Source organism: Crinia signifera, chromosome 5 (genome assembly GCF_055691185.1).
Source record: "Crinia signifera chromosome 5, ASM5569118v1, whole genome shotgun sequence".
Lineage (NCBI taxonomy): Eukaryota > Metazoa > Chordata > Amphibia > Anura > Myobatrachidae > Crinia > Crinia signifera.
In genome coordinates, this window is record NC_139221.1 from 8,050,644 (window position 1) to 8,188,350 (window position 137,707).

Sequence of the window (137,707 nt, forward strand, 5' to 3'; positions counted from 1 at the left end):
ATGAGACACTGAAATGCCTCATAATGGAGACATTAATGTGTGTGTGGGAAACATATGCCTAAAAAACATAAGATCACCCACACTAGGAAATGTAACGTAGTCATGATGTTCACTAGCACAGTGGTGCACATATCTCATGGTGATATTTGTATTTTTGAACTTGTAGGTGGTCAGACTTCAAAACGACACTGAAGAGGAAGATGACTGACCGGTACAACCACAGCATGTCCACCGGGAGGGGGCCTATGCCAGATAATTTGGAATATACCCACCTGGAGCAGGATGCCTTGGATGTCATTGATGTGGCCGAGGTCAGGGGGATATCCAATATGGATAGTGAGCTCCCGGTGGAGGTCTTTGATGCTGCTTTTGATGGTAAGTCACAGTAATGCATTGTATTTGGTAAGATAGTTTTTTGTGTGTATGTGATGGTGACATTGTTTTCAATTATTATCCTAGAAGAAGCAGAAACACAGGATGAACCGGCAGCATCTTCCTCTGCAGAGCCACAGGTGGAGCAAGTGGTCCAGCCTCCACCAACACGACACCCCCAGCCACAGGACACATGGGATGCCAGATGGATGGTGATGCTGGAGAGGATCGAGCAGCAAGGGGTGGAGGCTGCGGTCCGTCAGCAGCAGGTTGGGGAATTTCTGGCGGATTGGAAGGCCACAAACAGGCAGCAGTGTGAGGCCTTCAACCGCACGAATGACACTCTGGCGGCTGGCATGCAAAGCATTGCCCAACAACTCAGCCGCCAGAATGACATTCTGGTGGAGCTGCTCACCACCGCCAGGTCCCTAAGGGACAATCCCCCATCTGCTGGGCCACCCCAAGCTGCTCCCCAACCTTCCACCTCTGCTGACCCTCCTGTGTCCAGTAGAGCAAGACGGCGCAAGCCATCAGAGCCAAAGGCCCCTGTCCCCAAGGCCCCATCTAAAAAGGGAAAAAAAGGGCCAAAATAATGACACCTGGTTCACTTCCTCTGTGGTTGGACCCCAAATGTTTAAATTGCACTGGACATCCACTTCCTGAGTTGGTCATCTATCCATTTTTGTGCCATGGGCAGTAAAGTTCTTATTTTGACCTCTAGAAAAGCAGGATACATTTTTGGTGGTGTGTATCATGCTTAGTATTCACCCTGGTTGTTGCAGTTCGTATTCTGGTGTCCACATTTCTTTCACCATTGCATTTGCAGGGTAACACATGTTTGGAGATATGCAACCTCTTGTTCTGGCTGATTGTTATTTTTGTCTATATTTTATATTTTATTTTTATTTATGACATTAAAGTGTCAAATAAGCTGTGATGCTGAACAGCAAATAAATTTATTTTCACAATTACCACACAATTGTTGTATGTGTAATTTCTTGTGTCAAACAAATAATACATTTATGTGTACTTACTGACCAGGGTATTTTTGTGCATTTCTTGAAGTGTGGTAGAAGTTTCCCATGTGTAACCCTCTCCATGGCCATTCCCATGTTCATATCCAACTTTTCCCAGCTAATTTGTTTGTGTCAGCACATGTGCAGAGCAACTTAATAGGTGAGAAAGCAGTTTGTGTGCAGGTGAGGTAGCTCCTACATTAGTAGGTAAAAGCAGGTCCAGAACAATGCTTTCCTCATGGAGTGGGTGAGGCAGACAAACAAGGGTGAAAAGGTACATTTGTGTAGGAATGCATATGTGTCCTCCCTAAAAATGTGTTGGTACAGGTATGTTAAAGATGTGTGAATCGGCCAAACATGATAAAATTGCTTGTGAACAAACATGTTTAAATATTTAAATATATATGAGATTACAGTGTCATAAGCAGATGTAGGAATCCTTTGTTAGAGAGATGTGATTGCAATAATGTGATTGGTGGCATCTTACATCCAGAGTGTAGTAAAATCCAATTCATAGCAGATCAGAAAGTGGTACAGTTATGTATTTTGGGTACTATACAAACATTGTGTGCAAAATAGTGGGCATGGGCTTAAAACATTGCTGAAACATCCTTTGTAGCTGTTAGATGTGGTTTATGTATTTGTATCATAAATACAAAACGGTACTCTTTACTTAGAAGGGCGCCCACGATTTTGATCGTGGGCATCGTTAGTAAAAAATCTCGGGCATCTCGGGCATTGAATGCACTAAAAAATCGTGTGCGATCAACCGACGAGATGCCCGAGATTTCCCATAGGGAACAATGTTAAATGTCTCAATTGACCCAATTTTCCTGTTCAATGCTTTAATTGACCCAATTTTTCCATAGGAAACAATGTTAAATGGGCCACAGAGGCCAAATAGGCACCCTGAAGTGTATAATGGGCACCCGAATTGTTAACGCCACCCCACGATCAACGTCGACCTACCACCTTTTTATACCCCCACTATCCACGTCGGCGTGGAGTTGAGAATAGAAAGTGTGGCGAGCGCAGCGAGCCACCGAGCCCGAAGCGTAGCGAGCTCAGCGAGCCCCGCGAGGGTATGCAGACAGCTGTGAAGCCCGCGAGGGGACGCGGATACCTGTGAAGGTATCCGCGTTCCCTCGCGGGGCTCGCTGCGCTCGCCACGCTTCGGGCTCGGTGGCTCGCTGCGCTCGCCACACTTTCTATTCTCAACTCCACGCCGACGTGGATAGTGGGGGTATGAAAAGGTCGTAGGACGCGGGCTCGCTGCGCTCGCCACGCTTCGGGTTGACGTTGATCGTGGGGTGGCGTTAACAATTCGGGTGGCCATTATTCACTTCAGGGTGCCTATTTGGCCTCTGTGGCCCATTTAACATTGTTTCCTATGGAAAAATTGGGTCAATTGAGGCATTGAACAGGAAAATCGGGTCAATTGAGACATTTAACATTGTTCCCTATGGGAAATCTCGGGCATCTCGTCTGTCGCATCGCACCTGATTTTTTAGTGCATTCAATGCCCGAGATGGCCGAGATGGGCGCCCTTCTAAGTAAAGAGTACCTACAAAACATATGTTTGTATTAGAGTGAACACGTTGACACATGTCGACTTGTGTAGATTGAGTGTGCTACTGTGTAAAGTCTATGAAAGCACGTAGTGAATGTGTATAAATGTTTTACAAATAGCTACCTTAGCGTATATAAGCAGGTCTTAAAAAGATTCTTACCTTAAATTAAACAAACCTTTAAATGTCGAGAAGTATAGAAAGATAAGCTTCCAATGTGTTTGAGTGCTGTGTGTGGCTTGCAGGTAGTGAAATAATGGTTTGGACTTAATAGGTTGCAGCATCGCTTATTACATTCAGGTGTATGTGTTTGAGTAGTAATCAGCATTAATTAGCAGACCCAGGCGTCCGCTCTCATGCGGTATCTGTAGGGGTGGTCTGGAGGTGGCGGTTGGCGGCCGCCTGTTTTGTTTCCGAAATGAACGGTGCTTTCTCCGATCGAGCGGTAGTAGCAGCGTACATTTTTGGTGCACACCCCCGTGTACGCCCATATTTACGCCCATTTTCCCTCATTATTTCGGCCGCTCCACTCAACACGCCCCTATGCCGCCCACAATGACCGTACTCTCGCGTACAGGTTTTTCGCACGGAAAGACCCGTCCGTGAGCGTTGTGGAGTGGTCGCGCCTGCGCATTGGAGATGGTACGAATGCGCAGATAAAGAAAAAACCCGGAACGTACGCGTACGGCCCAGCCGCACGAACCAGAATAAGGCCCTATATTACACGGGTTACACTGTATCTGTACAGGTTACATCGTGTCTATTACAGGTTACACTGTATCTGTACAGGTTACACTATATTACACAGGTTACACTGTATCTGTACAGGTTACACTATATTACACGGGTTACACTGTATCTGTACAGGTTACATCGTGTCTATTACAGGTTACACTGTATCTGTACAGGTTACACTATATTACACAGGTTACACTGTATCTGTACAGGTTACACTATATTACACGGGTTACACTGTATCTGTACAGGTTACACTATATTACACGGGTTACACTGTATCTGTACAGGTTACATTGTGTCTATTACAGGTTACACTGTATCTGTACAGGTTACACTATATTACACAGGTTACACTGTATTTGTACAGGTTACACTATATTACACGGGTTACACTGTATCTGTACAGGTTACATTGTGTCTATTACAGGTTACATTGTATCTGTACAGGTTACACTATATTACAAAGGTTACACTGTATTTGTACAGGTTACACTATATTACACGGGTTACACTGTATCTGTACAGGTTACATTGTGTCTATTACAGGTTACACTGTATCTGTACAGGTTACACTATATTACACAGGTTACACTGTATCTGTACAGGTTACACTATATTACACGGGTTACACTGTATCTGTACAGGTTACATTGTGTCTGTACAGGTTACACTGTATCTGTAAAGGTTACACTATATTACACGGGTTACACTGTATCTGTACAGGTTACACTATATTACACGGGTTACACTGTATCTGTACAGGTTACACTATATTACACGGGTTACACTGTATCTGTACAGGTTACACTGTATCTGTACAGGTTACACTATATTACACAGGTTACACTGTATCTGTACAGGTTACACTATATTACATGGGTTACACTGTATCTGTACAGGTTACACTGTATATTACATGGGTTACACTGTATCTGTACAGGTTACACTATATTACACAGGTTACACTGTATCTGTACAGGTTACACTATATTACATGGGTTACATTGTATCTGTACAGGTTACACTATATTACACAGGTTACACTATATCTGTACAGGTTACACTATATTACACGGGTTACACTGTATCTGTACAGGTTACACTATATTACACAGGTTACACTGTCTCTGTACAGGTTACACTATATTACACGGGTTACACTGTATCTGTACAGGTTACACTATATTACACAGGTTACACTGTCTCTGTACAGGTTACACTGTATCTGTAGAGGTTACACTGTATCTGAAACAGGTTACACTGTATCTGTACAGGTTACACTATATTACACAGGTTACACTGTATCTGTACAGGTTACACTATATTACACAGGTTACACTGTATCTGTACAGGTTACACTGTATCTTTACAGGTTACACTGTATCTGACACAGGTTACACTATACACTATATTACACAGGTTACACTGTATTTGTACAGGTTACACTATATTACACAGGTTACACTGTATCTGTACAGGTTACACTGTATATTACACGGGTTACACTGTATCTGTACAGGTTACACTGTATCTGACACAGGTTACACTGTATCTGAACAGGTTACACTGTATATTACACGGGTTACACTGTATCTGTACAGGTTACACTGTATCTGACACAGGTTACACTGTATCTGTACAGGTTACACTGTATATTACACGGGTTACACTGTATCTGTACGGGTTACACTGTATCTGTACAGGTTACACTATATTACACAGGTTACACTGTATTTGTACAGGTTACACTATATTACACGGGTTACACTGTATCTGTACAGGTTACACTGTATATTACACGGGTTACACTGTATTTGTACAGGTTACACTGTATATTACACGGGTTACACTGTATCTGTACAGGTTACATTGTGTCTATTACAGGTTACACTGTATCTGTACAGGTTACACTATATTACACAGGTTACACTGTATCTGTACAGGTTACACTATATTACACGGATTACACTGTATTTGTACAGGTTGCACTATATTACACAGGTTACACTGTATCTGTACAGGTTACACTATATTACACGGATTACACTGTATCTGTACAGGTTACACTATATTACACAGGTTACACTGTATTTGTACAGGTTACACTGTATATTACACGGGTTACACTGTATCTGTACAGGTTACACTATATTACACAGGTTACACTGTATTTGTACAGGTTACACTGTATATTACACGGGTTACACTGTATCTGTACAGGTTACATTGTGTCTATTACAGGTTACACTGTATCTGTACAGGTTACACTATATTACACAGGTTACACTGTATCTGTACAGGTTACACTATATTACACAGGTTACACTGTATCTGTACAGGTTACACTATATTACACGGATTACACTGTATTTGTACAGGTTGCACTATATTACACAGGTTACACTGTATCTGTAGAGGTTACACTATATTACACGGGTTACACTGTATCTGTACAGATTACACTATATTACACGGGTTACACTGTATCTGTACAGGTTACACTGTATCTGTACAGGTTACACTATATTACACAGGTTACACTGTATCTGTACAGGTTACACTATATTACATGGGTTACACTGTATCTGTACAGGTTACACTATATTACACAGGTTACACTGTATCTGTACAGGTTACACTATATTACACAGGTTACACTGTATCTGTACAGGTTACACTATATTACATGGGTTACATTGTATCTGTACAGGTTACACTATATTACACAGGTTACACTGTATCTGTACAGGTAAAACTATATTACACAGGTTACACTATATCTGTACAGGTTACACTATATTACACGGGTTACACTGTATCTGTACAGGTTACACTATATTACACAGGTTACACTGTCTCTGTACAGGTTACACTGTATATTATACAGGTTACACTGTATCTGTACAGGTTACACTATATTACACGGGTTACACTGTATCTGTACAGGTTACACTATATTACACAGGTTACACTATATCTGTACAGGTTACACTATATTACACGGGTTACACTGTATCTGTACAGGTTACACTATATTACACAGGTTACACTGTCTCTGTACAGGTTACACTATATTACACGGGTTACACTGTATCTGTACAGGTTACACTATATTACACGGGTTACACTGTATTTGTACAGGTTACACTATATTACACAGGTTACACTGTCTCTGTACAGGTTACACTGTATCTGTAGAGGTTACACTGTATCTGACACAGGTTACACTGTATCTGTACAGGTTACACTATATTACACAGGTTACACTGTATCTGTACAGGTTACACTATATTACACAGGTTACACTGTATCTTTACAGGTTACACTGTATCTGACACAGGTTACACTGTATCTGTACAGGTTACACTATACACTATATTACACAGGTTACACTGTATTTGTACAGGTTACACTATATTACACAGGTTACACTGTATCTGTACAGGTTACACTGTATATTACACGGGTTACACTGTATCTGTACAGGTTACACTGTATCTGACACAGGTTACACTGTATCTGAACAGGTTACACTGTATATTACACGGGTTACACTGTATCTGTACAGGTTACACTGTATCTGACACAGGTTACACTGTATCTGTACAGGTTACACTGTATATTACACAGGTTACACTGTATCTGTACAGGTTACACTATATTACACGGGTTACACTGTATCTGTACAGGTTACACTATATTACACAGGTTACACTGTATCTGTACAGGTTACACTGTAGTAGTAGTAGTACGTTTATTTATAAGGCGCCGCAAAGTGTCCGCAGCGCCGTACATAGCAAACAAAAAACAAATGACAAGGTAACGTACAGGGTGTGTTGAAAAATACAGTATAAATAGGGGTATAGCTGGTAGAAATAAAATCAGCATCAGTTCAGAAGAAGGTGTCAAAATTGTCGAGGAGACTGAAGATGAAGTAGAGGAAGGGAAGAACAGGACAGGAGGACAGGTGAGGTAAAGAGGTAGGGTGAGTACGTGAGGCAGGAGGACCCTACTCATAAGAGTTAACAGACTAAAAGGAGGTGGGTGGACGAACGAAAAACAACAGGATAAGTAGGAACGGAGGGGAACGGAGGCAGGATAGGAGGATCAAAAGAGGTTAGGAGGAGGGATAGGCTTGTCGAAAAAAGTGGGTTTTGAGGGAGCGCTTGAAGGATATTACACGGGTTACATTGTATCTGTACAGGTTACACTATATTACACAGGTTACACTGTATCTGTACAGGTTACACTATATTACACGGGTTACACTGTATCTGTAAAGGTTACACTGTATATTACAAGAGTTACACTGTATCTGTATAGGTTCCACTGTATATTACACGGGTTACACTGTATCTGTACAGGTTACACTATATATTACACGGGTTACACTGTATCTGTACAGGTTACACTATATTACACGGATTACACTGTATCTGTACAGGTTACACTATATTACACGGGTTACACTGTATCTGTACAGGTTACACTATATTACACAGGTTACACTGTATCTGTACAGGTTACACTATATTACACGGGTTACACTGTATCTGTACAGGTTACACTATATTACACGGGTTACACTGTATCTGTACAGGTTACACTATATTACACGGGTTACACTGTATCTGTACAGGTTACACTATATTACACAGGTTACACTGTATCTGTACAGGTTACACTATATTACACGGGTTACACTGTATCTGTACAGGTTACACTATATTACACGGGTTACACTGTATCTGTACAGGTTACACTATATTACACGGGTTACACTGTATCTGTACAGGTTACACTATATTACACGGGTTACACTGTATCTGTACAGGTTACACTATATTACACGGGTTACACTGTATCTGTACAAGTTACACTATATTACACAGGTTACACTGTATCTGTACAGGTTACACTATATTACACGGGTTACACTGTATCTGTACAGGTTACACTATATTACACGGGTTACACTGTATCTGTACAGGTTACACTATATTACACGGGTTACACTGTATCTGTACAGGTTAAACTATATTACACGGGTTACACTGTATCTGTACAGGTTACACTGTATATTACACGGGTTACACTGTATCTGTACAGGTTACACTATATTACACAGGTTACACTGTATCTGTACAGGTTACACTGTATATTACACAGGTTACACTGTATCTGTACAGGTTACACTGTATATTACACAGGTTACACTGTATCTGTACAGGTTACACTATATTACACGGGTTACACTGTATCTGTACAGGTTACACTATATTACACGGGTTACACTGTATCTGTACAGGTTACACTGTATATTACACGGGTTACACTGTATCTGTACAGGTTACACTATATTACACAGGTTACACTGTATCTGTACAGGTTACACTGTATATTACACAGGTTACACTGTATCTGTACAGGTTACACTATATTACACAGGTTACACTGTATCTGTACAGGTTACACTATATTACACAGGTTACACTGTATCTGTACAGGTTACACTATATTACACAGGTTACACTGTATCTGTACAGGTTACACTATATTACACGGGTTACACTGTATCTGTACAGGTTACACTATATTACACAGGTTACACTGTATCTGTACAGGTTACACTATATTACACGGGTTACACTGTTTCTGTACAGGTTACACTATATTACACAGGTTACACTGTATCTGTACAGGTTACACTATATTACACGGGTTACACTGTATCTGTACAGGTTACACTATATTACACGGGTTACACTGTATCTGTACAGGTTACACTATATTACACAGGTTACACTGTATCTGTACAGGTTACACTATATTACACGGGTTACACTGTATCTGTACAGGTTACACTATATTACACGGGTTACACTGTATCTGTACAGGTTACACTATATTACACAGGTTACACTGTATCTGTACAGGTTACACTATATTACACAGGTTACACTGTATCTGTACACACAAACACGAAGAAGAAAGATGACTCTCTTTTTGGGGCACTCTTTAAATAATTTACTGATTTATGTATTAAGACATTCTAGTTGACAGCTGTATACAGTATGGATGCACCAATTGCCAGCTAAACACTTGACCACGTGCCAAAAAATGTATCAATGTATCAGCCGGGATGTTTAATGTTACTCAGATTGTGGGCTAGTACACCCTATGAGACATTCTTGGTTCCCAGCTGAATTTTATGTACAAATGATACAAGTCATAAAGTATAAAACATTTTTTTGTAATTTTCTAATGCAATTTAAAAACTTATTGGCGAAGTTTTGACATATTTTTACTTGCTCTGATGGGGGTACCCATAATCATGACCCTCTTAAATAGAGTATTTCATATAGTCATGTTTGGGGGTACTCGGAGAATAAAGATAGAATAAAGTATAGAAAAATACAGCTCACCAATCAATTCCCCTTGGTAGGTCTTTTAAACTCAGCCGTGTGTCCTAAGGACAGTGAACGGGTCTGAGAGGTTCTCCTCCAATTGGCGGGGTCTTTATTGGGTAAGTGAAGGAAGATATGGGGATCTGCTGTTGCTGGCAGGACCCAGTGGCACCCCTGTTAGTTGACCCAGTGCAAGGGTACTCTGTCTGGGACTGTCAGCAATGAGAGTCCCCTAAATTAAAGAGATGAGAGGAGGACAGATATTTTCTGCAAGATTTAATTCATAATCTCCAATATCACCAATACAAAAGCAAATATTTTTTCTTTGAAATTCACTAATAGCTGTATATTCTATACACAAGGCTCCGTATTCTGGTGATCTCTACATACACTGTGCGTGCATGCTTGATAATAATGTGGTTCCAACAGATTGATCAAATTATGCTGAGGACGTCTACTGAATTTTTCCTTTCAGGACTGATTGATGAGAATTTCAATACAACTTCTGAACATGCAATTTTCACCACAGCCACAAAAAGAATTACTACAGACAGGTTTACCTGGTGTGTATGTTAGGTGTTGATGGCTTGGTTGATGCAAGCCCAAACTATATAGTTGTAATTTGCATCTATTTAGAAATAATCATCAGACACATGCTACCAGTCCTACCAGTAGGAGTGGTGTATCCCGTGGCTACTTCAATATAATTTCAAAATATGAATACTATACCATATCCACAAAGAAATCGCCCAGTGTGTATACACTAATTTCCAGTGGCTTTGATTGTATAGATTCAATAAACTTGGATTAAATTTCCAACTGTTTAGCAATAATGTTGCCAATTCTAATAAAGTATACCACCAATCATATATTAATACATATGAGAAAAAACATATCGCATGTAGGCTTTGATTGTAACAGCTCACTTATGCCGTCCTGAAGTGCATAGACATAAATACAATCTGTTTAAGAAACAATGTTGCCTGTTCTAAAGGAACATTTCACTGATCATGCACGCAGGAAGAGAATCACTTAGCCTTCTGATGATATAGTTGCATCGTCTCCTCCGTCCCAATCCATATATGAGGTCCCATCAGAGTCAAGTGTATGTGTGACGCGCGTTTCGCCCTGGATACCGAGGCTTGTTCACCCACCACAGAGTACCCTTGCACTGGGTCAACTAACAGGGGTGCCACTGGGTCCTGCCAGCAACAGCAGATCCCCATATCTTCCTTCACTTACCCAATAAAGACCCCGCCAATTGGAGGAGAACCTCTCAGACCCGTTCACTGTCCTTAGGACACACGGCTGAGTTTAAAAGACCTACCAAGGGGAATTGATTGGTGAGCTGTATTTTTCTATACTTTATTCTATCTTTATTCTCCGAGTACCCCCAAACATGACTATATGAAATACTCTATTTAAGAGGGTCATGATTATGGGTACCCCCATCAGAGCAAGTAAAAATATGTCAAAACTTCGCCAATAAGTTTTTAAATTGCATTAGAAAATTACAAAAAAATGTTTTATACTTTATGACTTGTATCATTTGTACATAAAATTCAGCTGGGAACCAAGAATGTCTCATAGGGTGTACTAGCCCACAATCTGAGTAACATTAAACATCCCGGCTGATACATTGATACATTTTTTGGCACGTGGTCAAGTGTTTAGCTGGCAATTGGTGCATCCATACTGTATACAGCTGTCAACTAGAATGTCTTAATACATAAATCAGTAAATTATTTAAAGAGTGCCCCAAAAAGAGAGTCATCTTTCTTCTTCGTGTTTGTGTGTACGGTATACCTATGACTCGAGGGAGCACCACCAATTAAGAATACATAATACATTTGAGTATTACAAATTATTTTATATATTGGTTTCAAATTGATATAATAATACTTTCAGTCAGTGCGAGAAGTTTTTTTCCCCTCTTCCCCTTTTCCCTACCTAAAGATACACTGTATCTGTACAGGTTACACTATATTACACAGGTTACACTGTATCTGTACAGGTTACACTGTATATTACACAGGTTACACTGTATCTGTACACAGCTGTACACAGGTTACACAGCTGACACTGTCACAGTCTCTCATAGGGCGGGATGTATTAAAATACATCGCCGCCTGCCCGCCGCGATGCCAGCGCATATGTACTAACATATGCGTCTGGCACCGCGGTGCGGTAACGGAGACCCCCCCGCGATACCTGTTCTGTGGTGTTCGGGGGGTCTCCGTCTCCTCCCTGCCGCCTCCTGCAAAGCAGTCTGTCCCCGGCGCCTCCTCCTCCACCCTGCAGCCGGAAGGACGTACGGCTGCGTTGCTAGGGGGAGGAAAGGGCTTACCTTCCGGGGTCCAGAAGGACCAGCAAGAAGGTAAGCCCAAGGGAGGGGGAGAGGGGGGTCGGCGAGGCGGCGGGGTTGCGGCAGGCGGCGAAAAGAAGCCCATAGGCTTCTATAGGGTATCGCTACCCAAAGGGTGGCGATACCCTGCCTGGCGAAATCGGTGCGGCCGGGTAATAGTACATAGGAAAATGTGGTAAAACGGCGGTTTTACCGCATTTTCCCCTTAGTACATCCAGCCCATAGTGCTAAATCTACTAACGCTTCTAAAAATGATAGCAACCAATCAGATTCTGTCTCTTATACCCCTTTTACAGCCAGGTTTTTGGACCCAGCTTCAACCCCGATGCGACCCGGCCTTTGTTACCTTTTACACCGCAAGTCTTTACCCTGCACACCTCCCCGGTGGAGGCGGTTCCTTAGCCGGCGTTTGGAGATGACATCATCTCCAAGTGCTGGGACAGACGATCGCAGCAGAGAGTAGCGTTAATGATTTTGAGCGTACACACTAGAGGATATTACATTGCTCAGAAGGGCCCTATCCTGTTGTGCAGTGGTTCCCAAATTGTGGAAGTCATTCTGATATTCACACTCTCCCGCACGTTCACATGGGGAGCGATGCGCCTGTGCAAACAAACGTGGAGACTTGTATATTTGCACTAAGCAGTGCGGGTGGGGGGCGTGGGGCGGCGGGCACTGGTCACACCCATGGGAACGCCCACTGACCCCCTGTGTGCCGTGTTACCCTGGGGTGCCTTGGATTGGTGGTCCAGGATCAATATCACGGCACACAGGGGGTCACTGGGCGTTCCCATGGGGATGATGATACTCTGGGAACCCTGCTCTAGTGTGTAGGGGGCTATCTTTCCGTGGCCCCTGAACATACCGCCTGTATTCTATCATTCCCAGAAGGCACTGCAGCCCGTATCACACCAGGAGAGGATGGAAAGGTCGACAGTCAATAGGTCAACATGCAAAAGGTTGACACTGAGAAAATATCGACATGAAAGGGGACAATGCATGAAAAGGTCAACATGAGTTTTTTTACTTTTTTTGGTGGCAATGTCGACCCCTGTCAACATAGACCCACAATAGGCAAAGAAAAATGTGGGGCGCTCAAAGGTGAACAAGATATCCTGGTTGAGAAAGCCGCCCTGTGTGCGGCGAAACGCGTTCCCTAAAGGACATCAGAGAAAGGACACCCCTGCCGCCGACTCACCCGCATTTCAGAGCCGATTCTGCCATACCCATCTACCGCAGACACACACTGTCTTCACGGACGCAGTGACAGAGCGCCGCGTGAGCTTCACAGCCTGAGAGTCTGCAGCGAAGGAGGCGGCTGCTGTCGGGACATTTCCAAAGGCTGATCCCCTGTTTAGACCTGAGGCAGCCGAGCAGCAACCAGGGGTGAGCAAGCGCTGCGGCGCAATCTTGTCAATTACTGACCGCACTAACTGTATTCACTGCCGTGCAACCAGTACACAGTGGAGGCAGGACAGACACTGTCACCCAGCTACCAGACAGAAGTCCTTGCCCTCCACTTGCACGGGCACCCACAGATTCCATCAGTGTGTTTTGCCAAAGAAATTAATGCGCATAACAGCCCTCATTTGAGAACAATATCTACCAATTTGGACGTTTATAGTCCCTATCAGGAATTGCACTGGGACTTAATTGGTTGACTTATGAGAGAAAATCTCCAATTTATGGTCTCGCTTACATCTCAGCGTTAGGTACAATGGTGCACCATTGATTGTGATTTTAAATGCATTGTATGTTTATTATTATTGTGTGTTGTTTTTTTTTTTTAATTTAATATTTTTATTTTCCATTATAAAAAACATAACATCCAATATTATTTACAGGTTAAAGTGCTTTTGCTTACATTTCATATTTTTACATATACTTGCAGTTCGCATTACATTTCATTCTGTTGTTTTTACATACTTTATACCTGTTTTGATTTATTTTCTTATTTGCTATGTTTGACAAATACATTACACTTAGGGCTGTTTCACACAGTACGGTTCCTGCCGCACGGTGAAATCCCGTACGGTCAGGGAGCCGCGCCGCACTCAGAATTTTATAATGGCAGGGATGGCCACAGCCCGGCAGCCGTCCCTTCCAGTGGGGGGATCCGGCTGCAGCCGTGCGGCCGGGCCGTGGCCGTCCCGTGTGAATGGACACAATAGTGTCCATTCACAACTGCTGAGTGCGGCGCGGCTCCCTGGCCGTACGGGATTTCACCGTGCGGCAGGAACCGTACTGTGTGAAACAGCCCTTACTTTACATTAAACACACCACATAACTTGACAAAAAAAAAAAAAAAACAGAGAGAAAAAAAAAAAAGAAAAAAAAAGGAATAATACTAAAAGACATATATGAAGACTAAGCTTGATGGTTCAGCGGTGTCTAACCTGACATCTGTCCTGCTGACTATTTTATATTGTATACATTATATATAACATAGTTGATTATCTCTTTTTGCACGTGCACCTGCGGTTTCATTTCCGGTTATTCTAGCAACACTTTCTTGCTTTTATTTTATATTACTAATGTGAATATTTATTTATATATATTCCCCCCCCCCTACTTTACATGTGCAATTCTATTTATCTGTTTATTTACACTCTTCTATCTTATTTTTGTTGTGCTACTTATTTGTGTGTTTACCTTTCATTGTGTTTACTACACTACGACCTGCTAATGTCTATCTATTTACAAGTGAATTAGGAATTCTCTAGTGTGTGTCCAGAATTATGCCATCTGTGCCAAATTTTCATATACTTATCATTCTTTGCCCTACCCATATAAATGTATTTCTCGTGTAAAACTGTGTGATTAACTAATGGTATGAATGCTGCGAAATCCGGACCATCCTTCGCAAGCCATGATCTAGCTATTAATAACTTGGCCAGTGCGCATATGCTAGTTATATATATTGTATCACATTTGTTTATTGTTTCTACTGGGCAGATGTTTAGAACACAACATTTAGGGGTTAGTATATTAACAGGTATTCCTGTATTTATCAGTAACTGTTTCACTTTGTCCCAAAATATTACCAGGATTGGACATTCCCACACCAAGTGCCAAAAGGTCCCGGGCATACTTTTACACTTGGGGCATATTGGTGATGTTCTTCCCCCCATTTTCACCAACCTTGTCGTGGATAGATAGGACCTGTGCAGAATGTACAACTGCACTTGTTGCACTCTTATTGAGTTGGTAGCTATCTGTATTGAAGCCATTGCCTTTTCCCACTCGTCTCCCGTCATGGGGCCGATGTCTACTGCCCATTTTTGGCTAAGCTTACTTAACCCGTCCTCACCTTTTGATTCCTGCAGTATATTGTACAGCCTTGAGACCCATTTTCTTTTCCCCACTCCCATCAGGGCTTTCTTTATAGGGGATATCGAGAGCAATGGTGTTGTATTAATAAATTGGGCCACAAGTGCTGTTCGCAACTGCAGAAATCTAAAGAAGTGTGCTCTAGGGAGTTTAAATTCATCAGCCAGCTACATGAAAGATTTTAACCCATCAGGTCCATACAACTGACCCATGGATTCAATCCCATATTGGCCCCATATCTTTTCTATCTGTAGTTCTTTCAGTTCTTTAAAGCGTTTATAGTCTGCTATGGGGTGATCAGCTTCGATGCCTGAGAATTTACTTATAGTTCTAGCTTCTCTCCATACCTTCACAGCCTGTACTACAAGTGGTGGGTCTTCCTTAGAGATATTATTCTTTAGTAAATAATGCATTGGTGTACAGTTTGTGTTTTTTTGACCTACTAGCAATTTAATTATGGAATTATTCGCGTCATCCTTAACCCACTCTCTGAGGTGCATTAACTGACCTGCTATGTAGTACATCCTGAAGTCAGGGAGACCCACCCCACCCTGCCCCTTTTTTCTCATTAGTGTGTTTATCTGAATTTTAGCCCTTTTATTGTTCCATATAAATGAGGATATTAAACTATTTATTTTTTGGAACAATGATACTGGCAAATAAACCGGTGCCTGCTGCAGAACATACAAAAATTTGGGTAGTACAATAGTTTTTATTAGATTGACCCTGCCCGTCATGGTAATTAAAAGTTTGCTCCATGTTTTGAGTTTTACCGTAAGTTCTTCCACTAATGGTTGTATGTTCAATTGTACAAATTCAAATGGATCTCTTGACACCCAAATACCTAGGTACTTAAATGTCTCGGTCCATTTTACCAGCATTGTAGCTCTGGGAGTGAATTCTTCCTGCTCATTCAGGGCTAGAATACTGGATTTACTCAAATTCACTTCGAATCCTGAGAAGCTACCATGTATTTTAATCAAATGCAACACATGTGGAGCAGATTTTATACAGTCAGACAAAAATATTAACAAATCGTCCGCGTATAACGCGACCGTGTCATTTACCTGCCCAGCCCTAAATCCAATAATATCTGGGTGCGCTCTTATTGCACAGGCCAGTGGCTCAATGGCTAATGAGAATAAACTTGGCGACAGGGGGCAGTCCTGCCTTGTTCCTCTAGATAGGGGGATGGCAGTAGATGTCCAGCCATTCACCGAAATTCTAGCTGATGGGTTTGAATACAATAGCCGAACCCACTTCAGATAATTTGGTCCAAACCCAAATGCTCTCATTACAGCCCATAAATATTCCCACTCTACTGCGTCGAATGCTTTAATAGCGTCAAGTGACATTATTGCTGGATTGCTCTCCCCTTCCCGAGTTATTTGTATATGCCTGAATACTTTTCTTATATTGATAGAGGTCGACTTGCCAGGCATAAAACCCGTTTGGTTGGGGTGTATGATTTTTTCTATATGCTTATTCAGCCTAGTTACCATTATTTTTGCCAGTATCTTGGCCTCTGATGGAAGCAAAGATATTGGCCTATAGGCTTCAAGGTCTGTAGGGTCCTTGCCTGGTTTAAGTAAAAGAATGATTTTAGCCTCCATCATAGATTCAGGACAGACACCCACCTCAAAACAGGATGTGAACATTTCCAGCAATAATGGGGCAAATATCTCAATGTATTTTTTATATATATCAATGGGGATTCCATCGAGACCGGGGGCTTTGCCCCCAGGTAGAGCTTTAGTAGCCTGTAAGATCTCTTCCAATCTTATAGGGCCCTCCAAGTCTAGGCTGTCTTCTGCTGTTAAAGACGGAAGGTCTAATTTATTTATGTATTCTTGTACTTGGGGTACATTATGTGGTGATCTTGATTCATAGAGTGACCTAAAATAATCCCTAAAGGTTGCTCCTATGTCTACTGTTTTACTTTGAATTACCCCATGTACATTCATTATTTTGGGTATGGAATTTGTAGGTTTATCGGCATGGACTAGGTATGCTAGGTAGCTACCTGATTTATCAGAGTTTGCATAGAAATATTGTGAGCTATACTTCATTGCTTTTATATTTTCTGCTTTGATGTATTCTAGCCACCTTTCTTTAGCATTATCCCAATCTGTTTTGGCCTCTGCTGTTTTTACCGCCAGATATTTAATTTCACTTAGATTACACTCCTTCTCTAGCTCTAATATTCTCTGCCTACCTGCCCTTTTAATCTCCCCCGTTTTTTTTTTAAGTGAGCCTCTGATATATGCCTTAAAGGCGTCCCAAATTATAGCTTCCGATGTAGATCCTCTATTTGTTGCCCAAAACTCTACCCACTGATCTGTTAGCGCCCTTGTGTCGCCCATGCTTGCCAGCCAGGATGCATTGAATTTCCAGAATGTACACCCCCTGTCAGTGGATTCTGCTAACTCGATTACTAATGGGGAATGGTCAGAGATACCCCTTGTTTTATATACTACTTCCGTTACCTGAGGAAGCAATTTTCTAGATAGCAGGACTAAGTCAATTCTTGAGAATGCTGTGTAGGATGCCGAAAAGCAAGAGAATTGAATTAGCTCTGGGTTTCTTTCCCTCCACGGGTCTACCCAACCCATATCTTTGATAAAGTTCCCAAAGCTTTTACTTCCACTATTGCCACTTCTACTTCCCTGCTCCTTTTTCCATCTATCCAACCTGGGATCTATTACATTATTAAAATCACCTAAACAGATAACAGGAATATCCGGCGAAATTGCAACAAAGTCTGCTACTTTTACCAGGGTATCAAAGGAAAAAGGAGGGGGAATATACACCGCAAGAAGGTGGACATGTAGGGCATTGATAATACATTCTAAAAAAATATATCTTTCACCTGGGTCGATTTTGACCCTGTTACAGACAAAGGTTACAGTTTTTTTGATAAGTATCAATACACCCCGTGCTGACGATGTGAAAGGAGCGTGGTATACATGGCTCACCCAGGCCTTTTTGAGAGTTTGTAATTTGGCTCCCATCAAATGGGTTTCTGTTAAACAGACTATTTCAGCGCCACTTTGCTTTATCTGCCTCAGAACCAGTGAACGCTTTATTTTATCGGTAAGCCCCCTGGTGTTCCAGTTTAAAATGCGAACCATTGATTAATCATAAATGCTATCTTTAATGTATACCGAGCTCCTAACACCTCACTCCGCAGGACTTCATTTAATGTCATGTTCAAACACCGCTTCGTCTTCTCGACTAACAATACATTTACTACATCACAAATACATTTACACACAACACCCCCCCCCTCCCCCACCCTGTATGATCTAATCCCATAGACATACCTATAACCCTAGAAAAAAAAAAAAAAAAAAAAAAAACCACTATTGACTCTTCGCTAATTACTTTACCCCTAGGGCAATTAACTGCTAGCCACAGAAAAAAAACGAGCTCCCTCCCCCCTCCCCATGCCCGCACTGCCTCTTTAGCTATTATTTATCTACACATTGTAGTTTAGTTTCCCCCGCCCCCCCTCCGCAGCCCCTGGCCGGACTATTTTACACATTAATATATATATATTTTTTAAATTTTCCCCTTTACTAACTTTTTTTTTTTTTTTTTTTTAATTAATCTTTATATATATTTTTTCCTTTTATTTAACCACACTTTCCTATTCGGACAATATAACCAATAGCAATAACTGTACTACATTGACATATTTACACATTCATTTAGCTAACACTTGTTTACTCCCAGGGTAAAACTCATCCAGCCAATTGGCTACTTCCCCGGGTGTGAAAAAGAATTTGGTGCTGCCATCCACCGCAATTCTTAGTTTAGAAGGGTATAGCATAGAGTAACTCAGGTTCAGATCTCTTAGCCTCATTTTTATATCCTTATATTTTGCCCGCTCTTTCTGGACATCTAACGGGAAGTCCGGATATGTAGCAATTTTCTTGCCATTGTACATAAGATCAGTTCTGTCCCGAGCCATCCTCAAAATACAGTCCCGGTCCTTGAAATTAAGAATTTTAGCAATTAGAACACGAGAAGGGCCCCCGGGTACTGGAGGACGTCCAGGTATACGGTGGGCACGCTCTACTGCGAACTGAGCCGAGAATGCCTCTCTGCCAAACGCTTGGATCAACCAGGTCTCCAGAAATTTCTCTGGTTCTTTTCCTTCGGCCCGCTCCTCAAAACCAATAAACCGTATATTATTGCGTCGGAGTCTCCCCTCCATGTCTGACACTTTTTGACGCAAATCTGTGAATTGGCCCGATATCAATTTTACCTGGACTTGCAAGGGGGCAACAGTGTCTTCTAATAATGACACCCGATTCTCAACCTCGGTTACCCTTTCCCGTGTCTTCTGGGCATCATTCCTGAGAAGCATTATGTCCGATTGGACTTTATTAAGCTGTTCCATGAGTCTAGTTTCACAGTTATTTACAGCTTCTAAGACTTGCTGTAGCGTAACTTCTGGGGTTTGTTGTATATTGCTGCTTTTAACTGGGGTTGTCATGGGGGTATTGGATTGGGAGCTGCTTCCCGACTGGACTTGGGTGCGGGCATATTTCTCCAATTTGGCTGCCGCTTTTTGACCTGCTTTACTCATTTTACACAGTATACTGGGACCTCACTGGTCTGTCTCTGTACCACTGTGAGAAACCCCTTCTTCAACTGGCACCGTAATACAGTATATGTAAAGAAAAAGCGAAATTACTCACTGCTGGTTTGGGACTTTTCTGCTTTAGCTTCTGCTGTATATTCCACTTTTAGAGTGTAGCTGCTGGTCCTCCGTGGAGACTTTTACTTTTTAGGCTGGCTTTTTATGACACCCGGATCCACATGCACCTTGCTGCCTTCACCTGGCTGTATTTTCCACCGCCGGTGCGTTTGTGAGTCAAACTCTGTACTCACTAGACAGTCTGCTGCTGTTAACTCCCGGCGTCTGCCTCTCACACAGGCATCCGGGCAGCGGGGGAAATTGCCTTATTGTGGCCGGCAGCACACGGGGGTCCCACCTGGGAAATAATGTTCCAGCCACTTATAGCACAATGTACCTGTGCTTCTCTCGGGGGGCCCGCACTCTTGCCTGGCGATCGCCTCACACCCGACCGCCGTATTTAGGCTCAGCTTGGCCTGTATCTCACAGCCGGGTAGTCCGCACTCTTGCCCAGCGGTCGTCTCACACCCGGCCGCCGTATGCCCGACTGCGGCGTCCCCGGACTGTGACGTCAGACGCCTTCCTTCTGCACGAGCTGATGCTTCGCGCCTCGCCGTCACACGCCGCTCTCGCCACTGGGGTCCAACAGACTACACTGCCCGGCACCTCCACTCCAAGTATGTCAGCCTGCAACCGGCTTCTCCACTGCCGATAGGAAAGGGGTCTTTGTCCGGCTAACTATGCTGCACGTGGGTATGGGAGAGCACACATTTTTCGTGCAGCCGGCATGGGTAGGCTAGAGCACGCTCACCTACACTCCCACCGCCGTGGCCACGCCCCCGCTATTGTGTGTTGTTTTTAATAAATTGTCAGTTTTTTTGTTCACCTTTGAGCGCCCCGCATTTTTCTTTGCATATTCTATTTATTTAGAGGCTGGCAATCCGCTTATGTGGTGGCTGCAGGGGAACAAGTTACAGCACCTAGTCTCTAGCGCCAAAGACTTAAAACTTTTGTTCTCAAATAGACCCACAATAGGGTGTGTGGATTATTAGGACAACAGGCAGTAGGTCCACACATGATTAAGTCAGCATGGTCGACATTGACAAAGGGTCAACACAAATTTCAAGGTTATTGGTGTCTGTGTCGACATGGGCACTGTACTACCGCGTCATCCTTATGTCCATCCCATGCATGCTTACGTTGCTCTGCCACCTCTGATGGGAGGCTATTCCACTTGTCCACTACCCCTAGGTGTGTCAGTCATTTCTCTGCGACAGCCGATTGGCTGGCATCAGGAAGGGTAGAGAATTCATACGATGGTCGGCGTATATGAGGGGATGTGTCCGTGTACAGGGGATTTGGCGGTGAGGGAGGGAGGGGGGGGGGGCGGTTGTTCGGACGGGTGGCGTCTGAGGAGCTCAGTAACCTGCGATGTTTGCAGCTTACCCAGCCAACCTGAATCAGGCCCCTATCCTCCCTGCCTCTGAAACCCAAACTCAGCCACAGGGGGTAGTGAGGATCTCCAGCAGAACCTGGAAGTAATGCCCGGCACTGCAGACTCGCTGGCACTTATGGTGTGTGGTTACCTGTACCGGTGGCCTTATGGACGGCAGAGTGACCACTGGCCAATGTAATATGTGTGCATGCAAAGCAAATCCTGTTAGCATGATTGGCTGAGGGACCCGGGACAGGCTGATTGGCTGAGGGACCTGGGACAGGCTGATTGGCTGAGGGACAAGGGACAGGCTGATTGGCTGAGGGACCCGGGACAGGCTGATTGGCTGAGGCACCCGGGACAGGCTGATTGGCTGAGGTGCCCAGGACAGGCTGATTGGCTGAGGTGCCCGGGACAGGCTGATTGGCTGAGGGACCCGGGACAGGCTGATTGGCTGAGGGACCCGGGACAGGCTGATTGGCTGAGTGACCCGGGACAGGCTGATTGGCTGAGGGACCCAAGACAGGTTTATTCGCTGAGGGACCCGGGACAGGCTGATTGGCTGAGGGACCCGGGACAGGCTGATTGGCTGAGGGACAGGCTAATTGGCTGAGGGACCCGGGACAGGCTGATTGGCTGAGGGACCTAGGACAGGCTGATTGGCTAAGGGGCCCAGGACAGGCTGATTGGCTGAGGGACCCGGGACAGGCTGATTGGCTGAGGGACCTGGGACAGGCTGATTGGCTGAGGGACCTGGGACAGGCTGATTGGCTGAGGCACCCGGGACAGGCTGATTGGCTGAGGTGCCTGGGACAGGCTGATTGGCTGAGGGACCCGGGACAGGCTGATTGGCTGAGGGACCCGGGACAGGCTGATTGGCTGAGGGACCCGGGACAGGCTGATTGGCTGAGGGACCCAAGACAGGCTGATTGGCTGAGGGACCCGGGACAGGCTGATTAGCTGAGGGACCCAGGACAGGCTAAATGGCTGAGGGACCCGCGGTAGGCCCTTCCAAAGGGGGAGGTCAATAATACAATCCGAACCGTAAGCAGCTGCAGAAGGGTTCCTGGAGAAAATGACTGTGATGTGGCATCCACAATGTCTTTAGATCCATGATGATGCCTACTGTCTGATTCAGGTCTGTTAGCAGGGGGCAATTTTTGCAGATGGACAAAACCCATGCAACGTTGCACATGGGGCAGATGTACCAGGTGCAGAAAGAGTTAGATTTGGGGGAGATGTGTTCAAACTGAAATCTAAATTGCAGGGTAAGAAAAAAGCCGCCAGTATTTTCCCTGCACAGAAACAAAAGAACTCCCCCAAATCTAACTCTCTCTGCACCTGTTACATCTGCCCCACTTGCAGTGCACATGGTGTTGTCCATTTGCAAAAATTGCAGCTTTTCTAACAAGTATGAACCAGGCCCCTTATCACAAAAATGTATTTGAAAAAAGAAAAAAGAGGCCATGTCACGTGGCGAGGACGCTGCGCGGACTGTAGGTATAACCGATCCGTACAGTCACTGGCAGCACAGAACAGAACTGTCTAGTCCTGTGCGTACAGTCTCTCATCGGGTCTAGGTGATGGAACTCTGCTGGTGACAGTCCCATCCTCGGGTGTTCTCCCCTGCTCCAAGATACACCTGTATTCCTCTTGTGTTCTCCCCTGCTCCAAGATACACCTGTATTCCTCTTGTGTTCTCCCCTGCTCCAAGATACACCTGTATTCCTCTTGTGTTCTCCCCTGCTCCAAGATACACCTGTATTCCTCTAGTGTTCTCCCCTGCTCCAAGATACACCTGTATTCCTCGGTGTTCTCCCCTGCTCCAAGATACACCTGTATTCCTCTTGTGTTCTCCCCTGCTCCAAGATACACCTGTATTCCTCTTGTGTTCTCCCCTGCTCCAAGATACACCTGTATTCATCTTGTGTTCTCCCCTGCTCCAAGATACACCTGTATTCCTCTTGTGTTCTCCCCTGCTCCAAGATACACCTGTATTCCTCGGTGTTCTCCCCTGCTCCAAGATACACCTGTATTCCTCTTGTGTTCTCCCCTGCTCCAAGATACACCTGTATTCCTCGGTGTTCTCCCCTGCTCCAAGATACACCTGTATTCCTCTTGTGTTCTCCCCTGCTCCAAGATACACCTGTATTCCTCTAGTGTTCTCCCCTGCTCCAAGATACACCTGTATTCCTCTAGTGTTCTCCCCTGCTCCAAGATACACCTGTATTCCTCTTGTGTTCTCCCCTGCTCCAAGATACACCTGTATTCCTCTTGTGTTCTCCCCTGCTCCAAGATACACCTGTATTCCTCGGTGTTCTCCCCTGCTCCAAGATACACCTGTATTCCTCTTGTGTTCTCCCCTGCTCCAAGATACACCTGTATTCCTCGGTGTTCTCCCCTGCTCCAAGATACACCTGTATTCCTCTTGTGTTCTCCCCTGCTCCAAGATACACCTGTATTCCTCTAGTGTTCTCCCCTGCTCCAAGATACACCTGTATTCCTCTAGTGTTCTCCCCTGCTCCAAGATACACCTGTATTCCTCTAGTGACTCCCCTGCTCCAAGATACACCTGTATTCCTCTAGTGTTCTCCCCTGCTCCAAGATACACCTGTATTCCTCTTGTGTTCTCCCCTGCTCCAAGATACACCTGTATTCCTCTTGTGTTCTCCCCTGCTCCAAGATACACCTGCATTCCTCTTGTGTTCTCCCCTGCTCCAAGATACACCTGCATTCCTCTTGTGTTCTCCCCTGCTCCAAGATACACCTGTATTCCTCGGTGTTCTCCCCTGCTCCAAGATACACCTGTATTCCTCTTGTGTTCTCCCCTGCTCCAAGATACACCTGTATTCCTCTTGTGTTCTCCCCTGCTCCAATATACACCTGTATTCCTCTTGTGTTCTCCCCTGCTCCAAGATACACCTGTATTCCTCTTGTGTTCTCCCCTGCTCCAAGATACACCTGTATTCCTCTAGTGTTCTCCCCTGCTCCAAGATACACCTGTATTCCTCTAGTGTTCTCCCCTGCTCCAAGATACACCTGTATTCCTCTAGTGACTCCCCTGCTCCAAGATACACCTGTATTCCTCTAGTGTTCTCCCCTGCTCCAAGATACACCTGTATTCCTCTTGTGTTCTCCCCTGCTCCAAGATACACCTGTATTCCTCTAGTGTTCTCCCCTGCTCCAAGATACACCTGTATTCCTCTTGTGTTCTCCCCTGCTCCAAGATACACCTGTATTCATCGGGTGTTCTCCCCTGCTCCAAGATACACCTGTATTCCTCTTGTGTTCTCCCCTGCTCCAAGATACACCTGTATTCCTCTAGTGTTCTCCCCTGCTCCAAGATACACCTGTATTCCACTAGTGTTCTCCCCTGCTCCAAGATACACCTGTATTCCTCTTGTGTTCTCCCCTGCTCCAAGATACACCTGTATTCCTCGGGTGTTCTCCCCTGCTCCAAGATACACCTGTATTCCTCTTGTGTTCTCCCCTGCTCCAAGATACACCTGTATTCCTCTAGTGTTCTCCCCTGCTCCAAGATACACCTGTATTCCACTAGTGTTCTCCCCTGCTCCAAGATACACCTGTATTCCTCTTGTGTTCTCCCCTGCTCCAAGATACACCTGTATTCCTCTAGTGTTCTCCCCTGCTCCAAGATACACCTGTATTCCTCTTGTGTTCTCCCCTGCTCCAAGATACACCTGTATTTCTCTTGTGTTCTCCCCTGCTCCAAGATACACCTGTATTCCTCTTGTGTTCTCCCCTGCTCCAAGATACACCTGTATTCCTCTTGTGTTCTCCCCTGTTTCAAGATACACCTGTATTCCTCTAGTGTTCTCCCCTGCTACAAGATACACCTGTATTCCTCTTGTGTTCTCTCCTGCTCCAAGATACACCTGTATTCCTCTAGTGTTCTCCCCTGCTCCAAGATACACCTGTATTCCTCTAGTGTTCTCCCCTGCTCCAAGATACACCTGTATTCCTCTTGTAATCTCCCCTGCTCCAAGATACACCTGTATTCCTCTAGTGTTCTCCCCTGCTCCAAGATACACCTGTATTCCTCTTGTGTTCTCCCCTGCTCCAAGATACACCTGTATTCCTCTTGTGTTCTCCCCTGCTCCAAGATACACCTGTATTCCTCTTGTGTTCTCCCCTGCTCCAAGATACACCTGTATTCCTCTAGTGTTCTCACCTGCTCCAAGATACACCTGTATTCCTCTTGTGTTCTCCCCTGCTCCTAGATACACCTGTATTCCTCTGTGTTCTCCCCTGCTCCAAGATACACCTGTATTCCTCTGTGTTTTCCCCTGCTCCAAGATACACCTGTATTCCTCGGTGTTCTCCCCTGCTCCAAGATACACCTGTATTCCTCTGTGTTCTCCCCTGCTCCAAGATACACCTGTATTCCTCTGTGTTCTCCCCTGCTCCAAGATACACCTGTATTCCTCTAGTGTTCTCCCCTGCTCCAAGATACACCTGTATTCCTCGGTGTTCTCCCCTGCTCCAAGATACACCTGTATTCCTCTTGTGTTCTCCCCTGCTCCAAGATACACCTGTATTCCTCTGTGTTCTCCCCTGCTCCAAGATACACCTGTATTCCTCTTGTGTTCTCCCCTGCTCCAAGATACACCTGTATTCCTCGGTGTTCTCCCCTGCTCCAAGATACACCTGTATTCCTCTTGTGTTCTCCCCTGCTCCAAGATACACCTGTATTCCTCTTGTGTTCTCCCCTGCTCCAAGATACACCTGTATTCCTCTTGTGTTCTCCCCTGCTCCAAGCTACACCTGTATTCCTCGGTGTTCTCCCCTGCTCCAAGATACACCTGTATTCCTCTTGTGTTCTCCCCTGCTCCAAGATACACCTGTATTCCTCGGTGTTCTCCCCTGCTCCAAGATACACCTGTATTCCTCTTGTGTTCTCCCCTGCTCCAAGATACACCTGTATTCCTCTAGTGTTCTCCCCTGCTCCAAGATACACCTGTATTCCTCTTGTGTTCTCCCCTGCTCCAAGATACACCTGTATTCCTCGGGTGTTCTCCCCTGCTCCAAGATACACCTGTATTCCTCGGTGTTCTCCCCTGCTCCAAGATACACCTGTATTCCTCTAGTGTTCTCCCCTGCTCCAAGATACACCTGTATTCCTCTTGTGTTCTCCCCTGCTCCAAGATACACCTGTATTCCTCGGGTGTTCTCCCCTGCTCCAAGATACACCTGTATTCCTCTTGTGTTCTCCCCTGCTCCAAGCTACACCTGTATTCCTCGGTGTTCTCCCCTGCTCCAAGATACACCTGTATTCCTCTTGTGTTCTCCCCTGCTCCAAGATACACCTGTATTCCTCGGTGTTCTCCCCTGCTCCAAGATACACCTGTATTCCTCTTGTGTTCTCCCCTGCTCCAAGATACACCTGTATTCCTCTAGTGTTCTCCCCTGCTCCAAGATACACCTGTATTCCTCTTGTGTTCTCCCCTGCTCCAAGATACACCTGTATTCCTCGGGTGTTCTCCCCTGCTCCAAGATACACCTGTATTCCTCGGTGTTCTCCCCTGCTCCAAGATACACCTGTATTCCTCTTGTGTTCTGAATTCCGACAAAGCGGTTGGCTGCCTGCCCTGACCACGGATCTGGTGGATTATATATATAGTATGCATTATCCTCATGGATTGTGTTATATAGATATCCCAGACACCTGCGTTTCCCTGACATGCCCAGAAACCGGCCGGTTACCACCCACAAACCCCGGCTTCCTGTCAATCATCTTGCGTAGAGCCAGTAAAAATGTAGCAGGATATTTTGTCTTGCAGGACGGCCTCATGCATACTTACTACGAGCCATACATCTGCACAGTCTGTCGATAATCCCCCGCCCTGCAAATTTACAGCTGTGCGATCAGGTCTGAATTAGGCCTCAGAGCTCTCCGGTATTCTTACGAAACCGTCTGTACCAGTTCGGTGAAGCCCATGAAATGCCATGCGGCTTCCACTGTGCAGACCAGAGTCAGATGACCCACGAAGGAAACAGAAGTCTGTTGACATAGACAGTTTTGTGTTTGGCAATGGAGATGTTATCTTGGGGCTGAGATAAGACTTGGCAGGCCTGCTATTTGGTAACGGAGATGTTATCTTGGGGCTGAGATAAGACTTGGCAGGCCTGCTATTTGGTAACGGAGATGTTATCTTGGGGCTGAGATAAGACTTGGCAGACCTGCTATTTGGCAACGGAGATGTTATCTTGGGGCTGAGATAAGACTTGGCAGAACTGCTTACCACGGGTGTTTCAATAGAAATCAGAACGTCATATAGAAATCTAAGGACAATATATGAGATCTAATAACAGACTCTAGTACAGTGACGGGGCATTGCAAAGAACAAAAGGTAAAACCAACTACTCGTAATGACACCCCTGGGTGTTACTAACGTGTTGACATTTGTAATTTTGATATTAGAATGACATGGTTCAACGTATTGGCATCCTCAGCATGTCGACATTTTCAGAAGGCGGGTACCTAGATTCATGTCACCTCTTTGTTTATGTAATGGTTACACTAAAAGTGCCTCCACCCAAGTTGAGTTGATGTTATCCAATCAGTGCACTTGGGAAACAACAATATCTAATACCTGTACTAAGTACAAATGGTAGATTGGAGAATTATCCCCTATATGTTCTAACCCTACTTATCTCTCTTTATTGTATCCTATATAGGAGGAGCGGCCCAACCTACGGAATCACACAGCCCACCTATAACACGGTAAGTATCATGTTTAATCTACCTGTACACATAAACAGAAATCATGACAATAGTCCAAAACATTACACATTACTATTCACAATATTATATCCTACACAATATATAGTGCATGCAACACAAAACATAGATATTAAACGTTTTACACTTTTATATTAACTGGCCAGTTGTATTAGTAAATCATATTAAGTAAAATCCCTTAAAACATAAGTATAAGTAACTGAGTGTCTCTTAGGGGCCAATTTATCTCCGATCCCTGCTATGATCCCCCCCTGCAGGGCCACCGGACGCATCCCCCATAGGTTTCCATCAACATCGGGCAGCCCGGCTTCGCACCCCTGGGCTATCACCATTCTGATATGGCTACACATCGCACTGCCCGAGCAGCAGCGGGGTCGCGGGGGGGGGTCAGCGCACACACTATTGTGTCCATTCACATGGGACGGCCACGGCCCGGCCACTCGGTTGCAGCCGGATCCCACCACTGGAAGGGATGGCTGCCGGGCTTCCATCAGCGGCACTAGCAATTTCCCTTATGATCAGCTCCAGCAGCTCTCTTTCTTTCCTGCGGCTTTCAGTCACTGCACCAGCGGCTTCCCCTGCGCGGCTTCCCCAGTGATCAGCCAGCGCCGGCACCTATATCATTAGGCGGAGCTTAGGAGGCGGCTTCAGCGTCAGGTAGCCAAACAGCGATGTCAGCGGCCTGCTGCCTCCTCCCACTGCTTCCAGCAGCAGCACTTCAGCAGACGGAGCAGCTCTCCAGTCAGCGATAGGGATGGCCATCGTTGCCTTTGCCATCGATGGTTGCCATCGATGGCAAAAGTGCAACAGCCCATCGATAGTGTATAACCATTCTATGGATAACCATCAATCTTTTTGCATATCGATGGTGATCCATTTTCTCTGATTGAGTGGCCTGTGGGCCAATCAAAATTCGGGGACGGGGCTTCGCGGTTGTCGGGGGCGGAGCTATGCTGTAACACTGTAGGGAAAAAAACAAAAATGAAACTATTTGTTTAAGCTTTACATCGATGGTGGGAAACCATCTGGTTCTCTCCCATCGATGTCAAAACTATTCGAAATCGGCCATAAACCATTGATGATTTCTAATCATCGATGGTCGATGGCCATCCCTAGTCAGCGACAGTATTTTTAAAGGTACAGCAGTGCTCAGCCTGTCTAGCCTGTCTGCAGCTTTAGTGGCAAAGACACAGCAGCGCTCAGCACTCTCCATGATAGACAGCTATGGCATCTCCTATCCCATCTCCTGCACTCCTACCTACAACTGCCTTTCACGTGATCAGCTGTGTGGTAGGCTCTGAAACTTTCCACTGCCACCAATGTGACATTTTTATAAAGCACAGTGTTATACTGTAATTGCCTCATTAATGTATACAAAGAAACCATAGCATGCAACATTATATATATATATATATATATATATATATATATATATATATATATATATATATATATATATATATATCCAGTCCAAATAAAGATGTCACTCCGGGTCTTGTTAAAGTGCAAAAAAAATGGTTTACTGTTGCAACAGTAAACCGTTTTTTTTGCACTTTAACAAGACCCGGAGTGACATCTTTATTTGGATTGGATATATGGTGGGCTACGTCCCTCTGGATGGGCACCTGGGCCAAGTGTACAAGTATTACAAGTGGGGAGTGCCGGACCTTGTGCAACAGTATATATATATATATATATATATATATATATATATATATAAATAACCTTATTACTTTTGTAAACCTATATTAGGGTTACATTTCGATTCAGGTTCCCCTGGGAGGCTGGTGGTCAGGGTTAAGATTAGGGTTATGAGTAGAGTTTGGGGACTACAGTATACTCACTGTGGAATGTCACTTGTCAGATGTCTGTACCGGAAATGCTCGTCACATGATCGACTTGACCTGGAAGATGCAGCTGGAGATGCCGCAGATGCTGGCACAAGGTAAGTGACCACCGTGGATGTTAATCGGCTAGTCCTACCCCATCGCTGGCAGAAGAATTTGCCAGCGGATAAAAACAGATTTGAAAGTCATCGATGGACAATAGCCATCCCTAGGTTCAGGCAACGTCTTCAGCAAATCAATTGGGGGGCCTTGCACACCTGGTGTCCCCCATAAATTCTGCGAAGGTAGGCAAGTATGCATCTCCCCCTTTGTGGGAAAATGCCACACTATATATTTTCTATATATATTATACATAAGTGGGTTTCCCTTTTCCAGTGCTGCCCTGTATTCCCCTGAGAAACCTTGCACTTGCAACTTTTAAACTGTCACCTTACCCCACATGCCATATTTTAGAAGGTAATGTCTCCAGTCCAGGGGCCTCCAGGTGTCGCTGTGGGCGGAAGGATAGTAGGCTGTCAGCCAGGTATCGTTAGGCGTTAATGCATCCAGGGGCCGCCAGGTGGCACTGTGGCCAAGAGCGACAGACGGGAGCACGCACTGCCTCCAGGAGCTGCTAGGTGGCGCTGTGGGCGGGGTCGGAAGTGATGCCGCCAGTTTCTTCCTCTGGGCCGGGAGCCATTAGCAGAGAGCGGGTGGCCGGGCGCATGCTGCTGGTGCCTCTGTGACCCGCTGGCGTCACTGAACGGGAGATCTCCTCGCCCTGTCCCGCGGGACTCCGAGAGAGGGTCGCCGGTTGCAGACACATCGGAAGCATACGGTGAGTGAACAATGGGTGGCGGGTCTCCGTTACCAGCCCTATTGCCCTGCACCTCAACGGGGGGCGCACCAATCCCCGGCCTCTACCCCTGCAAGTCATCCCGTGGCCTTAGTCCCGGCCTAAAGGGGGCCTGCACCCCCCCACTGGTGGCCCTTAAATCGAGCGTGAGGAGGCTTGCACCCCAACTGGGTCCCCCAAATTCGAGCCTGAGGGGGGCATGCCCCTCTAGGGGTGCCCCAAATCCGAGCCTTGGTCCCCAAAATTCGTGTGAGGGGGCCTGCACCCCAAGTGGGAGCCCCAAATTCGAGTGTGAGGGTTTTGCTGCCCAACTGGGGCCCCCAAATTTGACCCTTTAGGCCTATACCCAACTCTTCGTTCTCCAGTCAAATCCTGAGCACCCTGTATCCTATCTGGAGGAACCTGTAACCGCTCGCATGGCTTCTCCCCGCTATGTTCACGGGTGGGTGATAGCAGAATAGAGGGGTCTTGCTCCTCCGCTCACCCTGGTCAGTTGTGAGGGTGGATGGGGGTCACTAATGGCTGTTACCCGGGTACACCATAGGAATACAGCTGGGTGTCGTTCACTAAACAAATACCAAGGTCTCTGACAGTCATGGTGTCATTTCCTTCCAGAAGACCCCGCAGGCGCCGGCCTTGTGACTTATTATCCATCCTGGCTGCGGTTTTGTCACGGTGCCGCGCTGGTGAATGTGATCCATCTCTCTGGTACCCTGACAACACCGCAGCCTGGTTGGATGTAACCGTAGCTGGAGATAGGAAGTCACCTGGCTGTGAGGTGTGACGTCACGTCAGGGGTAAATACGCACGGCGGTGACCTCGGGTCTGTTGCTCATAGGTTGCTGCCATATCCTGGCTTGCTGACTGATAACCTTTCCCATCAGTATATATTTTATATACCTAGTTATCTCTGCCATTCTGCCTGCTCCTCATGGGGTGCACCTTATCATGTGTATCATATGGTTCCATATGGGGTCTGTGGGTACCTGGATAATAGCAGCATTTCCCAGGTCTGCTAGATGTGCTACATTACGTGTGTAGAGAGAGAAATCTTACACCAATGCGCACCCAGCAGCCGGACAGGGATTATTCTAAAGGCCCGTACACACACATCGATTTGCTTTAGATTCGATGTTAGATTTGATTTTCTATTAGATCTGGCATGAGATCTTCCCATTCGATTTGGCATTAGATCTGTACTTTTGCATTAGATATCGAATTCGATTTACATTCATGGTACATTGTACACATTTCAATTTACTAGATCGAATTCGATATTTCCTCGGCTGCGCAGTAGATTTTTCTGTTTGATTTTGTGAAAACGGGAGCGCGCATCGAATCGAATGCAGATCGAAAGTGACACAAAAACCATTCGATTTCGTTTAGGATTTGATTTTTCTTCTATAAGCAAAATCGAATCGAAAGTCGGGAAAAATCGATGCATGTGTACAGGGCTTAAGGACTGTCCTGTTTGGTCCCCAAACACAAGTGAAATTAGTAAACAAAGTGAATAAACCCTTCACCAGCGCTAGGATTAATGAATGAATACTTATATCAACGGATGAAAAGGGCACAGGAGTTGTTTTTCCAATCGGAAAAGAACTGGAAGGAGCTGTGCTACATTGTATACAGATAGATTTGTTTGCACAATAAAGGGTTAAGGAGCAGCATGACATGTGCTCTGTATGTAATCTCCGAGCCCGCCAAACAGGGAGTGTTTTCCCTCTTCCTTCCTCAGACCAGAGAGACCTCATTGGCAGGAGAGGATACATCATCATCAGCCTGCCTTGAGTCCACCTCCTTCTCACACTAATTTATAAATAATAAGAATAGAAATCTTTCTCACACTGCCTGACACCCTCCTCCTCACGCACGCCCCCTGCCTGTCTACCCTCATTCTTACGCACACCCCCTGCCTGTCTACCCTTCTTCTCACACTGCCAACCTGCCTGCCTGCCCTCTTCCTCACGCACGCCCCCTGCCTGCCTGCCCTCTTCCTCAAGCACGCCCCCTGCCTGCCTGCCCTCTTCCTCACGCACGCCCCCTGCCTGCCCTCTTCCTCACGCACGCCCCCTGCCTGCCCTCTTCCTCACGCACGCCCCCTGCCTGCCCTCTTCCTCACGCACGCCCCCTGCCTGCCCTCTTCCTCACGCACGCCCCCTGCCTGCCCTCCTCCTCACGCACGCCCCCTGCCTGCCCTCCTCCTCACGCACGTCCCCTGCCTGCCCTCCTCCTCACGCACGCCCCCTGCCTGCCCTATTCCTCTTTCACGCCCCCTGCCTGCCCTCTTCCTTTCACGCCCCCTGCCTGCCCTCTTCCTCTTTCACGCCCCCTGCCTGCCCTCTTCCTCTTTCACGCCCCCTGCCTGCCCTCTTCCTCTTTCACGCCCCCTGCCTGCCCTCTTCCTCTTTCACGCCCCCTGCCTGCCCTCTTCCTCTTTCACGCCCCCTGCCTGCCCTCTTCCTCTTTCACGCCCCCTGCCTGCCCTCTTCCTCTTTCACGCCCCCTGCCTGCCCAGTTTCTTTCACGCCCCCTGCCTGCCTGCCCAGTTTCTCGCTCGCGCCCCCTGCCTGCCTGCCCAGTTTCTCGCTCGCGCCCCCTTCCCAGTTTCTCGCTCGCGCCCCCTTCCCAGTTTCTCGCTCGCGCCCCCTTCCCAGTTTCTCGCTCGCGCCCCCTTCCCAGTTTCTCGCTCGCGCCCCCTGCCCAGTTTCTCGCTCGCGCCCCCTGCCCAGTTTCTCGCTCGCGCCCCCTGCCCAGTTTCTCGCTCGCGCCCCCTGCCCAGTTTCTCGCTCGCGCCCCCTGCCCAGTTTCTCGCTCGCGCCCCCTGCCCAGTTTCTCGCTCGCGATTTGTTTGCACAATAAAGGGTTAAGTAGCAGCATGACATGTGCTCTGTCTGCATGTAATCTCCGAGCCCGCCAAACAGGGAGTGTTTCCCCTCTTCCTTCCTCAGACCAGAGAGACCTCATTGGCAGGAGAGGATACATCATCATCTGCCTGCCTTGAGTCCACCTCCTTCTCACACTAATTTATAAATAATAAGAATAGAAATATCTTTCTCACACTGCCAACCTGCCTGACACCCTCCTCCTCACGCACGCCCCCTGCCTGTCTACCCTCCTCCTCACGCACGCCCCCTGCCTGTCTACCCTCCTTCTTACGCACACCCCCTGCCTGTCTACCCTCCTTCTCACACTGCCTGCCTGCCCTCTTCCTCACGCACGCCGCCTGCCTGCCTGCCCTCTTCCTCACGCACGCCCCCTGCCTGCCCTCTTCCTCACGCACGCCCCCTGCCTGCCTGCCCTCTTCCTCACGCACGCCCCCTGCCTGCCTGCCCTCTTCCTCACGCATGCCCCCTGCCTGCCCTCTTCCTCACGCATGCCCCCTGCCTGCCCTCTTCCTCACGCACGCACGCCCCCTGCCTGCCCTCTTCCTCACGCACGCCCCCTGCCTGCCCTCTTCCTCACGCACGCCCCCTGCCTGCCCTCTTCCTCACGCACGCCCCCTGCCTGCCTGCCCTCTTCCTCACGCACGCCCCCTGCCTGCCTGCCCTCTTCCTCACGCACGCCCCCTGCCTGCCTGCCCTCTTCCTCGCGCACGCCCCCTGCCTGCCTGCCCTCTTCCTCGCGCACGCCCCCTGCCTGCCTGCCCTCTTCCTCGCGCACGCCCCCTGCCTGCCTGCCCTCTTCCTCGCGCACGCCCCCTGCCTGCCTGCCCTCTTCCTCACGCACGCCCCCTGCCTGCCTGCCCTCTTCCTCGCGCACGCCCCCTGCCTGCCTGCCCTCTTCCTCACGCACGCCCCCTGCCTGCCCTCTTCCTCACGCACCTCCCCTGCCTGCCCTCTTCCTCACGCACGCCCCCTGCCTGCCTGCCCTCTTCCTCACGCACGCCCCCTGCCTGCCTGCCCTCTTCCTCACGCACGCCCCCTGCCTGCCTGCCCTCTTCCTCACGCAAGCCCCCTGCCTGCCCTGTTTCTCACTCACGCCGCCTGCCTGCCCTGTTTCTCACTCACGCCGCCTGCCTGCCTGCCCTGTTTCTCACTCACGCCGCCTGCCTGCCCTGTTTCTCACTCACGCCGCCTGCCTGCCCTGTTTCTCACTCACGCCGCCTGCCTGCCCTGTTTCTCACTCACGCCGCCTGCCTGCCCTGTTTCTCACTCACGCCCCCTGCCTGCCCTCTTCCTCACGCACGCCCCCTGCCTGCCCCTGCGTGCCTGCCTGGCCTGTTTCTCACTCACGCCCCCGGCCTGGCCTGTTTCTCACTCATGCCCCCTGCCTGGCCTGGCCTGTTTCTCACTCACGTCCCCTGCCTGCCTGGCCTGTTTCTCACTCACGCCCCCTGCCTGCCTGCCCAGTTTCTCTCACGCCCCCTGCCTGCCTGCCCAGTTTCTCGCTCGCGCCCCCTGCCCAGTTTCTCGCTCGCGCCCCCTGCCCAGTTTCTCGCTCGCGCCCCCTGCCCAGTTTCTCGCTCGCGCCCCCTGCCCAGTTTCTCGCTCGCGCCCCCTGCCCGTTTCCCCTTCGCTCGCGCCCCCATGCTGCCGGCCCATTTTCTCCTGCCTCTATATTTGCTAACAACCCTGCCTGCTCCCTATCCTACTTTATGCCCTCTGCCTACACGCTCTTACCTCATTGACTCCCCCCTCCTCCTCCTCACTAATGCCTGCCTGCCCGCCCGCCCCCAGGCTTGTCGCTTACATTACAATGGGTCATTTATTGTATTTACTTTCTCTGTTTCCTTTCACAATCAGATTGTAATGTTGAGCATTTGAACCCAGCCGCACATATGTCGGACGGAACAGTTCCTGTTCGAAGAATAGGCACCAGAGCCGCGGTTCGCCTGACTCAAGAGTCCTCCGCCATGGCGGAGTCCGACACTTCCTCCTCCTGTGACGCGTCACCTTCCAGCTCCCAGAACACCTCAAATTCTCCAAAGCTAGAGCCAAAACTAGAACCCAAGCAGGAGCCCACGGAGATGGAGACTTCTATTCCCATGAGTACAGAGTCCACGTCGCAGAACTCCACCATAGTTGCTGTCCAGGTCAAAGATCCTTTAGGGATGCAACCGCTTGGGCCGAGCCCCTTCACAGGCAGGAAGAGGAAGGCCAACTTCTCCAACGAAGAAACAGAGACCCTGGTGAAAGATGTAGTCAAACATTTCAGCGCCCTGTATGGGTCGGAGGCCCTGCGCACAGAGTCCACCCGTAGGAACCAACGGAGGAGCCAGCTGTGGAACCAGATTCAGAAACATGTTAATGACCTGGGTTACACTCCCCGCACCATCGATGACTTAAAGCACAAGTGGCGGGATCTGCGACTGGAAGTCAAGAGAAAGATCACCCATCGGAGAACAGCGAGCAAGGTGGCACCTGTTCCTGGGGCCACCCCAATTATTGACACCAAACTCACCCCCCTGGAGGACTTGGTAGCCTCTACTATTGGACACCACTGCACCTTGGACGGAGAGCAGGAGGGCATGTACATGGAACCTGGTAAGTATGGCGGGGGCTGACATTAGATCCCTACACATACTTATTCCTCATGTGGCCCCATCCTGACTCTGTGTCCCTAAGGTCTGCCCTCCATCCTATGTCGGCAGCCTGTACAGAATGAGTCCTGTGGCAAAGTATAGCTCCCAGGTGTACTGTGCCCCCACCCCATAGGGTGGTCCCATGCTCTGGCTCCTGATCTGCTGCGGGTAATAGGTACAGGAGCAACTTATCTGTCACAAGATATTTATTTTATCCTGATTATTAAACACTTCTTGCCATAAACCTGCCCATGGGAGAACGTGGCCGGGGACTGGTAAAAATGTGCGTTCCTGATGACTGTTCCTCGTTTCTGGTTGTGAGCAAACAGAGCAGGAGCACAGGGTGGAACTATTATCTAAGGCTGTGACACGAGTAGTTATATTGTCTACGCACTATGGGTACTTGTATATGACGAGCTTGTGGCTGTGAGCCCAGGAACCCTTGGAGCTAGGCCTGTGGTCTGTACGTCTCCCCTGATCTCGTAGGACCATGCATCCGTTCTGTCCACTAATCTGTATTTTCCGGAATAGCTTGTCCTGCTTCCATTACTGAGTGTCTGCTTTCCCTCTTCCAGGTGTCCCCCGACAGTCCATCTTCTTCACTTGTAGAGGACCCCCGGGTACCATCCCTGAGATTGGCAGTGACCGGCTGGGATCCACAGGTGGGTACAAGACTTTGCAAAAGTCTCATGGTTAGATATGAGTGGTGGAAATTGCCAGGTTCTCGAGAATCAGAGACACTTAGAGCCCACCTCAGTATATATAAAAGCAGGTATCTCCAAACCTTTCACTGTCACATTCTATCATCTGGTGATGGGAAAACGTTCAGATGTTAAACGATAAGCGTACTGATCCTGATATATCAGCCAGGTGGGTGCTAACCAGTGGGCTGCCCATTAGGAGGTATGGCACCGGGTTTTGTAGGTGTTGTTTAACTTTAGTGTTAGTGCAGGTTTTTTTTTCCAGTGTGTGGCTTCTGGCAGAAGCGCAGCACACAGAGAGAGCGCAGGGATTTGCCCGGGGCTATCCAAATTGCACTGATAACCTGGCACTTATCGCGGATTAGTCTTCAGCTGCCCTAGGCACGCAAAGTGTCATCCCCAATAAGCAGCCCGCGGATCTGCAATGACACATGGGTCTTGGAAGTTATCCTAGATATGTTTTATCATCCGACAAAAAGCAATATGACAGTCAGGATCACGCTATTAGCCCGTCGGGTTGTGGGCGTAAAAGGTAAAAGTGACGACCCATTTGATAAACCCCACCCCCAATAGTATTCACTCTAGCATCCTGCGCCTTTCAAAACCTGGCCAGTTAATCTTTCTTTCCTCTGGTGTAACTTTCTGCCGCGTTGCTTCTAGCACAGTGTGGTATGTATCTCAGCGCTAAGATACATACCTGCTTGTGCTATAGACCAAACTCTATTCCTCTTTCCCAGGCAAGAAAGAGGAACTGCGTGGGTTTTGAAAAGTGCACGTTCTAGAAAGTATATCTGATACAGTTTTATGTGATGTTTGCCATAGGTAATGTAACGGAGCAGGTGTCTGGGTTGGGGATTGTACTTGGATGTGTATTGTTGCCTATCTGACACTTTCCGTTACATTCACAGCAAGTCCCAGACCAACCACTGACCTCTCCTTGGTCAGTAATTCTCCTGCCCAACTTTCCTTCGTCCACATAATGGAAGATGGAGAAAATGACGAGCAAGAAATGGACGTAACCCAAACCGTCACAATCAAACCGTTCACCGAGACTTGGCCGGCTGTGAAAGACGTGTGCACGCTGGTGACCACCCAGACGCTGCTGCCGACGCAGACGACCATCGTTCCCATCTCAGCCGAGTTACTTGCAGTGAAGCAGGAGGTCGTGCCTGCCCGGCCTCCCGTGGTTCCAACGCCTTGTGAGTCTCAGAACTCCATCGTCTCCTCGCCTGAGGGCTCACTCGCTAATGCCACTGGGCCCACAGACTGGAGCGTGAACGGTGGAGACAACCCCGGAGCCTCCGTGGTGAGCGGCGATGGGGAAACGGTGCAGCTCAAGTTGGAGGATGAGGATGGAGACAGCCGGGAAGTGAGCAAAGCTTCTCCTTCACGGGATCAAGGCCAAGCCAACTGGCAGGAAAACCAGGATGAGTGGGAGAGGCAGTCCAGGTCTCCCCAGCCGAGCGAGACTGCTCAGGAAGACTCCATGCCGTCATCCTCATCCCAAGACGGGGAACCCTCTTCCGGCGGCGATCTCGCAGCCAACGGAGACTGCTCCTGTGAGCCGGAGGAGCGCAGGGGGCCCTGGCGGGCAAATATGCACCGTCTGCTGGAGCTGGAGGAGCAGTGGGACAGCTTATACCACCGGGAGCTCGGGATTTGGGAGGAGGAAAGGGTCCAACAGCAGCAGCAGCGATCCCAAGATAGGGAACTGCAGCAGCAGCTGCTGGGGGTACTCACGGACATTCGCGACGAGCTGCGCCAGCTTAGACAGGAGAGGGCCGCTTCCCGTCAGACCCAAGCAGCTCCCCCGGCTAACGGCACTCTCATAATTACTAACGCTGTCCCGCCAGCGGCCGTAACACCAAATGCCAAAGCCGAACCATCTGCGGAGGTCGACACGAAAACTCCCTCTTCTGTGACAACAAGACGCAGGGGGCGTCCTCGCATCAACAAGCCCAGTCCAGAACCAAGCCGCTCAATCAGGTCTGCTCCAGAGCCCTCCACGAGTAGCTGAGCTTCATCCACTGCGCTAGTCCCTCCTTTCATGAACTGGTATAATAGGTTACAGAGAGGTCAGCTCCTCCCCCCTACATGCAGAGCGGTCTATTCAGGATGGTCTACGGCACTGGAAGGGTTAATAATGGAGAACTTTACTTTCTTTTTTTTTTTTTTTTTTATATTGAACAGAATATAGCGTCTGTCCTGCTAGATTCTCATATCGCTGTAATGAAATCTCAACCCCCTGAAACGTGTAGATAGATTACCCGAAAAACTCAGTCTCGGGCTGTGCGGGTCTCTGGGGGGAAGGAAGGATGTTTTTGTATAGATTTAATGGGGGAAGTTGTATCTAATATACAAAATATATATAGTATTTTTTTTATCAGTCACCCGGACACGTAGGCCTTAAACTGATCCTCGTCCCTAATTATGTCTTTGCGGGAAGGAAAACCGTTGAAATCCAGGTGGGCTAGCCGCCCTGCGAGGCCGCAGGCCCGGGCTGCCACTTATTTTTTAAAGCAGGTTGTAGAGCATCAGATGTATATGATACGATGGTAGCTTCACTAGACATCACTGTTTTGTCTTTTATAAACTGTACAGAAATATCCAACAGGTAGAAGAGGCTCAGTAGCAAAATGTCAAAGGTTTTTTTTTTTTTTTTTTTTTTATTTAAATTTTTATTTTAAGAAAAGACCTTTCTAGTTTTCTATGATAAAATTCAGGTCCCTTTAGAACGTCTGAGAACTTTGAACCCAAAGGTCGCCCCTTCCCCCCCGGGGTCCTGTTAATCCTAAAATCCAGGTAGTCTTCTGGAATGATCAAGCATGAATTAAGGACTGGTTTTAGCAATTTGCTGCAAGACCTCAATTATTAGGGGGTAACGGACTGGCAGATGAGCCTGACTGTTACTCCTCCAACGACTGGACCTTTTAATCTTTTCATGCAATAAAGGATTAATTTTTATCAATCTGTCTGTGTTGTACACATACGAATAACCAAGCCACTGTGTGCGCAGGGGGAGGTGCAAGACCACCGCTAATGGCACTGCCACTGTGCGCGCAGGGGGAGGTGCAAGACCACCGCTAATGGCACTGCCACTGTGCGCGCAGGGGGAGGTGCAAGACCACCGCTAATGGCACTGCCACTGTGCGCGCAGGGGGAGGTGCAAGACCACCGCTAATGGCACTGCCACTGTGCGCGCAGGGGGAGGTGCAAGACCACCGCTAATGGCACTGTCACTGCGCGCAGGGGGAGGTGCAAGACCACCGCTAATGGCACTGTCACTGTGCGCGCAGGGGGAGGTGCAAGACCACGGCTAATGGCACTGCCACTGTGCGCGCAGGGGGAGGTGCAAGACCACCGCTAATGGCACTGCCACTGTGCGCGCAGGGGGAGGTGCAAGACCACCGCTAATGGCACTGCCACTGTGCGCGCAGGGGGAGGTGCAAGACCACCGCTAATGGCACTGCCAAGGTGTGCGCAGGGCGAGACCACTAATGGCACTGCCAAGGTGTGTGCAGGGCGAGGTGGTATCTGGATGCACGGACTCTTCTGCCTTTGTCTCATCAGCTTTTCTGTGATTTTAGTGACCACATCAGGTCTCCCGCTGTTATTGGTGGAATGCCACCACCAGGCACCGGCTGTGAGCAGCAGCTGCGCCCTATATGTAGGAGGGTAGCCGCTGCCACCACTGGGTTTCTTCCCCACACTTTGCGTTGTGTTGATGCTGCAGCGCCTCTTTGCCAGCGACTGGTTCCTTCTGACTGCTTACTTTGGACTGGGCGGCAGGTAGGGGGCAGATTGGTCCTTTGAAGCATTGAACACAAATCAGGACATCCATATGTTGCAGCAGGCTGATGTATGATGATCTCAGTGGGGCTGAAGTCGTATGCAGCCAATGATGAGCATGTTTGTGTTGTGTGTTCTCTGGAGACAAGCGTGCGCAGCTGCAGTTGAGTCAGACCGACACTACTCGCTCGCTACTACTAGATTAGGAGACCAGATTATGGAGGGAGTGACAGAGGTGGCGGCTTTGCAAAGTTGTCTGTAAGCGGAATGATGCCGGTGTTCCGATGGCGCTCTGCAGTGACGGCAGGGGTAATGTACCCTGAGAATGCCATGACACCAGGCATAGTGTCTGTATCCTGGACCTTGCACATGTCCCCACTTACTCTCTGAGCCAGGACAGAGGAGGTTGGTTATTCGGCGGAGGTTGGGATGCTCAACTGAGTAGTACAACAGGCGTTCTATCCGGAGGAGTACCTCGGCACTGGGTGTATATTTTTAAATCTGCATTTTAACAGACTGGAGAACTGAAGATACCAACCTGTGGTTTCAAGGGAAAGCTTGTGGTGGTCTGTGTATTCATTTACAGTGTCTTATATAGCGCAGCAGATTCCGTTAGTGTCTTATATAGCGCAGTATATTCCGTTACAGCGTCTTATATAGCGCAGCAGATTCCGCTACAGTGTCTTATATAGCGCAGCAGATTCCGTTACAGTGTATTATATAGTGCAGCAGATTCCGTTACAGGGTGTTATATAGCGCAGCAGATTCCGTTACAATGTCTTATATAGCGCAGCAGATTCCGTTATTGTCTTATATAATGCAGCAGATTCCGCTACAGCGTCTTATATAGCGCAGCAGATTCCGCTACAGCGTCTTATATAGCGCAGCAGATTCCGCTACAGCGTCTTATATTGCGCAGCAGATTCCGTTAGTGTCTGATATAGCGCAGCAGATTCCGTTAGTGTCTGATATAGCGCAGCAGATTCCGTTAGTGTCTGATATAGCGCAGCAGATTCCGTTACAGCGTCTTATATAGCAGCAGATTCCGTTACAATGTCTTATATAGCGCAGCAGATTCCGTTAGTGTCTGATATAGCGCAGCAGATTCCGTTAGTGTCTGATATAGCGCAGCAGATTCCGTTACAGCGTCTTATATAGCGCAGCAGATTCCGTTACAGCGTCTTATATAGCGCAGCAGATTCCATTACATCGTCTTATATAGCGCAGCATATTCCGTTACAGCATCTTATATAGCGCAGCAGATTCCGTACAGCGTCTTATATAGCGCAGCAGATTTCGTTACAGCGTCTTATATAGCAGCAGATTCCGTTACAATGTTTTATATAGCGCAGCAGATTCCGTTAGTGCAGTGGTTCCCAAACTGTGCGCCGCGGCTCCCTGGGGTGCCGCAGCGCTGTCACAGGGGTGCTGCGTCCGGTGGCCCTAATAAGGCTGCCTGGCAGCCGCATGTCTCCTTTAGCTGCGGTGCAAGCGGGCCGGGCAGGGAGCTTAGTTACTTAGCCGGCGCCGGGGAGAGGGAGTACAGGCTGGGTGTGCAGTCAGCTAGTGGCATGGGGTGCGGGCAGGCGCCAATACTTAACAGAGGGAGCCTCGCTGCCAGGGGAGGTCACTGCTTCTCACCGCAAACACCGCTGCGGGCGCCCTCTGTCAGCTGTGCGACCTCTGGACAAGAAGGGGGAGAAGACTCTGCATCCAGCTTCCTGCTGCGGAAACCGCAGGAGAACATCACCGGCACCCTTCCTCCCGTGGCTGCACGATTATGCAGGTGCAGCTGCTGAATCAACTGTTTGCTTAAAATCATATATATATATATATATATATATATATAACAGAAAATACCTAGCAGGAACTGGAACCTACATTTTACATTTAATAGAGGAGGTGCACTAACTGCCACTCAAAACAACGCCATTAAGTCCTGGCCAGCGATGTTTGGCGTAACCCTCCCAACCATCCTTTTTTGCAAACAAGTTGATAAGTACATTTGGTACTTGTGTGGTTTCACGGCGCCAGCATGCGTCAGTGTCCCCTTGCGGGGCTCGCTTCGCTCGCCCACGCTGCGGTCTCGGTGGCTCGCTACGCTATCTAAAATCAACTCCATGCCGACGTGGATAGTGGAGGTATGAACATCCACATTGGCATGGAGTTAAGTTACTTTATTTTAGATAGTTTGCCGAGCGTACAACCCGCCATGCTGGCGCCGTAATACTACACAAGTACTGTACTTTTTTCCTGATCTTAATACTAATCACATTATTTTGACTCAACTACTTTGAAAAAAGGGACACTTCGGTAATTATTTTGGCTTAAGGGTGCCTTGAAAAAATCATGGACACCCAAAGGGTGCCTCGACCTGAAAAAGTTTGGGAACCACTGCGTTAGTGTCTGATATAGCGCAGCAGATTCCGTTACAGTGTCTTATATAGTGCAGCAGATTCCGTTAGTGTCTGATATAGCGCAGCAGATTCCGTTACAGCATCTTATATAGCGCAGCAGATTCCGTTAGTGTCTTATATAGCGCAGCAGATTCCGTTACAGCGTCTTATATAGCGCAGCAGATTCCGTTACAGCGTCTTATATAGCGCAGCAGATTCCGTTACAGCGTCTTATATAGCGCAGCAGATTCCGTTACAGCGTCTTATATAGCGCAGCAGATTCCGTTACAGCGTCTTATATAGCGCAGCATATTCCGTTACAGTGTCTTATATAGCGCAGCAGATTCCGTACAGTGTCTTATATAGCGCAGCAGATTCCGTTAGTGTCTTATATAGCGCAGCAGATTCCGTTACAGCGTCTTATATAGCGCAGCAGATTCCGTTACAGCGTCTTATATAGCGCAGCAGATTCCGTTACAGCGTCTTATATAGCGCAGCAGATTCCGTTACAGCGTCTTATATAGCGCAGCAGATTCCGTTAGTGTCTGATATGGCGCAGCAGATTCCGTTAGTGTCGGATATAGCGCAGCAGATTCCGTTAGTGTCTGATATGGCGCAGCAGATTCCGTTAGTGTCTGATATGGCGCAGCAGATTCCGTTAGTGTCGGATATAGCGCAGCAGATTCAGTTACAGTGTCTTATATACAGTAGCGCAGCAGATTCCGTTGCGCTTTACAATTGGAAACAGTGATTAAACAAACTGGGTAGAAACAAACCACCATAGAGGTAGGAGAGCCCTGCTCGCAAGTTTACAATCTAGGGATAATAGGAGGGATATATAAGGATAGAATTCCATAGCATGGCAGTCCCACCAGATTACAAGACAGTCCTGATGGGATGCAATTAGCTATGAATGCTACTGGAGGTTGTGTGGGGGTTCTGGAATATGATAAGCTGCCTGAAGAGGTGAAACCTCTTTCTCCTCAGCCTTATGCTGCCCATACACTTGTGAGATATCTGGTACAATCATGCGATTTTGAGAAATTTCAGCGACAAATTGCATGGATTGCACGCCAATTTCGTGTCACCCGACGTGATGCACAGCCCTCCTGGTTGAATCTCACATCTCAAGGTATTATGTGCTACACATAATATTTATCACATGTGTGATTGCATGTGGTTTTTAAACCTGTGATTTATTGCAATATGATGTGCAATCTGTCAGTTTATATACCCCCGGATAGCCCAGGCCTCATTATGTCACCCGATTTCAGGTCGCAAAGAGCATGCGATTTATTGCATGATTGTATGCACACTGTGGGAAAAAAAAAAAAAGCACTGGAAATTGAAACGAGATAACGTGTTGCATGCCATCTCACGTGTATGGGCACCATAAATATTTAATCAACATGAATGCTATAAAAAGATACACAAACATCACATTGTGCGTACTCATAAAGTGGTATTTACAGTAATACCAGGTGCTGCACCGTGCATCGGCCGCAGTCTGTACCGTGCAGTGCGGCTGTTGTGCTCCGCATATCACATTCACATCGGGAGGAGACAGTTTGGCGCAGATACTGCCCTAAGCGGGACAATGACTGTTGTAGGGATTAGGGCGAGCTCTCAGTGTACCTTTAGGATGTGTAGGGTTGTGCTCTCCAACACCTCTGCAGGGTGATGTCCAGGCCCGTGCCAGCCAGATACAGGTATAACCAGTACTGCCCCTTTGCTGGTGGGCTCAGGGTGGTGGCACTGACTTACATATAGTAAGAGCCCTGTGTGGGATCGCAGCGGTTGATGCGTTATAGTTGGGTCCCTGTGGGGCGCTCTCCTGCGGTACTGCCCAATCTCTACTATTACTGATTCGCATGGAAGCTTTCGGATTCTTGGTTTACGCTTATTCCTGTGGGGTATAGTACATAGTTAGCTAATTGCATCTCTCTTGATGAAAACCTTGTTGGTCATGTCGATTTGCGATATCAGTTTTCGTCTTCAGGGTTCCTGTGTCCCACAGGGTAAACATCGGGATGTAGGTGGATCCAGAGGACCGGCACCAATTCTCCAAAGCTTCCCATCATGCCTGGCTCCTCTCACATATAACTATATAGAGCCTCACATGTGGCTGGTTCCTATATTGCTGTTAGCATGTCTGGTGATCAGGAACACCAGCAAGCAGATTCCCGCACAGCATGCGCAGCAGGACTATCTGACCAGGACAGTGTGCATGATGGCCTCTGTGCTACTGACCGACTCCTACAGGCCCTTCACCTGCTCTTTAGGTGCTCCATGAGCGGCCTATACTCAGTTGTTGGGTACATTCATGGATCATCTGACACATGTCATAGGTCCAGCACCCCCTGAGTTCAGACCAGTCATGCCAATTACTCCACTGTGGCTGCATTCATTGTCCAGTACAATGCAGTCCCAAAGGACACGCTTGGCTTCTGGAGATTATAACGGAGGTCTGGAAATCCCTTGGGAAGAAATTCCGAATACCTAAAAGGGTAGTCTTTCGGTATCCTCTCCCAATGGAAGATTGCAAGTTTATAGGAGAACCCACCTCCATTAAACGCTCATGTGAGTCACCTAGTTCAACCCTTGGTTTTAACGGTCACCTCTGCAGCTTCCCTTAAGGAAGTGACCGACCGACGAGTGGAGCAGTGTCTAAAGTTGGTGTTTAGCCTAACCGGTGCGGTTAACGGTCCCAGTATTGCAGCATCTTGGGCATCAGGATGTTTCGGAGGAATGTACCATGTGTCTGTGACATGTTAAAGAAGCCATTGCATACATGTTTGAGGCGATGATGGATGCTGGTCATCTGGCTGCCAAGGTCTCCGTGCTAGCTAGGCGCATGCTTTGGTTACGCTCGGAAAAATGGACCCGGAATCCAAGCATGCTTTGGAGTTGTTACCGTTTCAGATTAATTCATCTTTGCGGAGGAGCTTATTAAAATGGTAGCCTCCCTGCAGCAGCCAAGACGGCATGTTTACCGTCTGCTCATCTCCTTCACCGGGCAAAATGTAACACTTTTCATCCTTCAGGAAAAAGAATGACACCGCAGTTTGGCAGATACGTGGGACCAGCCAAATCAGCCAAGCCTAAGTCAAGGCCACCCTGGGCAGCCAGACAGGTAACCTCTAGGCCTGACAAGCCTGCCACCTGAGGAGGTGGGCCTCCCTCCGGGGGACCCCGGAGTGGGAGGCTGATTTCTCTTCTACACACAGGAATGGCTCAGGACTACAGTACGTCCGATGCCTGGGTGATGAGCCATGGGTACGTTGTGCCTTTCAAGGGACGTCCACCTCAACAGTTCTTCCTAAAAACCTTCCAAAAGATCCACAAAAGAAAGCCTGCTTACAGCAGGTAGTGGAAACTTTACTACAATCCAGGGTTGTTATACCAGTGCCTCCACATCAGCAAGGCCAGGGATATTACTCGACCCTATTCTTGGTACCCAAACCAAACGGGTCTTACAGGCTCATACTAAACTTATAATCTCTGAACAAATTTGTGAAGGTGCAAAATTTTGCATGAAGACTTTGAGAACCATTGTGTTGGCAATGGAACCGGGGGATTATACAGTATCCTTAGATCTCCAGGATGCATATCTGCATGTCCAGCGGTTTCTACGCTTTGCCATACCACCGCAGCATGATCAGTTTCAGACCCTCCCATTCAGCTAGGCCACGGCACCATGGATCTTCACAAAGATTATGGCAGTCATGACGGACTCATTGAGGCATCAGGGGATCAGAATGATCCCATACTTGGATGATGATCTGCTTCTTGCCAATTCAAGGGATACACTAAATCATCTTCAGCTTACCAAGGACTTTCTTCAGAGTCTTGGGTGGCTGATAAATTGGGAAAAACTTTCTCTGGTTCCGTCCAAGCAGATTTTACACTTGGGAGCCCTGTTGGACTCCGATGCCCAGAGGTTGATCCTTCCTTTGGACAAGCACCAGCAGCTACAGGCCAGGATTCAGCACCTTCATTCAACTTCCCAGAGTCACGTTGCACCAGGCCATGCAGATTCTTAGCCTGTTGGTGTTGACATTCGCCCTGGTCGAGTGGGAGCAATTTCATTCCCGCCCTTTGCAGAGGCTGATTCTGGCCAGGTGGAGGTTCGGTTGTCATGGACATGGTGGCTTGATGAGGCTCATCTGAAGCTGGGCAGACCCTTTTGGATTCCATAGTGGGTTCTCATCACAGACGCAAGTCTGCGGGGCTGGGGAGCCGTAGTAGAATCCCAATCCTTGCAAGACAGGTGGTCTCTGGTAGAATCCAAGCTGTCGATAAACATACTCCAACTAATGGCCTTCTTCAATGCACTCCAGTTGGCGCAGGACCTGCTGCAGGGCAGACCGGTTCAGATCCAGTCAGACAACGGCACTACGGTGGCTTACATAAACCACCAGGGAGGTACAAAGAGCGTAAAGGCTATGAGGGAGGTATCCAGGATACTCCAGTGAGCCAAGCATCATGTACCAGCCATCTCGCGGTGTTCCTCAGGGTATTCTAATTTGGGAAGCCGACTTCTTAAGTTGCCAGGACGTACACTCTGGAGAATGGACTCTTCACCCCTAGGTGTTTCTTCTAATAAGCGAAGGATGGGGCACTCCGGATGTGGATGTGATGGCGTCTCGCTATATCCACAAGGCATACACAGGCACTCTATCCAGGAATTTTCCTCTTCCATACGTCTTTCCATCAGTGTCCCTTCTTCATCGTGTGCTGATGCCTGTGTACCATGTGCAGACAAAAGAGAGCTCTCCTTTGTTATTCTATATCCTGCTGTGCCCTCCCACTCCCCGCTAGTCTCTATCGCCTAGTCCCTGCCCTGTGCACCCCCATTAAGGACTGGCCAGCCCCCCCCCCCCCCCGCCATTTACTTTTTTTTTAAGAAATTGGTTATTAATGCCTCACCACCCTAAGCTGTAGCTCCACCCAAAGTATTTACAGCTCCACCTACATGTTTTATTTTGGGGGAGCCCTGCCTACTTTGTCTGTCCCGGGCCCCACAATTTCGGATGGCAGCCCTGTCGAGAAGTAGCCGGTTGGGAGGGGGTCTTCGCAATAAAAAGACGCTGCACTGTGATAGGGGAGTATTTAGCATCGACTATTGTCACTCATTGCAGTTTAAAACAAGTGTCTCAGCCCACATGTATGTGGCCCTCACCTACGGACGGATGTTTAAGCAAAGCCGTGTGGGCTAATTTGGCGAGCGAGGTGGAGCAGGTGGCATTGTGGGCAGCATTAAAATTACACACAGCGCTGTCTATCCCTCCTCCTAGTGCCCCCCCCCCCCCGGATTGTATATTTTCATTCCATCGTTGGCATAACTAGTTTGTTGGATTTAGCCTCCATATGGGGTGATTCAGAATCTCTTGCAGCGATCCGAATTCAAACCAAGCCCCGATGGTCGTAGTTTGCGCATTTCCCGGCATGTGCAAACCCCAGCACCGAGGAGCTTAGCTGCGGGGAAGGTGGATTACGTCAGCGTCCGCCCCGTCTTCAGCGGAAATCACAGTCAGTTCAGACTAACCTTTATTTCCGAAGGGAAGAGAAATCATTCGATGGTCGGCAATTTCTCTCCGCTTCAGCTGTGCGCGAGGGGATGTGTCGCCATACATCCCCGTGCATGGATCCGAGGGGATTCGGCGGGGGTTCAGCCGGGTGGTGTCTATAGGTTAAAGTAAGCAGCGTACGACCGCTTCTTAGCAAGCCTTGCTGAATCAGGCCCATAACCTGCTGATTCCCCCCCCCCCACTACACCATAACTTGGTTATTATAACCCTGAATGTTATAATGCATCATGTACAGTCTGATCTTACATGTATGTATTGTGTCTGCCATCACCACCTGCTGGCAGAGAGTGGAACTACACCTCTTTATCACACATGCACAAACACAGTGTCACAGTGATTAATTAATATTCTTCCCCTGTGTCAGTTATTAGTGTCCCCCTGTGTCACAGTGATTAGTATCCCCCTGTTTTTGATTAAAAAAGCAAATCTTTATTGTACATAAAGATAGCAGAAAAACAGACGATAACATTGAAAACATATACACCGTGTCGCAGCACAGCCACAGTACACATGCAAACCATATAGTACATATTACAACATACAGCATAAAATTACACTATAAGCTATACTATGCACTAACTTTAACATTACACAACAGTATACAAGACTATGGGTGTGTGAGGGAAGGGGGGGTGAGGGAGGGGGGAATCACATGCCCGAAGCTTTATTGACCAGACAGACACATATAAGGGGAGGGCAATAAATAGAAAGACATCAACAAAACAATCAGACATTGTGAAGTGAGGGTGAAGGGGCCACGGTCCTAAAGTCTTATACAACAGTTCACACAAGGGGAAAGGACCAAAAGAAGGGGGGTTTAGTCCTCTACTTCCTCTGGGCTATCCCGAATGGAATAGTCTCTGAGCAGGCTGTGAACCAGGCTGCGGCAGTCCTGAATGGACATTCTCTCCCTCCGCAGTATGAGACAATTTCTGGCAAACCACAAAGCATCCTTAACACAGTTTATAAGGCGCCAGGCTTCCTGGGTCGCCCCATGCGTGTGGGTGCCTGGGAACAGCACAGTACCGAAAGGCATGAAAGACAGTTCCTGGGCACGGAGTCTTTAAATACAGTTTCTAGGGCATCCAACAACAACTGTGCGTAGGCGCAGTCCCAGAAGATGTGCATGGAGGTTTCTTCATGCACAAAGCACCAGGGACAATGTCTATACCTACACAAGTTTCGGGAGTGCATGAATGACCGTTGAGGCAAGCCCCCTTGAATCGCCATCCATGACATGTCTTTGTGTCTATTTGTAAGCCTTTTGGAGGCCACATACTCCCAGACAAACTTGGCAGTTGCTGAAGGGAGCCCTGAAATCGGTTCCATGACGTCTTTGGCTCTGATGAGCTTGTGGACAGTTTTTGGCTTCCACAAGTTGGGTTTCAATCCCTCCAGTTGGTGTTCCCTCACAAACTTGGACATGTGCAGGTAGAACCATGTAGTCCAGTTGAAAGGAATGGAGCGGTTACACTTGTCCCATTTAAGGGTCCACCACATTGGTAGGAGGAAGAAGCGGGACATGGAGTTCCCTGCAGAGCCGGCACAATTGTCTATCAAAGTTCTGCGGATACAGTTACATGCAAAGAAGGCTATCAGCATAGTTGGAATGCCTTTGCCACCTTTGAGGGGATCTTTGTACATAACAATCTGCTTGACTCTGTCCATTTTGGAGCCCTAGATGAAGGGGAAAACGGCCCATGTGATGGCCTTGCAGATCGTGGCCAGACCTGGGCAGATGCACTGAAGAACGGGGAGGATCTCATTCCACAGCAAGTGTTTTCCCTTCGATGGTAAGGTCTCTGAGACTCCACAGTCCAAGTTTTTGTCTCATCGTTGCCAGTCTTTCATCCCAGCACTTCAGGGTTGCTCCATCTCCACCGAACCAGACACCCAAGATTTTGATGAGGTCCGGTTTAACGTTGAATGGGAATGAAGAGAAGGACGACAGGTGACACTTTCCAAAGACCATAGCCCCTGACTTCCCAAGGTTGATCTTCACAGGTCTGGACGAGAGCCGTCACTGATCTCTGGTCTGCGCAGAACACAGGGACGTCATCTATGTACAGCAAATACTTGGCCCCTGGGTGGTCTGGACCCGGTGCGGTGATCCCTCTGATCACAGGATTTTGTCTGATGGATACCGCGAAGAACACAAACAAAAAGAAGAGGTGAAAGAGGGCAGGCCTTGTCTAACCCCAGACAGAGCTGTGGATATCAAGGTACATCAGGTTAACATAAGAACAGAATATCTCACCAAGACCAAATGCACGCAGTACCTTGCCCGTCAGCTCATGGGAGACACAGTCATAGGCCTTTTCCTGATCAAGACTGATCCAGGCCGAGGGCACATTACGATCTTTCATGTAATGGACTGTGTCTCTGGTCTGGATGAACGATCTGCCCAATGACAGCCTTCAGCCGGTTGGCCAGTACCTTTGGTGAGGATCTTGTAGTCCACGTTCAGGAGAGAGATGGGACGCCAATTTTTCAGGTCAAATCTCTCCCCCTTACGCTTATACAAGATCGTGATCATTCCTTCCCTCAGAGAAGGGGGCATTTTGCCCTCCACCACCATCTCCTCGTATAGCTCGAGCAGGTCCGGGCCAATGAGGTCCCACAGCGCAACGTAAAGCTCTGCTGGGAGACCATCACTGCCCGGGGTCCTGCCCTGCCTAAAGGATTTAGTGGCAGAGAGCACCTCCTCCAACGCCAAGGGAGCGTCCATGGCTGATTTACCTGCAGGATCAATAGTGTTAGTGATACCTGACAGGAACTTATCCGCCTCATCGGTGTCTGTAGTCTTATGGGAGTAGAGGTCTCTGTAGTAGTCGCTGACGACCTTTATCACGCCATCCTTCCCCTGTCTGGGGATGCCATTCTCCTCACGCAGCTCAGTCAGGGGCGTATGGCCAGAGTGGCGTTTCCTGAAAAAGAAAGAATAACACTTCTCCAGATTCTCCATCTTGGAATGGAAGACGATGCATCAGGCTCTCTTTGGTCTTGTCCAGGTCGTCCTTCACACGCGGAGCACTCTGGGAGATGTAGTGTGACAGGTGGTGGGGGCAGTGAGGCTCCTTGTGGCTGAGGACTACATTTCCCGCCATTCCCCGTGCTGAGCAAAGTTCTAATCTGCCTGCTGGCTGTTATGCCGGGGAGAGCGCTCCTGCCCATGGCCCAGGTACTATATCCCTGCCTGCCATGTGCAATGTGCATCCTGTGTCCTGCTGTTCTGTGCGTGTGTCCTGCTGCGTGCAAGGTGCATCCTATAGATGGTAAACTTGCGAGCAAGGCCCTCCTACCTCTATGTCGGTTTGTATCTACCCTGTTAGTTAATTCACTGTTGTTTCCAATTGTAAAGCGCAATGGAATATGCTGCACTATATAAGACGCTGTAACGGAATCTGCTCCGCTATATAAGACGCTGTAACGGAATCTGCTGCGCTATATAAGACGCTGTAACGGAATCTGCTGCGCTATATAAGACGCTGTAACGGAATCTGCTGCGCTATATAAGACGCTGTAACGGAGTCTGCTGCGCTATATAAGACGCTGTAACGGAATCTGCTGCGCTATATAAGACGCTGTAACGGAATCTGCTGCGCTATATAAGACGCTGTAACGGAATCTGCTGCGCTATATAAGACGCTGTAACGGAATCCGCTGCGCTATATAAGACGCTGTAACGGAATTCGCTGCGCTATATAAGACGCTGTAACGGAATCCGCTGCGCTATATAAGACGCTGTAACGGAATCTGCTGCGCTATATAAGACACTGTAACGGAATCTGGTGCGCTATATAAGACACTGTAACGGAATCTGCTGCGCTATATAAGACACTGTAACGGAATCTGCTGCGCTATATAAGACACTGTAACGGAATCTGCTGCGCTATATAAGACACTGTAACGGAATCTGCTGCGCTATATAAGACACTGTAACGGAATCTGCTGCGCTATATAAGACGCTGTAACGTAATCTGCTGCACTATATAAGACACTGTAACGGAATCTGCTGCGCTATATAAGACACTGTAACGGAATCTGCTGCGCTATATAAGACACTGTAACGGAATCTGCTGTGCTATATAAGACACTGTAACTGAATCTGCTGCGCTATATAAGACGCTGTAACGGAATCTGCTGCGCTATATAAGACACTGTAACAGAATCTGCTGCACTATATAAGACACTGTAACGGAATCTGCTGCGCTATATCAGACACTGTAACGGAATCTGCTGCGCTATATAAGACACTGTAACGGAATCTGCTGCGCTATATAAGACACTGTAACGGAATCTGCTGCGCTATATAAGACGCTGTAACGGAATCTGCTGCGCTATATAAGACGCTGTAACGGAATCTGCTGCGCTATATAAGACACTGTAACGGAATCTGCTGCGCTATATAAGACGCTGTAACGGAATCTGCTGCGCTATATAAGACGCTGTAACGGAATCTGCTGCGCTATATAAGACACTGTAACGGAATCTGCTGCACTATATAAGACACTGTAACGGAATCTGCTGTGCTATATAAGACACTGTAACTGAATCTGCTGCGCTATATAAGACGCTGTAACGGAATCTGCTGCGCTATATAAGACACTGTAACAGAATCTGCTGCACTATATAAGACACTGTAACGGAATCTGCTGCGCTATATCAGACACTGTAACGGAATCTGCTGCGCTATATAAGACACTGTAACGGAATCTGCTGCGCTATATAAGACACTGTAACGGAATCTGCTGCGCTATATAAGACGCTGTAACGGAATCTGCTGCGCTATATAAGACAATGCAACGGAATCTGCTGCGCTATATAAGACACTAACAGAATCTGCTGCGCTATATAAGACACTGCAACGGTATCTGCTGCGCTATATAAGACGCTGTAACGGAATCTGGTGCACTATATAATCTGGTGCGCTATATAAGACATGGAATCTGGTGCGCTACAGATGTAGCGGGATTCATCTTTGCAGGGGATGGCGATGGCGTCGCCATCGCCATCCCCTGCCGCCATCTGTATGCCAGAAGGGCACGAGCACGCACGTCCCCTTCCCACGGTGCTGCCCTCGGTCGCCCGGTGCCCACACCGGGCGACCGCACCCCCCCGTAGCCTCCTCGGGTCCCCCCCCTGCCCCTCGAGCGGGAGGCGGACAGTAATGCGCCCGCCTCGCCGCCCGGATAATGTGACGCGCGTGCGTGGGGGACGCACACGTGTCAGTCAGATAGCGGCGCCGTGTTCGCCGTGCTGCTGGCGGATCGCCAGCAAAGACAAGGAAAGATTCATCTGTATATAAGACGCTGTAGCGGAATCTGCTGCGCTATATAAGACGCTGTAACGGAATCCGCTGCTCTATATAAGACGCTGTAACAGAATCCGCTGCGCTATATAAGACGCTGTAACGGAATCCGCTGCGCTATATAAGACGCTGTAACGGAATCCGCTGCGCTATATAAGACGCTGTAACGGAATCCGCTGCGCTATATAAGACGCTGTAAATAAATAAATAATCCTGGGTCCTGCTGTGTGTATTCTGTGATTTTAAGCTCCTATGGGAAGGGCCGTCTCTTTATTTAGAATTCTGCTACATGCACTCTGTACTAATGTATCTGTGATCTATATAGTCTGTACTTATGTGTGCCGTTAGTTTTATCTCCTTGGCTATGTGAGCACCTGCCGCTGTTCCTATCTGTAGATGTGTCCCACTGGTACACGTCCAGCACCTGGCTCCCACTGGTACACGTCCAGCACCTGGCTCCCACTGGTACACGTCCAGCACCTGGCTCCCACTGGTACACGTCATAATGGTGAGAGGTGGTGAGGACGTGTGTGGGAAGGAGGCTGGAGCTGTAGGGAAGGGAGGAGGTGAGGTGGCAGTAATGGTGAGAGGTGGTGTGGACGTGTGTGGTAAGGAGGCTGGAGCTGTAGGGAAGGGAGAAGGTGAGGTGGCAGTAATGGTGAGAGCTGGCGAGGACGTGTGTGGTAAGAAGGCTGGAGCTACAGGGAAGGGAGGAGGTGAGGTGGTAGTGATGGTTAGAGGTGGTGAGGACATGTGTGGGAAAGAGGCTGGAGCTACAGGGAAGGGAGGAGGTGAGGTGGCAGTAAAGGTGAGAGGTGGTGAGGATGTGCATGGGAAGGAGGCTGGAGCTGCAGGGAAGGGAGGAGGTGAGGTGGCAGTAATGGTGAGAGGTGGTGAGGACATGTGTGGGAAGAAGGCTGGAGCTGCAGGGAAGGGAGGTGGTGAGGTGGCAGTATTGGTAAGAGGTGGTGAGGACGTGTGTTGGAAGGAGGCTGGTGCTGCAGGGAAGGGAGGAGGTGAGGTGGCAGTAATGGTGAGAGGTGGTGAGGACGTGTGTGGGAAGGAGGCTGGAGCTACAGGGAAGGGAGGAGGTGAGGTGGCAGTGATGGTGAGGACATGTGTGGGAAGAAGGCTGGAGCTGCAGGGAAGGGAGGAGGTGAGGTGGCAGTATTGTTGAGAGCTGGTGAGGACATGTGTGGGAAGGAGGCTGGAGCTGCAGGGAAGGGAGGAGGTGAGGTGGCAGTAATGGTGAGAGGTGGTGAGGACATGTGTGGGAAGAAGGCTGGAGCTGCAGGGAAGGGAGGAGGTGAGGTGGCAGTAATGGTGAGAGGTGGTGAGGACGTGTGTGGGAAGGAGGCTGGAGCTACAGGGAAGGGAGGAGGTGAGGTGGCAGTGATGGTGAGGACATGTGTGGGAAGAAGGCTGGAGCTGCAGGGAAGGGAGGTGGTGAGGTGGCAGTATTGGTGAGAACCTGTGTGGGAAGAAGGCTGGAGCTGCAGGGAAGGGAGGAGGTGAGGTGGCAGTGATGGTGAGGACGTGTGTGGGAAGGAGGCTGGAGCTGCAGGGAAGGGAGGAGGTGAGGTGGCAGTATTGGTGAGAGCTGGTGAGGACGTGTGTGGGAAGGAGGCTGGAGCTGCAGGGAAGGGAGGAGGTGAGGTGGTAGTGATGGTGAGGACATGTGTGGTAAGAAGGCTGGAGCTGCAGGTAAGGGAGGAGGTGAGGTGGCAGTGTTGGTGAGAGCTGGTGAGGACGTGTGTGGGAAGGAGGCTGGAGCTGCAGAGAAGGGAGGAGGTGAGGTGGCAGTGTTGGTGAGAGCTGGTGAGGACGTGTGTGGTAGGAAGGCTGGAGCTACAGGGAAGGGAGGAGGTGAGGTGGCAGTGATGGTGAGAGGTGGCGAGGTTGTGTGTGGGAAGGAGGCTGGAGCTTCAGGGAAGGGAGGAGGTGAGGTGGCAGTAATGGTGAGAGGTGGTGAGGACATGTGTGGGAAGAAGGCTGGAGCTGCAGGGAAGGGAGGAGGTGAGGTGGCAGTGATGGTGAGGACATGTGTGGGAAGAAGGCTGGTGCTGTAGGGAAGGGAGGAGGTGAGGTGGCAGTAATGGTGAGAGGTGGTGAAGACGTGTGTGGTAAGAAGGCTGGAGCTACAGGGAAGGGAGGAGGTGAGGTGGTAGTGATGGTGAGAGGTGGTGAGGATGTGTATGGGAAGGAGGCTGGAGCTGCAGGGAAGGGAGGAGATGAGGTGGCAGTAATGGTGAGAGGTGGTGAGGAGCCTGGAGCTTCAGGGAAGGGAGGAGGTGAGGTGGTAGTGATGGTGAGAGGTGGTGAGAAGGCTGGAGCTGCAGGGAAGGGAGGAGGTGAGGTGGCAGTGATGGTGAGAGGTGGTGAGGACATGTGTGGGAAGAAGGCTGGAGCTGCAGGGAAGGGAGGAGGTGAGGTGGCAGTGATGGTGAGGACATGTGTGGGAAGAAGGCTGGAGCTGCAGGGAGGGAGGAGGTGAGGTGGCAGTGATGGTGAGGACGTGTGTGGGAAGGAGGCTGGAGCTACAGGGAAGGGAGGAGGTGAGGTGGCAGTAATGGTGAGAGGTGGTGAGGACATGTGTGGGAAGAAGGCTGGAGCTGCAGGGAAGGGAGGAGGTGAGGTGGCAGTAATGGTGAGAGGTGGTGAGGACATGTGTGGGAAGAAGGCTGGAGCTACAGGGAAGGGAGGAGGTGAGGTGGCAGTGATGGTGAGAGGTGGTGAAGACATGTGTGGTAAGAAGGCTGGAGCTACAGGGAAGGGAGGAGGTGAGGTGGTAGTGATGGTGAGAGGTGGTGAGGATGTGTATGGGAAGGAGGCTGGAGCTGCAAGGAAGGGAGGAGGTGAGGTGGCAGTAATGGTGAGAGGTGGTGAGGATGTGTGTGGGAAGGAGCCTGGAGCTGCAGGGAAGGGAGGAGGTGAGGTGGCAGTAATGGTGAGAGGTGGTGAGGACATGTGTGGTAAGGAGGCTGGAGCTGCAGGGAAGGGAGGAGATGAGGTGGCACAATAAGCCTTTATTCAGAGGTCCGCTTTGACCAAGCACATGAGGAGTCACACTGGAGAGAAGCCCTACTCTTGTGGTCAGTGCGGGAAAAGCTTTATCCAGAACTCTGACCTGCTCAAACACCAAAGAAGCCTTATCACTGTACCGAATGTAAGAAAAGCTTTACCGAAGGGTAGTTTCTGGTGAAACATCGTAGAACCCACACTGGGGAGCGACCGTACCAACGTCCACTGTTTCATAAGAATTTTCCACAGAGGTCAGACTTGGTGAAGCATGCAGTGAACCACGCAGTGGAGAACCCACCCACCGCCACCGGTTTCCAAGAGATAATCATCGGCAATCCAGGGGAAGTCAACCGGTCTTCATGCAGTGAGACTCAGCCTCGGAAGTGCACAGAATGTGACAAGATCTTCCCTCATGGACGGGCTCTTATGAAGCACCTCAGAACACATAACTTGGAGATGCGCTACCTATGCAATAAATGTCACAAAGGCCATGTCCAGACCTCTGATTTGGTTAAACATATGCGGACGCATACCGGGGAGCGATCCTACCACTGTGCCATGTGTGCAACAAGGGATTCATCCAAAACTCTGACCTGGTGAAACATCAGAGGACCCACACCGGGGAGCGTCCGTTCACCTGCGACAAATGTGAATGTTGCTTCATGCAGAAATTGGTGCGGACGAAGCACATGAGAACGCACACTAGGGAAAAGCCAGTGTAAGCAGTGTGGGAAATCAGTGTCGGCATGCTGGGGGTGTGTAACACTGCAGCGCAATGCCCGCGATGACAACAACCCTCTCAGGACAGTGGTCCTGCAGCAGGGACAGCTCGGTACCTTAAGAGGCCTGCAACTTACCCCTTCTCCTGACTTCCCACGAAGCAGGAGTGCTGTGAAGTCCAACACAGCAAACCCCAAATAATAAAATAAATACAACTGAAGACAAACTCTCTGGAGCTCCAGCAGTGGGCATCCTCTCCTGAGGGCACATTTTTCTAAACTGGTTCATGGGCGGGGAATCAGAGGGGAGGAGCCAGTACACTTAGTTCAAAGTTATAGATGTGCCTGTCTCCTGCGGATACCCTCTAATACCCAATGTCTTGAGACAATCCCATAGGACGTTGGTGAAAAGAGATTGGGAATGGTCACTATAGACCTTTCTTTCCAGCAATGTGTGGCAGGACGGAGGCTGGTTATACGCTGGGTATTTTGTCGGATGCAGCCGATCCCTGCATTGGGAACTTGACATCACTGATGAGAGAAGTTGCTTGTTCGTGGGTACGGAAATGTTCATCGTGGCGATTGTTGTTAAATGTAACAACGGTCTCGGAATGTCCGAGATGGTCGAGAATTCTTTGTATTTGGTTCTCTCTGACTCCCGAGAGTCTGTACATCAGCTCCCTCTATGCTGCCGGCATCCTGGGGGGGTTCTGGTCATATTGGGCTGACTCACTATCGAAGGGAGAGATACAGCACCAATCAGGGCAGGAGGGGAGGCAGGTACCGGCAGGCAGCTAAGGGGTGGAACAACAAGGAAGTGGGCGGAGAGTACGATCACTGTGGCGTAATGGTGGTCATGGATACCACCAGAGGTTGGCACTCAAATAACATTATCTGGCTGGCGTGTCCTGTCCCTGCTTGTTACTCCACCGCTGCCACCCGAGGTGAAGCCCAGAACAGGGCCCGGTAACGCTGGCGGTGGCACTGCCCCCATATAACACAACGCTGCTCAGTCACTGAGGTAGAACGTGTTTATTTCCGACATGTATACAATCAGCTTCCATAATAACCCTGCTGCAATGCATTGAGACCTTCTCACTGTGCTCAATAGGGGACAATATTTGGGATTGACCCCTCAGTAACAGCATATACAGCCCCCCCCCCCACCAAAAATAAACTCTGGAAAACAAAAATATATAAAATCAGGTAAAACAAAAACACGAGATATTAATGCCCTCTGTATATAGATCTATATAATACACTATTATAGACAATCAGACCCTGTATCCTTGTCAGATGTAATACCCGATGTAAGGCTGCTGATACATTAATATTACAATAATATATATGTACATAAAGTGATTTGTAGAAAAATAGAGATTATGTAGCGCAGCTCTGAGGCCAAGTGCCAGCAAAGTGCCCAACCGATGCCAACAGTACGGCATGTAGAGTCCTGCTTGTGATATTCCAGGCCGGTACAGCGCCACCTGCAGGAATAGTCCAGTCAGTGGGCAGACTGGTGTCCCGTAAAGGAGTGGGGGGAGTTCCCATCACAGCCCCCTTCCATTGAACACCGCTGCGAGGTGTGAGCGGTGCGAAGGCGGAGCAGTCATACCTATGGCACAGACAGAGACATGATTAGCAACAAAAGAACGGATAGCTCAGTTACACCACACTAATTATATGCCAGATGCAGTGTTCCCTCCCTGTGTCCTCTGTACATACACCCCACATTAGACATCGCGGCCTGACTACACACAGCACACCTCCGCCCCACATTAGACATCGCGGCCTCACTACACACAGCGCACCTCCGCCCCACATTAGACATCGCGGCCTCACTACACACAGCGCACCTCCGCCCCACATTAGACATCGCGGCCTCACTACACACAGCGCACCTCCGCCCCACATTAGACATCGCGGCCTCACTACACACAGCGCACCTCCGCCCCACATTAGACATCGCAGCCTGACTACACACAGCACACCTCCGCCCCACATTAGACATCGCAACCTGACTACACACAGCGCACCTCCGCCCCACATTAGACATCGCGGCCTGACTACACACAGCACACCTCCGCCCCACATTAGACATCGCGGCCTGACTACACACAGCACACCTCCGCCCCACATTAGACATCGCGGCCTGACTACACACAGCGCACCTCCGCCCCACATTAGACATCGCGGCCTTACTACACACAGCGCACCTCCGCCCCACATTAGACATCGCGGCCTGACTACACACAGCGCACCTCCGCCCCACATTAGACATCGCGGCCTCACTACACACAGCGCACCTCCGCCCCACATTAGACATCGCGGCCTCACTACACACAGCGCACCTCCGCCCCACATTAGACATCGCGGCCTCACTACACACAGCGCACCTCCGCCCCACATTAGACATCGCGGCCTCACTACACACAGCGCACCTCCGCCCCACATTAGACATCGCGGCCTCACTACACACAGCGCACCTCCGCCCCACATTAGACATCGCGGCCTCACTACACACAGCGCACCTCCGCCCCACATTAGACATCGCGACCTCAGTACACACAGCGCACCTCCGCCCCACATTAGACATCGCGGCCTCAGTACACACAGCGCACCTCCGCCCCACTACACACAGCGCACCTCCGCCCCACATTAGACATCGTGGCCTCACTACACACAGCGCACCGCCGCCCCGCTACACACAGCGCACCGCCGCCCCACATTAGACATCGTGGCCTCACTACACACAGCGCACCTCCGCTCCACTACACACAGCGCACCTCCGCCCCACCGCACACAGCACACCTCCGCCCCACCACACACAGCACACCTCCGCCCCACCACACACACAGCACACCTCCGCCCCACCACACACAGCACACCTCCGCCCCACCACACACAGCACACCTCCGCCCCACCACACACAGCACACCTCCGCCCCACAGTTGATATGGTAGAAGGTAAAAGTAATTGAGTGCAGTAATTCTGACATCATTGTTCCTGATCACCCATACTGTATATAGGAGTAGGTGCACCTAACATGGAGGTTTGTCATAGGCTTTTATCTAGTGGAATGAAGGACTCCAGTGGTATCTGTGGGTATCCTCTAATGCGGAGGTTCACACAGATGGTCCATTAGACATCCCAACAGCAGCAGTCCAGGTTTTCAGTATATCCATGGCTCAGCACAGATGCTTAAATCAAATTGACTGAAGTATGAATTGAGTCACCTGTGGCTAAGCATGGATATACTTAACACCTGGACCGTTGGGGTGCCTTGAGATCTGTGTTTTGGAAACGATGCTGAGGGGCACGCAGCTGCCATTATAACAGGATTTCCTAACCTCAGTCCACGAGACAAACTAACCAGGCCAGGTGTTTGTGATATCCAAGGTTGGGCACAGACGGATAAATCAGAACAGATATTTTGATGACGTCACCACGTATGGCTATCCTTAATACCCGGACGTGTGCAGTGTCCACATTTCCACCTCTCCGAGATTAACCAGGTGCCACCATAAACCCCATCACTATGACGGAGGGTTACCTACCATGCCCAGGTCCCTCCATTCCTGTCCGCTAGTGCCATCCACAGCTGCCTGCAGCGTGGCGGGCGTACCTCCTCCAGTATCGCAGTCCTGCTGCTGCTGTGCAGAAAGCAGCGCCCCCTGTGGGTAACAAAATGTACAGCATGACAGGAGGCTATAGAACAGTGTGCTTACATTTCATAGTCATCATAAGCAGGATCCCCCTGAGACCGGACATACGTTCTCCTGCACTTGCAGATCAGCGGAACCCAGTATGGAGTAACTACAGTCATCAGACAAGACGCCCTCTCCATCGCCAGCCTCAGGCTCCTAACAGTCCACTCAGACACCACCCACCAGCATCAGCTCTGCCTCCTCATGTGGGACCTATCACAGATCAGCCACCACACGCACTACCACTAATGTACTGACACCAGCAGCTCAGCCTCCTCATCTGGGACCTATCACAGATCAGCCACCACACGCACTGCCACTAATGTACGGACACCAGCAGCAGCAGCTCCGCCTCCCCATCCGGGACCTATCACAGATCAGCCACCACACGCACTGCCACCAGCAGCTCCCCCTCCAGGTACCACATCTCCTAATTGTACATATGGGCTACACCAATGTCTCTGTACTCACCGACTGACAGGACGCTGCTTTCCATGACTCCCATAGGGCATCTGCAGTTGCTGTGGTTGGACCACCCAGTACGTGGGCAGCTGGTGGAAGCCTTCTCGGTGTCGATCACCAGATTACTGTTTATGTTTGTAACCCCAATCAGGTTCCCCATGGTTGCGGCATAACATGAGGATCCTGGGGTTCCCCTCTGATCTGCTTTGCATAAAATGCTTCCATAAGCCACAAAACCACGCACACCGCACCCTGTCCCTGGTCATTCTGGTAACGGCGGATCTTCAAGTTTCTGCTGAGGAATAAAACAAGAAACTAGTGAGGCCACGGCGGGATCCTGAGGCCGCTCGGAGAAACGTCACACAGACCCGGAGGCAAATCGTACCATGAGGAGACGTGCTTCTAAACCACCAGCTCCCGCTCCACTTCTGTGCGCTGGCGCTGCTAGTCTGGGTAAATGTCGGTACTCCTTTCAGAAGCTTCTCCAGCCCACTCAGATGTTCATTGACCACAGGTACTTCTGCAGGAGTGACAATCACACAGAGGAGGCATCACAAACTGTCATGGTGGAATAGACGGGCAACATTACCCCCCACCTTATATAATTACCCCCTCTGCTAGGGCCAGAGGGCCCCGGATCCTGCGCTTTGTCCACACGGACTCCCTGCGCCTGCGTTAGGTCGATGCACGGTCTGTGCTTCCTCTCGGCAAGAGACCGTTTCTTTGGGCTGTCTGAAGAGAGAGACATGGTCAGAGTCGGCCCGGGATATGGAGGCTCCGCAGTGGGGACAGCAGCCATGTGTATACGGTTACTGCTCCATCTCATGGGAGTTTTATAGGTCATGTGGGAACAGGGTTGGCTGGTTTAACCCCTTCGGTGGTGGGGTTTTTAGGGAGCGCTCCCCACGGGGCAAGTTTTTTATGGGAGTGCTCCCTCAACCCCCCACTACATTTCCCGGGGCAGGGCAGCGCCGTTGAGCAATTCATCAGCCGCTGCCCGGCCCTGCCCCCGGCTGTGTGCGGCGTGACGTTAGCAAGGTAGGCAGCGGCTGAAGCTGAGCGCAGCGCTGATCCCAGGAGGGAGCGCAGGCAGTGGCACTCCCGAGAATTTTCTGGGATTGACAGTTTGCGCACTGGAGCATAACCCGGAAAATTCTTGCGAGTGCCACTGAAGGGGTTAAACCACCTTGATCGCCACATTTAGAAACAAATGCAACTAATGCAAGCAGGACCTCCCTTCTGTAGTGCGCTCACAGAAACCATCTGGACCCGTCAGGTGGCATTGCAGATATTATATAGAGCCCTTATTATATAGTCCTGTGGCTCCCTATGCATCCCTACTATCAGGTACTATGTAGCACATGTATTTGTCCTCTTACCCAATTCAGAGGATGTTCTTGGAACTCCAGAGCTCAATGATTTGGGAATAGTCAACATTTCCTCCTCCTCAGTCAAATCAATGCACTGGCCGCTGGAGGCGCGACCACTAGAGACCTGGCTGCTGGAGGTGCGACCACTGGAGACCTGGCCACTGGAGGTGCGACCACTGGAGACTTGGCTGCTGGAGGCCCGTCCACTGGTGACCTGGCCACTGGAGGTGCGACCACTGGATGTGAAACCACTGGAGACCTGGCCACTGGATGTGAGACCACTGGAGACCTGGCCACTGGAGGTGCGACCACTGGAGACCTGGCCACTGGAGGAGTGACCACTGGAGACCTGGCCACTGGAGATCCCTCCACTGGAGGTCCGACCACTGGAAACCTGGCCACTAGAGATCCCTCCACTGGAGGTCCGACCACTGGAAACCTGGCCACTAGAGATCCCTCCACTGGAGGTCCGACCACTGGAAACCTGGCCACTACAGATCCCTCCACTGAAGACCTGGCCACTGGAGGTCCGTCCACTGGAGACCTGGCCACTAGAGATCCCTCCACTGGAGGTCCGACCACTGGAAACCTGGCCACTAGAGATCCCTCCACTGGAGGTCTGACCACTGGAAACCTGGCCACTAGAGATCCCTCCACTGGAGGTCCGACCACTGGAAACCTGGCCACTAGAGATCCCTCCACTGAAGACCTGGCCGCTGGAGGTCCGTCCACTGGAGACCTGGCCACTAGAGATCCCTCCACTGGAGGTCCGACCACTGGAAACCTGGCCACTAGAGATCCCTCCACTGGAGGTCTGACCACTGGAAACCTGGCCACTAGAGATCCCTCCACTGGAGGTCCGACCACTGGAAACCTGGCCACTAGAGATCCCTCCACTGAAGACCTGGCCGCTGGAGGTCCGACCACTGGAGACCTGGCTGCTAGAGATCCCTCCACTGGAGACCTGGCTGCCGGAGTTCCTGGCGCTGGAGGTCCATCCACTGGAGAACTGGCCATCGGAAGTATGGCCACTGGAGGTATGACCGCCAGAGGTCCGCCCACTGGAGACCTGGCTGCTGGAGGTATGGCCGCTGGAGACCTGGCTGCTGGAGGTATGGCCACCAGAGGTCTGTCCACTGGAGACCTGGCCGCCGGAGGTATGGCTGCTGGAAACCTGTCCGCCAGAGGTCCGTCCACTGGAGACCTGGCCACCGAAGGTATGGCTGCTGGAGGTATGACCGCCGGAGGTCCGTCCACTGGAGACCCCGCCGCTGGCTCTGTTACCTAATGTATTTACTGGCTGGCTGCTGTGTAATTCTGTAGCGAAGCCACCAGGGATAAAGGGATAAAGGACATATGGTTACTTATAATGTTATATACAATCATTAGGAAGCATTAGATCGGACATATGATGGAATGCAGGAATGTATACAGAAGCTATAAAGTAGGACCCCTGCCCAGTCCACCAGAGACCACAGTCATTCTGTGCATATTACCTTCTCCCATTTTCCGCTTCCTCTGGTTCTCCGGCGTAAACAATCTGGATGTAGCACAATGCGGCTCCTCCTCCTGTGTTAGGTCAATACAGTGACTGCTGAAAGTAGGGGTCTTCCGGGGACTACAGTAAGAATCATGCGAGGGTCCATCATGGGCTAGAAGAGACAGGATCGCTAGAATGTGAAGGCGGACAGCCTCAGGCCTCAATGCATCGCTCATGTGACACTATGGAGCATCTATCATACAAACAGGGTGCTGCGGCTTCTAGTCAGCCCTAAAGTAGCCGCACCACATTGCAGGTTACTACTAAACTGAATATTACACTCAAAAGCGACCCATAATATGACATCACTGATTCACTATTAGTAACTCCACCCATACCATGACATCACTGACCCAGGCTTAGTAACCCCACCCACACCATGACATAATTGGCTCTGTTGTAATTCATGGTAAAAAAGCCCAAACCACAACATTTTTGTTCGCCGTTAGATGGTAGGAGGTCACCATGTCCATATTTACTACAGCGACGCCAGAATGTTGAAAGTCAACAATAGGCAAAGTAAGGTTTACTTGTCAACATTTTCAGCATAACTTGACATGGTTGACGTGGCCATTGCATACCAAATCCCATAACCCCACTGCAGGAACTTCATACTGGATGGAAAGGAATGGCAGGAGATGGGTAGGATAACAGAAGAGGGCCACTTACTAGGTACGGAGTTAGAGGAGTTGCTCTGCCTTTCAGACGCATATTTCCAGGACAAGTTATCTGGCGATGGAAGGAAACATCACAGGTCACACTTGGAACATGGAACTCTGCTACATATGTTCATTATATAGAGGCTATAAAAATATTCCTGCAGGAGGGGAAGGACCACCACCATCACCACAATTGTGTGGTATGTACAGAGGAGGTTGCTCCCCACCATGGTGTTCTATGAGCAGAGTAGGGGAAAGGGGACCACCATCATTATGGTGTTCTCTGGACAGAGGTAGAGAAGGATACCAGCTATAATCACCACCATAGTGTTCTATGGATAGAGGAGAGGAAGGGTACACACCACCACCATAGTGTTCTATGGACAGAGAAAGGGACCACACCACCACCATAGTTTTCTATGGATAGAGAGGAAGGGTCACACCACCATAGTGTTCTATGGATAGAAGAGAGGAAGGGTCACACCACCACCACCATAGTGTTGTATGGATAGAGGAGAGGAAAGGTCACACTACCACCACCATAGTGTTGTATGGATAGAGGAGAGGAAAGGTCACACTACCACCACCATAGTGTTCTATGGATAGAGGAGAGGAAAGGTCACACTACCACCACCATAGTGTTCTATGGATAGAGGAGAGGAAAGGTCACACTACCACCACCATAGTGTTCTATGGATAGAGGAGAGGAAAGGTCACACTACCACCACCATAGTGTTCTATGGATAGAGGAGAGGAAGGGTCACACCACCATAGCATTCTATGAGCAGAGTAGGGGAATGGGGACCACCATCATTATGATGTTCTAGGGACAGCGGAGGGGAAGAGTCACCGCCATAATTATGGTGTTCTATGGACAGAGGAAGGGAAGGATCCACACCACCACCATAGTGTTCTATGGACAGAGGAACGGAAGGAACCCTAAGAATGAAGAGAAGAAAGACTCCTCCATACAATCACCTCGGTCACATCTTCTCTTTACACCATGATCCGGCTCACCCTCACTGGACAGGTTGCTGGCCACAGTAACCGGGCTCATACAACCAGTGTCAGGAACCCCATTAGCCACTTTCTTCAGCCCAATAGGGGTAGAGTATGAGGAATCTGCACAAGAGGAACAATAGATAGAAAGAGACTAGTGCCTCATATAAACAAGACCAAGATCGGTGCCTCGATATACAGAGCAGGGTCTAAAAGGCTGGTGCATCATATACACAGGACATAATGTATAGAACCCTGTATTACATGTAGAACATACTGTATGAGGGAACATTTCTAACTTCCTAAGGACTCCAGAAGAGCTGGTAAGATCTCATCAGAGAAAAGGACCCTCACCTTGTGCTGGTGGCTCGCTGGTGGTGGTACTGACAGCAGAGAATGGGCTGACGCAACTCATCTCCGAGAAGCCATTCACCACTTTCTGGAGTCCACTGAGGGCAGAGTATGAGGAGTCTGTAGAAAGCAATGGAAGAACATGGAAGTAACTTGGAGGCAACATCTCCAGAACATCATGTCCAGATTCTACTCATAGTATCTCACCAGTTTCAGACATCCAGTTCCCATTGTCACACAGAAAGTGACTGGTTGGTGCTGGGGAGAATCCCTGGAGACGGGGTGACTCAGCTGAATGAAACATAAGAAAATCAGTAGTCCGAGCGCATTGGATCTACTTTTTGTTTTTATCCAGAGAGCAGGCTACGTCATTGGACAGAGGTGGACCTCACGTCTTAGTTTTACTACAGTGCAAACTTAGATTTCTAGCAACATGGGTCTCACATAACAGCACAAAAAGGCCTAATATATAAACAATACAGAAAGATGTTAGACAGTCAACATCTCCTGCTACCTTCGTCCTCTGGATAGGTTTGCCTCTTTCCAGGATAGTCTCGAAGGTTGGCATTGGGTGGGTTGTTCCTGACCGCAGAAATAGGGCTCATACATTCCTTATCCACAAATCCATGGACCACCTTCTGTAAGCCACAAAGGGCCGCGTAAGCCGCAGCTCCTGGAGGTCAAAAAAACAAACAAAAAAAAGGCTGAAGATGCAAAGAAGAATATGTAAAAGTTCCAAAAAGTAGCAAACAAAAAGTTCTCTCACCATTCTCAGCGGAGCAGGAACTGGCGGCACTCCCTGGCGCATCCCCCACGGATCGCCTCACGCCTTCATTCAGAGAAGACACGGGAGCTGTGGAGATTGACGTGGAAGTTACATTTTACCTCAAAAAGCTGCAATCTGTTGCAGAATGTCTTGGGACCTCCAGTTGTACTCACTTGTTACTGACTCCTTGGTCTTCTTTTGTCCATACAACTCCTGAATACTGGTGCTGATTGGAGGAGCAGTGACCGCCACTAGAGGACTTACTGACCCGAGTTCTGCAAACTCGCTCACCACCTTTTGCAGACCACCGATGGCTGAGTAAGAAGGGTCCACTGAAAAGCAGAAAACAAAAAGAATATAAGGTAATAATCTAATACACTGAGGCCCATCCCACTCGCAGTAATGATGGTGCAGCCTATGGGGGTGACTCATGAGGTGAGGAGAAGGGGCAAAATACAGTGTGTCACATGGATCAAGACCAAACTTCTGCATTACTTATGATGGACCAGCAGATTCTGGTCAACAATTGTATTTTTACACTTCTCGGAGTATAGAGATTACTCAGCAATAGGCTGTATATGTCCCATGCCTCTCATTATAATATTTGGGCATGATGGAAGAAAGGGGGCAGACGGTGTAAGAGGGACGAATAGTCTCATGTACAGGAGATAAGGAAAACAAGACAGAAGAATCGCTTATACTCCATTACCGTTCTCCGATGACCAGCTAGTGTCATCACTAAAAACAGAATCCACTGAGGCGATGGTGTTATCATTCAGATCCGACTGGAAGCTGCCGTCATCTACGCGACAAAGAGGAAAGGTCTGAACTGGTGATCTGTCCACGCCACTCCTCACAAAGGGATCACTGGGGATCTGCTCAGGCTACTCCTCACTGTGGGGTCATTGGTGATCTGCGAAGGCCACTCCTCAGACAAAGGTCACCGGAGATCTGCCCACGCTACTCCTCAGAAAGGGGTCACTGGAGATCTGCCCACACTAACCCTCAGAGGAGACACTGGTGATCTGCTCACGCTACTCCTCAGAGGAGACACTGGTGATCTGCTCATGCTACTCCTCAGGGAGGGGGTCACTTGTGATCTGCTCACCCTACTCCTCAGAGGAGACACTGGTGATCTGCTCACGCTACTCCTCAGAGGAGACACTGGTGATCTGCTCACGCTACTCCTCAGGGAGAGGGTCACTGGTGATCTGCTCACGCTACTCCTCAGGGAGAGGGTCACTGGTGATCTGCTCACGCTACTCCTCAGGGAGAGGGTCACTGGTGATCTGCTCACGCTACTCCTCAGGGAGAGGGTCACTGGTGATCTGCTCACGCTACTCCTCAGGGAGGGGACACTGGTGATCTGCTCACGCTACTCCTCAGGGAGGGGACACTGGTGATCTGCTCACGCTACTCCTCAGGGAGGGGACACTGGTGATCTGCTCACGCTACTCCTCAGGGAGGGGACACTGGTGATCTGCTCACGCTACTCCTCAGGGAGGGGACACTGGTGATCTGCTCACGCTACTCCTCAGTGGAGACACTGGTGATCTGCTCACGCTTCTCCTCAGTGGAGACACTGGTGATCTGCTCACACTACTCCTCAGGGAGAGGGTCACTGGTGATCTGCTCACACTACTCCTCAGGGAGAGGGTCACTGGTGATCTGCTCACGCTACTCCTCAGGGAGAGGGTCACTGGTGATCTGCTCACGCTACTCCTCAGGGAGAGGGTCACTGGTGATCTGCTCACGCTACTCCTCAGGGAGGGGATCACTGGTGATCTGATCAAGCTACTCGTCAGAGGGGACACTGGTGATCTGCTCACGCTTCTCCTCAGTGGAGACACTGGTGATCTGCTCACGCTACTCAGTGGAGACACTGGTGATCTGCTTAAGCTACTCATCGAGGAGGGGTCATGTACTTTGTTTAGCTACAACAATGTCCCAAAGAGCTTGCAATCCCCAGCATTTGCTTCTCACCATTACAGTAATTGGGTTTCTCCGATCTCCTAGCTGCAGAGTGTCCCACCGCAATACTGTACATGGTCCTGGAGGAACTACCGGAGTCTGCACATGGGATTTCGTCCATGAGCCTCATCAGCCCACTGAGATGGACATTTGTAGCTGTGGATCCTACATGGATACAGCATAAAACAAGAGTTGTTAAAGCGGAACTCCAACCAGAAGTAAAATGACAACCAGGGTGTGGCCTGCGAGGACCTTCTCCCTCCCCCCGTATGTGAATATCCCACACCCCACCACAGACATCTACCCAGAAGAATCAGACAGATCACCTGGTTGCTCCGGGGTATCAGGGTTAGGTGGCGGCTGTAACCACTGACTGGCGACCGGCAGGTGCGGGCTTGGTCCCTTTTCTTCTTTTACCGCTACCAGCTTCCCCTCTGTACCGCTGCCTGGACAGGTCAGAAAGAGTGACAACACCATCAGACATTCGCTCAGAGACAATCGCTGCTGGTGTACACTGGCTGCTGGGGCTCACTTTGTACAGAAGTCTGGCTCAGGTCTGATCCTGGGCCTGGTATGGAAGGGGTGGGCCGACAGCCGGGGATCTTCCTCACACAGTCCATCACACTCATCAAATGGGACTTTCCAATTGGCTGATCTGCAAAAATGACTTTGTATTAGTCACAAGCATTGGGAGGGCTTCTCTGCTGTACAATGGGACTGTAACAGAGGGGGAGGGACAAGAGTATGGACACCACTGAGCCCCAGTACGTCAGCTGGTACAACACATACCACTTGTGGGTTGTCTCTGCAGCTCCCCTAGTGGCCTCCACGTGTCACAGCGGCTGGAGGTCTCCATGGCTGGCCTCTTTGCTCCACTCATTACAGCCGGCAGACGGGAAAGATCTGTAATATACGGAGAAGGCATCTCTGTAACATGAGTGCAGCTTCTGGACGCACCCAATAGGCAGACGGGTTGGAGGCCCTGGCTGCGACATTACAGCGCATCACAGACACTGAGGAGAAGATGCTGCCAGCGTCACCAGTACAAAGCCCCCATCTGCTTCCCCCCCATGTCAGTGCTGCAGAGGAGGAATATTACCCCTCATAGTGCTCTGGTCATAACAGAATTTATACCTTCCTAGAAAACATCCTATGGTTTGCAGTGGCTCAGTACTGCAAGTAGCATTATTCTTACAGGAGGTCACTGAGGGGGTGATGTCACTGGAGGAGTGTCTTCCAGCACTCACATGTAACAATACATATGTGATGTCACTGGGGGTGTGGCTACTAGCTGATATATGTAATACTGTATATAGGATTTTGCTGGGGGTGTGGCTACTAGCTGTCACATGTAACACTACCTATGTGGTCACTGGGGGTGTGTGGCTACTAGCTGATATATGTAATACTGTATAAGTGATGTCACTGAGGGTGTGGCTACTAGCTGTCACATGGAAATCTGTATAAGTGATATCACTGGGGGTGTGGCTACTAGCTGTGACATGTAACACTATATGAAATCACTGGGGGTGTGGCTACTAGTTGTGACATAACACTATATATGATATCACTGAGGGTGTGGCTACTAGCTGTGACATAACACTATATATGATATCACTGGGGGTGTGGCTACTAGCTGTGACATATAACACTATATATGATATCACTGTGGGTGTGGCTACTAGCTGTGACATGTACCACTATATATGATATCACTGAGGGTGTGGCTACTAGCTGTGACATGTAACACTATATATATCACTGGGGGTGTGGCTACTAGCTGTGACATAACACTATATATGATATCACTGTGGGTGTGGCTACTAGCTGTGACATATAACACAATATATGATATCACTGTGGGTGTGGCTACTAGCTGTGACATGTAACACTATATATGATATCACTGTGGGTGTGGCTACTAGCTGTGACATAACACTATATATGATATCACTGTGGGTGTGGCTACTAGTTGTGACAATACACTATATATGATATCACTGAGGGTGTGGCTATTAGCTGTGACATGTAACACTATATATGATATCACTGTGGGTGTGGCTACTAGCTGTGACATAACACTATATATGATATCACTGGGGGTGTGGCTACCAGCTGTGACACATAACACTATATATGATATCACTGTGGGTGTGGCTACTAGCTGTGACATGTAACACTATATATATCACTGGGGGTGTGGCTACTAGCTGTGACATGTAACACTATATATGATATCACTGTGGGTGTGGCTACTAGCTGTGACATGTAACACTATATATGATATCACTGTGGGTGTGGCTACTAGTTGTGACAATACACTATATATGATATCACTGAGGGTGTGGCTATTAGCTGTGACATGTAACACTATATATGATATCACTGTGGGTGTGGCTACTAGCTGTGACATAACACTATATATGATATCACTGGGGGTGTGGCTACCAGCTGTGACACATAACACTATATATGATATCACTGTGGGTGTGGCTACTAGCTGTGACATGTAACACTATATATATCACTGGGGGTGTGGCTACTAGCTGTGACATGTAACACTATATATGATATCACTGTGGGTGTGGCTACTAGCTGTGACATGTAACACTATATATATATATATATATATATATATATATATCTATCTATCTATCACTGGGGGTGTGGCTACTAGCTGTGACATAACACTATATATGATATCACTGTGGGTGTGGCTACTAGCTGTGACATAACACTACATATGATATCACTGTGGGTGTGGCTACTAGCTGTGACATAACACTATATAGGATATCACTGTGGGTGTGGCTACTAGCTGTGACATAACACTACATATGATATCACTGTGGGTGTGGCTACTAGCTGTGACATAACACTATATATGATATCACTGTGGGTGTGGCTACTAGCTGTGACATAACACTATATATGATATCACTGTGGGTGTGGCTACTAGCTGTGACATAACACTATATAGGATATCACTGTGGGTGTGGCTACTAGCTGTGACATATAACACTATATATGATATCACTGTGGGTGTGGCTACCAGCTGTCACATGGACGGTGAGGGTTATAGGATATCACTGGATGCCTCCTTAGAAGGCGTGACAATACTCTTGGCTGATGACTGCACCATCTTACCATCAGAGTGCGTTCTCTTCACCCCGAGCTCTGCCCTGCGGGACTCTTCACTCCTCTGGAATCCACCACCACCCATGTTCTGTCCACTAAGGACATGAGTGGGAAATCTGTCCACACAGTTCCCCATGGCTGACAGAGGAGCGCTACTCGGCTTAGTCTCTGGAGGAACAACACAGGAGTTACACACCCCTGGAGGGTCAGTGACGTTACCCCGACCCCTCCCCACAAGGTGCCCCTTACCATCTCTGGTGGGCTTCATGCCCAGTCTCTCTAGGGTCTTGGTCTCTCTGCTCTTATACCATCCAGTTCCATTGGTGACCGCCACTGTGAATGGATTGGGTTTGGCGGCTGAGATCTCAGGCCCCTGGGCTACCAGTGGTCCACTCACTCTAACTGGTGCTTCTGTAACAGATCGTCATTACTACAACATCAGTCCTGCCGAAAGTACAGACACTGGACATATGTTACATCTGCCCCCTGCAGCGCAGCACGGTGTTACCCAGGTGCTCAGTTACTGGCTGCTTCTGCATGTAGCCCACACATGCTGGGCACCTTTACATACCTCCCAACTTCTGACCTGAAGAAATAGGGACACTCGCGCGGCAAAAAGGGGGCGGGGCGTATGCAAATGAGGTCACGGCTTATGCTAATTAGCCGCAACCTCATTTTCATACGAGAATAGACACTGTGCGCATGCGCACAGCGTCTATTCTACTAGATTGGGGGGTCTCCCAACTGCCACCCCCCGCAGCGGGACAATGCCTGCCACGGGTGGGACAGCGGGACAGGACCCGAAAATCGGTTGGGTGTGGTATAGGACCCGGACAGTTATTAGCCCGACATTGGGATCCCGACTGCCCGGACTCAGACAGCCGGGGAAGCGCAACAAAGCCCCTTGCGGGCTCGCTACACTCGACACCTATTCTGTTCTCCCTCTATGGGGGTCATGGACACCAGGTAAGGTCTGGCCAGGGCTGTGGGGACCACAGATCATGTCCTGAGTTATATATGGGGAGGTTATGGATGTGACCTCATACAGATTACAGGACACAGTACAGATGACGTGTGTGTATGTATAATCTAGAAGCATGACTTCCTGTACTCAGCGCCTCACTCTCACCTGTACGGTTAGGGTCTGTCCCCCAGCGCACGGACGTCAGCGCACTATTCTGCACACGTGGCCGCCCGGCACTGATCTCCTTCAGGCAACTGACCAGTCTGTGCAGGGGCGAGGCTCCAAGCAGGGTATCTGTGGGCAAAGCAAAATGGAGTCACCCAATATAGGAGGTGGCACTTCACCGTTACACCTAGCGAAGAGGGGCTTACCGGTCAATACCACATGTTCCCCCATATACAGCGGTTCTATCATCCCGTGAACATATGGAGATTTGGGATGTGACATTTTGACCACGTCAGCATTCTGAATGATGACACCTCACACTACAGCCCCAGTGGGTAAGTGTCCCCCCTGTATTCTCTTACTATCTGCCGGTGACTTCCTAGGAGATGAGCCCAGCCTCCAGTGTTCCGGCTGTCGGACAGCACAAGGTGATGACATCGGACTGTTAGACACTTTCCTCCCACTGAACGGTGACTCCAAGGATTCTCGCTCACTCCCAGAATCCTCTGCACACAGAAGAGAAGAAGTGTTACTGGATCAGCAGAGCCACAATCGCACGAAACTCATTCCAGAAGCCGCAAGACAGGCAGTGGGTGCAAGCAACAGCAAATATATAGTTGTTTGAGGGCCCCAAACCCTGCCTAGGGCCCGATGAGGTCTACCTCTGGACATAATTTACACATGACGTGATAAAGTTCCAGCCTTGACCAACCTTGTTTAACTTTAATTTTCAAGTCGCCCAGTTCTGCGGTGTTGGTTCCATCACAGAGAGACGCTGGTGAGATGCTGGGGTTCCGGGGTGAGGATGCTGCTGTACAAGCACTTGTTCCACCTGTGGGTAATGAGAAGCATAGATGCCGCATCTCATACCGAGAGCCCCGGGCCCCTTCATTTCTCCATTCTAGCTGTTATTACCTGGGAAGGGGTGGCATGTGAGGGGCTCTATTACCTGGGAAGGGGTGGCATGTGAGGGGCTCTATTACCTGGGAAGGGGTGGCATGTGAGGGGCATTATTACCTGGGAAGGGGTGGCGTGCGAGGGGCTCTATTACCTGGGAAGGGGTGGCATGTGAGGGGCTCTATTACCTGGGAAGGGGTGGCATGTGAGGGGCATTATTACCTGGGAAGGGGTGGCGTGCGAGGGGCTCTATTACCTGGGAAGGGGTGGCGTGCGAGGGGCATTATTACCTGGGAAGGGGTGGCGTGCGAGGGGCTCTATTACCTGGGAAGGGGTGGCGTGCGAGGGGCTCCATTACCTGGGAAGGGGTGGCGTGCGAGGGGCTCTATTACCTGGGAAGGGGTGGCGTGTAAGTGGCATTATTACCTGGGAAGGGGTGGCATGTGAGGGGCTCTATTACCTGGGAAGGGGTGGCGTGTAAGTGGCATTATTACCTGGGAAGGGGTGGCATGTGAGGGGCTCTATTACCTGGGAAGGGGTGGCATGTGAGGGGCTCTATTACCTGGGAAGGGGTGGCATGTGAGGGGCTCTATTACCTGGGAAGGGGTGGCGTGTAAGCGGCATTATTACCTGGGAAGGGGTGGCATGTGAGGGGCTCTATTACCTGGGAAGGAGTGGCATGTGAGGGGCTCTATTACCTGGGAAGGGGTGGCATGTGAGGGGCTCTATTACCTGGGAAGGGGTGGCGTGCGAGGGGCATTATTACCTGGGAAGGGGTGGCATGTGAGGGGCTCTATTACCTGGGAAGGGGTGGCATGTGAGGGGCTCTATTACCTGGGAAGGGGTGGCGTGCGAGGGGCATTACCTGGGAAGGGGTGGCATGTGAGGGGCTCTATTACCTGGGAAGGGGTGGCGTGCGAGGGGCATTATTACCTGGGAAGGGGTGGCATGCGAGGGGCATTATTACCTGGGAAGGGGTGGCATGCGAGGGGCATTATTACCTGGGAAGGGGTGGCGTGCGAGGGGCATTATTACCTGGGAAGGGGTGGCATGCGAGGGGCATTATTACCTGGGAAGGGGTGGCATGCGAGGGGCATTATTACCTGGGAAGGGGTGGCGTGCGAGGGGCATTATTACCTGGGAAGGGGTGGCATGCGAGGGGCATTATTACCTGGGAAGGGGTGGCATGTGAGGGGCTCTATTACCTGGGAAGGGGTGGCATGTAAGGGGCTCTATTACCTGGGAAGGGGTGGCGTGCGAGGGGCATTATTACCTGGGAAGGGGTGGCGTGTGAGGGGCTCTATTACCTGGGAAGGGGTGGCGTGTAAGGGGCTCTATTACCAGGGAAGGGGTGGCATGTGAGGGGCTCTATTACCTGGGAAGGGGTGGCATGTAAGGGGCTCTATTACCTGGGAAGGGGTGGCGTGCGAGGGGCATTATTACCTGGGAAGGGGTGGCGTGTGAGGGGCTCTATTACCTGGGAAGGGGTGGCGTGTGAGGGGCTCTATTACCTGGGAAGGGGTGGCGTGTAAGGGGCTCTATTACCAGGGAAGGGGTGGCATGTGAGGGGCTCTATTACCTGGGAAGGGGTGGCATGTGTGGGGCTCTATTACCTGGGAAGGGGTGGCATGTGAGGGGCTCTATTACCTGGTAAGGGGTGGCATGTGAGGGGCTCTATTACCTGGGAAGGGATGGCATGCAAGGGGCTCTATTACCTGGGAAGGGGTAGCGTGCGAGGGGCTCTATTACCTGGGAAGGGGTGGCATGTGAGGGGCTCTATTACCTGGGAAGGGGTGGCATGTGAGCGGCTCTATTACCTGGGAAGGGGTGGCATGCGAAGAGCTCTATTACCTGGGAAGGGGTGGCATGTGAGGGGCTCTATTACCTGGGAAGGGGTGGCATGTGAGGGGCTCTATTACCTGGGAAGGGGTGGCATGTGAGGGGCTCTATTACCTGGGAAGGGGTGGCGTGTAAGCGGCATTATTACCTGGGAAGGGGTGGCATGTGAGGGGCTCTATTACCTGGGAAGGGGTGGCGTGTAAGCGGCATTATTACCTGGGAAGGGGTGGCATGTGAGGGGCTCTATTACCTAGAAAGGCGTGGCGTGCAAGGGGCATTATTAACTGGGAAGGGGTGGCGTGCGCCATTACTGGGGGAAGGAGGTACACGCTGGTCGCCATTACTGGGGAAGGAGAAACATGCTGGGCGCCAATACCGGGGAAGGAGGAACGCGCTGGACGCCATAACTGGGGAAGGAGAAACATGCTGGGCGCTATTACAGGGGACGAAGGAACATACTGGGCGCCATTATATGGGAAGGAGGAACGTGCTGGGTGCCATTACTGAGGAAGGAGGAACGTGCAGGGCGCCATTACTGGGGAAGGAGGAACGTGCTGGGCACCATTACTGGGGAAGGAGGAACGTGCAGGGCAGCATTACTGGGGAAGGAGGAACGTGCTGGGCACCATTACTGGGGAAGGAGGAACGTGCTGGGCGCCATTACTGGGGAAGGAGGAACGTGCTGGGAGCCATTACTGGGGAAGGAGGAACGTGCTGGGAGCCATTACTGGGGAAGGAGGAACGTGCTGGGCGCCATTACTGGGGAAGGAGGAACGTACTGGGCGCTATTACTGGGGAAGGAGGAACGTACTGGGCGCTATCACTGGGGAAGGGGGAGTGTGCAAATCTGTATTCTCACCTCTCGTGCTGGGTCTCCTGCCGTTGTCTGGAGGGTGGGGGTGACGGGGTCCGGGGCTAGTTGGAAGGTGGGAGATTCTGGTCTTCTGAATGTAGCTGTGACCAGGGCTGGTGGCAGCAGGAACTTCCTCTGATGGACAGAACACAAATCTTGTCAGTGATCTTCTTACCTTACATGAACCTATGGTGGGAATATCTGGGAAGCCCGTAAGCCAAAACAGATACTGACAACAAGATGGGGTAGGAATTGGAGCAGGATAGCCGGGAGTAGATGGGGGCGAAGGCGCAGCAGGATAGCGGGTGTGGAGAGAAGGGGGAGGGCAGGAGGATAGTCCGGGAGAAGATGTGTGTGTGGGTGAAGGCAGCAGGATAGCCAGGAGTAGATGGGGACGGAGCCGGGGCAGGATAGCGGGTGTGGAGAAGAGGGGAGGATTGACCAGGAGTAGATGTGTGTGGGTGAAGGCAGCAGGATAGCCGGGAGTAGATGGTTGGGGGGGTGTTGCAGCAGGACAGCCAGGAGTAGATGGGGGTGGAGGCGCAGCAGCAGGAGAATTGGGAGAGAGCCAGGGATAAGGAAAGGGGCGCAGGACGATAGCCGGCACTAGATGGGGGCAGAGGCGCAGCAGGATAGCGGTAGGGGGGGATAGGGGGAGAGAGAGAAGCGGGATAGCCGGGAGTAGATGGGGTCCGAGGAGCAGCAGCAGGAGAATTGGGAGATTGCCCCTATCTACTCCCGGATATCCATGGCTGAGAGGCAGCAGGTTAGCCTGGAGTAGATGGGGGTAGAAGGATAGGCAGGAGTAGATGGGGCAGAGGGGCAACAGGATAGCCAGGAGTAGATGGGGGCAGAGGGGCAACTGGATAACCAGGAGTAGATGGGGGCAGAGGGGAAGCAGGATAGCCAGGAGTAGATGGAGCAGCAGGAGGATAGCCCGGAGTAGATGGAGAAGCAGGATAGCCAGGAGTAGATAAGGGGGCGCAGCAGGATAGCCTGGAGTAGATGGGGGCAGAGGGGCAGCAGGATAGCTAGGAGTCGATGGGGGCAGAGGGGCAGCAGGATAGCCAGGAGTAGATAAGGGGGCGCAGGAGGATAGTCAGGAGTAGATGGGGGCAGAGGGGGGCAGCAGGATAGCCAGGAGTAGATAAGGGGGCGCAGCAGGATAGCCTGAAGTAGATGGGGGCAGAGGGGCAGCAGGATAGCCAGGAGTAGATAAGGGGGCGCAGCAGGATTGCCAGGAGTAGATGGGGCAGAGGGGCAGCAGGATAGCCAGGAGTAGATAAGGGGGTGCAGAAGGATAGCCAGGAGTAGATAAGGGGGTGCAGCAGGATAGCCGGGAGTAGATAAGGGGGAGCAGGAGGATAGCCGGGAGTAGATGGGGGTAGAAGGATAGCCGGGAGTAGATAAGGGGGCGCAGCAGGATAGCAGATGGGGCAGATGCGCATACCTTGCTTAATCTGTGGACCCCATTGTATACATTCAGTGCTGGCTCCTGGGTCCCTCTTTATACATAAAGGTGAGATACGAGGATGACTAAGGTGTGCGCCATGTCTGGATAAAGGCGTTACGACCACCTCTCCTGGAGCCAATGACAGAATTCCAATTACTGAACATACAGTAGCACAGTCTCTGAACTACACACACATATACATCCATCCATACACACATATACATAGGTCATTGGTACGACCTCATCTAGAGTATTGTGTTCAGTTCTGGAGGCCATATCTCCAGAAGGATATAAATACATTACAGACTGTACAAAGAAGAAGAGCAACTAAAATGGTGCATGGCCTACATCACAAAACGTACCAGGAAAGACTAAAATATCTTAACATGTATAGTTTAGAGCAGAGAAGGGAAAGGGGGACATGATAGAAACTGTCACATATACCAAGGGTTATAACAAGGTACAGGAGGGAGACATTCTTCACAGGAAGAGGAGCAGCAGAACACTGGGACATGCACTGACACTAGGGGGAGGAAGGTACAGGTGGGAGACATTCTTCACAGGAAGAGGAGCAGCAGAACACGAGGACATGCACTGACACTAGAGGGAGGAAGGTACAGGTGGGAGACATTAGTCACAGGAAGAGGAGCAGCAGAACACGAGGACATGCACTGACACTAGAGGGAGGAAGGTACAGGTGGGAGACATTAGTCACAGGAAGAGGAGCAGCAGAACACGAGCACACGCACTGGCACTAGAGGGAGGAAGGTACAGGGGGGAGACATTAGTCACAGGAAGAGGAGCAGCAGAACACGAGGACATGCACTGACACTAGAGGGAGGAAGGTACAGGAGGGAGACATTCTTCACAGGAAGAGGAGCAGCAGAACACGAGGACATGCACTGACACTAGAGGAAGGTACAGGTGGGAGACATTAGTCACAGGAAGAGGAGCAGCAGAACACGAGGACATGCACTGACACTAGAGGGAGGAAGGTACAGGTGGGAGACATTAGTCACAGGAAGAAGAGCAGCAGAACACGAGGACATGCACTGACACTAGAGGGAGGAAGGTCCAGGTGGGAGACATTAGTCACAGGAAGAGGAGCAGCAGAACACGAGGACATGCACTGACACTAGGGGGAGGAAGGTACAGGTGGGAGACATTAGTCACAGGAAGAGGAGCAGCAGAACACGAGGACATGCACTGACATTAGAGGGAGGAAGGTACAGGAGGGAGACATTCTTCACAGGAAGAGGAGCAGCAGAACACGAGGACATGCACTGACACTAGAGGGAGGAAGGTACAGGTGGGAGACATTCTTCACAGGAAGAGGAGCAGCAGAACACGAGGACAGGCACTGACACTAGAGGGAGGAAGGTACAGGTGGGAGACATTAGTCACAGGAAGAGGAGCAGCAGAACACGAGGACATGCACTGACACTAGGGGGAGGAAGGTACAGGTGGGAGACATTAGTCACAGGAAGAGGAGCAGCAGAACACGAGGACATGCACTGACACTAGAGGGAGGAAGGTACAGGTGGGAGACATTCTTCACAGGAAGAGGAGCAGCAGAACACGAGGACATGCACTGACACTGGGGGGAGGAAGGTACAGGTGGGAGACATTCTTCACAGGAAGAGGAGCAGCAGAACACGAGGACACGCACTGACACTATAGGGAGGAAGGTACAGGTGGGAGACATTCTTCACAGGAAGAGGAGCAGCAGAACACGAGGACATGCACTGACACTGGGGGGAGGAAGGTACAGGGAAATGTGAGGAAGAATTACTTCACAGAAAGAGTAGTAGATAAGTGGAATAGCCTCCCATCAGAGGTGGTAGACGCAAATACAGTAGTACAATGTAAACATGCTTGGGATAGGCATATTGATATGCTTACAAAAAAATAAGGATCAAATATGGTTTGAGGTAATATGTTTAAAAAAGGGGCAGACTAGATGTGACAAGTGGTTCTTATCTGCCGTCAAATTCTATGTTTCTATGTTACACACATCCATCCATACACACACACACACTCAAGCCAGGTAGCGTGCCACCACACAGATGTCCCACCCCCGGAAACACTTACGTTCTTCTACTTTGACCTTGCCTTGTCTCTGCTCCGTGTCAATGGGGAGACCTGGGCTTCCGGCACTTTCCGGGGTCACTACAGGACGAGGAGCGTGGGCAGAAGATGGGGTACAGGCCGGGGAACTTTCCTCTGTTTTAACTGGATAAACATGAAACCCAGGATAAATAATAGTCCTGATGAGGACACAGATCACACATGGAGCATTTATTACATATGGGGACGCCCCGCTAGTTACCCATAGCTACACATTGGCAGTAGGATGGGTTGTCACGGTGGCACTGCCATATGATGCCAGCAGTCAGAATTCTGCCCTGCGAGTGCTGTCCAGGTCATTGCATCCAGGAGCAGCAACAGCCGTGAAGCGAGAGAGCACACGTAACATAATCACCCAAGTGCATAGCGGGCAATAACAGTCTGATGTCTGCTACTACGCCAACTAGAGTTCCAGGAGCCAATGGTGGGCAGTGTTCCGGTACTGGATGTCCCAGCACCCCACAGAGACCTCGGACGCTGGCGCGGTGAGACGCACTCTCTGGAATGACTGATCACATTGCTAAACCCAGATTCATTGTACTGCAAGGTGGCGCCAAGTCCAGGATAGTGCTTCCTGGGCGATATGATATATCGCATGCAATCCCAGCCAAGCCTTCCTGGCTCTGGTGCGATGTGCACGGGGACCGCGCATCAAGTCAGCCCTGCTGCTAAATACAAACAACTCGGGCGCTTTTTATGCGATTGATCGATGCAATTGCATGTATACCCACTATTATTCCTTTCCGAGTTCTCTTTAAACTCCTCACCACCACCTACAAGGCTCTCTCCTCCTCCACCGCTCCTTACCTCTCTTCACTGATCTCTATCCACACTCCCTCCCGTCCTCTTCGCTACATCGCTGACCGCCGACTGACCTCTCACCTAATCACCTCCTCCCACTCCCGTGTCCAAGACTTCTCTCGCGCTGCCCCCCTGCACTGGAACAACCTCCCGCCACCCATCAGGCTTTCTAATTCCCTTACCTCCTTCAAGCGCTCCCTCAAAACCCACTTTTTTCGACTAGCCTATCCCTCCTCCTAAACTCTTTTGATCCTCCTATCCTGCCTCCGTTCCCCTCCGTTCCTACTTATCCTATTGTATTTCGTTCGTCCACCCACCTATTTTTAGTATGTTAACTCTTATGAGTAGGGTCCTCCTGCCTCACGTACTCACCCTACCTCTTTACCTCACCTGTGCTCCTGTCCTGTTCTTCCCTTCCTCTACTTCATCTTTAGTCTCCTCGACAATTTCCACACCTACTTCTGAACTGATGCTGATTTTAGTTCTACCAGCTATACCCCTATTCATACTGTATTTTTCAACACACCCTGTACATTACCTCGTAATTTTTTTGTTTGCTATGTACGGCGCTGCGGACACTTTGCGGCGCCTTATAAATAAACGTACTACTACTACTACTACTACTACTACTACTATTATATGGGCACCTCGAGAGGCATTTTCAAGTAAAAAGATGCAATAAAGACTCCAGTTTTCACCTGAGCACGGCCGGATGTTCTCATGGTCCTCCAGACTACGGGCGGGAGAGGAGCCGCCCAACAGGAAGCCTGGGATCTCATTCACCAGCCGCATCAAGGCCCCGAGGTGACTACTGCTCTCCACAGACTCTGCCGGATGGAGGGAGACAGAAGATACGTTATTATGAAGTTCTGGACTCTGAAGCCACCAATCTATTGGCAGATTCCACAACAGAGTAAGTCAATGTAAATTGTCCAGATTACGGCCAGCCATCGATGTCGCTCACCTCTTCCTGTATTATCTGTGGTACCATCGTTCTCTAGGAAGCGGACGCCACCCGTACCCAGGTCTAGAAGACACCCGGTCTCCGCAGCTGAAACCAGAACGGGGCATTAAGCCTCCATGTACTGTAAGCGACACACTAACACAACGCCACTCTACCAGAGGTCTCACCCTGGTGCCGCAGTCTCCTGCCTGCGGTCCTGTCCTCCCAGAGGTCTTCCTCCTGCCGTTCAATCCGCGCCATGAGGTCGGGCTTCTCCGCCATTAATCCTGATGCAAGGAACATCACGTGTAAAACAACCGCGGTGACATTAATGCGCCAGTCACTAGCGCTAGGACGTCACTCAGATCCCTGACATTTCCCGACTTACCCAGAGACAGCAGCGACTGGTAATTGTCAGACATCACCTCCCTGTACAGCCCCCTCTGCTCGCTCCGCAGAAGCTCCCACTCCTCCTTAGAGAAATAGATGACAATGTCCTCAAAGGTGACCTGGGAGACAGAGAGACGGCAATCAGAGGCAGGACTCCTGGGTATCGTGTGCACGGCTACGCGGGTGCAGCAAGTCTGTTACCTTTCCCTCCAAAGCCACGCGGTGCGGCCACGGTCCATCCCTGATAGTGGGGCGGAGGCGGCTCTCTTGTTGCTAAGAGGAACAGCAGAACACAAGGAGAGGAGTTACATCACGGCTCCGGAGCCCAAAGCAGACAGATTCAGATAGAATGGATTCTGTATCCTTATAACCCACAGGGAGGAATAGGGGTAATTCATGCAGGTGTGATGTGCTGCTGCAGATCGTACAACCCCTACATCACATACAGGTGTGCACAGAGATCAGTAAGGTGGCAGTGGGAGCTGTATGTACCCTGTAACACACTGACGGTCGTACCTGGGGTAGTGGCGACGTCACACGGTCATTCAGTGAAGGGGGGCAGCTGCGGCTCTGCGACGGTCTCCGAGAGGGGCAGGCGGATCTTCCAGGCTTTTCAGTGGATTTATGGAGGGGCTGCAGGATGTCCGCACTGGTCTGCAACATATTAAGGATAGTTGTATCACACACACACACACACACACACAGGTATCTGTAGGTGCTACATACACGTGTTTTACACACCAGTCCAGAGACATACATCCGACGCGTCACACTCCGGCACAGAGACGCATACACCTAAGGCGCCACACATACACCTGACGCATCACACGCCGGTACAGAGACGCATACACCTGAGGCGTCACACGCCGGAACAGAGAGACATACACCTGACGCGTCACACGCCGGTACAGAGACACATACACCTGACGCGTCACACGCCGGCACAGAGACACATACACCTGACGCGTCACACGCCGGAACAGAGACACATACACCTGACGCGTCACACGCCGGCACAGAGAGACATACACCTGACGCGTCACACGCCGGCACAGAGAGACATACACCTGACGCGTCACACGTCGGCACAGAGACACATACACCTGACGCGTCACACGCCGGCACAGAGAGACATACACCTGACGCGTCACACCTTGGCACAGAGACACATACACCTGACGCGTCACACGCCGGCACAGAGAGACATACACCTGACGCGTCACACGCCGGCACAGAGAGACATACACCTGACGCGTCACACGCCGGCACAGAGACACATACACCTGACGCATCACACGCCGGCACAGAGACACATACACCTGACGCGTCACACGCCGGCACAGAGACACATACACCTGAAGCGTCACACGCCGGCACAGAGACACATACACCTGACGCGTCACACGCCGGCACAGAGACACATACACCTGACTCGTCACACGCCGCCACAGAGACACATACACCTGACGCGTCACACGCCGGCACAGAGACACATGCACCTGACGCGTCACACGCCGGCACAGAGACACATACACCTGACGCGTCACACGCCGGCACAGAGACACATACACCTGACGCGTCACACGCCGGCACAGAGACACATACACCTGACGCGTCACACGCCGGCACAGAGACACATACACCTGACGCGTCACACGCCGGCACAGAGACACATACACCTGACACGTCACACACCGGCACAGAGAGACACACACTTCGCATGTGATGCGTCAGGTGTATGTGTCTCTGTGCCGGCGCGTGACGCGTCAGGTGTATGTCTCTCTGTGCCGGCGTGTGACGCGTCACGCGCCGGCACAGAGACACATACACCTGACGCATCACATGCGAAGTGAAGCCCTTACAGGCAGGTGACAGACACCGCCTCCAACGGCAGCCACGTGACCAGTACCTGGGTTTCCTGGTGCGCTGGTAATCCAGGAGATGCCAAATCACTGGAAGCGCTAGCAACGGGGACATCCTGAGTCACTGCCATGCCGTCTTGCTCCAGGAAATTCAGAACAATCTACAGAAAGTGTGATTAGAACAGTATAGAGAGGTTCCTGTAAGTGACCACGGTGTGGAATCGGGGACTCACCTGTCGGACGCGGCGCTGGGGTGGACACGGGGAGGCAGCGGAGGGGGGTATACATGGATTAAGCACAGAGCCCTGCAGCAACACCTTGTGGTGATCCAGTAGGTTACCCACATACTGAGGAGGAGACAAGAGAGTGGGAATCAGTGACAGCTAGACTGTTATAGTAAACCAAAGCCACAGAGGGCAGGACCAAACCCCCCCCCCCTTCCCATTATACACCGCTGCAGCATCTCCCCCCCGTTATACATCCCTGCAGCAACCCGCCCCCCGTTATACACCCCTGCAGCACCTCCCACACCCCGTTATACACCCCTGCGGCACCTGCCCCACCCCGTTGTACACCAATGCTGCACCTCCCCCCATATTAATGTACTCAGGCCAGACCTGGGTTAGAGATGGCGCCAGGCAGGAACAGCCACATGGCTGCTGGTTGTGGCTGTGCGGAGGCTGATCGGGTCTTACGTCACGTTCCCTGAGATGTCCTGGTCCATGTCCCTCCGTGTGCTGCAAATAAGCAGAGTTATCATCATTCACTCTGCCACACGGGAACTACACACACACACACACACACACACACACACACAGAGAGAGCCATCATCATACACTCTGCCACACGGGAACTACACACACACACAGAGAGCCATCATCATACACTCTGCCACACAGGAACTACACACACACACAGAGAGCCATCATCATACACTCTGCCACACAGTGATCGATCAACCGGATAATACAGATCAATCTCTACATATTGTAGGAAAAACATCCAACGTTGTGATACATCTTTAATGGTTCAGGCTGTATAAACCAAAAGAGGGATCAGACGGACATTTTTTCTTTGACTTGCTTCACTAACATCCTCACTGCTTGGCTCCCTTTTGTCATAGATGAAGGTTTCATCCACCTAAACCTTATTTAGAAATGCTCTATAAGGAATAGTGAAAATCGAATCAATCTTGAGACAGACGGGTGCCAAGGACTCTATTTTATAGTATGCGGAGATTTCTCTGGCCAACATTATTTTAGGAGCAATTAATATAGGTTAACGATACTGGACCCCTACAGGTCACTAAGCTATTGTGTTACATTATCTGATCAGTGGGCGAGTGCCGGCGTAGGAATACCGTTCCTTCATAGTCTATGTTATTGCTAGAGTATGATTTATTCGGTGCCCGGCCTATATTGTCTAAGGATAGAAAGGAGCGTCTCCAGGGCGTCACTCACCTGAGTCTGAGTCCAGGAGTTCACGGTCAGGATGGGTTCTGTACGTGACCTGTGCTGGGCTCCTTCGTCTGAGCCATGGGAGGACTCCTCCGGTGGCTCAGTCTGGGTACTGGAGCATCGGAAGGATTTGGGAGGGAGCTGGTTCTCTGCGTTGGGTGAGAGGTGACTTTGGCCGACCACGGGACGTCCGGTGACCTTGGTCTGTGTACTGCAGCTTAGGGTCTGCATAGGCTCCTGACAGGACAGCAGTGGTTGTGGTTCTGGGTCAGACGGTGGGTGGATCCGTGAGTCAGTGGGTAACTGGACAAGCTCCCCTGAACTGTTTATCACCCCGGATGGGGTAACCAAGTCCTCACTTCTCACAGAAGTCAGGCAGAGCTCTGGTGACATTGGTACCTCCAGGACGGGGGGTGGGTTGTTGACCTCCAGAGACCTAGTCCCAACAGCCTGATTGCTGGAGGTCACTGTGTGCACAGGTTTTGGGAGTGAGGTGGATGGGACCTGTGGGTGAGCTGGGGGATGGTGAAGTCCTTCATGTGTGCTGGGACACTCCGTATGGGTGCTGGAGCACATTGTCCGTGCAGGTTCCTGAAAGGTTTGGGATGGGATTGGTGTGTCTGGGCGAGATGGCGGATAATAGGTGACTCCATGTTTCCTTGTCACCTCAGTCTGGGTTCTGGAGCTCACCGTGAGTGGTGGATCCTGAGAGGTTTGCTTCGCTGACTCACATGGGTGATCCAAGAAGAGGAGAACGATCTGCAGGAGACAAAATAAAGGTTGGAGGCCACTGGTTCCACCACTCAAGATCAGTCCTGTATTGCTGAATCAGATTACCCTCTGCTGTATCCCTGGGGACCCCGCTACCCTCTCAGACCCCCAATCCTATGCCCAAATCACCTGCTTGACCACCTTCTGCAAGCTGTGGCATCCCTCGTGGCACTGGGATACTGGCATACTGTCCAGGGTAAGCCCATTATTCTGCTCCCGGAAGTTGAGAACAATCTGTGGAATAACGGAACAGTCAGTAACCATGGCTGTAAATACAGACAAACACGATCTCTCTGGCACCCTATAAACACAGACAAACACGATCTCTCTGGCACCCTATAAATACAGACAAACACGATCTTTCTGGCACCCTATAAATACAGACAAACACGATCTCTCTGGCACCCTATACATACAGACAAACACGATCTCTCTGGCACCCTATACATACAGACAAACACGATCTCTCTGGCACCCTATAAATACAGACAAACACGATCTCTCTGGCACCCTATAAATACAGACAAACATGATCTCTATGACACCGTATAAATACAGACAAACACGATCTCTCTGGCACCGTATAAATACAGACAAACACGATCTCTCTGGCACCGTATAAATACAGACAAACACGACCTCTCTGGCACCGTATAAATACAGACAGACAAACACAATCTCTCTGGCACCGTATATAAATACAGACAAACACGATCTCTCTGGCACCCTATCTATAAATATAGACAAACATGATCTCTATGACACCCTATAAATACAGACAGACATGACCTCTCTGGCACCCTATCTATAAATACAGACAAACACGATCTCTCTGGCACCCTATAAATACAGACAGACACCATCTCTCTGGCACCCTATCTATAAATACAGACAGACAAACACAATCTCTCTGGCACCCCATCTATAAACACAGACAAACACCATCTCTCTGGCACCGTATAAATACAGACAAACACCATCTCTCTGGCACCGTATATAAAACACAGACAAACGCGATCTCTCTGGCACCGTATAAATACAGACAGACACGATCTCTCTGGCACCCTATAAATACAGACAAACACCATCCCTCTGGCACCGTATATAAACACAGACAAACACGATCTCTCTGGCACCGTATAAATACAGACAAACACGATCTCTCTGGCACCGTATAAATACAGACAAACACCATCTCTCTGGCACCGTATATAAACACAGACAAACACAATCTCTATGACACCGTATCTATGAATACAGACAAACACGATCTCTCAGGCACCGTATATAAATACAGACAAACACGATCTCTCTGGCACCCTATCTATAAATACAGACAAACACGATCTCTCAGGCACCGTATATAAACACAGACAAACACGATCTCTCTGGCACCCTATCTATAAATACAGACAGACACGATCTCTCTGGCACCCTATAAATACAGACAGACACCATCTCTCTGGCACCCTATCTATAAATACAGACAGACACGATCTCTCAGGCACCCTATCTATAAATACAGACAGACACGATCTCTCTGGCACCGTATCTATAAATACAGACAAACACCATCTCTCTGAGGAGGAGTCACCCAAGTGCCCCATGGGATGTACTGCAGGATGAGGAGTCACCCAAGTCCTCAGACTGATTATTGCTGGAAGTGATTGGTTATAACACTGAATAATACATCACTGCACACCATGCGATGTAACCGCCAGGACTTCTGTGATAACCTGGCATCTTCAGCAGATCAGCTACTTTACACTCACAGGAAAACAGCCTCTAGTGCCGGACCAGCTACACCTGGGCAGTGGGTGAGGTAGTGCAAATGGCATCTAGTGACGGACCAGCTACTCCTGGGCAGCGGGTGATGCAGTGCGCACAGCCTCTAGTGCCGGACCAGCTGCTCCCGGGCAGCGGGTGATGCAGTGCCCACAGCCGCTAGTGCCGGACCAGCTGCTCCCGGGCAGCAGGTGATGCAGTGCCCACAGCCTCTAGTGCTAGACCAGCTACTCCCGGGCAGCGGGTGATGCAGTGCGCACAGCCTCTAGTGCTAGACCAGCTACTCCTGGGCAGCGGGTGATGCAGTGCGCACAGCCTCTAGTGCTAGACCAGCTACTCCTGGGCAGCGGGTGGTGCAGTGCGCACAGCCGCTAGTGCCGGACCAGCTACTCCTGGGCAGCGGGTGATGCAGTGCGCACAGCCTCTAGTGCCGGACCAGCTGCTCCTGGGCAGCGGGTGATGCAGTGCCCACAGCCACTAGTGCCGGACCAGCTGCTCCCAGGCAGCGGGTGATGCAGTGCGCACAGCCTCTAGTGCCGGACCAGCTACACCTGGGCAGCGAGTGATGCAGTGCGCACGGTCTCTAGTGCCGGACCAGCTACTCCTGGGCAGCGGGTGATGCAGTGCGCACAGCCGCTAGTGCCGGACCAGCTGCTCCTGGGCAGCGGGTGATGCAGTGCCCACAGCCTCTAGTGCCGGACCAGCTACTCCTGGGCAGCGGGTGATGCAGTGCGCACGGCCTCTAGTGCTGGATCATCTACATCTGGGCAGCGGGTGACGTAGTGCAAATGGCATCTAGTGATGGACCAGCTACTGCTATGCAGGGGGTGATGCAGTGCGCACAGCCTCTAGTGCTGGACCAGCTACTCCCGGGCAGCAGGTGATGCAGTGCGCAAGGCCTCTAGTGCCGGACTAGCTGCTCCTGGGCAGCGGGTGATGCAGTGCGCACTACCTCTAGTGCCGGACTAGCTGCTCCTGGGCAGCGGGTGATGCAGTGCGCACTACCTCTAGTGCCGGACTAGCTGCTCCTGGGCAGCGGGTGATGCAGTGAGCACGGCCTCTAGTGCTGGACATAATTTTTTAATATTGTTTTCCAACAGGGGGGACCAATCCCTACACATATATTTGGTGCAATAATATAATAAAGACATAACATAGTGTAATGACACCAGAGTTTGCCCGACGTGCAGGATGCCGGCCCAACCCGAACGTTTAAGGGGGCAATCATTGACAAGGGAAATCCTGCCTTATACATGATTGCCACTTTAACAATAACACCCGTGTTTGGCCGGCGTCCCAAACCTCCCGGACCTCCGGTTACCATCGTGCTCACCTGGCTGACACCAGACCGGGGGTGGGGCGCTGCAGCTTCCGGGTCAGACACACGCGCCCTGCAATCAGCAGAGGAGATTCTGGGTTCGGGAGACTCGTCAGAGTCCGGGACCTGCAGCAATATACATAGAAGTGTAGACATTAACCAGAAGTGTCCCCCATATAGCACAGGACAGCCCCAACATCTGCAGACTGCAACCATTACCTGTGTAGTCCTAGAGGTTTGGGAGGCTGAGCAGGTACAAGAGGAACATGAAGCTGCTGAGGACGGGGTCAGTAACAAAACATCAGCCTGCAATCAGAGGTTGGGAGTAATCAGTACACTTTACTATGGGTGAAAGCAGCCAACCTGCAGGTACTGTCCCAGCAGGGGGCAGGGAGTGAGGTGTGTGTGTGGGGGGGAAGTGAGGTGTGGGGGGGGGAGGGTTTGGCTGGAGCATCACAGTCACCCTGGTCTCTGCTAGAGAAGAGCCGAGCACTGATTAGGAGCAGGGATGTTCAGAACGGACATGAAGTAGGAAAGATGGCCGGCCTGGGGTTGCCATGGAAACAATGGGGGCTCGCATTGGCAGGAGCAATCAGCAAGGGGGGGGGAGGAATGAAATCCTCTCGCTGTGATTTATGATGTGAGTGGATGGACATGTTCCCAGCATTAGTGCACCAGGGAGACAGCCTCCGAGTGATAGAATAAAGCCAGACATCGATGGTGACATTACGTGATCACATTACCGGCAGCGCAGCCGGATGATGCCGGTCATTGGCAGCGGTTTATAACTGCACTCTCTGTCCTTATTATTACCCTGAAAGTATTATATATATATATTTCTAGAAGGTTCCATCTGCTGCAGGACCGGTCGATAGAATTGTCAGGGAATCTATGTCCCGGACGCTGCGGTCACCCAGCAATGGCGCAGTCGCGATAAGGGAGCCGGTATGGATTAGGATTCTCCCTCCGCGCAATTCAATGGGATCATAAGACATCCCATTGGCGTTAACGCTACATCCAAGTAAATCCTATTATCGCCCCGGTACCATGTGGCATTTTACATCAGAACATCACATGGCAATAACCGTCATCGCACCCGCCTGGACGGAACCGCGGGCAATCACTGTGTTCACCACCCAGCCCTGCAATCAATCTCATTAATTTCTCATATTAGGAGTTGATGGACAAGGTCAAACTTAACCGCGACCTTTCATTAGGAGATGACATAATTATTAACAATAATTCTGTTTACTAAATAAATATGTATAACCTATTATTTTGCAACGTAGATAGGAGCGGACACTGGAGGGACTGTTTGCAGTCTCCTAAGTAACATAAAGGTTTAATATAGAGACTGGAGGATTCTCACATAAAGGTTGTTAGTGCATGATGCAATGATGCGCCAATTGCGGTTTACGGTCTGCCAGTCATTAGCACTCGCGATGTGAGAGAAGTCATTTGCGGCTTACAATGGAGAGGTGAGGAAATGTTTCCTGAAGGGAACAGGGAGAAGACGACATAGGTGGTAGTGCAGTGTAAGGAAATGTCCGTCTCACCTGGCGGGAACAGGGAGAAGACGACATAGGTGGTAGTGCAGTGTAAGGAAGTGTCCGTCTCACCTGGCAGGAACAGGGAGAAGACGACATAGGTGGTAGCGCAGCGTAAGGAAATGTCCGTCTCACCTGGCGGGAACAGGGAGCAGACATAGGTGGTAGCGCAGCGTAAGGAAATGTCCGTCTCACCTGACAGGAACAGGGAGAAGACGACATAGGTGGTAGTGCAGTGTAAGGAAGTGTCCGTCTCACCTGACAGGAACAGGGAGAAGACGACATAGATGGTAGTGCAGTGTAAGGAAGTGTCCGTCTCACCTGGCGGGAACAGGGAGCAAACATAGGTGGTAGCGCAGCGTAAGGAAATGTCCGTCTCACCTGACAGGAACAGGGAGAAGCAGACATAGGTGGTAGTGCAGTGTAAGGAAGTGTCCGTCTCACCTGGCGGGAACAGGGAGCAAACATAGGTGGTAGCGCAGCGTAAGGAAATGTCCGTCTCACCTGACAGGAACAGGGAGAAGCAGACATAGGTGGTAGTGCAGTGTAAGGAAGTGTCCGTCTCACCTGGCGGGAACAGGGAGAAGCAGACATAGGTGGTAGTGCAGTGTAAGGAAGTGTCCGTCTCACCTGGCGGGAACAGGGAGCAGACATAGGTGGTAGCGCAGCGTAAGGAAATGTCCGTCTCACCTGACGGGAACAGGGAGAAGCAGACATAGGTGGTAGCGCAGCGAGGAAGCGTACATTTATGGTGGACACGGGCTAATCAATTACAGACGGAGATTGCCCAGAGGCTCTAAATGGATTCCGCCCGACTGTGGGTGGCGCAAAAGTGTTCACCAATAACTTCTGGATTCGATGGGTTAACAAGCGTTATTTGGGTGTTTTATGGGGCAAGGAATTGAAAATCCCTGAGGTTGCAACCAAATTACACCCATAGGACCAATTCTGTCCTAAACATGTATTCATCAAAAGCAGGGGTTCTCAAACTCGGTCCCCACACAGTTCCCGTTTCCCAGGTCACCCGACAGGTGCACTCATTACTGACTGACACATTTTAAAGGATCCACAGTTGGAGCTAATTATTTCACTTGTGATTCTGTGTGGAGACCTGGAAAACATGCACTGTGTGGGGTCCTGAGGACAGAGTTTGAGAACCTGTGATCTAAAGCAATGACTGAGCATTTGAGATAGATTTTTACAAAAATATGGCACAGTGCAGGAAGCAACGTCTGACTATAGCGGAAATCTCTCACCTGAGCTTTGTCCTCTAGGTCCTTGTCCGGTGATGGTTTTGGGGGGCTACTGGGCAAGAGAGTGGGCTCGGCACCCTGCCGCAGCTTGCACTCACCCCCTGGGCTCCTCTCATAGGCACCATCCTCAAAGTGCAGGGAACAGATGAAGTACTTCTCCGAGCTGCCCTGTTCTACATCCCTCAGGATCTGAGTGCGCTCCTGCCCGGAGGCTCCGCACAGACTGGCCCATCGCTCCGCAGCCTCCGGCTGTGCTGGGAAAGGATGGAAAATGACCGAGTCGCCCGTCCCCTCTGAGCCATTCCTGCAGCCGTTCGCAGAGCACCGCGGCATCATGACCCTGAGGATACAGAGAGGAAGGGGAAGGTCATTATTACAATACAGACACATTCCTCCCTTACAGAGTTATATTGTACTAGTTACAAGTCTTCTGCAATGTACGGTCACTTTGCGCTGTGACAGTTTTACACCAACAAAGTCTCCACCCCACCAGTTCCTCTCTGCTCCTGCCTCCATATCTAACAAGTTTTAAATAGATCAGTGTCCCTGCAAAACTTGCTTTCACTTACGACAACTTTTAGCACACAAAAAATCTACCAAGGGTAACACTCCTCATACAAGGGCCACCTCCAGCATCCTACTGTATGTGGCTCAAACAGCCCAACATCAGCTCATCACCCAGAGACCCCACACCAGCAATTATGGGGTACGGTAGCAGATCCGCAGTCATGTGACAGAAATGGAGGTGGCCCTTGTATGAGGAGTGTTACCCTTGGTAGATTATATATATATCATCATTACAGGTTATTGCAGATATAAAAACCAAAGAATGTGCCTCTGTGCACACAAGGGGTGATATAGATAATTCCGTCTAATTACAGATCCTGCTGTTCAGTCCAGCACCCTGCAGATATGCAGACCAGGCCTGTGCTAGAGAGCAACACCCCAGGCAGGGACGAGGAACACCAGGGGTTATCAAAGAAGCAAATCACTAGAATGAACACTAGATCCCATTATGTTCCCAGTAATCTAGTGAGTTTGTTTGTATAAATTTAGAGGATAAATCAGCAAGACAGCGGACACTGAAAAGTCACCTGGAGGTGATAAGGTGCCCACACACTAGAAAGATCTGCGATCTTAAGATGTGCGCATAAATTAGCCTTCAAATCTTTTGTCCGATCTGGACAAAAGATTTCAGGCAAGCGCACATCTTTACCAAAGATTTTTCTTAAGATCCCGTGTGTGTTCCTATGGATCTTTTGTTAAATCTTCTGATCTTTTGTGCAGCAGGTAAGATCAGAAGATTTAGCAAAAGATCCACGGGAGCGAGCATCGGCCGATTTTCGGCCGATTTTTGACGATTATCGGTAAATATCGGCCGATTTATCGAAAATCGGCCAATCGGCCCAAAAATCGTTCTAGTGTGTGGGCACCTATACAGGACGGAGCACCCTGCCTGGGAGTACATACACAGCCCTGCCACAATACGTGTGTGCTGTATACACAGTGCGGAGCACCTTGCGTGGGAGTCCATACACAGCACCGGCACAACGCTTGTGTGCTGTATACACAGTGCGGAGCACCCTGCGTGGGAGTACAGACACAGCACCGGCACAACGTGTGTGTGCGGTATACACAGTGCGACGCACCCTCCCTGGGAGTACAGACACAGCACTGGCACAACGTGTGTGTGCTGCATACACAGTGCGGAGCACCCTGCCTGGGAGTACAGACACAGCACCGGCACAACGCGTGTGTGCTGTATACACAGTGCGGAGCACCCTGCCTGGGAGTACACACACAGCACCAGCACAACGTGTGTGTGCTGTATACACAGTGCGGAGCACCCTGCCTGGGAGTACACACACAGCACCAGCACAACGCGTGTGTGCTGTATACACAGTGCGGAGCACCCTGCCTGGGAGTACAGACACAGCACCGGTACAACGCGTGTGTGCTGTATACACAGTGCGGAGCACCCTGCCTGGGAGTACACACACAGCACCAGCACAACGCATGTGTTCTGTATACACAGTGCGGAGCACCCTGCCTGGGAGTACAGACACAGCACCAGCACAACGCTTGTGTGGTGTATGCTGTATACACAGTGCGGAGCACCCTGCCTGGGAGTACAGACACAGCACCAGCACAACGCGTGTGTGCTGTATACACAGTGCGGAGCACCCTGCCTGGGAGTACAGACACAGCACCAGCACAATGCGTGTGTGCGGTATACACATTGCGACGCACCCTCCCTGGGAGTACAGACACAGCACCGGTACAACGCGTGTGTGCTGTATACACAGTGCGGAGCACCCTGCCTGGGAGTACAGACACAGCACCAGCACAACGCGTGTGTGCTGTATACACAGTGCGGAGCACCCTGCCTGGGAGTACAGACACAGCACCAGCACAACGCGTGTGTGCTGTATACACTGTGCAGGTGAGACGTAGATACATGTTTCGGTGGATTTCCCGGCTGTGTACAGCATGGAAGTCAGCCGCAGCACCAGCTTGGGTGATGGGGAGTGTAGACTGAACAGAGGCTGACTTCGGTGACAGCACGCAGAGATCAGACAGACCACATCTCCCCCCCCCCAATGTTATTTAAATTCAAATGAAAAAATGTTGTGTAAAAAAAGTTTATATTCCTTATATATCTATTTGCTGCGCTATATAAGAAACTGTAAATAAATAAATATAAGGTGACATTACAGGGCATTATGGTGAATATAAATATTTGCTTGCCAATTTTCACATTTTGACAAATTCACTTGGCACTCAAAAGGGTTAAATGCAATACTCCAGCCATGTACAGAGCAGGCCAGAGAGAATACACATTAACCCCTGTACGACATGCGCCACAACTGTATCCTGCGCCCCTTATCCTGTGCACACCACAATTTTACACATTAACCCCTGTACAACATGCGCCACCACTGTATCCTGCGCCCCTTATCCTGTGCACACCACAATCTTACACATCAACCCCTGTACAACATACGCCACAACTGTATCCTGCGCCCCTTATCCTGTGCACACCACAATCTTACACATCAACCCCTGTACGACATGCGCCACAACTGTATCCTGCGCCCCTTATCCTGTGCACACCACAATCTTACACATCAACCCCTGTACAACATGCGCCACCACTGTATCCCAGCCCCTTATCCTGTGCACACCACAATCTTACACATCAACCCCTGTACAACATGCGCCACCACTGTATCCCGCGCCCCTTATCCTGTGCACACCACAATCTTACACATCAACCCCTGTACAACATGCGCCACCACTGTATCCCGCGCCCCTTATCCTGTGCACACCACAATCTTACACATTAACCCCTGTACAACATGCGCCACCACTGTATCCTGCGCCCCTTATCCTGTGCACACCACAATCTTACACATTAACCCCTGTACAACATGCGCCACCACTGTATCCTGCGCCCCTTATCCTGTGCACACCACAATCTTACACATCAACCCCTGTACGACATGCGCCACCACTGTATCCCGCGCCCCTTATCCTGTGCACACCACAATCTTACACATTAACCCCTGTACGACATGCGCCACCACTGGATCCTGCGCCCCTTATCCTGTGCACACCACAATCTTACACATCAACCCCTGTACGACATGCGCCACAACTGTATCCTGCGCCCCTTATCCTGTGCACACCACAATCTTACACATCAACCCCTGTACAACATGCGCCACCACTGTATCCTGCGCCCCTTATCCTGTGCACACCACAATCTTACACATTAACCCCTGTACAACATGCGCCACCACTGTATCCTGCGCCCCTTATCCTGTGCACACCACAATCTTACACATTAACCCCTGTACAACATGCGCCACCACTGTATCCTGCGCCCCTTATCCTGTGCACACCACAATCTTACACATCAACCCCTGTACAACATGCGCCACAACTGTATCCTGCGCCCCTTAACCCGTGCACACCACAATCTTACACATTAACCCCTGTACAACATGCGCCACCACTGTATCCTGCGCCCCTTATCCTGTGCACACCACAATCTTACACATCAACCCCTGTACAACATGCGCCACCACTGTATCCTGCGCCCCTTATCCTGTGCACACCACAATCTTACACATCAACCCCTGTACAACATGCGCCACCACTGTATCCCAGCCCCTTATCCTGTGCACACCACAATCTTACACATCAACCCCTGTACAACATGCGCCACCACTGTATCCCAGCCCCTTATCCTGTGCACACCACAATCTTACACATTAACCCCTGTACGACATGCGCCACAACTGTATCCTGCGCCCCTTATCCTGTGCACACCACAATCTTACACATTAACCCCTGTACAACATGCGCCACCACTGTATCCTGCGCCCCTTATCCTGTGCACACCACAATCTTACACATTAACCCCTGTACAACATGCGCCACCACTGTATCCTGCGCCCCTTATCTTGTGCACACCACAATCTTACACATCAACCCCTGTACGACATGCGCCACCACTGTATCCTGCGCCCCTTATCCTGTGCACACCACAATCTTACACATTAACCCCTGTACAACATGCGCCACCACTGTATCCTGCGCCCCTTATCCTGTGCACACCACAATCTTACACATCAACCCCTGTACAACATGCGCCACCACTGTATCCTGCGCCCCTTATCCTGTGCACACCACAATCTTGCACATCAACCCCTGTACAACATGCGCCACCACTGTATCCTGCGCCCCTTATCCTGTGCACACCACAATCTTACACATCAACCCCTGTACAACATGCGCCACCACTGTATCCCAGCCCCTTATCCTGTGCACACCACAATCTTACACATCAACCCCTGTACAACATGCGCCACCACTGTATCCCAGCCCCTTATCCTGTGCACACCACAATCTTACACATTAACCCCTGTACGACATGCACCACAACTGTATCCTGCGCCCACCACAATCTTACACATTAACCCCTGTACAACATGCGCCACCACTGTATCCTGCGCCCCTTATCCTGTGCACACCACAATCTTACACATCAACCCCTGTACGACATGCGCCACAACTGTACCCTGCGCCCCTTATCCTGTGCACACCACAATCTTACACATCAACCCCTGTACGACATGCGCCACCACTGTATCCTGCGCCCCTTATCCTGTGCACACCACAATCTTACACATCAACCCCTGTACAACATGCGCCACCACTGTATCCTGCGCCCCTTATCCTGTGCACACCACAATCTTAGACATCAACCCCTGTACAACATGCGCCACCACTGTATCCTGCGCCCCTTATCCTGTGCACACCACAATCTTACACATTAACCCCTGTACAACATGCGCCACCACTGTATCCCAGCCCCTTATCCTGTGCACACCACAATCTTACACATCAACCCCTGTACAACATGCGCCACCACTGTATCCCGCGCCCCTTATCCTGTGCACACCACAATCTTACACATCAACCCCTGTACAACATGCGCCACCACTGTATCCCGCGCCCCTTATCCTGTGCACACCACAATCTTACACATTAACCCCTGTACAACATGCGCCACCACTGTATCCCGCGCCCCTTATCCTGCGCCCACCACAATCTTACACATTAACCCCTGTACAACATGCGCCACAACTGTATCCTGCGCCCCTTATCCTGTGCACACCACAATCTTACACATCAACCCCTGTACGACATGCGCCACAACTGTATCCTGCGCCCCTTATCCTGTGCACACCACAATCTTACACATCAACCCCTGTACGACATGCGCCACCACTGTATCCTGCGCCCCTTATCCTGTGCACACCACAATCTTACACATCAACCCCTGTACAACATGCGCCACCACTGTATCCTGCGCCCCTTATCCTGTGCACACCACAATCTTAGACATCAACCCCTGTACAACATGCGCCACCACTGTATCCTGCGCCCCTTATCCTGTGCACACCACAATCTTACACATTAACCCCTGTACAACATGCGCCACCACTGTATCCCAGCCCCTTATCCTGTGCACACCACAATCTTACACATCAACCCCTGTACAACATGCGCCACCACTGTATCCCGCGCCCCTTATCCTGTGCACACCACAATCTTACACATCAACCCCTGTACAACATGCGCCACCACTGTATCCCGCGCCCCTTATCCTGTGCACACCACAATCTTACACATTAACCCCTGTACAACATGCGCCACCACTGTATCCTGCGCCCCTTATCCTGTGCACACCACAATCTTACACATTAACCCCTGTACAACATGCGCCACCACTGTATCCTGCGCCCCTTATCCTGTGCACACCACAATCTTACACATCAACCCCTGTACGACATGCGCCACCACTGTATCCCGCGCCCCTTATCCTGTGCACACCACAATCTTACACATTAACCCCTGTACGACATGCGCCACCACTGTATCCTGCGCCCCTTATCCTGTGCACACCACAATCTTACACATCAACCCCTGTACGACATGCGCCACAACTGTATCCTGCGCCCCTTATCCTGTGCACACCACAATCTTACACATCAACCCCTGTACAACATGCGCCACCACTGTATCCTGCGCCCCTTATCCTGTGCACACCACAATCTTACACATTAACCCCTGTACAACATGCGCCACCACTGTATCCTGCGCCCCTTATCCTGTGCACACCACAATCTTACACATTAACCCCTGTACAACATGCGCCACCACTGTATCCTGCGCCCCTTATCCTGTGCACACCACAATCTTACACATCAACCCCTGTACAACATGCGCCACAACTGTATCCTGCGCCCCTTAACCCGTGCACACCACAATCTTACACATTAACCCCTGTACAACATGCGCCACCACTGTATCCCAGCCCCTTATCCTGTGCACACCACAATCTTACACATCAACCCCTGTACAACATGCGCCACCACTGTATCCCAGCCCCTTATCCTGTGCACACCACAATCTTACACATTAACCCCTGTACGACATGCGCCACAACTGTATCCTGCGCCCCTTATCCTGTGCACACCACAATCTTACACATTAACCCCTGTACAACATGCGCCACCACTGTATCCTGCGCCCCTTATCCTGTGCACACCACAATCTTACACATTAACCCCTGTACAACATGCGCCACCACTGTATCCTGCGCCCCTTATCTTGTGCACACCACAATCTTACACATCAACCCCTGTACGACATGCGCCACCACTGTATCCTGCGCCCCTTATCCTGTGCACACCACAATCTTACACATTAACCCCTGTACAACATGCGCCACCACTGTATCCTGCGCCCCTTATCCTGTGCACACCACAATCTTACACATTAACCCCTGTACAACATGCGCCACCACTGTATCCTGCGCCCCTTATCCTGTGCACACCACAATCTTGCACATCAACCCCTGTACAACATGCGCCACCACTGTATCCTGCGCCCCTTATCCTGTGCACACCACAATCTTACACATCAACCCCTGTACAACATGCGCCACCACTGTATCCCAGCCCCTTATCCTGTGCACACCACAATCTTACACATCAACCCCTGTACAACATGCGCCACCACTGTATCCCAGCCCCTTATCCTGTGCACACCACAATCTTACACATAAACCCCTGTACGACATGCACCACAACTGTATCCTGCGCCCACCACAATCTTACACATTAACCCCTGTACAACATGCGCCACCACTGTATCCTGCGCCCCTTATCCTGTGCACACCACAATCTTACACATCAACCCCTGTACAACATGCGCCACCACTGTATCCTGCGCCCCTTATCCTGTGCACACCACAATCTTACACATCAACCCCTGTACGACATGCGCCACAACTGTATCCTGCGCCCCTTATCCTGTGCACACCACAATCTTACACATCAACCCCTGTACGACATGCGCCACAACTGTATCCTGCGCCCCTTATCCTGTGCACACCACAATCTTACACATCAACCCCTGTACGACATGCGCCACCACTGTATCCTGCGCCCCTTATCCTGTGCACACCACAATCTTACACATCAACCCCTGTACAACATGCGCCACCACTGTATCCTGCGCCCCTTATCCTGTGCACACCACAATCTTAGACATCAACCCCTGTACAACATGCGCCACCACTGTATCCTGCGCCCCTTATCCTGTGCACACCACAATCTTACACATTAACCCCTGTACAACATGCGCCACCACTGTATCCCAGCCCCTTATCCTGTGCACACCACAATCTTACACATCAACCCCTGTACAACATGCGCCACCACTGTATCCCGCGCCCCTTATCCTGTGCACACCACAATCTTACACATCAACCCCTGTACAACATGCGCCACCACTGTATCCCGCGCCCCTTATCCTGTGCACACCACAATCTTACACATTAACCCCTGTACAACATGCGCCACCACTGTATCCTGCGCCCCTTATCCTGTGCACACCACAATCTTACACATTAACCCCTGTACAACATGCGCCACCACTGTATCCTGCGCCCCTTATCCTGTGCACACCACAATCTTACACATCAACCCCTGTACGACATGCGCCACCACTGTATCCCGCGCCCCTTATCCTGTGCACACCACAATCTTACACATTAACCCCTGTACGACATGCGCCACCACTGTATCCTGTGCACACCACAATCTTACACATCAACCCCTGTACGACATGCGCCACAACTGTATCCTGCGCCCCTTATCCTGTGCACACCACAATCTTACACATTAACCCCTGTACAACATGCGCCACCACTGTATCCTGCGCCCCTTATCTTGTGCACACCACAATCTTACACATTAACCCCTGTACAACATGCGCCACCACTGTATCCTGCGCCCCTTATCTTGTGCACACCACAATCTTACACATCAACCCCTGTACGACATGCGCCACCACTGTATCCTGCGCCCCTTATCCTGTGCACACCACAATCTTACACATTAACCCCTGTACAACATGCGCCACCACTGTATCCTGCGCCCCTTATCCTGTGCACACCACAATCTTACACATTAACCCCTGTACAACATGCGCCACCACTGTATCCTGCGCCCCTTATCCTGTGCACACCACAATCTTGCACATCAACCCCTGTACAACATGCGCCACCACTGTATCCTGCGCCCCTTATCCTGTGCACACCACAATCTTACACATCAACCCCTGTACAACATGCGCCACCACTGTATCCCAGCCCCTTATCCTGTGCACACCACAATCTTACACATCAACCCCTGTACAACATGCGCCACCACTGTATCCCAGCCCCTTATCCTGTGCACACCACAATCTTACACATTAACCCCTGTACGACATGCACCACAACTGTATCCTGCGCCCACCACAATCTTACACATTAACCCCTGTACAACATGCGCCACCACTGTATCCTGCGCCCCTTATCCTGTGCACACCACAATCTTACACATCAACCCCTGTACAACATGCGCCACCACTGTATCCTGCGCCCCTTATCCTGTGCACACCACAATCTTACACATCAACCCCTGTACGACATGCGCCACCACTGTATCCTGCGCCCCTTATCCTGTGCACACCACAATCTTACACATCAACCCCTGTACAACATGCGCCACCACTGTATCCCAGCCCCTTATCCTGTGCACACCACAATCTTACACATCAACCCCTGTACAACATGCGCCACCACTGTATCCCAGCCCCTTATCCTGTGCACACCACAATCTTACACATTAACCCCTGTACAACATGCGCCACCACTGTATCCCGCGCCCCTTATCTTGTACACACCACAATCTTACACATTAACCCCTGTACAACATGCGCCACAACTGTATCCCAGCCCCTTATCCTGTGCACACCACAATCTTACACATTAACCCCTGTACAACATGCGCCACCACTGTATCCTGCGCCCCTTATCCTGTGCACACCACAATCTTACACATCAACCCCTGTACAACATGCGCCACCACTGTATCCTGCGCCCCTTATCCTGTGCACACCACAATCTTACACATTAACCCCTGTACAACATGCGCCACCACTGTATCCTGCGCCCCTTATCCTGTGCACACCACAATCTTACACATTAACCCCTGTACAACATGCGCCACAACTGTATCCCAGCCCCTTATCCTGTGCACACCACAATCTTACACATTAACCCCTGTACAACATGCGCCACCACTGTATCCTGCGCCCCTTATCCTGTGCACACCACAATCTTACACATTAACCCCTGTACGACATGCGCCACCACTGTATCCTGCGCCCCTTATCCTGTGCACACCACAATCTTACACATTAACCCCTGTACAACATGCGCCACAACTGTATCCCAGCCCCTTATCCTGTGCACACCACAATCTTACACATTAACCCCTGTACAACATGCGCCACCACTGTATCCTGCGCCCCTTATCCTGTGCACACCACAATCTTACACATTAACCCCTGTACAACATGCGCCACAACTGTATCCCAGCCCCTTATCCTGTGCACACCACAATCTTACACATTAACCCCTGTACAACATGCGCCACCACTGTATCCTGCGCCCCTTATCCTGTGCACACCACAATCTTACACATTAACCCCTGTACGACATGCGCCACCACTGTATCCTGCGCCCCTTATCCTGTGCACACCACAATCTTACACATCAACCCCTGTACAACATGCGCCACCACTGTATCCCAGCCCCTTATCCTGTGCACACCACAATCTTACACATTAACCCCTGTACAACATGCGCCACCACTGTATCCCGCGCCCATTATCCTGTGCACACCACAATCTTACACATTAACCCCTGTACAACATGCGCCACAACTGTATCCCAGCCCCTTATCCTGTGCACACCACAATCTTACACATTAACCCCTGTACAACATGCGCCACCACTGTATCCTGCGCCCCTTATCCTGTGCACACCACAATCTTACACATCAACCCCTGTACAACATGCGCCACCACTGTATCCTGCGCCCCTTATCCTGTGCACACCACAATCTTACACATTAACCCCTGTACAACATGCGCCACCACTGTATCCTGCGCCCCTTATCCTGTGCACACCACAATCTTACACATTAACCCCTGTACAACATGCGCCACAACTGTATCCCAGCCCCTTATCCTGTGCACACCACAATCTTACACATTAACCCCTGTACAACATGCGCCACCACTGTATCCTGCGCCCCTTATCCTGTGCACACCACAATCTTACACATTAACCCCTGTACGACATGCGCCACCACTGTATCCTGCGCCCCTTATCCTGTGCACACCACAATCTTACACATTAACCCCTGTACAACATGCGCCACAACTGTATCCCAGCCCCTTATCCTGTGCACACCACAATCTTACACATTAACCCCTGTACAACATGCGCCACCACTGTATCCTGCGCCCCTTATCCTGTGCACACCACAATCTTACACATCAACCCCTGTACAACATGCGCCACAACTGTATCCCAGCCCCTTATCCTGTGCACACCACAATCTTACACATCAACCCAGGCAAACTGGGGATAAGGGTATCCGGGCTATAGTCAATAGGCCGACACAATGTGATTGACTTTGACAAGGTGGGTACATACAAAATGTTGACACAAGCATAAGGATGACATGGCAATGATTGACACATACAAATGTTGACTTTTTTAATATAAGGGTTCATGTGATAAATCTACAGAAGTACGCCAAAAAAATATATTCGAAAATGTTCATGTGTCGACTAGTTCTATGTTGACCAATTGACTGCTGACACTTTACACCATAACATAAAATAAAAAGTGGCCTAACATCAAGATAACAGCATTGGCACTGTGTGACCTCAGTATGGTATTACAGCACTGTCACTGTGTGACTTCAGTATGGTATAACAGCATTGGCACTGTGTGACTTCAGTATGGTATAACAGCATTGGCACTGTGTGACTTCAGTATGGTATAACAGCATTGGCACTGTGTGACCTCAGTATGGTATAACAGCACTGGCACTGTGTGACCTCAGTATGGTATAACAGCATTGGCACTGTGTGACTTCAGTATGGTATAACAGCATTGGCACTGTGTGACTTCAGTATGGTATAACAGCATTGGCACTGTGTGACGTCAGTATGGTATAACAGCATTGGCACTGTGTGACGTCAGTACGGTATAACAGCATTGGCACTGTGTGACTTCAGTACGGTATAACAGCATTGGCACTGTGTGACCTCAGTACGGTATAACAGCATTGGCACTGTGTGACTTCAGTATGGTATAACAGCACTGGCACTGTGTGACTTCAGTATGGTATAACAGCATTGGCACTGTGTGACTTCAGTATGGTATAACAGCATTGGCACTGTGTGACTTCAGTATGGTATAACAGCATTGGCACTGTGTGACTTCAGTATGGTATAACAGCATTGGCACTGTGTGACTTCAGTATGGTATAACAGCACTGGCACTGTGTGACTTCAGTATGGTATAACAGCATTGGCATTGTGTGACCTCAGTATGGTATAACAGCATTGGCACTGTGTGACCTCAGTATGGTATAACAGCATTGGCACTGTGTGACTTCAGTATGGTATAACAGCACTGGCACTGTGTGACCTCAGTACGGTATAACAGCACTGGCACTGTGTGACCTCAGTATGGTATAACAGCACTGGCACTGTGTGACTTCAGTATGGTATAACAGCACTGGCACTGTGTGACTTCAGTATGGTATAACAGCACTGGCACTGTGTGACTTCAGTATGGTATAACAGCACTGGCACTGTGTGACTTCAGTATGGTATAACAGCATTGGCACTGTGTGACTTCAGTATGGTATAACAGCACTGACACTGTGTGACTTCAGTATGGTATAACAGCATTGGCACTGTGTGACTTCAGTATGGTATAACAGCATTGGCACTGTGTGACTTCAGTATGGTATAACAGCATTGGCACTGTGTGACTTCAGTATGGTATAACAGCACTGGCACTGTGTGACCTCAGTATGGTATAACAGCATTGTGTGACTTCAGTACGGTATAACAGCATTGGCACTGTGTGACTTCAGTATGGTATAACAGCACTGGCACTGTGTGACTTCAATATGGTATAACAGCACTGGCATTGTGTGACTTCAGTACGGTATAACAGCATTGGCATTGTGTGACTTCAGTATGGTATAACAGCACTGGCATTGTGTGACCTCAGTACGGTATAACAGCATTGGCACTGTGTGACTTCAGTATGGTATAACAGCATTGGCACTGTGTGACTTCAGTATGGTATAACAGCATTGCACTGTGTGACTTCAGTATGGTATAACATTGGCATTGTGTGACCTCAGTATGGTATAACAGCATTGGCACTGTGTGACTTCAGTATGGTATAACAGCACTGGCACTGTGTGACTTCAGTATGGTATAACAGCACTGGCACTGTGTGACTTCAGTATGGTATAACAGCATTGGCATTGTGTGACCTCAGTACGGTATAACAGCATTGGCACTGTGTGACTTCAGTACGGTATAACAGCATTGGCACTGTGTGACTTCAGTATGGTATAACAGCATTGGCACTGTGTGACTTCAGTATGGTATAACAGCATTGGCACTGTGTGACTTCAGTATGGTATAACAGCATTGGCATTGTGTGACTTCAGTATGGTATAACAGCATTGGCATTGTGTGACTTCCGTATGGTATAACAGCATTGGCACTGTGTGACTTCAGTATGGTATAACAGCATTGGCACTATGTGACTTCAGTATGGTATAACAGCATTGGCATTGTGTGACTTCAGTATGGTATTGTGGTAACGACAACACACAAGTCACACAGAGTGCAAGCTCTTCTACAGCCGATTCCCACCCCCCATATAGCAGCTGATGAGACCCCCTATCTGTCCATCACACTCATCCATGGCACAGCAGGAACTAGTCAGCCATGATAAAGGCCCGATATGTGATAGAGCAGCACTCGCTGCAGTACGATGGGGGTGGAGAGCTAATTCCAGTACAGGCTGATTGTAAGCTCTGTGGCCCACAGCTCATGTGTGTTCAGTCAGTAACAAATGGACAATCCTAAACACCACCCCATGGGGATCAGCTGACTGAGCCTCACGCCACAGGCGGGTTCCTGTCACACACAGATAATACAGGGATGCTATGGATGTCACAGTACAACGCCACATCCTGTATTATGTCATCAACACGCTGTAAAAGAGAGAAGCATAAGGTGGAGAATGTGGGAGGTCCAAGCAGACAGACGCTAATTCAAAGGCACAGAATTACCCGCGCCACTAAGGCAATGGCCACAGTCACTTGCGCCACTAAGGCGGTGGCGCACAGTCACTTGCGCCACTAAGGCGGTGGCGCACAATCACCCACTCCACTAAGGCGGTGGCGCACAATCACCTGCGCCACTAAGGCAGGGGTGCAGAATCACAGATGATGGATGTTGGGGTGCTGCCAGCAGGAGTAGCTAGATACAAGGGTGCTGTCAGGTAAAAGATAGGAAGTAGGAGGGGCAGAGGCACAGGTGATGGATAATGGGGTGCTACCAGTAGGAGGAGGGTGGCTATTGGGGTGCTGTCAGTTAGAGAAGTGGGAGTAGCAGAGGCCCAGGTGATTGATGCTGGGGTATTGGGAGGAGTGGGGTGGATATTGGGGTGCAGTGAAAAGTAGTGGATGTTGGGGTGCAGCCAGCAGGAGGTTGGTGGCTGCTGGACTGCTGTCAGGTACAGGATGGGTTGTGGGAGTATTCAGAGGTGATAGAAGTTTGGGTGCTGCCATCAGGAGGGGGGCAGATACTGGGGTGCTGTCAGGTAGGGGATGGGAACTGGAAGGAGCAGAGGCCCAGGTGATGGATGTTGGGGTGTTGCCAGCAGGAGGGGCAGATACTGGGGTCCTGGCAGCAATAGGGGGCAGATACTGGGGTGCTGGTGGTACAGAATGGGAAGTTGGGGTGCTTTGAGCACGAGGGGGGTGTAGGGGTGCTGGGACCAAGAAGAAGCAGATACTAGGGTGTAGCTAGGAGGGGGTGCTGGCAGGTACAAAATGCTAAGTGAGAGGAGGCGAGGCCCAGCTGATGGATTTTGGGGGTGTTGCCAGAAGGAAGGGTGCACATACTCGGGTACTATCAGGTAGAGGGTGGGATGAGCAGAGGCCCAGGTGATGGATGTTGGAGTGCTGGCAGCAGGAGGGGCGGATACTGTGGTGCTGGCAGGTACAGGATGGGAAGTGGGAGGAGCTGAGGCCCAGTTGAATCGATGGATGTTGGGGTGGTGGTAGCAGGATGGGGGAGGATGTTGGGGTGCTGGGACTGTGCCCATACACACCAGTGCTGGCAGCAGGAGCAGGCAGTGCTGGCAGCAGGAGCAGGCAGATACTGGTGTGCTGGCAGGTACAGGATGGGAAGTGGGAGGAGCTGAGGCCCAGTTGATGGATGTTGGGGTGGTGGTAGCAGGATGGGGGAGGATGTTGGGGTGCTGGGACTGGAAGCCAGAGAAGGGCTGATACTGGAGTGCTGGCAGCAGGAGCAGGCAGATAGTGGTGCTGGCAGGTACAGGATGGGAAGTTCAGAGGCCCAGGTGACGGATGTTTGGGTGATGTGAGCAGGAGGGGAGATGATACTGGGGTGCTGGGAGCCAGAGGGGGCAGATATCGGGGTGCAACCAGCAGGAGTGGGTCAGATACTGAGGTGTTGTCAGGAAGGGGATGGGAAGTGGGAGGAGCAGAGGCCCAGGTGATGATGGATATACGGGGACAGCTCCTGGGTGTCAAAGGCAGGAATGGGGTGGATGTTGTGGTGCTATGAGTAGGAGGTAGGATGTTGGGGTGCTGGCAGCAGGCGGGGGGCAGATACTGGGGTGCTAGCAGCAGGAGGGGGCAGATACTGGGGTGCTGTCAGGTAGAAGATGGTAAGTGGGAGGAGCAGAGGCCCAGGTGATGAATGTTGGGGTGTTGCCAGCAGGAGTGGGACGGATGTTGGGGTACCGACCGCCGGGGGACACCTACCTCGCTCAGACATGCTGCCTCCAGCGCTCGGGGCGGCCCAGTTCGGGGTGTCCGTCCTTTTGTCTCCGTTCCCCGGGCCTGGGAATGGTGGGGAGTGAGGAGGACACAGGAAGTGGGAGGAGAGCGGGGAGAAGGCCGGCAGAGGGCAGTCACACACCTCACACCCAGCCCCCTATCACCAGCCTCCCAGCACACGGATCATTCCCCTCATTCCGGGCCCGGGGGCTGCCATGGGAGGGGAGGACAGCCGCCGCAATGCATCATTGGGAGCTGTAGTTCCCGAGCAGGTGAGGCTGCAGGAGCAGCGGCGCGGGGGGGACTACAACTCCCATCATCCCCTGCGCCGCGCTCCGCCGCTACATGAGTGACAGCAGGGGCAGCTCTTGGGTGTCAGTGACAGCTGGGTTCAGGGGCAGCTCTTGGGTGTCAGTGACAGCTGGGCACAGGGGCAGCTCTTGGGTGTCAGTGACAGCTGGGCACAGGGGCAGCTCCTTGGTATCGGAAGCAGCGACAGCTGGGCACAGGGGCAGCTCTTGGGTGGCCAGGAATTCAGGAGCAGTAATGCTAAATGCTTCACAAACCATACTGGACCAGATCGGATGTACTAAGCTATGAAAAGTGATAAAATGAAAAGTGAATGCTTTTTCCCTGCTTTGCAAATAAATGTCATTGGGAACATCGTCCCGCCAGTGTACCCATGGGAACGCCCAGCAGTTTCAAAGGGACGCCCATAAAACGCTGGCCCGATCCCATGGGCAGTCCTCACCTCATCCGCCCCGGCGACTATGTAAGTAGCCGAAGCAATTCACAAAGGAGGCCTGCGCATGCCCAGAAGAGACCAAAAACATTGGGACGGGGCCGGACTCGCAGTACTGCGAGTCAATCAGAATGGGTTGGGATCATTTGGTCTACAGCATGATGGTCGACAGTCATTAGGTCGACATGGGTCTTGGTCAACATGGTTATAGGTCGAAAGGTTATTAGTTCGACAATGTTTAGGTCGACATGGGTTTTTTCACCTGAATGTCAACAGTCAACATGGACATAGTTTAAAGTGCACTGCATCCCCTCGCTGCGCTCGAGATGCGTCAGGCACGGTGCCTCGCTACGCTTGGCACACTATTTTATTCTCCCACCATGCCCTAGTGCATGGTAGGGCATGAAATACCGCCTGTCGGCTCAAAAAACAGTGAAAAACCCCATGTCGACCTTTTGACTGTCGACCTAGACACTGTCAAACTAATGACCTGTCGAACTAACGACCTTTCAACCTTTTCCCATGTCGACCATCATGACCAAATGGCCGCATCCCAGTGTGGTCACCCAGGAGCTTGGGAGCACGTGCTCTGGTTCTTTGCTGTATCTTCTCGTTACGTTCCTGCATCAGTGCAATACCAGAAATGTACCCCATACAATCATGTGTATGTTATATACACTTATGGCTAGCCATCGCTCGCTGTGATTGCCATTTGCACTTTGGATCACGTGCATGTGCGGTTGTTCAATAATCGCTCGTGCTGCGGATTTGCAGTTGAGCGAATGGGTCTCAATGGGCCCCTCGTCTCATAACATCTCCCAACCCGACCTCTCCCCACCCCCCCCTTCCAGTGCTGGCGTACCTGAAATCACACTACAGACACTGGGCTGCACCAGAACTTTCAGTCTTCAATCCTCTGGGCTCATCCCTAGACGGCACTCTCTCCATCAGTGTGACATCATACAAGCATGTATCACAATGTCACACACAACACACCGAGTACAGGCATGCACTGGAGCCGGCAGATGTCTAATCGCTGACAGTCTGCTGGGAGTATTCCGTCAGCCCACATCTTCCGCAGGGATCGCGGTCACAGTAAAATAGGAAACACTCTCCAGTCTTTATCATCAGGGGCGGGTTGGGAATTAAAAGTGGCCCTGGATGACTTTCTAGAAGTGGCCTCACGTGGGCAGCGGGATTCGTACATCGCTATACGTGTGTTTAAGCTGATTTGACAAACCTAAAATTTCAAATTGCAATTAACAACCTTCCCTCCCCCCCCCCCCCCCTCTCCAATGTCCCCATAGAGGGCAGAGCCTGAACCACCTGACCTGGCTAGGGATGGCCACCGACCGCCGGTGTTCCAAAATCTATGGTCTATGACCAATGTTTACTATTTTTGGCATTGATGGGGGAGAACAAGGTGGTAACCATCAATAGAGGCGTCACAGGTTCTAGGGCCTTATTCTGGTTCACTCTTAGAGGCAAATTCCTTCTCAAATGGACAAAACCATGTGCACTGCAGGTGGTGCAGATGTAACTTGTGCAGAGAGAGTTGATTTGAGTGGGGTTTTTCTTCAAAGTGAGATCTATATTGCAGTGTACAAATAAAGCAGTCAGTATTTACCCTGCACAGAAACAAAATAACTCACCCAAATCTAATTCTCTCTGCACATCTGTTACATCTGCCCCACCTGCTGTGCACATGGCTTTGTCCATTTGAGAAGGAATTTGCATCTAAGAGTGAATCAGTATAAGGCCACTAGTTAGGGGTTCCTCAGAGAGTCACACCAGCGTGGTCCCTTGGTCATGCAAGACTTCAGGGTCTGTGTTATGCAGACAGCCGCAGTGTGGACCAGCAGACAGCCCCACAGGTGCACATCAGCCCAGCATGAATATCCTGCTACTGTGTGGAATCAGTTGGTTTCTGCACCTGAATCCCGATTTTTAGCCAAAAAATTACATTTAATTGAATAGCTTTTCCCCGTGCTGCGGGAATTATAGTAAACCCCACAGCTAATTTATTACCTAATTACTTGCCTACTTTTAAAAACTAGTGTTCATTCTAGCACCCGCTATCTTTGAAGACCCATGCAGTTCCTTTTCCCTGCCTGGGGTGTCTGCTGTAGTGCTTCTAGCACAGTGTGGTCTGTATATCAGCACTGATATGCAAACCAGACCTGTGCTAGAAACACCACAGCAGACAGCTACACCTTAGGCAGGGAACAGGAACTGCATGGGTTTTCAAAGATATGAATGAACACTACTAGTGTCAGGGAGATTATAGTCGGTAGAATAATTTTTTTTTTTAGGTTTGGACAATGGGAGGAAACCCACGCATATGCGAGGGGACATATAAACTCCACACAGATCAGACATGATGGGGATTTGAACTCGTGAGCTACGTTTGCATCATGCACAGTTTAATGCTTGCCGGTATTTTATTCTCCTTTGCTGACCCTGTCCTGGCACCGTGCCCCCTACACCCCTTATAACAGAGTGGCACCAAGCACCAGCCTATCACAATACAGTACAACAGTAACCTGAAATTCAGATATAGTCACATATGTATATATTGTAGACAGGTTTATTATGTATACCTCTCCATCACTCCAGTACACTTTGCCATAAATCCTGTAACATGTAAAGGTGGCTGATCTCGGTGGGAGGTCTATGTCTCACTCGTGTGGTTCCAGCGATGTTTTATGAGCGCTGACTGGTAACGAAATGTCTTGTCACACACCGTACACTTAAAGGGCTGTTCTCCGGTATGAATGCGCTGGTGAACCACCAGGTTACATTGCTGGCTAAACTGTTTGCCGCACTCGGCGCACGTGTAGGGCCGCTCGCCGCTGTGTATTCTGCGATGGACGGTCAGTTTAGACATTTTGATGAAAGACTTGCCGCATTCGGTGCAGGTGTGTGGCCGGTCTCCTGTGTGTGTTTTCCTGTGCTCCGTCAGATGGGACCATTGGATGAAGGTCTTGTCACATTGGGAGCACTTGAAAGGCCGTTCCCCAGTGTGTGTTCTCAGGTGGACAACAAGCTTAGACTTCTCCAAGAAACATCTGTCGCACTCATGACATGGATACTGCTTGTCCGGTGGCAGGAGGGCTCCTAAATACTGACTCAACGGAGACCAGGGTAGACAAGCATCCTCACCCTCCTCCATGATATCTGGACCTGCCTCGATATTGGCTGTTGGTGGCACCATGGTCAAAAGTCTACACTCCGTACTGTTAGATAGACCATCACCATGGGTGGTTCTAAGTTCTAATGGTGGCATCTTCTCCTGTGTAGTCTTCTTGTCCACATCTAGGTCTATTTGGGGTTGTGGATCATGGATTTTCAGATGGAGTTTAAGGTTACATTGCTGACTGAAGGCTTTAACACACAGGGGGCACTTGTAAGGCTTCTCTCCAGTGTGCGTTCTCTGGTGGACTACAAGGGCATAGTGGTAACTAAAGCTCTTCTCACAGTCATTGCATATGAAGGGCTTCTCTCCAGTATGAGTCCTTTGGTGAACCACTAGATTGGACTGCTGGCTGAAGCTCTTGTTGCACTCCGTACACTTATACGGTTTTTCCCCGGTGTGAATGCGGAGGTGGACAATCAGCTTGGACATTTTGATGAAATTCTTCTCACACTCCGTGCACTGGTATGGCCTGTCCCCACTGTGGGTTCTCTGGTGCTCCACTAGATTTGACGGGTAGTGGAATGCCTTATCGCACTGGTCACACTTATGTGGCTTATTCCCGGTGTGGATCCTCAAATGCTCCGTTAGGTGGGACCTCTTGGTGAAGCTTTTCCCACACTCTGTGCACTTGAATGGCTTTTCCCCCGTGTGCGTCCTGTGGTGTTCGATCAGCTTGGATTGCTGGTTGTAACTCTTCTCACACATTGTGCACTTGAACGGCCTTTCCTCTATGTGGCACTTCTTGTGGACGACCAGCTGGGACCTTTTCATGAAACTCTTCCCGCATTCGAAGCATTTGAAGGGCCGCTCGCCGGTGTGCGTCCTTTGGTGCAGAGACAGGACCGACAGGTTACTAAAAGTTTTATCGCAGTTATTACACTCGTATATTCTACCTGTTGGATGAATGGGCTGCGGAGCAACCACCGCAACCTGGTGGTTCACCACATCACTGGAGCCACTCTTCTGCACCTTCTCCTGATCATGACTTTGCTGGTGGGCTACGAGGTGGGACCAGCTGCCAAACACCTTCTTACACTGTAGACAGGGGTGAGCCTTCCTACTCAGCGAAGGCTTGCTGCCTTCGTTTGTAAAGTCTCCATTAATTGGACATTCTGGCCCGCTGTTATGATGCATTTGGTCCCATCTGGCTTTCTCTTTGCCTGTCCACTTTCCCGCGTCGCCATGTAGCTCCAGCTCTGAAATGACAAATCAGGAATTGAAGGCCGCACATCGCGTAAAATGATTTTACATCATAAACCAGGAGAAAAGAGAGGGTCCAGGGACAATCTGATTATTTAGTTCACTCACCGTTTCCCTAAATTGGGGGACATGCCCTCCTAAAATCATTAAGGGTTGAGGTGTGTAATAAATGGTCTCTTACCCAATTGGGCTGCTGTATAATGTATGATACATGTGTCATCTCCAGTAAAGAGCCTTCGTGGTGGTGAGGGTTGGCGATACTGGTACCCTACGAAAAATAGAAAACTTTGATTTTATGTGATATATGTCACAAGAGAACTCCAATAATATCCACTAATTAGAGAAGGTGGTTCCTGAGGTTATTAATTAGGTCACAAATGTCTAGATAAGGTGAAGCTATAGGCAAGATCATCTCCGATAACAGGGTAGACACAAGACCGTTCAAGTTGAGTTTATAATAATAAAAATAATGTACACTGTAAATGTAAATCCCTTGTACTGCATTTGTATAAGAATCTGCCTGAATGTTCAGGTCCTCCGACTGGAGTGGCAGACACAATGTGCCTCCTCAGGTCCTCCGTCAGGTGCGGCAGACACAATGTGCATCCTCAGGTCCTTCAACTGGAGCGGCAGACGCAAGGTGCATCCTCAGGTCCTCCAACTGGAGTGGCAGACACAATGTGCATCCTCACTTCCTCCAACTGGAGTGGCAGACACAATGTGCATCCTCAGGTCCTCCGTCAGGTGCGGCAGACACAATGTGCATCCTCAGGTCCTCCAACTGGAGTGGCAGATGCAAGGTGCATCCTCAGGTCCTTCAACTGGAGTGGCAGACGCAAGGTGCATCCTCAGGTTCTCCAACTGGAGTAGCAGACGCAAGGTGGTCCTCCGTCAGGAGCAACAGAGGCAAGGTGCATCCTCAGGTCCTCCAACGGGAGCGGCAGACGCAAGGTGCATCCTCAGGTCCTCCGTCAGGAGCAGTAGACACAATGTGCATCCTCAGGTCCTCCGACGAGAGTAGGAGACGCAAGGTGCATCCTCAGGTCCTCCAACGGGAGCAGCAGACACAAGGTGCATCCTCAGGTCCTCTGACTTCAGGTCCTCCGACGAGAGCAGCAGACGCAAGGTGCATCCTCAGGTCCTCCGACAGGAGCAGCAGACACAAGGTGCATCCTCAGGTCCTCCGACGGGAGCAGCAGACACGAGGTGCATCCTCAGGTCCTCCGACGGGAGCAGCAGACACGAGGTGCATCAGGTCCACCGACGGGAGCAGCAGACATGAGGTGCATCCTCAGGTCCTCCGACGGCTAGTTATTTACCCAATCCATGGCTAGTTATTTACCCACTCACAGCACAGCCTCCACTCCAGTTCCTTACCCAATCACAACACAGCCTCCACTCCATGGCTAGTTATTTACCCAATCACAACACAGCCTCCACTCCAGTTCCTTACCCAATCACAACACAGCCTCCACTCCATGGCTAGTTATTTACCCAATCACAGCACAGCCTCCACTCCAGTTCCTTACCCAATCACAACACAGCCTCCACTCCATGGCTAGTTATTTACCCAATCACAGCACAGCCTCCACTCCAGTTCCTTAACCAATCACAACACAGCCTCCACTCCATGGCTAGTTCCTTACCCAATCAGAGCCTCCAGTCCATATCTAGGCCCTCATTCTGGTTGACTCGCAAAACTGCAGATTTTGCAGCTTTTGAAGCCAACTTAACGCCGCCTGCACACTGCGCGCACGCCGATTATCCCCGCACGCCTGCGAATGGATATTTTGCATAAACACCCATTCGTAGCCTTGGCTCCGGGGTGAAATCATTCAATGGTTGCCGACCATGAAATGGTTTCTCAAGCGCTCGCAAATTTAAGTCACTCTCTGCTGACTCGGATTTGCACGGCCCTTTTACGGGAAGAGGACAGACAGCTGACACCCGGTGACTATACATCGCACAGATGGCTGCACATGTACAGTCCATCACCATCGCTCACTGATACAAATTCGCAACGGTGAGTGTCAACCAGAATGACCTCCCCAATCACAGCACAACCTCCAGTCCATATCTAGATCCTTATCCAATCACAGCACAGCATCCACTATATTTCTATTACCTTACCCAATCACAGCCCAGCCTCCACTATATGCAGTTCGTTGACCAATCACAGCCCAGCCTCCACTCTATAGGAAGCTCCTTACCCAATGACAGAACAGTGTCCAGGTTCTCCTGCATGACCTGCTTGTAGAGCTCTTTCTGCCACTCCTCTAGATGGCGCCATTCTTCCTCCGAGAAATACACCGCCACCTCATCAAAGGACACCGGGACCTGCAACAGACACCGTACATGACTGAAGATGCAATAGGTGGCACCATAGAGGGCGAGGTTGGACGCGCCGGTGAGCCCCAGGAGCCCTATGATTGTATAACGGTCTTTGGGGTAATTCAGACTTGCTCCCTAGAGTGCGTGTATTAGGAGCCTGGCGAGCGGGTTAACAACGTCCCGTCGAATACACGCCCCCCCCCCCCCCCACACACACTGCCAGAATGCCCTCGCTACGCTGCAAGCAGATGTGTACGCTTACACATACGCCCGCACAGAGGAAAAATCAGGTCTTACTGCTGCGCGTCCAAATTGGGGGCGGTCGCTGATGTCACGTGACGCCATTCGCCCGCCCCGAGAACACCTGCGTTCCCTGGGGTCCGCCCATTGTTTCTATTGGTGCACCCGCTGTTTTTGCGGCCATGCCCATGAAACGTGGGATGTCCACCCCCCGGAATGCCCCCTGCCCGTGAGTCAGGCAGCGAGCGCCCTGGGGAATTGCCGAAGGCCCCCGCTGTGGGATCTGCACATGGGCATTACCACAGGTCCCCACCATAGACAGAGGGGCTGAATTCACTGAGTGAGGTGCATGTCGCGCGGTGTCTGCAGAGCGCCATCACACTGCAGAGCGCCATCACACTGCAGAGCGCCACAGGCCACATCCTAGTCACTAGTATAGGCCAGACGTAGGACTCAGTGGCCTCGGCTATGGGGCTGAGATAATCATTCAGATGCGGATGCTGGGGACTGGTGGTTGCCATGGGGAACCGATAACGCATCCTTGGGAGTACACAGTACTGAACACCGGTCCTTTCGCCCTCTGGGACGGATTCAGACCTGACAGCTCATCTGGAAGGTTGCAGATAACTGCGTAATAGTTAGCCACCGCCCACACAGAAAGAGACACACCCCCCTGTGCAAATCTGCCAGTGAATTACAAAAACGCGATTCACCGCAAATCCACACACAGCTCACTCCCCATCACATGTGAGTAACTCTGAACCTTCCACATCTCTGCGATAGAATCAGGCTGATCGGGGCCGGAGCGGACGTCTCACACCCTCCCTGATAACGCCTGGGTGCAGCTGCGTCTTCCCTGACACTCCCGGAACAGCCGATTCCCACCCACACGCCGGCTTCCTGTCAGTCATACTGCGATAGAATCAGGCTGATCGGGGCCGGAGCGGACGTCTCACACCCTCCCTGATAACGCCTGGGTGCACCTGCGTCTTCCCTGACACTCCCGGAACAGCCGATTCCCACCCACACGCCGGCTTCCTGTCAGTCATACTGCGATAGAATCAGGCTGATCGGGGCCGGAGCGGACGTCTCACACCCTCCCTGATAACGCCTGGGTGCACCTGCGTCTTCCCTGACACTCCCACCAACACGCCGGCTTCCTGTCAGTCATACTGCGAGGGATTGCAGAGAGATCTTAATATATTTGGCCTTGCGCATGCGCACTACGATCTGTACAATGGATTGCGGATTTGTCAGCGATAATGTCTGAATAATGTCATGTGTGCCCAAAGGTGCCCATACACTGGGGCGAGTTACTTGTGATTTGGTCACTTTATGTGATTGTGGCGATAAATCACAAGAAACGCATACAAATTGCATTTTGCTGTCATCAGGTCCCATGCAATTCTGTGTTATTGGGGCAGCAGGTGAGCATTGCTGGGGTGTGGTCCGGAACACCAAGGAGTGTCCTGACCATTTTGGGGGGGGGGGGCGCAGCAACTGTGTGATGTCACACGCAGCTGATGCGAGCCAACAAATGATGGCCCTGCGCCTGGCTGCACAGCAGAGGGGGCTACTGGTGATATTCGAAACCAGGGGCTGCATGTCCTCACAAAACCACAACCCCTACTGAATGAGGCCCTATATTCAATAAGGAATCTTTATTGGGTATTATGGTGGAGCTGCCGGGATAAGATCCATCCTGGTGATCACGTGATTCTGGGTCATACCCGGGCTATTTTCGGTGGTGTTCATAAATACGCCCCATGATGAGAACCACGAATAACGCTGGGAGAGGTGAGATACGTATATGTTATAGGTTACATTATGTTGTAGCCTCTTGTAATTACCAACCGTCCCTACTGTCCTGCTTGGGATGGGTATGGGTCGACCACTGAAGTCCTGGCTTAGGTTGGAAGGTTGACATAAGCACTAGGTCGACAATGGTTAGGTTGACATGGGCACAGTGAAAGTGCTACTCTCGCCATGCTTCTGGCACAGTGCCACGCTACGCCCGGCACACTATTTTATTCTCCCGCCACGCCCTAGTGCAGGGCTGGGCAACACCGGCCCTCCAGATGTTAATGAACTACACATCCCAGCATGCCTTGCATCAGTTTCAGCATAGCCACATAGCAAAACTAATGCAAAGCATTCTGGGATGTGTAGTTCACTAACATCTGGAGGGCCGGTGTTGCCCAGCCCTGCCCTAGTGGATGGTAGGGCATGAAATACCACCTGTCGGCACATGTCGGCTCAAAGGAAAAGTGAAGAACCCCATGTCGACCTTTTAACCGTTGACCTAGCCATTGTCGACCTTCCAACCATGTTGACCTAGATCATGTGTCGACCTTCAGTAGTCCACCATATTTGTGTCGACATAACATCCCTAAACTGTTGGGATTGGCGCCTGGCAGCCATGTAATTATCTGTATTAGGGACGGGCATCGATATCCAGCGCCCGAATCCCAGCAGACGCAGGAAGTGCGATATATCGGCCAGGATGATGATTACTCTGTATGATTCGTTATTCCCCGATGATAATCGGTTCACATGATAATGATCCCACATCGATCCAATACAAACGAGTTTCCCGATCGCCCCTCCCTATTACAACACTGCTCCCCTCTGCATGGTAATTCGCTGGAACATTCTAAAAGCAAACAGATTCCCTAGACACGGCATGCTGAGTATTGTAGTGCTCCTGTGCGCGTTACGTATTGTGTCATGTGACTTGTCGCCGTCTGCTGTACACGTACAGTCTGTAAGGTGAGGAAGGGGTTAATATAACTCACAGTCCCCAGTGCTGAGCTGAACATCATTATCCGCCTGTAGGGGCCCCGAGTCCTGAGCCTAGGGACCGCACAGATCCAGGGGCGCTGCACGCGACGTCTGCCGGGATCCGAGTCCTGAGATCCAGCTGTGCCATAGAGGAGTTCCCAGCTGCAGGACTCTGAGCCCGGTACTCCTGTCCTGTATAGTGTATCCTCTCTGTGTCACATGACTGGCTGCTTCCTGCTGGCTTCCACAACTACAACTCCCATAAGGCCTTGCAGGTTGGCTATTCCTCCTAGTAATGTACAGAATAGGCTGGGGCTGCTTCCCCACCTCCCCTGCACATGGGCTCAGAGACCATACTTGCCTACCTGACCCTCTCCATGCCGGAGAAAATGCTCTGTTCCTGGACTTCCCTGGTAATGTATGATTGCCATCACCTGTGGGGACCTAGGTAACTGATAAGAAAGGTGTCACCACAGGTGCTGGCAATCATACATTACTAGGGAAGCCCAGGAGCAGAGCATTGTGTCCTACTGGAGAGGGGCATGCTGGGAGGTATGGATAATGTATGATTGCCATCACCTGTGGGGACCTAGGTAACTGATAAGAAAGGTGTCACCACAGGTGCTGGCAATCATACATTACCAGGGAAGCCCAGGAACAGAGCATTGTGTCCTCCTGGAGAGGGGCATGCTGGGAGGTATGGATAATGTATGATTGCCATCACCTGTGTGGAGCTAGGTAACTGATAAGAAAGGTGTCATCACAGGTGCTGGCAATCATACATTACTAGGGAAGCCCAGGAGCAGAGCATTGTGTCCTACTGGAGAGGGGCATGCTGGGAGGTATGGATAATGTATGATTGCCATCACCTGTGGGGACCTAGGTAACTGATAAGAAAGGTGTCACCACAGGTGCTGGCAATCATACATTACCAGGGAAGCACAGGAGCAGAGCATTGTGTCCTCCTGGAGAGGGGCATGCTGGGAGGTATGGATAATGTATGTTTGCCATCACCTGTGGGGAGACAGGTAACTGATAAGAAAGGTGTCACCACAGGTGCTGGCAATCATACATTACCAGGGAAGCCTAGGAACAGAGCATTGTGTCCTCCTGGAGAGGGGCATGCTGGGAGGTATGGATAATGTATGATTGCCAGCACCTGTGGGGAGCTAGGTAACTGATAAGAAAGGTGTCACCACAGGTAATGGCAATCCTACATTACCAGGGAAGCCCAGGAGCAGAGCATTGTGTCCTCCTGGAGAGGGGCATGCTGGGAGGTATGGATAATGTATGATTGCCAGCACCTGTGGGGAGCTAGGTAACTGATAAGAAAGGTGTCACCACAGGTAATGGCAATCCTACATTACCAGGGAAGCCCAGGAGCAGAGCATTGTGTCCTCCTGGAGAGGGGCATGCTGGGAGGTAGGGATAATGTATGATTGCCAGCACCTGTGGGGAGCTAGGTAACTGATAAGAAAGGTGTCACCACAGGTGCTGGCAATCATACATTACCAGGGAAGCCCAGGAGCAGATCATTGTGTCCTCCTGGAGAGGGGCATGCTGGGAGGTATGGATAATGTAGGATTGCCAGCACCTGTGGGGAGCTAGGTAACTGATAAGAAAGGTGTCACCACAGGTGCTGGCAATCATACATTACCAGGGAAGCCCAGGAACAGAGCATTGTGTCCTCCTAGAGAGGGGCATGCTGGGAGGTATGGATAATGTATGATTGCCAGCACCTGTGGGGACCTAGGTAACTGATAAGAAAGGTGTCACCACAGGTGCTGGCAATCATACATTACCAGGGAAGCACAGGAGCAGAGCATTGTGTCCTCCTGGAGAGGGGCATGCTGGGAGGTATGGATAATGTATGTTTGCCATCACCTGTGGGGAGACAGGTAACTGATAAGAAATGTGTCACCACAGGTGCTGGCAATCATACATTACCAGGGAAGCCCAGGAGCAGAGCATTGTGTCCTCCTGGAGAGGGGCATGCTGGGCGGTATGGATAATGTATGATTGCCAGCACCTGTGGAGTGCTAGGTAACTGATAAGAAATGTGTCACCACAGGTGCTGGCAATCATACATTACCAGGGAAGCCTAGGAACAGAGCATTGTGTCCTCCTGGAGAGGGGCATGCTGGGAGGTATGGATAATGTGTAGGATTGCCAGCACCTGTGGGGAGATAGGTAACTGATAAGGAAGGTGTCACCACAGGTGCTGGCAATCATACATTACCAGGGAAGCCTAGGAACAGAGCATTGTGTCCTCCTGGAGAGGGGCATGCTGGGAGGTATGGATAATGTAGGATTGACAGCACCTGTGGGGAGCTAGGTAACTGATAAGAAAGGTGTCACCACAGGTGCTGGCAATCATACATTACCAGGGAAGCCCAGGAGCAGATCATTGTGTCCTCCTGGAGAGGGGCATGCTGGGCGGTATGGATAATGTATGATTGCCAGCACCTGTGGGGAGCTAGGTAACTGATAAGAAAGGTGTCACCACAGGTGCTGGCAATCATACATTACCAGGGAAGCCCAGGAACAGAGCATTGTGTCCTCCTAGAGAGGGGCATGCTGGGAGGTATGGATAATGTATGATTGCCAGCACCTGTGGGGAGCTGGGTAACTGATAAGAAAGGTGTCACCACTGGTGCTGGCAATCATACATTACCAGGGAAGCCCAGGAGCAGAGCATCGTGTCCTCCTGGAGAGGAGCATGCTGGGAGGTATGGATAATGTATGATTACCAGCACCTGTGGGGAGCTAGGTAACTGATAAGAAATGTGTCACCACAGGTGCTGGCAATCATACATTACCAGGGAAGCCCAGGAGCAGAGCATTGTGTCCTCCTGGAGAGGGGCATGCTGGGCGGTATGGATAATGTATGATTGCCAGCACCTGTGGAGTGCTAGGTAACTGATAAGAAATGTGTCACCACAGGTGCTGGCAATCATACATTACCAGGGAAGCCTAGGAACAGAGCATTGTGTCCTCCTGGAGAGGGGCATGCTGGGAGGTATGGATAATGTGTAGGATTGCCAGCACCTGTGGGGAGATAGGTAACTGATAAGGAAGGTGTCACCACAGGTGCTGGCAATCATACATTACCAGGGAAGCCTAGGAACAGAGCATTGTGTCCTCCTGGAGAGGGGCATGCTGGGAGGTATGGATAATGTAGGATTGACAGCACCTGTGGGGAGCTAGGTAACTGATAAGAAAGGTGTCACCACAGGTGCTGGCAATCATACATTACCAGGGAAGCCCAGGAGCAGATCATTGTGTCCTCCTGGAGAGGGGCATGCTGGGCGGTATGGATAATGTATGATTGCCAGCACCTGTGGGGAGCTAGGTAACTGATAAGAAAGGTGTCACCACAGGTGCTGGCAATCATACATTACCAAAGAAGCCCAGGAACAGAGCATTGTGTCCTCCTAGAGAGGGGCATGCTGGGAGGTATGGATAATGTATGATTGTCAGCACCTGTGGGGAGCTGGGTAACTGATAAGGAAGGTGTCACCACAGGTGCTGGCAATCATACATTACCAGGGAAGCCCAGGAACAGAGCATTGTGTCCTCCTGGAGAGGGGCATGCTGGGAGGTATGGATAATGTAGGATTGCCAGCACCTGTGGGGAGCTAGGTAACTGATAAGAAAGGTGTCACCACAGGTGCTGGCAATCATACATTACCAGGGAAGCCCAGGAGCAGAGCATCGTGTCCTCCTGGAGAGGAGCATGCTGGGAGGTATGGATAATGTATGATTACCAGAACCTGTGGGGAGCTAGGTAACTGATAAGAAATGTGTCACCACAGGTGCTGGCAATCATACATTACCAGGGAAGCCCAGGAGCAGAGCATCGTGTCCTCCTGGAGAGGAGCATGCTGGGAGGTATGGATAATGTATGATTACCAGCACCTGTGGGGTGCTAGGTAACTGATAAGAAATGTGTCACCACAGGTGCTGGCAATCATACATTACCAGGGAAGCCTAGGAACAGAGCATTGTGTCCTCCTGGAGAGGGGCATGCTGGGAGGTATGGATAATGTGTAGGATTGCCAGCACCTGTGGGGAGATAGGTAACTGATAAGGAAGGTGTCACCACAGGTGCTGGCAATCATACATTACCAGGGAAGCCCAGGAGCAGATCATTGTGTCCTCCTGGAGAGGGGCATGCTGGGAGGTATGGATAATGTATGATTGCCAGCACCTGTGGGGAGCTAGGTAACTGATAAGAAAGGTGTCACCACAGGTGCTGGCAATCATACATTACCAGGGAAGCCCAGGAGCAGATCATTGTGTCCTCCTGGAGAGGGGCATGCTGGGAGGTATGGATAATGTATGATTGCCAGCACCTGTGGGGAGCTAGGTAACTGATAAGAAAGGTGTCACCACAGGTGCTGGCAATCATACATTACCAGGGAAGCCCAGGAACAGAGCATTGTGTCCTCCTGGAGAGGAGCATGCTGGGAGGTATGGATAATGTATGATTACCAGCACCTGTGGAGAGCTAGGTAACTGATAAGAAATGTGTCACCACAGGTGCTGGCAATCATACATTACCAGGGAAGCCCAGGAGCAGAGCATTGTGTCCTCCTGGAGAGTGGCATGCTGGGCGGTATGGATAATGTATGATTGCCAGCACCTGTGGGGTGCTAGGTAACTGATAAGAAATGTGTCACCACAGGTGCTGGCAATCATACATTACCAGGGAAGCCTAGGAACAGAGCATTGTGTCCTCCTGGAGAGGGGCATGCTGGGAGGTATGGATAATGTGTAGGATTGCCAGCACCTGTGGGGAGATAGGTAACTGATAAGGAAGGTGTCACCACAGGTGCTGGCAATCATACATTACCAGGGAAGCCTAGGAACAGAGCATTGTGTCCTCCTGGAGAGGGGCATGCTGGGAGGTATGGATAATGTAGGATTGCCAGCACCTGTGGGGAGCTAGGTAACTGATAAGAAAGGTGTCACCACAGGTGCTGGCAATCATACATTACCAGGGAAGCCCAGGAGCAGATCATTGTGTCCTCCTGGAGAGGGGCATGCTGGGCGGTATGGATAATGTATGATTGCCAGCACCTGTGGGGAGATAGGTAACTGATAAGGAAGGTGTCACCACAGGTGCTGGCAATCATACATTACCAGGGAAGCCTAGGAACAGAGCATTGTGTCCTCCTGGAGAGGGGCATGCTGGGAGGTATGGATAATGTATGATTGCCAGCACCTGTGGGGAGCTGGGTAACTGATAAGAAAGGTGTCACCACAGGTGCTGGCAATCATACATTACCAGGGAAGCCCAGGAGCAGAGCATCGTGTCCTCCTGGAGAGGAGCATGCTGGGAGGTATGGATAATGTATGATTACCAGAACCTGTGGGGAGCTAGGTAACTGTTAAGAAATGTGTCACCACAGGTGCTGGCAATCATACATTACCAGGGAAGCCCAGGAGCAGAGCATTGTGTCCTCCTGGAGAGGGGCATGCTGGGCGGTATGGATAATGTATGATTGCCAGCACCTGTGGGGTGCTAGGTAACTGATAAGAAATGTGTCACCACAGGTGCTGGCAATCATACATTACCAGGGAAGCCTAGGAACAGAGCATTGTGTCCTCCTGGAGAGGGGCATGCTGGGAGGTATGGATAATGTGTAGGATTGCCAGCACCTGTGAGGAGCTAGGTAACTGATAAGGAAGGTGTCACCACAGGTGCTGGCAATCATACATTACCAGGGAAGCCCAGGAACAGAGCATTGTGTCCTCCTGGAGAGGGGCATGCTGGGAGGTATGGATAATGTAGGATTGCCAGCACCTGTGGGGAGCTAGGTAACTGATAAGAAAGGTGTCACCACAGGTGCTGGCAATCATACATTACCAGGGAAGTCCAGGAACAGAGCATTGTGTCTCTCCTGGAGAGGGGCATGCTGGGAGGTATGGATAATGTATGATTGCCAGCACCTGTGGGGAGCTAGGTAACTGATAAGAAAGGTGTCACCACAGGTGCTGGCAATCATACATTACCAGGGAAGCCCAGGAGCAGAGCATTGTGTCCTCCTGGAGAGGGGCATGCTGGGAGGTATGGATAATGTAGGATTGCCAGCACCTGTGAGGAGCTAGGTAACTGATAAGGAAGGTGTCACCACAGGTGCTGGCAATCATACATTACCAGGGAAGCCCAGGAACAGAGCATTGTGTCCTCCTGGAGAGGGGCATGCTGGGAGGTATGGATAATGTATGATTGCCAGCACCTGTGGGGAGCTAGGTAACTGATAAGAAAGGTGTCACCACAGGTGCTGGCAATCCTACATTACCAGGGAAGTCCAGGAACAGAGCATTGTGTCCCTCCTGGAGAGGGGCATGCTGGGAGGTATGGATAATGTAGGATTGCCAGCACCTGTGGGGAGCTAGGTAACTGATAAGAAAGGTGTCACCACAGGTGATGGCAATCATACATTACCAGGGAAGCCCAGGAACAGAGCATTGTGTCCTCCTGGAGAGGGGCATGCTGGGAGGTATGGATAATGTCTGATTGCCAGCACCTGTGAGGAGCTAGGTAACTGATAAGAAAGGTGTCACCACAGGTGCTGGCAATCCTACATTACCAGGGAAGTCCAGGAACAGAGCATTGTGTCCCTCCTGGAGAGGTGCATGCTGGGAGGTATGGATAATGTAGGATTGCCAGCACCTGTGGGGAGCTAGGTAACTGATAAGAAAGGTGTCACCACAGGTGCTGGCAATCCTACATTACCAGGGAAGCCCAGGAACAGAGCATTGTGTACTCCTGGAGAGGGCATGCTGGGAGGTATGGATAATATAGGATTGCCAGCACCTGTGAGGAGCTAGGTAACTGATAAGGAAGGTGTCACCACAGGTGCTGGCAATCATACATTACCAGGGAAGCCCAGGAATAGAGCATTGTGTCCTCCTGGAGAGGGGCATGCTGGGAGGTATGGATAATGTATGATTGCCAGCACCTGTGAGGAGCTAGGTAACTGATAAGAAAGGTGTCACCACAGGTGCTGGCAATCCTACATTACCAGGGAAGTCCAGGAACAGAGCATTGTGTCCCTCCTGGAGAGGGGCATGCTGGGAGGTATGGATAATGTAGGATTGCCAGCACCTGTGGGGAGCTAGGTAACTGATAAGAAAGGTGTCACCACAGGTGCTGGCAATCATACATTACCAGGGAAGCCCAGGAACAGAGCATTGTGTCCTCCTGGAGAGGGGCATGCTGGGAGGTATGGATAATGTGTGATTGCCAGCACCTGTGGGGAGCTAGGTAACTGATAAGAAAGGTGTCACCACAGGTGCTGGCAATCCTACATTACCAGGGAAGCCCAGGAACAGAGCATTGTGTCCTCCTGGAGAGGGGCATGCTGGGCGGTATGGATAATGTATGATTGCCAGCACCTGTGGGGTGCTAGGTAACTGATAAGAAATGTGTCACCACAGGTGCTGGCAATCATACATTACCAGGGAAGCCTAGGAACAGAGCATTGTGTCCTCCTGGAGAGGGGCATGCTGGGAGGTATGGATAATGTGTAGGATTGCCAGCACCTGTGAGGAGCTAGGTAACTGATAAGGAAGGTGTCACCACAGGTGCTGGCAATCATACATTACCAGGGAAGTCCAGGAACAGAGCATTGTGTCCCTCCTGGAGAGGGGCATGCTGGGAGGTATGGATAATGTAGGATTGCCAGCACCTGTGGGGAGCTAGGTAACTGATAAGAAAGGTGTCACCACAGGTGATGGCAATCATACATTACCAGGGAAGCCCAGGAACAGAGCATTGTGTCCTCCTGGAGAGGGGCATGCTGGGAGGTATGGATAATGTATGATTGCCAGCACCTGTGAGGAGCTAGGTAACTGATAAGAAAGGTGTCACCACAGGTGATGGCAATCCTACATTACCAGGGAAGTCCAGGAACAGAGCATTGTGTCCTCCTGGAGAGGGGCATGCTGGGAGGTATGGATAATGTGTAGGATTGCCAGCACCTGTGAGGAGCTAGGTAACTGATAAGGAAGGTGTCACCACAGGTGCTGGCAATCATACATTACCAGGGAAGCCCAGGAACAGAGCATTGTGTCCTCCTGGAGAGGGGCATGCTGGGAGGTATGGATAATGTATGATTGCCAGCACCTGTGGGGAGCTAGGTAACTGATAAGAAAGGTGTCACCACAGGTGCTGGCAATCCTACATTACCAGGGAAGTCCAGGAACAGAGCATTGTGTCCCTCCTGGAGAGGGGCATGCTGGGAGGTATGGATAATGTAGGATTGCCAGCACCTGTGGGGAGCTAGGTAACTGATAAGAAAGGTGTCACCACAGGTGCTGGCAATCATACATTACCAGGGAAGCCCAGGAACAGAGCATTGTGTCCTCCTGGAGAGGGGCATGCTGGGAGGTATGGATAATGTCTGATTGCCAGCACCTGTGAGGAGCTAGGTAACTGATAAGAAAGGTGTCACCACAGGTGCTGGCAATCATACATTACCAGGGAAGCCCAGGAGCAGAGCATTGTGTCCTCCTGGAGAGGGGCATGCTGGGAGGTATGGATAATGTCTGATTGCCAGCACCTGTGGGGAGCTAGGTAACTGATAAGAAAGGTGTCACCACAGGTGATGGCAATCATACATTACCAGGGAAGTCCAGGAACAGAGCATTGTGTCCTCCTGGAGAGGGGCATGCTGGGAGGTATGGATAATGTGTAGGATTGCCAGCACCTGTGAGGAGCTAGGTAACTGATAAGGAAGGTGTCACCACAGGTGCTGGCAATCATACATTACCAGGGAAGCCCAGGAACAGAGCATTGTGTCCTCCTGGAGAGGGGCATGCTGGGAGGTATGGATAATGTATGATTGCCAGCACCTGTGAGGAGCTAGGTAATTGATAAGGAAGGTGTCACCACAGGTGCTGGCAATCATACATTACCAGGGAAGCCCAGGAACAGAGCATTGTGTCCTCCTGGAGAGGGGCATGCTGGGAGGTATGGATAATGTATGATTGCCAGCACCTGTGAGGAGCTAGGTAATTGATAAGAAAGGTGTCACCACAGGTGCTGGCAATCCTACATTACCAGGGAAGTCCAGGAACAGAGCATTGTGTCCCTCCTGGAGAGGGGCATGCTGGGAGGTATGGATAATGTAGGATTGCCAGCACCTGTGGGGAGCTAGGTAACTGATAAGAAAGGTGTCACCACAGGTGCTGGCAATCCTACATTACCAGGGAAGCCCAGGAGCAGAGCATTGTGTCCTCCTGGAGAGGGGCATGCTGGGAGGTATGGATAATGTATGATTACCAGCACCTGTGGGGAGCTAGGTAACTGATAAGCAAGGTGTCACCACAGGTGCTGGCAATCATACATTACCAGGGAAGCCCAGGAACAGAGCATTGTGTCCTCCTGGAGAGGGGCATGCTGGGAGGTATGGATAATGTATGATTGCCAGCACCTGTGGGGAGCTAGGTAATTGATAAGAAAGGTGTCACCACAGGTGCTGGCAATCCTACATTACCAGGGAAGTCCAGGAACAGAGCATTGTGTCCCTCCTGGAGAGGGGCATGCTGGGAGGTATGGATAATGTAGGATTGCCAGCACCTGTGGGGAGCTAGGTAACTGATAAGAAAGGTGTCACCACAGGTGCTGGCAATCCTACATTACCAGGGAAGCCCAGGAGCAGAGCATTGTGTCCTCCTGGAGAGGGGCATGCTGGGAGGTATGGATAATGTATGATTACCAGCACCTGTGGGGAGCTAGGTAACTGATAAGAAAGGTGTCACCACAGGTGCTGGCAATCATACATTACCAGGGAAGCCCAGGAACAGAGCATTGTGTCCTCCTGGAGAGGGGCATGCTGGGAGGTATGGATAATGTATGATTGCCAGCACCTGTGGGGAGCTAGGTAACTGATAAGAACGGTGTCACCACAGGTGCTGGCAATCATACATAACCAGGGAAGCCCAGGAGCAGAGCATTGTGTCCTCCTGGAGAGGGGCATGCTGGGAGGTATGGATAATGTATGATTGCCAGCACCTGTGGGGTGCTAGGTAACTGATAAGAAAGGTGTCACCACTGGTGCTGGCAATCCTACATTACCAGGGAAGCCCAGGAACAGAGCATTGTGTCCTCCTGGAGAGGGGCATGCTGGGAGGTATGGATAATGTATGATTGCCATCACCTGTGGGGAGCTAGGTAACTGATAAGAAAGGTGGCACCACAGGTGCTGGCAATCCTACATTACCAGGGAAGCCCAGGAACAGAGCATTGTGTCCTCCTGGAGAGGGGCATGCTGGGAGGTATGGATAATGTATGATTGCCAGCACCTGTGGGGAGCTAGGTAACTGATAAGAAAGGTGTCACCACAGGTGCTGGCAATCATACATTACAGGGAAGCCCAGGAACAGAGCATTGTGTCCTCCTGGAGAGGGGCATGCTGGGAGGTAGGGATAATGTATGATTGCCAGCACCTGTGGGGAGCTAGGTAACTGATAAGCAAGGTGTCACCACAGGTGCTGGCAATCATACATTACCAGGGAAGCCCAGGAACAGAGCATTGTGTCCTCCTGGAGAGGGGCATGCTGGGAGGTATGGATAATGTATGATTGCCAGCACCTGTGGGGAGCTAGGTAACTGATAAGAACGGTGTCACCACAGGTGCTGGCAATCATACATAACCAGGGAAGCACAGGAGCAGGGCATTGTGTCCTCCTGGAGAGGGGCATGCTGGGATGTATGGATAATGTATGATTGCCAGCACCTGTGGGGTGCTAGGTAACTGATAAGAAATGTGTCACCACAGGTGCTGGCAATCCTACATTACCAGGGAAGCCCAGGAACAGAGCATTGTGTCCTCTTGGAGAGGGGCATGCTGGGAGGTATGGATAATGTATGATTGCCATCACCTGTGGGGAGCTAGGTAACTGATAAGAAAGGTGTCACCACAGGTGCTGGCAATCATACATTACAGGGAAGCCCAGGAACAGAGCATTGTGTCCTCCTGGAGAGGGGCATGCTGGGAGGTAGGGACAATGTATGATTGCCAGCACCTGTGGGGAGCTAGGTAACTGATAAGAAAGGTGTCACCACAGGTGCTGGCAATCATACATTACCAGGGAAGCCCAGGAACAGAGCATTGTGTCCTCCTGGAGAGGGGCATGCTGGGAGGTATGACAGCATAGCTGGAGGCTCCAGCCTGGAGCTCAGTCACTAGGTATTCAGTGACACTTAAAAGCGGGACTTTCCGCATCCCAGGATGGGTTTGGCCGGGACGCGGGATATACTAGTGAAAAACGGGACAGTCCTGGGCAAACCGGGACGGTTGGTCACCCTAATGGAGAGGGTCAGGTAGGCAAGTATGGCTCAGACACCCCACCCCCTAACCCCGCCACCGTCTCAGCCCATGTGAAGGGATGTGTACAGGTCCCGCCAAGGCGCTCGCAGCTGGGACACCTCGCCCACCATCGGAAGAGGGGCCGAATTCAGACGTGTGTGCAGGACAAACCCATTGGGCTAAATGTAATAGTATCCAGGTTCCTGGAGGTTCGGGATTTTGGGGGTGATTCAGGACCACTTGCTATTCTGAATCGGCCCTCCTGCGCTCCCAGGGGAACACCCAGCGTTTCCATGGGGATGCGCCCGCCCCCCTCCCTCCCCTACCCATGTGACTGTGATAGTCGCCGTAGGCGTTTGTACAGTTTGTGAGTCTGCCCATTATAATTATATATTGCCGTACTGAGAACAATACCAACTGTCAGGCTGCCATTGTTACTGCCTCCTGCTCGGAGTATTATATGTCATATGTGTCCCCTAATCTGATGTCATCTGTCCCACTGTCCCCGAGTGACCACACCCCCAATCTATCTACTACTGTCCGTAACCACATTGCCGACCCTGGGGCTCATTCAATACTGATGGTAGAATACTGAGAATCACTAGAAGGCGATTTCTGGTAATCTGCGCATGTGTGCACATGGCAGCGCGCATGTGTGTCCCCTTAAACTATGGTTCAAACTGTGACATCACACGCAGCCGCTGCAACCCAAAACATGGCGGCCTTCGCTGTATAACGAAGCAGTCATATAATAGCAATGCAATCGTATTGCGGGGTGGGTTCCAGTGTGTGGGGCGGCCTTTCCCCGGGGGGGGGGGGGCCTCCCGCATGCTAGTGCCAGGAGTTGTATTTTTGCGATTTTTGAGATTATTCGTAAAACTATAACTCACCCTGAATCAGGCCCCCGGGAACAAGATTTACTTTAAATGAAACTAATTCAAGAGATTTGTGTCACCACAGCACCACCTGGAGGCAGTATAGAGAATATCGGGGACCTGTGTGCTGGAGGCTGTATACGGGATATCGGGGTTCTGAAGGCTGTATACTGCGGAGCTGTGTGCTGAAGGCTGTATACGGTTATTGGGGTGTTGGAGGCTGTATACTGGGGTGCCGGAGGCTGTATACTGGGGAGCTGTGTGCTGGAGGCTGTATATGGGTTATTGGGGTGCTGAGGGTTGTATACTGGGGAGCTGTGTGCTGGAGGCTGTATACGGGATATTGGGGTGCTGAATGCTGTGTACTGCGGATATGTGTGCTGGAGGCTGTATACGGGTTATTGAGGTGCCGGAGGCTGTATACTGAGGTGCTGGAGGCTGTGTATGAGCTATCGGGGTGCTGGAAGCTGTATACTGGGGAGCTGTGTGCTGGAGGCTGTATACGCGATATTGAGGAGCTGGAGGCTGTATATGAGCTATCGGGGTGCAGAAGGCTGTATACTGGGGAGATGTGTGCTAGAGGCTGTATACTGGGGAGATGTGTGCTGGAGGCTGTATATGGGATATCAGAGAGCTGTGTGCTGGAGGCTGTATACAGGATATCAGAGAGCTGTGTGCTGGAGGCTGTGTAAGGGATATCAGAGAGCTGTGTGCTGGAGGCTGTGTAAGGGATATCAGAGAGCTGTGTGCTGGAGGCTGTGTATGGGATATCAGAGAGCTGTGTGCTGGAGGCTGTGTACGGGATATCAGAGAGCTGTGTGCTGGAGGCTGTGTACGGGATATCAGAGAGCTGTGTGCTGGAGGCTGTATATGGGATATCAGAGAGCTGTGTGCTGGAGGCTGTATACGGGATATCAGAGAGCTGTGTGCTGGAGGCTGTATACGGGATATCAGAGAGCTGTGTGCTGGAGGCTGTATACGGGATATCAGAGAGCTGTGTGCTGGAGGCTGTATACGGGATATCAGAGAGCTGTGTGCTGGAGGCTGTATACGGGATATCAGAGAGCTGTGTGCTGGAGGCTGTATACGGGATATCAGAGAGCTGTGTGCTGGAGGCTGTATAGGGAACATCAGAGAGCTGTGTGCTGGAGGCTGTATAGGGAACATCAGAGAGCTGTGTGCTGGAGGCTGTATACGGGACTTCAGAGAGCTGTGTGCTGGAGGCTGTATACGGGACTTCAGAGAGCTGTGTGCTGGAGGCTGTATACAGGACATCAGAGAGCTGTGTGCTGGAGGCTGTATACGGGACATCAGAGAGCTGTGTGCTGGAGGCTGTATACGGGACATCAGAGAGCTGTGTGCTGGAGGCTGTATACGGGACTTCAGAGAGCTGTGTGCTGGAGGCTGTATACAGGACATCAGAGAGCTGTGTGCTGGAGGCTGTATAGGGAACATCAGAGAGCTGTGTGCTGGAGGCTGTATAGGGAACATCAGAGAGCTGTGTGCTGGAGGCTGTATACGGGACTTCAGAGAGCTGTGTGCTGGAGGCTGTATACGGGACTTCAGAGAGCTGTGTGCTGGAGGCTGTATACAGGACATCAGAGAGCTGTGTGCTGGAGGCTGTATACGGGACATCAGAGAGCTGTGTGCTGGAGGCTGTATACGGGACATCAGAGAGCTGTGTGCTGGAGGCTGTATACGGGACTTCAGAGAGCTGTGTGCTGGAGGCTGTATACGGGACTTCAGAGAGCTGTGTGCTGGAGGCTGTATACGGGACATCAGAGAGCTGTGTGCTGGAGGCTGTATACGGGACATCAGAGAGCTGTGTGCTGGAGGCTGTATACGGGACATCAGAGAGCTGTGTGCTGGAGGCTGTATACGGGACTTCAGAGAGCTGTGTGCTGGAGGCTGTATACGGGACTTCAGAGAGCTGTGTGCTGGAGGCTGTATACGGGACATCAGAGAGCTGTGTGCTGGAGGCTGTATACGGGACATCAGAGAGCTGTGTGCTGGAGGCTGTATACGGGATATCAGAGAGCTGTGTGCTGGAGGCTGTATACGGGATATCAGAGAGCTGTGTGCTGGAGGCTGTATACGGGATATCAGAGAGCTGTGTGCTGGAGGCTGTATACGGGATATCAGAGAGCTGTGTGCTGGAGGCTGTATACGGGATATCAGAGAGCTGTGTGCTGGAGGCTGTATAGGGAACATCAGAGAGCTGTGTGCTGGAGGCTGTATAGGGAACATCAGAGAGCTGTGTGCTGGAGGCTGTATACGGGACTTCAGAGAGCTGTGTGCTGGAGGCTGTATACGGGACTTGAGAGCTGTGTGCTGGAGGCTGTATACGGGACATCAGAGAGCTGTGTGCTGGAGGCTGTATACGGGACATCAGAGAGCTGTTTGCTGGAGGCTGTATACGGGACTTCAGAGAGCTGTGTGCTGGAGGCTGTATACGGGACTTCAGAGAGCTGTGTGCTGGAGGCTGTATACGGGACATCAGAGAGCTGTGTGCTGGAGGCTGTATACGGGACATCAGAGAGCTGTGTGCTGGAGGCTGTATACGGGACATCAGAGAGCTGTGTGCTGGAGGCTGTATACGGGACTTCAGAGAGCTGTGTGCTGGAGGCTGTATACGGGACTTCAGAGAGCTGTGTGCTGGAGGCTGTATACAGGACATCAGAAAGCTGTGTGCTGGAGGCTGTATACGGGACATCAGAGAGCTGTGTGCTGGAGGCTGTATACGGGACATCAGAGAGCTGTGTGCTGGAGGCTGTATACGGGATATCAGAGAGCTGTGTGCTGGAGGCTGTATACGGGATATCAGAGAGCTGTGTGCTGGAGGCTGTATACGGGATATCAGAGAGCTGTGTGCTGGAGGCTGTATACGGGATATCAGAGAGCTGTGTGCTGGAGGCTGTATAGGGAACATCAGAGAGCTGTGTGCTGGAGGCTGTATACGGGATATCAGAGAGCTGTGTGCTGGAGGCTGTATACGGGATATCAGAGAGCTGTGTGCTGGAGGCTGTATACGGGATATCAGAGAGCTGTGTGCTGGAGGCTGTATAGGGAACATCAGAGAGCTGTGTGCTGGAGGCTGTATAGGGAACATCAGAGAGCTGTGTGCTGGAGGCTGTATACGGGACTTCAGAGAGCTGTGTGCTGGAGGCTGTATACGGGACTTCAGAGAGCTGTGTGCTGGAGGCTGTATACGGGACATCAGAGAGCTGTGTGCTGGAGGCTGTATACGGGACATCAGAGAGCTGTTTGCTGGAGGCTGTATACGGGACTTCAGAGAGCTGTGTGCTGGAGGCTGTATACGGGACTTCAGAGAGCTGTGTGCTGGAGGCTGTATACGGGACATCAGAGAGCTGTGTGCTGGAGGCTGTATACGGGACATCAGAGAGCTGTGTGCTGGAGGCTGTATACGGGACATCAGAGAGCTGTGTGCTGGAGGCTGTATACGGGACTTCAGAGAGCTGTGTGCTGGAGGCTGTATACGGGACTTCAGAGAGCTGTGTGCTGGAGGCTGTATACAGGACATCAGAAAGCTGTGTGCTGGAGGCTGTATACGGGACATCAGAGAGCTGTGTGCTGGAGGCTGTATACGGGACATCAGAGAGCTGTGTGCTGGAGGCTGTATACGGGATATCAGAGAGCTGTGTGCTGGAGGCTGTATACGGGATATCGGAGAGCTGTGTGCTGGAGGCTGTATACGGGATATCAGAGAGCTGTGTGCTGGAGGCTGTATACGGGATATCAGAGAGCTGTGTGCTGGAGGCTGTATAGGGAACATCAGAGAGCTGTGTGCTGGAGGCTGTATAGGGAACATCAGAGAGCTGTGTGCTGGAGGCTGTATAGGGAACATCAGAGAGCTGTGTGCTGGAGGCTGTATACGGGACTTCAGAGAGCTGTGTGCTGGAGGCTGTATACGGGACATCAGAGAGCTGTGTGCTGGAGGCTGTATACGGGACATCAGAGAGCTGTTTGCTGGAGGCTGTATACGGGACATCAGAGAGCTGTGTGCTGGAGGCTGTATACGGGACATCAGAGAGCTGTGTGCTGGAGGCTGTATACGGGACATCAGAGAGCTGTGTGCTGGAGGCTGTATACGGGACATCAGAGAGCTGTGTGCTGGAGGCTGTATACGGGATATCAGAGAGCTGTGTGCTGGAGGCTGTATACGGGATATCAGAGAGCTGTGTGCTGGAGGCTGTATACGGGTTATCAGAGAGCTGTGTGCTGGAGGCTGTATAGGGAACATCAGAGAGCTGTGTGCTGGAGGCTGTATAGGGAACATCAGAGAGCTGTGTGCTGGAGGCTGTATACGGGACTTCAGAGAGCTGTGTGCTGGAGGCTGTATACGGGATATCAGAGAGCTGTGTGCTGGAGGCTGTATACGGGATATCAGAGAGCTGTGTGCTGGAGGCTGTATACGGGATATCAGAGAGCTGTGTGCTGGAGGCTGTATACGGGATATCAGAGAGCTGTGTGTTGGAGGCTGTATACGGGATATCAGATAGCTGTGTGCTGGAGGCTGTATACGGGATATCAGAGAGCTGTGTGCTGGAGGCTGTATACGGGATATCAGAGAGCTGTGTGCTGGAGGCTGTGTACGGGATATCAGAGAGCTGTGTGCTGGAGGCTGTGTACGGGATATCAGAGAGCTGTGTGCTGGAGGCTGTGTACGGGATATCAGAGAGCTGTGTGCTGGAGGCTGTGTACGGGATATCAGAGAGCTGTGTGCTGGAGGCTGTGTACGGGATATCAGAGAGCTGTGTGCTGGAGGCTGTGTACGGGATATCAGAGAGCTGTGTGCTGGAGGCTGTGTACGGGATATCAGAGAGCTGTGTGCTGGAGGCTGTGTACGGGATATCAGAGAGCTGTGTGCTGGAGGCTGTGTACGGGATATCAGAGAGCTGTGTGCTGGAGGCTGTGTACGGGATATCAGAGAGCTGTGTGCTGGAGGCTGTGTACGGGATATCAGAGAGCTGTGTGCTGGAGGCTGTGTACGGGATATCCGAGAGCTGTGTGCTGGAGGCTGTGTACGGGATATCAGAGAGCTGTGTGCTGGAGGCTGTATACGGGATATCAGAGAGCTGTGTGCTGGAGGCTGTATACGGGATATCAGAGAGCTGTGTGCTGGAGGCTGTATACGGGATATCAGAGAGCTGTGTGCTGGAGGCTGTATACGGGATATCAGAGAGC

At 50.5% G+C, this 137,707-nt stretch overlaps 3 protein-coding genes across 12 annotated transcripts; 1 reads left to right on the forward strand and 2 right to left on the reverse strand.

Annotated features, from left to right (window-relative positions):
• The first annotated feature begins 31,129 nt into the window (after window positions 1–31,129).
• LOC146079916 (uncharacterized) lies at window positions 31,130–40,514 on the forward strand. The gene is made up of 4 exons (XM_083186634.1): window positions 31,130–31,303; window positions 36,067–36,807; window positions 37,421–37,507; window positions 38,455–40,514. The coding sequence occupies exons 2-4, from the start codon at window positions 36,102–36,104 to the stop codon at window positions 39,561–39,563; spliced, it is 1,902 nt and encodes a 633-aa protein (XP_083042760.1). The 5' UTR covers window positions 31,130–31,303; window positions 36,067–36,101; the 3' UTR covers window positions 39,564–40,514.
• A 13,968-nt stretch (window positions 40,515–54,482) lies between these two features.
• LOC146079913 (uncharacterized) lies at window positions 54,483–110,036 on the reverse strand. 10 transcript variants are annotated; one of them, XM_083186627.1, is made up of 43 exons: window positions 109,799–110,035; window positions 93,765–94,101; window positions 91,181–91,267; window positions 90,977–91,087; window positions 87,988–88,092; window positions 87,091–87,846; window positions 86,248–86,367; window positions 85,864–85,977; window positions 85,678–85,791; window positions 84,285–84,422; window positions 83,970–84,041; window positions 83,767–83,887; window positions 83,567–83,665; window positions 83,400–83,486; window positions 83,134–83,262; window positions 81,599–81,739; window positions 79,505–79,636; window positions 78,061–78,189; window positions 75,178–75,297; window positions 74,828–74,971; window positions 74,466–74,594; window positions 73,586–73,747; window positions 73,346–73,504; window positions 70,988–71,101; window positions 70,731–70,853; window positions 70,525–70,644; window positions 70,211–70,363; window positions 68,937–69,029; window positions 68,401–68,559; window positions 68,228–68,314; window positions 67,976–68,134; window positions 67,669–67,752; window positions 67,465–67,581; window positions 67,090–67,233; window positions 66,122–66,181; window positions 65,409–65,582; window positions 64,877–65,229; window positions 63,922–64,846; window positions 63,152–63,274; window positions 62,928–63,062; window positions 62,552–62,837; window positions 61,931–62,047; window positions 54,484–59,988 (listed from the first exon to the last, which is right to left on the reverse strand). In XM_083186627.1, the coding sequence occupies exons 2-41, from the start codon at window positions 94,095–94,097 to the stop codon at window positions 62,827–62,829; spliced, it is 6,636 nt and encodes a 2,211-aa protein (XP_083042753.1). In that variant the 5' UTR covers window positions 94,098–94,101; window positions 109,799–110,035; the 3' UTR covers window positions 54,484–59,988; window positions 61,931–62,047; window positions 62,552–62,826. The 10 variants fall into 10 exon arrangements, with proteins under 10 accessions (XP_083042751.1, XP_083042756.1, XP_083042753.1 ...); XM_083186631.1 differs by having other exon boundaries at window positions 63,922–64,679; window positions 64,830–65,229; XM_083186628.1 differs by having other exon boundaries at window positions 63,922–64,769; window positions 64,830–65,229.
• A 2,791-nt stretch (window positions 110,037–112,827) lies between these two features.
• LOC146079921 (uncharacterized) lies at window positions 112,828–120,642 on the reverse strand. The gene is made up of 4 exons (XM_083186640.1): window positions 120,318–120,642; window positions 117,162–117,288; window positions 115,133–115,219; window positions 112,828–114,947 (listed from the first exon to the last, which is right to left on the reverse strand). Exons 1-4 carry the CDS (start codon window positions 120,342–120,344, stop codon window positions 113,227–113,229), a joined length of 1,962 nt encoding a protein of 653 aa, XP_083042766.1. The 5' UTR covers window positions 120,345–120,642; the 3' UTR covers window positions 112,828–113,226.
• Between the last annotated feature and the right edge of the window lie 17,065 nt (window positions 120,643–137,707).

Bases quoted from the DNA above. Each gene is read 5' to 3' on its own strand.
- LOC146079913 (XM_083186622.1), bottom strand. From the start codon at position 94,097: ATGATGCCGCGGTGCTCTGCGAACGGCTGCAGGAATGGCTCAGAGGGG. The intron at 91,268-93,764 runs GTGAGAGATTTC...CTCTGATTGCAG, and splicing joins ACCTAGAGGACAAAGCTCAG to GCTGATGTTTTGTTACTGAC. The intron at 83,263-83,399 runs GTGAGCGACATC...TCCATCCGGCAG, and splicing joins CACAGATAATACAGGAAGAG to AGTCTGTGGAGAGCAGTAGT.
- LOC146079921 (XM_083186640.1), bottom strand. From the start codon at position 120,344: ATGATGTTCAGCTCAGCACTGGGGACT. The intron at 115,220-117,161 runs GTAAGGAGCTTC...TATTTTTCGTAG, and splicing joins GGACACTGTTCTGTCATTGG to GGTACCAGTATCGCCAACCC. The intron at 114,948-115,132 runs GTAAGAGACCAT...TTGTCATTTCAG, and splicing joins TTATACAGCAGCCCAATTGG to AGCTGGAGCTACATGGCGAC.
- LOC146079916 (XM_083186634.1), top strand. From the start codon at position 36,102: ATGTCGGACGGAACAGTTCCTGTTCGAAGAATAGGCACCAGAGCCGCG. The intron at 36,808-37,420 runs GTAAGTATGGCG...TCCCTCTTCCAG, and splicing joins GGGCATGTACATGGAACCTG to GTGTCCCCCGACAGTCCATC. The intron at 37,508-38,454 runs GTGGGTACAAGA...TTACATTCACAG, and splicing joins TGACCGGCTGGGATCCACAG to CAAGTCCCAGACCAACCACT.